The following is a 140,124-nucleotide window of genomic DNA, read 5'->3' on the forward strand; positions in this document are numbered from 1 at the left end:
ACCCACCGCCTCCACTGCACCATCGCCGCTGCAACCACCGCCCCCATACACCCACCGCCCCGCTGCACCCACCGCCACTGCACACCGCCCCGTGCACCACGCGCAGTGCACCCACCGCCCCCGCTGCACCCTTCGCCCAGTGCACCCACCACCCCCGCTGCACCCACACGCCCACGCTGCACCCATCGCCCAGTGCACCCACAGCCCCCACTACACCCACCGCCCCCGCTGCACCCACCGCCTCCACTGCACCCACCGCCCCCGCTGCACCCACCGCCCCCGCTGCACCCACCGCCTCCACTGCACCCACCCCCCCCCCGCTGCACCCACCGCCCTCCACTGCACCCACTCGCCCAGTGCACCCACCGCCCCCGCTGCACCCCACGCCCCACTGCACCCACCGCCCAGTGCACCCACCGCCCCCGCTGCGCCCACCGACTCCACTGCACCCATCGTCCAGTGCACCCACCGCCCCCACTGCACCCACCGCCCCCGCTGCACCCATCGCCCAGTGCACCCCACCACCCCGCTGCACCCACCGCCCCCCGCTGCACCCATCGCCCAGTGCACCCACCGCCCCCACTACACCCACCGCCCCCGCTGCACCCACCGCCTCCACTGCACCCACCGCCCCCGCTGCACCCACCGCCTCCACTGCACCCACCGCCCCACTGCACCCATCGCCACTGCACCCACCCCCCCCTGCACCCAACGCCTCCGCTGCACCCACCGCCCCCGCTGCACCCACCGCCTCCACTGCACCCATCGCCCAGTGCACCCACCGCCCCCACTACACCCACCGCCCCCGCTGCACCCACCGCCTCCACTGCACCCACCGCCCCCGTGCACCCACCGCCCAGTGCACCCACCACCCCCGCTGCACCCACCGCCTCCACTGCACCCATCGCCCAGTGCACCCACCGCCCCCACTACACCCACCGCCCCGCTGCACCCACCGCCTCCACTGCACCCACCGCCCCCGCGGCACCCATCGCCCAGTGCACCCACCGCCCCCGCTGCACCCACCGCCCCCGCTGCACCCATCGCCCAGTGCACCCACCGCCCCACTGCACCCACCGCCCCCGCTGCACCCATCGCCCAGTGCACCCACCGCCCCCGCTGCACCCATCGCCCAGTGCACCCACCGCCCCCGCTGCACCCACCGCCCCCGCTGCACCCACCGCCTCCGCTGCACCCATCGCCCAGTGCACCCACCGCCTCCGCTACACCCACCGCCCCCGCTGCACCCACTGCCTCCACTGCACCATCGCCCAGTGCACCACCGCCCCCACTGCACCACCGCCCCGCTGCACCCATCGCCCAGTGCACCCACCGCCCCCGCTACACCCACCGCCCCCGCTGCACCCACCGCCTCCACTGCACCCATCGCCCAGTGCACCCACCCCCGCCACTGCACCCACCGCCTCCACTGCACCCATCGCCCAGTGCACCCACCACCCCCCACTACACCCACCGCCCCCGCTGCACCCACCGCCTCCACTGCACCCACCGCCCACGCTGCACCCACCGCCCAGTGCACCCACCGCCCCCGCTGCACCCATCGCCCATTGCACCCACCACCCCCGCTGCACCCACCGCCCAGTGCACCCACCACCCCCGCTGCACCCACCGCCTCCACTGCACCCATCGCCCCAGTGCACCCACCGCCCCCGCTGCACCCATCGCCCAGTGCACCCACCACCCCCGCTGCACCCACCGCCCCCGCTGCACCCATCGCCCAGTGCACCCACCACCCCCGCTGCACCCCACCGCCTCCACTGCACCCATCGCCCAGTGCACCCACCGCCCCCACTGCACCCACCGCCCCCGCTGCACCCACCGCCTCCACTGCACCCACCGCCCCCGCTGCACCCACCACCCAGTGCACCCACCACCCCCGCTGCACCCACCGCCCCCGCTGCACCCACCGCCTCCACTGCACCCACCGCCCCCGCTGCACCCACCCCGCCTCCACTGCACCCATCGCCCAGTGCACCCACCGCCCCCACTACACCCACCGCCCCCGCTGCACCCACCGCCTCCACTGCACCCACCGCCCCCGCTGCACCCACACCCAGTGCACCCACCACCCCCGCTGCACCCACCGCCCCCGCTGCACCCACCGCCTCCACTGCACCCACCGCCCCCGCTGAACCCACCGCCTCCACTGCACCCATCGCCCAGTGCACCCACCGCCCCCGCTGCACCCACCGCCCCACTGCACCCACCGCCCAGTGCACCCACCGCCCCGCTGCACCCACCGCCTCCACTGCACCCATCGCCCAGTGCACCCACCGCCCCCACCTGCACCCACCGCCTCCGCTGCACCCATCGCCCAGTGCACCCACCGCCCCCGCTACACCCACCGCCCCCGCTGCACCCACTGCCTCCACTGCACCCATCGCCCAGTGCACCCACCGCCCCCACTGCACCCACCGCCCCCGCTGCACCCATCGCCCAGTGCACCCACCGCCCCCGCTGCACCCACCGCCTCCGCTGCACCCACCGCCTCCACTGCACCATCGCCCAGTGCACCCACCGCCCCCACTACACCCACCGCCCCCGCTGCACCACCGCCTCCACTGCACCCACCGCCCCCGCTGCACCCACCGCCCAGTGCACCCACCACCCCCGCTGCACCCACCGCCTCCACTGCACCCATCACCCAGTGCACCCACCGCCCCCCCTACACCCACCGCCCCCGCTGCACCCACCGCCTCCACTGCACCCACCGCCCCCGCTGCACCCACCGCCCAGTGCACCCACCACCCCCCGCTGCACCCACCGCCTCCACTGCACCCATCGCCCAGTGCACCCACCGCCCCCACTACACCCACCGCCCCCGCTGCACCCACCGCCTCCACTGCACCCACCGCCCCCGCTGCACCCATCGCCCAGTGCACCCACCACCCCCGCTGCACCCACCGCCCCCGCTGCACCCATCGCCCAGTGCACCCACCGCCCCCCACTGCACCCACCGCCCCCGCTGCACCCATCGCCCAGTGCACCCACCGCCCCCGCTGCACCCACCGCCCCCGCTGCACCCATCGCCCAGTGCACCACCGCCCCCACTGCACCCACCGCCCCCCGCTGCACCCATCGCCCAGTGCACCCACCGCCCCCGCTACACCCACCCCTCTCGCAGCACCCACTGCCTCCACTGCACCCATCGCCCAGTGCACCCACCGCCCCCACTGCACCCACCGCCCCCGCTGCACACATCGCCCAGTGCACCCACCGCCCCCGCTACACCCACCGCCCCCGCTGCACCCACCGCCCCCGCTGCACCCATCGCCCAGTGCACCCACCGCCCCCGCTACACCCACCGCCCCCGCTGCACCCACCGCCTCCACTGCACCCATCGCCCAGTGCACCCACCGCCCCCACTACACCCACCGCCCCCCGCTGCACCCACCGCCTCCACTGCACCCACCGCCCACGCTGCACCCACCGCCCAGTGCACCCACCGCCCCCGATTGCACCCATCGCCCAGTGCACCCACCACCCCCGCTGCACCCACCGCCCCCGCTGCACCCATCGCCCAGTGCACCCACCGCCCCCACTACACCCACCGCCCCCGCTGCACCCACCGCCTCCACTGCACCCACCGCCCCCGCTGCACCCACCGCCTCCACTGCACCCACCGCCCCCACTGCACCCATCGCCACTGCACCCACCGCCCCCCCTGCACCCACCGCCTCCGCTGCACCCACCGCCCCCGCTGCACCCACCGCCTCCACTGCACCCATCGCCCAGTGCACCCACCGCCCCCACTACACCCACCGCCCCCGCTGCACCACCGCCTCCACTGCACCCACCGCCCCCGCTGCACCCACCGCCCAGTGCACCCACCACCACCGCTGCACCCACCGCCTCCACTGCACCCATCGCCCAGTGCACCCACCGCCCCCACTACACCCACCGCCCCCGCTGCACCCACCGCCTCCACTGCACCCACCGCCCCCGCTGCACCCATCGCCTCCACTGCACCCATCGCCCAGTGCACCCACCGCCCCCCACTACACCCACCGCCCCCGCTGCACCCACCGCCCAGTGCACCCACCGCCCCCGCTACACCCACCGCCCCCACTGCACCCACCGCACCCGCTGCACCCATCGCCCAGTGCACCCACCGCCCCCGCTGCACCCACCGCCGCCGCTGCACCCACCGCCTCCACTGCACCCACCGCCCAGTGCACCCACCGCCCCGCTGCACCCATCGCCCAGTGCACCCACCGCCCCCGCTGCACCCACCGCCTCCGCTGCACCCACCGCCTCCACTGCACCCATCGCCCAGTGCACCCACCGCCCCCGCTGCACCCATCGCCCCCGCTGCACCCATCGCCCCCGCTGCACCCATCGCCCAGTGCACCCACCGCCCCCGCTGCACCCACCGCCCCCGCTGCACCCATCGCCCAGTGCACCCACCGCCTCCGCTGCACCCATCGCCCAGTGCACCCACCGCCCCCGCTGCACCCATCGCCCAGTGCACCCACCGCCCCCGCTGCACCCACCGCCTCCACTGCACCCACCGCCCCCGCTGCACCCACCGCCTCCACTGCACCCATCGCCCAGTGCACCCACCGCCCCCACTACACCACCGCCCCCCGCTGCACCCACCGCCCAGTGCACCCACCGCCCCCGCTACACCCACCGCCCCCGCTGCACCCACCGCACCCGCTGCACCCATCGCCCAGTGCACCCACCGCCTCCGCTGCACCCACCGCCCCCGCTGCACCCACCGCCTCCACTGCACCCACCGCCCAGTGCACCCACCACCCCCGCTGCACCCATCGCCCAGTGCACCCACCACCTCCACTGCACCCACCACCTCCACTGCACCCATCGCCCAGTGCACCCACCGCCCCTGCTGCACCCACCACCTCCACTGCATCCATCGCCCAGTGCACCCACCGCCCTCGCTGCACCCATCGCCCAGGCCCCTCGCCCCCATCGCCCAGTGCACCCACCGCCCCCGCTGCACCCATCGCCCAGGCCCCTCGCCCCCATCGCCCAATGCACCCATCACCCCCGCTGCACCCAGCCCCATCACCCAGTGCACCCACCACCCCCGCTGCACCCATCTCCCCCACTGCACCCATCGCCCAGGCCCCTCGTCCCCATCACCCAATGCACCCATCACCCAGGCCCCTCGCCCTCATCACCCAGTGCACCCATCTCCCCCGCTGCACCCATTGCCCAGGCCCCTCACCCCCATCACCCAGTGAACCCACCACCCCTGCTGCACCCATCTCCCCCGCTGCACCCATCGCCCAGGCCGCTCACCCCCATCACCCACTGCACCCATCACCCCCGCTGCACCCATCGCCCAGGCCTCTCACCCCCATCACCCAGTGTACCATCACCCCCGCTGCACCCATCGCCCAGGCCCCTCGCCCCCATCACCCAGTGCACCCATCACCCCCGCTGCACCCATCGCCCAGTCCCCTCGCCCCCATAGCCCAGTGCACCCACCACCCCTGCTGCACCCATCGCCCAGTGCACCCACCACCCCCGCTGCACCCATCGCCCAGGCCCCTCGCCCCCATCGCCCAGTGCACCCACCACCCCCGCTGCACCCATCGCCCAGGCCCCTCGCCCCCATCGCCCAGTGCACCCACCACCCCTGCTGCACCCATCGCCCAGTGCACCCACCACCCCCGCTGCACCCATCGCCCAGGCCCCTCGCCCCCATCGCCCAGTGCACCCACCACCCCCGCTGCACCATCGCCCAGGCCCCTCGCCCCCATCGCCCAGTGCACCCAACACCCCCGCTGCACCCATCGCCCAGTGCACCCACCACCCCCGCTGCACCCATCGCCCAGGCCCCTCGCCCCCATCGCCCAGTGCACCCACCACCCCCGCTGCACCCTTCGCCCAGTGCACCCACCACCCCCGCTGCACCCATCGCCCAGGACCCTCAACCCATCACCCAGTGCACCCACCAGCCCCGCTGCACCCATCGCCCAGGCCCCTCGCCCCCATCGTCCAGTGCACCCACCAACCCCGCTGCACCCATCGCCCAGGCCCCTCGCCCCCATCGCCCAGTGCACCCACCACCCCCGCTGCACCCATCGCCCAGTGCACCCACCACCCCCACTGCACCCATCGCCCAGGCCCCTCGCCCCCATCGCCCAGTGCACCCACCACCCCCGCTGCACCCATCGCCCAGGCCCCTCGCCCCCATCGCCCAGTGCACCCACCACCCCTTCTGTACCCATCGCCCAGTGCACCCACCACCCCCGATGCACCCATCGCCCAGGCCCCTCGCCCCCATCACCCAGTGCACCCATCGCCCAGGCCCCTCGCCCCCATCACCCAGTGCACCCATCACCCCCGCTGCACCCATCGCCCAGGCCCTTCGCCCCCATCGCCCAGTGCACCCATCGCCCAGGCCCCTCGCCCCCATCACCCAGTGCACCCATCACCCCCGCTGCACCCATCCCCATCACCCAGTGCTCACACCACCCCCGCTGCACCCATCTCCCCCGCTGCACCCATCGCCCAGGCCCCTCGCCCCCATCACCCAGTGCACCCACCACCTCTGCTGCACCCATCGCCCAGTGCACCCACCCCCCCGCTGCACCCATCGCCCAGGCCCCTCGTCTCCATCACACAGTGCACCTATCCCCCCCACTGCACCCATCGCCCAGGGCACCCACCACCCCCGCTGCACCCATCGCCCAGGCCCCTCGTCCCCATCACCCAATGCAACCATCACCCAGGCCCCTCGCCCTCATCACCCAGTGCACCCATCTCGCCCGCTGCACCCATTGCCCAGGCCCCTCACCCCATCACCCAGTGCACCCACTACCCCTGCTGCACCCATCTTCCCCGCTGCACCCATCGCCCAGGCCCCTCGCCCCCATAACCCAGTGCACCCATCACCCCCGCTGCACCCATCGGCCAGTGAACCCACCACCTCCGCTGCAACCATCGCCCAGGCCCTTCGTCCCCATCACCCAATGCACCCATCACCCCAGCTGCACCCAGCCCCATCACCCAGTGCACCCACCACCTCTGCTGCACCCATCGCCCAGTGCACCCACCACCCCCGCTGCACCCATCGCCCAGGCCCCTCGTCCCCATCACCCAGTGCACCCATCACCCCCACTGCACCCATTGCCCAGGGCAGCCACCACCCCCGCTGCACCCATCGCCCAGGCCCCTCGCCCCCATCGCCCAGTGCACCCACCACCCCCGCTACACCCATCTCTCCTGCTGCACCCATCACCCAGGCCCCTCGCCCCCATCACCCCCGCTGCACCCATCGCCCAGTGCACCCACCACCCCCGCTACATCCATCTCTCCTGCTGCACCCATCACCCAGGCCCCTCGTCCCCATCACCCTGTGCACCCATCACCCCCGCTGCACCCATCGCCCAGGGCACCCACCACCCCCGCTGCACCCATCGCCCAGGCCCCTTGTCCCCATCACCCAATGCACCCATCACCCAGGCCCCTCGCCCCCATAGCCCAGTGCACCCACCACCCCTGCTGCACCCATCGCCCAGTGCACCCACCACCCCCGCTGCACCCATCGCCCAGGCCCCTCGCCCCCATCGCCCAGTGCACCCACCACCCCCGCTGCACCCATCGCCCAGGCCCCTCGCCCCCATCGCCCAGTGCACCCACCACCCCTGCTGCACCCATCGCCCAGGCCCCTCACCCCCATCGCCCAGTGCACCCAACACCCCCGCTGCACCCATCGCCCAGTGCACCCACCACCCCCGCTGCACCCATCGCCCAGGCCCCTCGCCCCCATCGCCCAGTGCACCCACCACCCCCGCTGCACCCTTCGCCCAGTGCACCCACCACCCCCGCTGCACCCATCGTCCAGGACCCTCAACCCATCACCCAGTGCACCCACCAGCCCCGCTGCACCCATCGCCCAGGCCCCTCACCCCCATCGCCCAGTGCACCCACCACCCCCGCTGCACCCATCGCCCAGTGCACCCACCACCCCCACTGCACCCATCACCCAGTGCACCCACCAACCCCGCTGCACCCATCGCCCAGGCCCCTCGCCCCCATAGCCCAGTGCACCCACCACCCCTGCTGCACCCATCGCCCAGGCCCCTCGCCCCCATCGCCCAATGCACCCACCACCCCCCCTGCACCCATCGCCCAGTGCACCCACCACCCCCGATGCACCCATCGCCCAGGCCCCTCACCCCCATAGCCCAGTGCACCCACCACCCCCGCTGCACCCATCGCCCAGTGTACCCACCACCTCCGATGCACTCATCGCCCAGGCCCCTGGCCCCCATCGCTCAGTGCACCCACCACCCCCGCTGCACCCAGCGCCCAGGCCCCTCGTCCACATCACCCAGTGCACCCACCACCCCCGCTGCACCCATCGCCCAGGCCCCTCGCCCCATCACCCAGTGCACCCATCTCCACCACTGCACCCATCACCCTCGCTGCACACATCGCCCAGTGCACCCATCTCCTCCGCTGCACCCATCGCCCAGGCCCCTCACCCCCATCACCCAGTGCACCCATCACCCCCGCTGCACCCATTGCCCAGACCTCTCGCCCCCATTACTCAGTGCACCCATCAACCCCGCTGCACCCATCGCCCAGGTCCCTCACCCCCATTACCCAGTGCACCCATCATCCCCGCTGCACCCATTACTCAGTGCACCCATCTCCCCCGCTGCACTCATCGCCCAGGCCCCTCACCCCCATCACCCAGTGCACCCATCACCCCCGCTGCACCCATCGCCCAGGCCCCTCACCCCCATCACCCAGTGCACCCATCACCCCCGCTGCACCCATCGCCCAGGCCCCTCGCCCCCATCACCCAGTGCACCCATTACCCCCGCTGCACCCATCGCCCAGTGCACCCATCTCCCCCGCTGCACCCATCGTCCAGGCCCCTCGCCCCCATCACCCAGTGCACCCATCACCCCCGCTGCACCCATCTCCCCCGCTGCACCCATCGCCCAGGCCCCTCACCCCCATTACTCAGTGCACCCATCACCCCCGCTGCACCCATCGCCCAGGTCCCTCGCCCCCATTACCCAGTGCACCCATCATCCCCGCTGCACCCATTACCCAGTGCACACATCTCCCCCGCTGCACTCATCGCCCAGGCCCCTCGCCCCCATCACCCAGTGCACCCATCACCCCCGCTGCACCCATTGCCCAGTGCACCCATCTCCCCCGCTGCACCCATTGCCCAGGCCCCTCGCCCCCATTACTCAGTGCACCCATCACCCCCGCTGCACACACTGCCCAGGCCCCTCGCCCCCATCACCTAGTGCACCCATCATCCCCGCTGCACCCCTGCCCAGGCCCCTCGCCCCCATCACCTAGTGCACCCATCACCGCCGCTGCACCCATCACCCAAGCCCCTCGTCCCCATCACCCAGTGCACCCATCACCCCCGCTGAACCCATCGCCCAGGCCCCTCGTCTCCATCACCCAGTGCACCCATCGCCCCCACTGCACCCATCGCCTGGGCTCTTCACTCCCATCACCCAGTGCACCCATTGCCCTTGCTGCACCCATCACCCACTGCACCATTGCCCGGGCTCCTCACCCCCATCACCCTCACTGCACCCATCGCCTCCACTCCACCCATCGCCCCAGCTGCACCCATCACTTACTGCACCCACTGTCCGGGCCCCTCATCCCCATCGCCCGGGCCCCTCATCCCCATCACACAGTGCACCCATCGCCCACACTGCACCATCACCTGGTGCACCCATCACGCACCGCACCATCGCCCGGTTCACCCAAGACCTGGGCCCTTCACCCCCCCCCACCCAGTGCACCCATCACTCACTGCACCATCACACGGGCTCCTCACCCCCAACACCCAGTGGATCCATCGCCCCCACTGCACCCATCACCCACTGCACGATCACCCGGGTCCCTCACCCCCAACACCCAGTGTACCCATCGCCCCCACTGCACCCATCTCCCGGGCTCCTCACCCCCATCACCCAATGCACCCATCACCCCCACTGCACCCATCGCCTGGGTCCCTCACCCCCAACACCCAATGCACCCATCGCCCCCACTGCACCATCGCCCAGGCCCTTCGCCCCCATCACCCAATGCACCCTTCACCCACTGCACCTTCGCCCGGTGCACCCATCACACACCGCACTATTGCCCAGTGCACTTATCATCTGGGCCCTGTGCACCCATCATTCACTGCACCCATCACCTGGGCCCTTCACGCCCACCACCCAGTGCACCATCACCCACAGCACCATCGCCCGGGTCCTTCACTCCCTTCATCCAGTGCACCCATCATCCACTGCACCATCACCTAGGCTCCTCGCCCCCATCACCCAGTGCACCCATCGCCCGGGCCCTTCACCCCCCACCACCTAATGCACCTATCACCCACTGCACCATCACCCGGTGCACCCATCATGCCCATCACCCACTGCACCATCGCCCGGTGCACCCATCACCTGGGCCCGGTGCACCCATCACTCACTACACCCATGACCCAATGCACTCATCACCCAGGCCCCTCACCCCCATCACACACTGCTCCCATTGCCCGGGTCCCTTGCTCCCATTGCACCATCGCCTGGGCTACTCGCCCCCATTGTCCTGTGCGCCATCGCCCCCATTGCGCGCATCTCCTGGGCCTCCTGCCCCCACTGCACGGTGCGCTATCTCCTGAGCCCATCACCCCCAATATCTGGGCCCATCCATGTACCCATCACCCGGGCCTGTCACCCAGTGCCACCCACTGCTTGGACCCATCCCAGCATTTCCATGCACCCATCACCAGGGTATATTTTATTGCCATGGACTATCCAGGCATTCCTTGCCAGGATGTAGCTAATTTCCTGTTACTACAGAATCTAGAATCCCAACTCTGTGATGTATCTGGGCCCCCTTGAAAGCTCGCCCCATTGCTTTATTGTTCTTATAGTCACAAAAATGGCACTACTATTTCATTGCTGTCTCCTTCTCCATCCCTCCTGAGTCACTAATGAGAACTATCACCCCCTTTCCTTTCTGTAACATCCTTTCCCCTACCTGTAGGCCTCCCACTTTTCCCAGTACTCTTTGATGGACTGGCCTTGGTCCATATTCATGGCCATTTATGACTGGTATTATTTTCCAAACTTTTGGGCATTTCCCTTGCCCCTGTAGTCCATGTAACAACGATAAGATACAGGCTAGAAAGATATTGGAGAAACGCAAGAGACATATAGGCCCAGGCCTATACAGATCAGTTTAAGCACTTATATTAGGGCAAGGCCCAACAGTCTTAGAAATAAGTTGCTTAAAGAGTTAGCAGAAGTAAATAAAATAGCAGTGACCTTAAGTCATAAAATGGCATAAAACTTTGTTATGTTTTGCTATATTAAAAATGCAAAATTCAAAAACGAGATTAAGCGTAAAATTGCTGAAAGCTAATGGCAAGAAGTCCAGTTGGACCAGTTTAGGATATTTTTGGAAGAAAACATTAGCAGATGTCCAACCGCACATAGACATAGAAACCAATTGACATATATGCTAATGAGCCTAAACTAATTAATAAACTAACCTATAGAATAAGAACACCCCAAATTATGAGGGTGAAGAAGTTGAGATGTGGTAAAGGAAGGAGGAGATGCTTATACATATGCATGAGGAGAATTTGCTTATACATATATATGAGGCTTATAAAATATCTGGTCATGGGTTAAGCCGCTGGAGTCCTCCACTGGCATGTTGGAGTCAGACTAGGATCTGCCTCAACCTTTTGAGTCCTTCCCAAGGATAGAGGGAGTATACACATGTAATGGTGCTGGACATAATTACAGGACTGTATGACTTCACCTTACTTGGATTGGTTTACTTATAGGACTAATCATCATGAAAATAAAGATTTTACAAGTCCAAAGTCTTCCTTCGTGTGAGTGCTGTTGTGATTGTCATGCACATCAGAGCTTCCTATTGAGCAGTAATTCTGCTACTAGTGAGCCTGATCTTGGGACAAGAACCCACCAAATTTCAGTGTTAATTAGGGATTCAAAGTAATCAGTATAATTAAAACATAATCAATAGATTTGGCAACACTCCCCTCTGAACTCTCCTAAACGTCTTTTGATCTTTTTAAATTGTGGTGTCCAAGCTGAAGTCATTATTCAACTTCAGGGCTGCCAAGTGAGCCAGTCTGACAGCCTTTGTTTTGCTCAGGAGACTCCCATTGCTATAGTCACATACAGCCTTCATGTCAGCTTTGTGGCAGCTTCACCTCATTGTGTCTCATTAAATTTATCATTGGCAATAACTCTTACACTCTCCTCAATGGTCCCATTTACCCTATTCTGTATGTGTGTGAGAGATTACATACTCCTCGTCATTCTTTTTGCTGATACAGACTAACACGGCTACCATTCTGAACCCTGATACCCTTCCTATGTAAAGCACGCTATAATTGTCGTTATTAGTTCTTAGTTTACTGATTTTGGGGCCATTTCTGTCTTGTACCATATATATTCAGTATTTCAGACCTGCCTTCCGGTGTATATGTGATACAGTTTTGGGTATGGAACCAGAGAGATGGCACAGTGCAGAGAGAGGAAGGACCCTGAAAGGGGTGGGAGAGAGGCAGCAGCATTATACTGGGTTGCAGTCTGAATCCACTGACTAAGCCTTTGTAGATACCAAACATGCTGAAAACAAGATATAGAAAAGTGTCAGTGGCAGCAGATTTAATGTGTAAGTAACGCTTGTGGGGAGGGGCAGAGCCCTGTTAGAACTGGTTTGGGGAACTAGTCTTGCATGAGCTGACATAGAAGGCTCAGCTGCTCCACCTGCGGGATCTCATCAGCACAGCCTGGCATCCTGCTCACAGAAACATTACCCAGGGACTGGCAGAGATTGCATTTCTGCAGCTGTGTGTGTGACAGGCAGGTGTAAATACTCATATCGTTCCATAAGGATTTCCATAGAACGTTCCAGTTTCTTCCACTATCTCCAGGTCATCTTCCTGCACGCCAGGAGAGTTAACTGACTATGCACATCAAACACTTATAAACATTATACAGAGTATTTGCAAACTTCCAAAGCGTCACTCAGTGTAAGAAACTCTCTCAATGGGGATTGGTTTTAAGGCAGTTTATACAAACACGGTTAGCAGGAATAGTGAATAACACTAATTACTCTTAGGAGGTTTTTTTTTTCCTTTTTCAACATCCTCATTTCAACTTCCATATTGATCTATCACAGAGGTGGGCAAACTATGGCCTGGGGGCCACATCCGGCCCTTCAAATATTTTAATCTGGCCCTCCAGTTCCTGCCAGAGAGCAGAGTCCAGGGCTTGCCCTGCTCTGGCACTCCAGCTGGGGGCTTGCCCCACTCCGTGCATGCTGTGGTTCCACACGGCTCCCAGAAGCAGTGGCATTTCCCCTCTTCAGCACGCTGCCCCCACCCCAACAGCTCCAATTCAAACGATGGCCAATGGGAGCTGCAGGGGAGGTGCCTGCGGATGGGGCAGCATGCTGCGCCGCCTGGCTGCACCTCTGCATAGGAGATGGAGAGGGGACATACCGCTGCTTCTGGGAGCTGCTTGAGGTAATTGCCACCTGGAGCTTGCACCCCTGATCCCCTCCTGTGCCCCAATCCCCTGCCCCAGCCCTGATCCCCCTCCCGCCCTCTGAACCCCTTGGTCCCAGCCCGGAGCACCCTCCTGCACCCCCAACCCCTCATCTCCAGACCTACCCCATACCCCCAGGCAGAGCCCTCACCACCCTGCACCCCAACACTCTGCCCCAGCCCAGAGCCCTGTCCCGCACCCTGAACTCATTTATGGCCCCACCCCAGAGCCCACACCCCCAGCCAGAGCCCTCACACCCTCCCGTACCCCAACCCCCAATTTTGTGAGCATTCATGGCCCGCCATACAATTTCCATACCCAGATGTGGCCCTCGGGCCAAAAAGTTTGCCCACCCCTGATCTATCCAATCCTTTAGTCCACCATGCCTTGCCCTTCCCTCAACATTTGACTGTAGCCTTGATCAACCCCCCAACTCAGAAATGAATCATTCTCTTGACTTGGTCTTCACCAAGGACTCTCTCTCTCTGTTGCAGAGTTCTCCCTCTCTGGTCACCTGGTCTCTTTGAGCAGTGCTCTATCAGTGCTAACCCCGATCCAGCTTTTCTGTGACTTCCAATCCATCAGTACTAAGGAATTCTCTGCTTGTAGCCTTCTCCTCTCTTCCTTTTCTTCCAATAACATGGTTGTTGATTTTCTCAGGCCTTCATTCTCCTCCACCGTCATCACTTTTGCCCCTCTCTTCCATTATAAGTTCCACCCTGCCAGTCCCCAGAACTCACTCACCATGACATTGGCTTTCTCTGCTCCTGCTCTCACACTGTGGGATATCACTAGAAGAAACTCTGTGATCAGGCTGGACTTCCTCCCTTACAAATTAATTCTCTGGCGTCTTACTTGTTAAACAACTCTACTTCTCCAACTTAAATGGATCCCACACTAACAATCCCAGATACCTTTCCACTACCTTTGACTCACTCCTCAAGCCCTCCCCTTCTCTTGCCTTCACTTCTCTCTCCACACAGGATCTCACCAATTTCTTCCAGGAAAAACTGGCAAAAGATGACATGTCCTTCACACTGCCCTCCCCTTCTTACAACTTTTACCTCCCTTCTCTCATCACAGGCACAAAGTTTCTTGTCTGCTCTCCTCCTCTAACCCCTGAACTTGCCCCAGTGACTCCAATCCAAACCATTTCCTGGTCTACTTTGTGCTCACTCTCATCTCCCCTTACTCGTCTCAACCTCTCACTCTCTTCTGGTTCTTTCCTTTCACAACGCAAGTGTGCTTTAGTTTCTCCTATCTTAAAAAAATCACCTTGGCCTTGCTTGCCTCTCCAGCTACCACTCCTTCTCCCTATCGTCTCTAAAAGCTCATTGAATATGCAGTCTACAATCACTGTCCAGAGTTCCTCTCCTCCAATTCCATCCTAGACCCTCTCCAAATCTGGCTTCTGCCTCTTACACTCCACTGAAACTGTTCTTGACAAAGTCTCTAATGACCTCTTCCTAGTTAAAGTTAAAACCAGTACAGCATCCTCATTCTCCCTTACCCATCAGCTGTCTTCAACACCATTGATCATGCTCTTCTTCTTGAAATCTTAGCTTCCATGACTCTGTCCTCTCCTGGTTTTTCTCCTCTCTGATTACTCCTTCAGTGTGTCCTTTGGAGATTCTTCCCAAACACCCCGCCACCAGTGTTCTGTGGGATTCCACAAGTCTCTATCCTTGGTCCCCTTCTCTTCTCCCTTTACAGTTTACCTCCGGGTAATCTCACTTATAAACACAAACTGAGATCTCACAGACCTCTCTACAGCAGACCTGTCTCCTATCCAAACTAAAACTTCAGCCTCTCTCTCTGAAATTCTCATGGATGTCCACTCATCCATTCAACATTGCTAAAACACTTCTCCTAATCACCCCCTCCCCCCCAAGTCCTCCTTGCTACATCATTTCTTGATCACAGTGGACAGTACCATCATCCCGCCTGTCACTCAGCCCTTAACCTCCCTTCCAGGTCCTCACATCCAGATTACGTCTAAATCTTGCAAATTCTTTCTGCATAACTTTTCTAATCTAGAGTCTCTGCAGTCCATCTGCACAGCTAAAATTCTTGTCCATGCTCTCATCATCTCACGTCTCAATTACTGCAACATCCTTCTCTCTGGCCTTGACAAATGCAATCTTGCCCCACTGATATCCATTCAGAATGCTGCTACAAAGATAATTTTCCTAGACCATGGCTTTGACCATATCTCCCCTCTCTTTGCAACCTTCACTGGCTTCCCCTTATCTATTGCATCAAACATAAGCTATCCACCTAGCATCTTTTATATGTTTTAGAGCTGTCAATGTTTGCCTCCAATTAGTCCATGATGCCAATTTCCATTGCCCAGTTAAAATTTCAAACAAGCACCTTTGTGCTTTCTCTCATGCTGCCCCTCAAACTTGGGAGGTGCTTAACCCTTTATTATGCACCCTGGGACCAGCTTTCTGGCACTGAGTTAAGAGTTCAGAACATGATACCTATCAAGGACAAAAAACTTATATCTACTGACTGTACCAACAAAGTCCATATTAAGATAGGTTTATTGCCATATCTACCATTCTACTGAAAAAACACCTGTTCAACAACACCAAGGAGAAAGCCTCTATAAACTACAGGGAAATACATAAATATCCTGGGACTTTACCAAACAATCAATTACCCTTCTAATGTTAATGTATATCTGTTACCCCAGATGTTATTCATATCTAGTATGTAGATTTATACAAAATAACAGATGTAAGGGGAAGTTTATTATGTAGAATTTGTAATTACTTTTAAATATTATTAAATTGTAAAAATAAAACTAAACATTTATGTACAGTGAGCACATTAACTAACAAAATTTTACTCCTGTTTTCTAATATAACATACAGTGCTTTCTGAGTCCTATGTAACTGTTTTCATTTATCTTTAATATATAAAATTCAAATCTAAAATGTTCATTCAAACTGTCACAGCCAGGCAGCCTTGTAAGTCTTTTTTCCAGCATTTCATGTTGGGAGAACTAAAATTTGGCCTATTGCTTTCTTTATATCTCTGTTTGCAAAGTTGGAATTCTTTATACATATGGAGGGGTAGAGGGTAGGTTTCAAACATAATGCTTTTATAAAGAAAATTTCAGTATTGCATCAAAGCTCTGTGTAATTAAATCTATAGTGGCAAGCCAGTATGTCAGCTCTCAACACAATCAATAGCAAAAGTCCTATTTTAATGACTTTAAAGAACTGTTCCCCCTGTACTGTTTATACATGCGAGGTCCAATCCTGAACCCATTAAGAAACCAGATTTTCATTTAAAGTTTCAAACTTTTAATCTGTCACATTATGATGGTTTAATTGTAACAAAAGAAAAAAACTGAGGGTACGTTTGTAAGATGATCAGACTTACCAACCAGGGAAGCTTCTTTTACCGCAGTCCAAATGGATTACAGTAGCAGCTACAGGGCACCTACCTCTGAATTACTGCTGCGCTTACTCCACCTGCTGGAGAAAATCCAGACTAACAAGATAAAATGGAATTTCCTTCCAGGGTAGCTGTGGCTGGATTGAATGAGTCTGTGTATCAGCATGTGTATGCAAGTGATATACAAGAAATGTATTATATCATATTATGAGAATCTGCTTCCCAACATATATAGGTAGTAAATTACAGATACATGTATTCTGTGAAGGGGACCCAACATTCAACACCATGCAGTTCCACCAGTACTAGTAACAGCACAAGTACTATGGCAAACAAGGTACATGCCTTTGTCCACTGTGTCGCCTAACCATGGCTCAAAGCAAACCTAGATAAGGCAGTGGTAAAGACACCAAACCCTGTCTACACTACAGCTTCCAATCTTGCTGTTATCAGTGGAATTGCACCCGTGGTGAAGTAAAGGGCCTATTTATGCCAGTGAACGTGCACTAAGAGACCAGACTATAAACTGAATTAACAGTAACAGGGCCCACCTTAATTCTGCTGTGATTCACTCACAATCCACCACAAGAGTCCCATAAATCTCTGCACATAACAACTGTCCAACTTTCCATCATCCACCTGCCATCTAGTGGGTGAGAAAGCAGTGGGACCATTGATATGATGCACTGCCTTGTGGATTTATCATTTTTATAAAGATATTATCACCTGAAGTATCAGCAATTCCAGGATAAAACTTAGATGAAAACCATAATCCTTTGATCATACTCTTCCTCATATACACACAAAGCTCAGCTGGCTCTAGTCTCATACCAGCCTCATTTTCAGTCATTCTAAAGATGAGCCCGTTGTAGTGATTCTCTGAGATATGCTCAGGAATAAACAAATGGGTAATATCTTTAGACAATCTAATGAAGGGGGAGACAAACCCCTATACACATCCACCCTTGCAGGAACAGCAGCAATGTTGACTCACCAGAACGCTGCTCTTTTTTATATTGTCTTTTTAATTATCTAAAATTTTGCAGTGTTTATATCCAAACAACCATGTCCTCTCCAAATTCCATCTCCTAGCCACCCTTGTCCATATACTACTTCAGATATATTTTCATCAGTGACCTGTTTAATATTATTAAGTGGATTCTTCTCCTTTGTGCAGTCAGGCTCAGTACCCAGGAAGAATCAGCAGGGAGGATCCACCTTCAGGTTACTTTTCTTAGGGCCTTCTACCCAAATCATGTATTGATCTGGAATATTTGACAGGAGCCCAGTGTGCCCCATTGCTTGTCATTAGCATTTGTCTATGAGGAAGTCAGTGCTCCATACATGTCAGGGTTGTTTCTGTACTTAGGACAAGCAGCCTGGCATTATTTTCTCAATTAAAGCAAACAGGCCAGGTGGCTCTCTGCTGCAGGAGATAGTTCTGGTGCCGACCAGGTTTTCTTGGCAAGATCATCTGCCAGGCCCTGTTAGCAGGTGTGTTTTTGCAGGCAACTATCTTGACATCTTTGAATCATGGATAAACCTTTCCTCGTCAGTTAGTATTTTGACCGAGAAGGGCCTGCATGACTTTGCCTGGTGGTGGTGGTTATGAGGTGGGCAGTGCTGGTGACTATGGTGTCTATTGCTCAGAGGCTGCTGTCACTGATGGAAAGAAGAAAGCAGGAGGATAATGCACTGAAATCAAAATCCCTGATGTTTTGTAACCAGTGTGATGATAGAATGATTTTTCTGTGTAGTATGTTTTCCACTCTCATCACAATAGTATCTGAGAGCCTGCACAAAAGGAGATGAGTCCGCTGGAGGGTTATTCTAAGAAAGGTTAGGCCCAAGATACAACTCATCTTTGCTCCTTTTGTGCCTCTGAGTCCCTCACTCTGTTAAAGTTATCACAGTAATTCAAACCAAATAAAAACCTTTTAATTGCTCCAATAGCAGAGAACACCAACACAGCTTTGTTTATCTGCGTAGCTACTTGTCACTGACTATCATTAAAAAAAAAAAGTGTTGTTGTAATTTGGAGGATCAGAGTCAGAATAACAAAAAGGAGCCACATAAGGAAGTAGTACTGCCCATCCACGGATTCTGGGCCATAGGTCTCCTACATGCAGCATACAAGCACTGGCAAAATGACATTAGAACTATCTTTAGAAAGAATATGGAACGTGTGCACTGAAAATCTACCTCTCTCCTCTCCACCATGTGCTGTTGAGACATGAGCAAGAGGAGACACAATACCTCTGTGTCCTTGCGTCTTATCTGGGAAACACCAGGCTTAGCAAATTAGATCCTTGAACACAGAACACATTCTTATCATGGTGAAGATCTTTTCAAGCTTGATAGTTGTCTGCTTGACAGGAAAGACAGTCTAATTGCTGGCAGCTACTTTGTACACACAGTACCTGCAGTGAATTAGGTCACATGAGATTAATTTCTGGCATCAGAGTAAAAACATAACTCTGCTCTCTGGATATAAATATCCCATTCTGATCAGAAAAATGTCTGCATATAGAGTTTATTCTGATGCATTTCTGCCATTGTAATAAAATACCTTAAAAACAGAAGCCAATAATGTCCAAAAAGGGACTTGTTCACATGGGGCATGTGAAAGCTAGGATTCTACTGGAATAACATTACATTCTATCTCCACAAACCCTAGATGATGTGGCTACAATTCTTGTCAAGCAGACGACAGGGCATATGGCAAAGGCACTTTAAACAAATACAACCATTTAGTTTCAAAACTGAAACACCCTGATCTGGATTCTCTTCCCTTCAATCCAAGGCACACAAGTATTCTCCTGTTTGGAGATGTTCTACTAGAAAGAAAAAGAACTAAAATCTCTAACTAAATCTGTTCCGCAAACTTTGACTATTTGAAAGCATTTTAACCTTGAAAGTCCAAAGACAAAATCAGTGACCTTCAGGTCACTGAGATCAGCATAAGGATTAATAAACGAGGTACAGCTGGTAATTTACTCATGCTGAGACATTCCCAACCGGTACCTCTCTCACAGCTCTGTTGTTTACTGCTATTGTTGTCTCTGCATGTTCAGATTTATAAATGAAATTTAAGAATTAAACAAACCAGAAGCTGAAACAATGCACAGGACAACAGAGCTGAGTCACCCTAAATCCCTGAGACTATTTTTGGTGATGTCTTTGTTTTTGTGGAACTGAGCTCTTTTTAGCCTTAATTAAGAACTGTTTACACTCAGAGGCCTCCACATCACTCAGATTAACACAAGAAAACATGCAAGAACCACTTAAGACAAAATAACCCAAACCCAGCTCAGTGCTATAAATGCTCTTTGGACTTGGCTTCTTGAATTACAACCAGTTTCAAGTATTTCTAAGGTGCCTAACACCAAATCTCTTGTTATTCAGGGAATCAAATAAACTGTTTTCTGAGCCACTCTTAGCTCCCTTAGCACTGAGGATTGTCTCATCCCATCTCATCTTGTTTGTTGCCTGTTGAAATGTACAGGGCTGGTCCTGTCCACCCAAGCAGGACTACCTCATTGCCCATGTGAAATGGTGTCATGTTTGAGGCATTTGTTGACAATGTTTGGTTTAAAGCTGTAATTAAGGGAACTGAAATTACAATTTCCCCATTGGATATAAATTTATGATTTGGAGAAACTTTGGCAATGCTGCTTTCTACGTGAACTCTTCATGCTAGTCAGGAAAAATAAAATATTTTCCTTCAGCACTAAATTTACAAATCCTGTCATACAGAGACCACTACAATTACATTTGCTCTAAGGTTCCCTCACACTTGCAGGTCAGTGCAGGTTTCTTGGTATATTAGAAACCTCCAAATAAACTCTACTTTATAGCATGGACCTTTTAATACATTGAGTGCAGCTCTAGAAATTAGTATGTTTAGATCCTTCCATGTAAGCCAAAGTAGTTTGATAAACTTTCACAAACCCAGATATTCTCTGTAGATAAGATGCTAAAATTAATTCCACTGAGGCTGCTTTTGATAGTCCATGTCATCTACATGCAGCATGACTAATAAGAAAAATCCACTTTAGGGAAATCTCCCTGTATGTAGAGGAATGCCATGCAGCATTCTCCAACTTCTGAGAAGGCTGCTACCTGTGTGGGGGAAGAAACAGGAGTACTTGTGGCACCTTAGAGACTAACACATTTATTAGAGCATAAGCTTCCATGGGCTACAGCCCATTTCATCAGATGCACTGAATGGAACATATAATAAGAAGATATATATACACATTCAGAGAAGGTGGAATTTGCTATTCAAACTGTAAGAGGCTAATTAAGATCTTGTCAACTGTCTAAATGGGCCATCTTGATTATAACTACAAAAGTTTTTTTTTTCTCCTGCTGATAATAGCTCATCTTAATTAATTAGCCTCTTAAAGTTTGTATGGCAAATTCTACCTTTTCTGTATGTGTATATATATATATATATATCTTCTTACTATATGTTCCATTCAATGCATCCAAGGAAGTGGGCTGTAGCCCATGAAAGCTTATGCTCTAATAAATTTCTTAGTCTCTAAGGTGCCACAAGTACTCCTGGTTTTTTTGCAGATACAGACTAAGACGGCTGCTACTCTGATACCTGTATGGGATGAATTCTGGGGGAGAGGTGACTTCAGGACTCACAAGCCACGAAGAGCTGTTTTAGATTACTGCTAAGAAATGGATGCAGAAGCAGAGTCACCATCACCCCTGTTTTCTGTTTATTAGACAACATTTTAGTGCATGTGCTCTCTGCACTGTTCCTGACAACTCAGCCGCAGGTGTCATCTGAGGGTTCCTTCACTGTATTAACACAAAAGAACTTGTGCACAATCCCCAGACTGTGAGACAGAGTTACTCTGTGAGCCAGTATGCCCTGCAGGAGTTCTCCCCAGTGCTGATGGCAGTGAGGGGCCTGCTCCCTTGGCAGAAGAAGCACACATAAGCCTCTTGACTTCATGGACACACAGCCCACTTGACTGATGCCCAAAGCGACAATAATGCCTTGGAGGGGAGCAGGGGAATGGAGCATTTTTTACTGCACAGCTGGTATAATGGCTACTTTGTGAGATCTTGGGGGAAATAGACAGCTGCCTTCCCACCACATCTTAGCACAAAGGTAGTGTTGTTGCACCTAAAGGGTGAAATGCATTGCTCAGCAAGACAGCATTGGCAAGACAGAAAACACCATGAGGTGAGGGGGAAACACTTCCTGGGGTCCCAGAATCATTCATATGTGACTGAAGCGCACCACAGAAGGATGCTCTCTGGAAACATTCTCCCAAGTCCCTGGAGGCAGCTTTTGTCCTAACACCCCCCCCAGTCATGCTCTCCATCTGGGGATTTTCAGGAGTCCAGTCCCAGCTCCTTTGTCACATGGCAGTCTGGGCTCAGCAGTAGGAACTGGTTGCAGGGCTGTCTTTCTGTCTCACTTCCCCACTGGCCTGGCTTCTAATTTTAGGATTTTTGGCTGGTCCTATCAGTGTTGCTGAGTCAGAAAGAGAAACTGACAAAAAACCAAGACACACCTCTGGGGAGCAACTGACAGTAGTCAGGGAGGGAGGTGTGGGTGCTGCTCTCTGCAGGGGTCCCATGGGCTATAGGCCAATGATGACCACAGCACTCTCAGCACCAGTCAGTATCTGTTTGAGCTCCCTGAATGGGGAGCCAAGCCACTGCTCCCTGCCCTTGCAAGCATATTGATGGCAGGGGCTAGCAGTGTTTTATTTCCTCCTGCAAGGGAGAGAAATAGGGCTGGCCTGGGAGCTGCCATGTGCCCTTAGCATGTGGATCTAGAGGACTCAAGCCCCAAGCAGACACTTTCTTTGCTTGTGCATAAAGTCTGCTCTGCTCAATGTGTTGCCAGATGAGGAGAGTTGGGAATGGGGCAGGGAGCAATGATCCCTCTGTTTTCTACCAAGAGCAATGGGAAGCTGCAGGCAAGACTGTCTTTGCAGATCTTGTTCTGGAGCCTGGCAAGGATTTGAAAAGACCCCTGTAACCAGTAAGGGTAGAAAGGCTGGTTTTAAGACCTGGGTTCAAGCCCTGGCTCTGCCACAGACTCCCTGTGTGACCTTGGGCAAGTCCCTTAGTCTCTCTGAGGCCTGGTCTACACTTAAAAATTACATCAACAAAGCTACAGTGGCCAGGGATGTGAAAAATCCACAGCCATGAGCACTGTACCTACGGCAACCTAATTCCCAGCATAGAGGCAACTAGGTCAATGGAAAAATGCTTCCATCACCTTAGCTACAGTGGCTCAGGGAGATGGAGGTCCTCCAGTGATGGAAAATCTCCGTACGCAGCATCTATGCTATGGTGCTACAGTAGCATAGCTATCGTGCTGTGCCTGTGTCACTCCAGGGCCCTGTACAGGAGGCGAGGCCTGAGCTGCAGATCCCCAGCTGTAGCCTGGGCAGACAGCATTTTCCTAGGGCAGGGGATGAAGGATAACATTCATTAGTGATTGTGAGGGTTGAGATACAATAGTGATGGGACCCTGTGAAGGGGTGTTTACCCATACTTGCCCTGAAAGGGTTAATGCAGACTGAGAAGGGGACTAATTAACCCAACAAGCCACAGCTGAGGGCTCAAGTGGCTAAGCAATCCCCTGAATGAATGAGGAAGGCCAGCTGAGGAGGAAGGAGCTGGGTTGGAGCTATACAGGCAGGAAATTAGCAGCAGAAAGGGGACTGCAGGGAAGGAGTTTGTGGTCACCCCCTGGGAAAAGGAAGGTGTGTCTGGAGCTAGAGGCAAGTGCTCTACGGTTACCTGATAGAAGAGGGGAGTTTGGGCTGGCAAACTCAGAGAGGTAGGCAAGGCTCAGGGAAAAAGCTGCAAGGTATGAGGTAGGTCAGGCTGGCTGCCAGTAAGAGGGCCCCTGAGCTGGGAACCATAGTAGAGGGAGGCCCTGGGTCCCCCTACCAGCCACTGGAGGAGTGGCACGGTTTCAGAAGTAAAGGGAAGACTGCCATTTCACATGGAGGAACTTTGATATACCCCCCTGGAAGAGGAAACACACATGGTGACTTGACTGGAGGGCCAAGTCACGGAGAAGGAGCTCCTTGAGTGGCAGGCAGCAAGAGGATGATGGGAGAGACATTGCCAGAGGAGGGCATAATGCCTGGCCAGAGCTAATCCCCAGGATGGCCAGAAAGAGGCACCGCTAGCGGTGAGTTGTGTCGTCCCCCCGGCCCCCCATGACAGGCCCATATAAGTACCTGTCTCAAAGGAGAGGTAACCTGTCAAGGAGCGTGACACCTCACATACATCGGCTGTCTGTGTTACTCTGCTGTAATTCAGACTCCTGAACCTCACATGGATGGTATTTTCCTAAGATACCTCGGTTGGTCAGCCCAGCAAGCTAAAAGCACAGTCATCAAATAAACATGCCATCAGGTACAATCGCTGCTTCTGACTAATCTATTTGTATTGGAGGTGCCTGAACTGACTTGCCCGCAGCACATTCCCTCCTTGGTAATGATTCATGGCAAGACTAATATGGAACTCAGGAGGGCATCTCTGTGGCTCCATTAGATAACATTGCTACTCAAAGCAAGTTGCCTCTTTTGAACATTAACATGCAATGCAGAACCTGACCCTGTGGGTCACACAGAGATTTAATGGTAATGATAGACAATAATCTAGTTCACATGGCATGTCTGAGAGGTGAAATCCTGGGCTCCCTCTAATACCAGACATGTTTAAGACCTAGCACTCTTCAATAGCTCATGGCCAGCCCTGCAAGGTGCACTGCCCACTCTGGCCACAGCTCCATCATGATGACTGTCACAGTTCTGAAACAGAGGCAGGATTTAGGTCCTGGGTGGGTTTTCAAGTGTTGGCCTCACAGTCAGGGAAGGTGGCAGGAGACTCGTCTGAAGGACAGCGATTTGGAGACACATTTTCATATTTGGGTTCCTCCTCAACAACAGCCTGTTCATTTGTTTCTAGGCTTCTGGCCTCTTCAAGACTTTCACTCTTCTTGGGGTCCCCTGTGACCTCATCTTCTCCTTCCTGAGCCACTAGTCTTTTAAATATAGGAGATGTGGGGATGAGAGGTTCTCTCTTAACCGGAATATCTATCTGGTATCTATCTGTGAGGTGCTCAGATGACTCACAGGGCTCCAGACCTGCTGTCTTGGAGCTCTCCTTGTGAGGAGGGGATGGCTGGGAGAACATGTCTCTGGAGTTCCTCTCTGGGCTCAGGGCCCTGCGGGGAGGTTTCTGGATGCTCTCAGTACTTTTCCTCACCACGGGCTCCTCCCTGAAAGCCCTTTTTACTCTCTGGAAGCTACCCAAATGTTTCAGTACAGCCTGAACTGTCCCCTCTCTGCTTCCATCGGCATTCTCATTGGACTTGGAGGATTTCCCTGCTGTCCCTACAGTCATGTAAATGGTTGTGACATTCTGCTCCTTCCCTCTAGCATCCGAAGTGTTTGGATTCAAAGCTGCCTCAAGGGCCTCGACTCTCTGGGCCACATGTCTGCCACTTGACACTGGCACCCTGTGGCCTCCTGAGATACCCCTGGGGGAGGGCTGATGGCTATCCTCAGCCTCGGAGATGGGCTCTGGGTTTTCGTAACAGTCACCTGGCAACCCACCTTGCTGGGGCCGCTCCTCTGGGTCAGCATGGTGCTGGTGAGAGGGAACTTTGGTGAGACCCCAGGGGGCTTTGGGCTTCCGAGTGGTATTTGGTGTCTCCATGGAGCCTCTTTGACACTGAGGGCCAAATTTAGTTCCTTCTGCAAAAGACACCGAGGGCCTCTTGGCTCTGGCAATGCTGGATGTGCGGGGGATGGTGAAAGGCTGGGAGACGTCCTCAGAGTTAAATGCTGATGCGTCAGGAAATTCATGACACTTGGAACTGCCTTCCTGAGGCTCAAAGCCTGCCACTACAGGAACATCTGGAGAATAAGGAAGGGAAGGGGGGTTAGGCTACTTCTCCCTTGGCTACACATGCTTCCAAGAACTAAGTCACCAGCATACCGACAGGCTTCTCCTTAGCTCAGGGCTCAAGGTTAGAGCATGTGGCCTTTATCCTCTTCGCCATGACTGGGGGTTTCTAGGGATTAGAGTATCCAGAACTGGCACCATTTGGGGTTGCACTGCCTTCTTTACTCCCAGACTTGATTCTAGATTTATGAGAGTGGATGGTGGGGAAAGGTACTGAGTTAGGTTTTACACACTGATGCCACAGGGAGTCCGGGGTGGGAGCTGTCTTAACTGTGGCAGCTATGGAAGCACAAACAGCTGCAATGAGCTCTGAACTTATTTGAGGGAGGGAGTTTGAAATCAGCAGTTTTCTGAGAACATATAGCTCTGGCACATACCATAGCATATTTCCACTTCACACTAAACTGATGGGAAGGCCAGAAACAGAGCTCAGCCTCCCTGTATGGAAAGGAAAATAAGGAGCTAAAAATAATTGGTGTCTGTGTGTAACACAAGTCCCTTGCAAATCCCTCCCCACAAATACACATGGAATGAAATTTACCCTAAGCAAAGGACCTCTGTCCTATTGGGCCCTCTGCATAGGGATGACTTTCGCCCCCACAGAGCAAAGGAAACAGGGAAGAAGAGTTGAAAATGAGTCCTAAGGTGATGGTGAAGCAACTAGGCAGCGTTACCTTCTCTGGCAGGGACACAGTAAGCTGGGCCCTCATCATCAGTGACAAAGGAGGAGGAGAAGGAGCTGTCTGTGGCCCAGGCAGCTGAAGGTGGTTCAATGAAGCTGGGATTGAAGGGAATCTCTGTGTCATGGTGCGAGACTGGAAGGGAAGCAAGACTATGAGGAAGAAGCAATCCAGCTCTCAGGACCACATGCTGGTCTACATGTGTTCTAGTTTGTACTGTACCAGGGATGCCCTAGACTGCATGTTCCATGGGGCAGTCACCTGGTAACTGGCTGGCACAGCTTGCTCATTTACAATGGCACTTACAGTACAAATGAAAGGAGATACAGTTCCTACCCTCAAGAACTCTAAAGACACATACAAAGCAGGCATAATAAAGAGTGCATCAATCAGGGATCCGTACTAATAATCCTGATCTTACCTGTGATTCGGGGGAGTTTGTAGCCACTCAGTGAGAGGCAAGGTAACATGGAGCTGAGATTTGCCAGCACCCCCTGCATATGATGTTTCACTCTGGAGACGGCATCACCATCAGCAACAGTCGTCCTCGGAAAGAAAGAACAGAGATGTGTGGCAGAGATGACTGGCTTTCCAATTAAACAAAGCTCACTCCTGTCTTGCTGGGAAATGGAGTTGGAATCAGTTTGGGAGAAGCCTGCACATGTGGCAGCCCCATTTCTGATCAAGTCCTGCAACCTATCAGCTAATGCAGTTTGAATCATGGGCTGATTTATCCTGTATGCTGAGCTACATGAGTCAAATAAGTAAAAGTAAAATGAAGTAACATGAAATTTTGAAGTAATTCCCTGTCAGGCAACAGAACCCAATGAAGAAGCTAAGGACTCTTTATTTGCCTTGAGGCTAATTTTAATTGGCCAGAAAAGGTTCCTTTTGCTTCTAGGGCCGTTCAGAAGCAATGGGCCCAAGGCAAGTGGCTCTTCCCTTTGCAACTACATTTCTACAGCACCTGAAACTTTTTAGTAATACCTGTCTCTGGCATCCATCTGGCTAGTTCCACAGCAACAGCAACAGCAGGTGACACAGAATAATAGGAGAAGTAATGGGATGAGAATGCCAGCTATCAGGGCTCCCTGGTGATTTGATCCTGCATGGAGAAACAGTGTAGAACAAGGCGAAATTCTTACTTGGCTGGCAAGTTCAGAGCACTGGGAAAGCCATCCTGGAGGAAGGATCTCTGATCTGGGGACCTGCCTCAGTGGTCTCAGCATGTACTAAACAGATCCAGTCCTGTCCAAATCGTCCCATTCATACCGCTCCACATCATAAGGACAGTTGGGGAACTCAGCCCAGACCCAGCACCCAGCTCACAGAACCAGCACATCTTTTGGTATCTGCAGAGAGACAGTCTCTCTGAGTGAGCCCCAGGGTTCCCACTCCTCACCCAGGAAGAGGCGGGAGCTCAGGACAGGCTAAGATTTTTCTCGGTGCTGTTTGCTCCCGTACACTCTTTCAACATAACACTGATGATACCAAATTACAGGAGAGTGTATTTCCACGAGGCACAGCCCAGTTAGCAAAGCCATAAGCAAGATGAGGTGCTGATCTCACCATTCCCAACCAAGAATGTATCTGTATATTAAAGTCAAGTGGACTCTACTCCAGACACATTTTCTATGCTAAAGAGTCTTTGACTTACTATGGCACATTCAGGAACATAAGAACTTGCTCTCAAAGATCAGACGTTTTGGGTCATCTATTCCAGTTGTCTGTCTTCAGAAGAGGCCAGTGCCAGATGCTTCAGATGAAAGTGAAAGTCCTCTGACTGGCACTAACTAATGTGGTCAGAATCACCCTTCCTAAATCTCCTATTCAATTTCAAACTTTCCCCTGCAGTATTTTATTCAGATGCATTTCCACATTTTTTAGAACCTGGGTCCACACAGGGATGATAAACTGAGTGAGAGTGCATAGTTCTCCATAGTACAATTATGTTCTTCAACCAATTGCTACAAACCAAGCAATTCTTCATCTACCTACAAACAAATGACTTTACAATCAAGGCTGGATCTACCTCTCTGCTGTAATTTCATGTGACGGACTCAGAGAAACACCTTAACTCTAAATATAGTTAACCATTTTAGTTCCACTCTGACATACTCCTGATGAATGTTATGGATGAAAATATTACCCTGTGCTACAGGATGGGAACAAGGACACAGGGACAGAAATATCAAAGGCCCAGAGCAAGATTAAGGGCTTGTGAGGCACAATGAGCTTCAAACAGTGTGGGCTCTGGTTTTGGGACTAACTTTGAATCCCATTCCAAACTGTTGTGGTACCTGAATCTGGCATGATAGCTGCACTCAGCTAAACAGGCTTGGGCAGTGCAGAAGGGTTATAACAAGGAAACCAAAGCCACAGAAATGAGATAGGAAAGAGCTCATTTCCCTGATCTACAGAGATGGAGGAGAAGAGGGAAGAGAGTTTCCTGGAGGCTCATGCTGTATGGCAGTTGAGGTACTGCATGACACTGCGCAAAGCATCTTTGCTGGGAACCAGCCTGAGTCCAGAGGGCACCCTGGCTTCCACAGCAACCTTTTGGTGTCTTGCGTGGTTTATATTGGGAGAGAAGGAACCAATTCTCTGCTCTGGGCAGGAGAAGATCTGATTAATAGGAAATGAATGAAAAGGTACAGTGCAGGATATCACTTACTGAGCACACAGTCCCCAGAGTGTGGGTGGCAGGGGCCCCTTGGACATTGGCAGAGGAAAGAACAGTTTGCTCCAAAAAAACCCTCTGGGCAGGTCTCGTTGCAGCTGAGGGGAGAGACAGAAAGAAATGGAAAATGCTCGTTTGGAAACATCCCATCCTCTGCCCACTGCAGCTCCCCTTGCTTTTACCTGGTGCCCCAATAGCCAGCCTGGCAGATACACTCCCCAGACACTGGATCACAGCTCCCATTAACACAGTCTGGACAGGTGAACCTGCATCCATCTCCAAATGTTCCAGCAGGGCAGGATGCTTCACAGCTGCAGAGAGAGAGGAGAATCTGGCTGCTGGCTCATGGGATAGAGGCTGGCAATGCAGAGGGGCTATAGCTTAGTTTGAGGGTCAGCAGCTCTGTCAGAGTGCAGAGCATACTTTGCATTTGCACTGATATTAATGTTGTGCCACAGGGCCCTGACATGTTGTTAATCTTACTTGAGGATGGAAATGGTGATCTGGTGGTTAGGGCACTAGAGTGCGACCCAGGAGCTCTGGGTTCTGTTCCTGGTTCTGACAGACTCCATGCGTGACTGTGGGAAAGACACTTACCCCTTCGGTGCTTCAGTTCCTTATCTGCAAAATAGGGATAATCTTCCCTAACTCATGGAAGGGGAGGCTCAGATACTGAAGATACTACAGGAAAGGGAACCATAGACAAGCCTGTAAATATATACGGCTCATTGTGTTGTAGAGTCCTGCTGGGGATGCACTGGGTGTCTCTGACCTCAGGGCTCTTTGACCTCAACAAGACAAATAGTGAATAGAGATTGGTTGCTGTTTATTTTCATTGTTCTCTTGTATTACACCTGACACCAGGATTTCTGCAGACCGCACACAGAGAGACATCCTAGTGTGTCTGAACACTGCCTTGCTCTGCACACATTAGGCGAGAAGGGAGGCTGTGCCACTGAACTGCATGCTGGGTAATCTCCAACCAGAATCCCTAGCTCAGCTGTCTGACAGCTGTCCATGTATCCATGGATAATCATCACACAGTGTCTAATCTTCCGTACTGTGAATGAAACTTTCAAACAAATATTTTCTACTTTACGCTCAAGGAAACCTGAGGACAGAGGATTTCTGCTACGACAGAGAATTGAGCTCCACAGGGCAAACATCACACAGAAAAAGAGGGGTCCGTACCTGGGTCCTGTCTTGCCAGGCTCACAGTTCAAGCAAGCCCCTGTCTCTGGATGACAGGCCTCCCCTTGTCGGCAGCTGGGACACATCTGTGCACAGTTCTCCCCATGGTATCCAGACGTGCACAGCTTCTTACAGAGGGTACCATTCCAGCCAGAGTCACATGCCAGGCAGAACCCATCCACAGGAGAGCAGGGCTGACTCTGCTTGCAGTGCCCACAGCTGCACAGTCAGAGGTGTAAGGAACAATCAGCATCAGAGCTGGGGGAACAGAGGCCCCACATCCCAAAACAAAATAAATAGGGCAGAGAAATAGGGAGAAGAGAACTGTACTCTCTGCTCCGCAGCCAAGACCAAACAGAGCATACTTCCCACCAGCAACAGCCCTGGGAACAAAGCGATCTGCTCCTAAAAGAGCTCAGGTCACTGACAGCCTGCACAGCCCTCCCATACCCAGTCCACAGTGCTTCCACACACAGCAGTATGGCAGAGGCATCAGCCCCCTTCTCTGAGACAGGTGTCCACTGCTGGCATTCCTCAGAGGTTTCCCTCCGTACAGCTGTGATAAAGTCCCTGCTGTGTCTAAGTGATAATGGAGGCAGTTACCCCCTGTGGAAACATGCTACAAAGTTTTAACAGGAATGATGACGTCTCATGAGATCTTATTGGAATTTAACAGGGTTTTGGAGCTATTACTCTAAAAAACCTATTGAATGCAATGGAGAAAGAGGTCCTCTCTGTAAGCCCTGAATCAGCCTACAGAAGAGCAATCTATAGTTTTCTACTGAAGACTACAAGACTTTCCCATGGGGGACAGTCCTGTGCCCCATTCCTCAGCCTCAGGAAAGGCTCTCCGTCACCAGCCAGGAGACGAGCTCACAAAATGATATCTCCCCACGCCCCTCCCAGAGTATGAATAGGGTAGCCAATCCAAATCCTTGCTGCCCCTTTCCTCTAAGTCCCTTTATACGAAAGAGCTGCATCCTACAGTCTAACAAGCATCAGTTGCTTACTCCCTGAACTCCACCCAGTCTGGTCCTAAACTCCTGCATACCCAGCAGGGAACACGAGCTTCTGGGCATTGGCACTCCCTAGGCAGCCCCAGACTCGTGCAGTCACCTTTGGGCACTATACCTTATCACAAGCACGCAGAGTGATATTCCTCTTACCTGTATCTGCACTGAGATCCGTAATAACCGGCAGGACAAGGATCCCCACAGCTCCTGCCCTGATAGCCAGGGTTGCAGTTGCAATGCCCATCAAGAGGGTTGCAGTTCCCATGCAGGCAGTCACAATGATGTTGGCACAATGGCCCCCAAAACCCAGCCCTGCACTCACACCTGCCTGAGTCTTGGGCACAGGGTGAGAGGTGGCAGGTGCATCTGAAGCTGCATCTCCTGCCCCACCAGCCCTGGGCGCAGATGCACTGCCCTGTGACAGGGTCACAGTGGGAGCTGGCCAGCCTGCACAGACACTGCTTCTTGCAGTTCGGTGCCCACCAGCCTAGCTCACAGTGGCAGGCTCCAGTGAGGGTGTTGCAGTGACCATGAGGTCCACACTGGCATGGGAACTGGCAGAGTACTCCCCAGCGGTTGGCATTGCAAGTGCACTGGCCGCTTACAGGATCACACTTCCCATTGGGATAGCATGAACAGCTCTTCTTGCAGTCCGAGCCCCAGTACTGGTCAGGGCAGCCTACAAAGGGAACAAGACAGATAACAGAACACAACATGCAGGAGTATAGGAGTCTCTGTGCCACAGGGAAGAGAGCAATCTGCCAATGCATTTGGTGTTCTTTCCCTATGGGGTGGTGTAAGCCATGGAAGGGCACAGGCGGTAGGCCCTTGTAGGTCCTAAGCAGTAGGGAGACTAAGGAGCGGGGACTACCAAAGCGAGAGCCCACACCCAACTGGGAGGAGACATCACAACAGCATGCCCCAAACACTGTCTCTGCTGTGCTGTAACATGTGGATGTAACTGCTTGTGCTCATGGATGGGCCAAGGGGCTGCTGGGCACTTGGAGCACTTAACCGTGACCATCTGCCATTATGCTGGGATCTCTGGCCTGAGCTCACCTCCTGGAACCCAGCCAACGTCCTGGTGGGTGCAGTGAGCGCTGTGTCACAGATGGAGTCTCTGAGATCACAGGGACTTCTCTGTATGTCTAAGGGTGAGAGTCTGCCCTGCCCCCTTTACCAGCCCTTCCATGCCCATACTCACGGGAGTTGCAGTTGGCTCCAAAGAAGCCAGGTTTGCAGAGGCAGATCCCGGGTCTCACACACACCTCATCCACCTTGCAAGCATTCTCCCCTTCACACCACGCTGTCAACAGCAGGACAAGCTAATCAGGAGCCAGGCTCCCCCAGCACCAGGCCGCTGGCAGGCACATGGCCAGGGAGAGGAAGTGCAGATAGGCTGGGCAGCAGCAGCTTCTCCAGAGCTGCCAGGAGCCAAGGCCCTTTGGCCTCCAGGTCCTTGTCCCTGTGGATTTGGAGCAGTGACCTAGCCTATCAGTGACTCCAATTCCCCATCAGCACCCCCCATGGGCTCTCATGTGTGAGCTCCAGAGAGAAGTTGGGGATTCTGCTCCAAGCCCTATGGTGCCTGGGACACACTATGCTCCAACTGTCCCCAGCCCTGGCCTTCAGCCAGGAAGTTGAGACTGAGGCTAGAAATGGCCAATACCTAGAATACCTTGAGACTGAGGCTAGAAATGACCTACAGGTGATGGCTTCTGGGAGGCTTTTTGAGGAGAAATGACAGCCTCACATCCTATGGAGTGAACAGCTCATGCAGCACTTAGATGCTGGGGTGGTAGGCTCTGTAGCAAATCCTGAGGAGAGATTCATCTGAGCAAGTATTAAAGGGATGGGGGCAGAAAGCAGCATGGCTCCCCTTTTCTATGAAGAACAAACGAGAGCTTCCCCCCACTTCTCCCCAGCTTGGGGGAGCAGCTCTCCCACCAGCATAGCTGGTGCTCTGAGTGCCCCCCTCCTGCTTCAGCCTACATTAACCCTGGAGTGCAGCTGGACAGATGCAATAAGGCACAAAGCTGCACTTCAAGAGAGGCCTTATAGCTCTGCAACCCTTGCCTTGGTTTGGTCATGCCCCAGCAGAATATTCTGCACCTGAAATTAACATCCTTCAGCCTCTAGGGAACAAGCAGTTTCCCAAAATGTTGTTGGACTCTGAGCAACAAAGAACTGAGATTCAGGAAATGCACAACAAACAGCCTGAAAAGGCTGGTCAAAATGACAAAAGCATGAGATGTAAAGCCACTGATGACTCACCAGCTGTGCATTCTCTGCCTTCCTGTTTCCAACCTGGGCAGCATACCAGACCTGCAGAGAGGCTGGGGACGGGAGAGATCCGTTAGCATAGGAGCAGGGTGTTGGGCAGCAAGGGCTCATGAAAGGGGCAATATACTGGGGTGGAGATAACACTCCTATGTTTACATTAAAACCCATATTATCTACGAGGAACTAAGGATCAGCCAGAAGCACCTCTCCCAAGGTTCAGCCTGGAACATGCTGAAGGATGGGCATGCCTTTGGAAGCATTGCCCTGGGAAAGACACCAGAGGAACAGGAGGAAGTCATGAGCAGGCTGCAGTACTAAGGCTGTGCTGACTGGTTCTGCCAGTGCTGTCTCCCTGTGTTTAAGGAGACACCCAGTGTTTACAGCTTGTTTTTATAGGCATCATACAAGTCTTTAGATTCTTTCACCTGCGGGTAGCAGCCAGCAAGTAATAAAAGACTCTACTAGACAATACCACGATGGTTGAGAAAGAGGGTACCAGGGCCACAAGGCAGAGTCTACAGGAGACTTCTGCAGGGAGTCTCCTACTGAGTTCACAAGACAGAGCAATCCCAGGCAAAGAAATCAGGCAGTTCTAGGCCCTTTTTTTTTGATGGATAATATCTAACTCATAGCATGTAACAGAGAGTGGTGTTAGGGAGCCGGATTTGCCTCAGTTCCACAGACTCATGAATACTGTGATACCATAAGGTTAGTTTTACGTAGTTACAGTTTAAAACTCTGTAAAACCATGGCAGTACTCTGCCTTCTCACCACATGGTGGCCTGGTGCTCTCTGGGCTTTAATTGCTGTCTGTTTGGGTTTTTTTTTTTTAAATGTTAGAAAATTTTATTAGCATTTTTGGTAACTGGAACTGCTCATTTGCCAGAAAGGATGATGCCATCGTACTTCTGCTGGAACCAACGCATGGCCTCCTCCTTCCCAATTCTGTGCTTAGCTCCCATGGAGCCAGTTTTGCGTTTCTTATCAGCAATGCTGAAGCCCAGCCTGCCCAGAACCACACAGAAGTCTAGGCCATAGATGCCAATGCTGGGATCGTATTTAAATCCCAGATCAATGTGCTCCTGGATTCCAAAGCCAAAGTTCCCAGTATCTGAAAGGTTGTTTTTCCTCAACTCATATTCTCACACCTTCAACCCTTTCTCCAGAATCTCTTCTGCTTTAGCCCCACGAACCATGCAGTAAACAGCAATCTTTTCATTTCTCCTGATTCCAAAGGATCTGACAGTATATTGAGCCTTTGAGAAGACAGGAGTCTGACCTGTGAGCTGCTCCAGCACTTTGGCTGCCTGGGTGATTCTGTCACCACTTTCCCCAACACAAATGTTTGCGGATGCGCAGCTCACGCATGAGTTTCTCCTTCTCACCCTGATCTTGCACAGTGAACTCCTTGGGACAGGGACTGTCTCACTCTCTCCGTGGAGCACTAAGCATATTGACTCCACCTGAGATATAACACTAAAAACTAAACCTACCCACACATTCAGCTCTCTCTGTGCTATTAAACAAACCCACACCTCTGCCTGTCTCATCCCTCTCACACACCAACAGATATATAACTGTGCTATTAAATACATACTAATCTGCCTGTGTGATCCCTCTCTCCCCCCCCCCCCCCCCACACAGCTATCACTGTGTCATTCAACAAACACACGTCTCTATGTGATCCCGTCTCCGCACACACAGCTATCTCTGTGCTACTAAACAAGAATATTTTCCTTGTGTGGTTACACTCTCTTGCAGAGATCTCTATGCTGCCACATTTATTCCTGGGCCATATAAAGTTCCAGCTCAGGGAGCTTATTCTATTGCGTATGTTAGTCAAAAGATGACAGTGAATTAATCACTGCTGCAGAATTACTTCTTCTTGCCCTGTTGTGGGAAGGGAGCTCTGAGATGGGTATGGAGCAAAAGGGAAAGGTGGGTAAATAAAGGTATTGGACACCTACCTGGTAGCCTTGCACACATTCCTCCCATTAGGGTCCAGCTCTTGAGCAGAGCTCCCAGTCCATAGCCAGAAATGGAGACAAAAGAGTAACAACAGCTGCTGCGCCATCTGGGTCTGGATACAGGGTGATGCTGGCCACAAGGGGTTTCCAAGCCAAGGCGTGGGCTGCATGCAGCTTTCTTGTCCGTCGGTTGGCTTTGTCTGTCTGTCTTCCTCTCAGTTTCTGCCTCACCCTCTCTTTGGCCTCAAATTTCCTCCTTGACTTTTTCCTGAGGAAATGAAGGATGCGAAAAAATCCCTCACATCCAAGGAGCCAGAAGGGGTGGGAAGGGAAGTGGGGGCAGGGCAAACACTATATCCCACCGCTTACTGCAGCAGTAGAAACAGGGGAGCCCCTAGAGCCAGCATCATGTAGAGGAAAGTTACTTGCTGCTGGCAAAACCTAATAGTTGCCGCAGGAGCAATCAGAGGGACAAAGCCAAGCTCCCAACCCTCCATGCCCAAACACCATCTCAGCCTGTCCCTATCCACTCCACCAAGTATCATGTCCTCTACCCCATCTCCTCACATCCTACCCACCCCCCACTCAACGGCAGACCCCACCTCTCCGACTTCATGCCTCCCTCCCCCTGCCCTTCCTCCACCTGGCACTGGGCCTGGAGCAGCACATGAATATCAGTAGTGTTGCCAGGCTCCTGCCTGGGGACTACAATCCTTGGCATGATGAAGAGCTGCCAGAACAGAGCATGCCCCAATTCTGCTCTTTTAACTAGGAAGGAGCCAGTTTGCAGAAAGCACAGAGCAGGGACCGGAGCGTTTCCGGCAATCGCCCATCCTGCTGTCTCACAGGCTCTTTTTGTCAGCATTTTCACAGGAAACACCTTTTTCCTGCATGGTGACCTAGAGGGGGTCAGGAGGTTCATTCAGTCCATGGGGAGACTCCTAGCTACAAGCGGAGGAGGGAGGGCAGGGCACTTCCAGGCGCTGGCCTGGACTTTTACCTCCTCACAAAGCAGGAGCCAAGGGAACAACAAATCCAAACCACCCAAAACCAGCTCTATCCCAGAATAGTGTCTGGGAGCTGGAACATGATCTGGGGGCTCTGCTGTGCCCCAGAGTGATGACCAGGTAAAGCAGTGCTGGCTGGACTCCTGCAGCCTCCAAAGTTGAGCCCTGGCAGGGTTCCCAAGGAAACAGGAGCATAGAGCAGTGTGGTAGGCTCAAGACCATGGAGAGCAGAGATGGCAAAACCATTAACTCCTGCCTGGGCTATGTCTTCAACCAGGAAAGGACTGTTCTTTATTGGAGATTTCTTAGCGCTGTGTGCAATATGATTTTCGGTCTCCCGAGGGATGGGTCTCCCTCTGAACACTGCCAATCCAGTCCACCTGGGAGTCCCTACAAGAGCAAGAAGAAAGCACAGGCCATGCCAGGTGCTTTGAGCAACACTCAAAGGATTTATTGCTGGTGCTGATCTCAATTCTAAAGTCAGACAGTAATATATCCAAGAGAGTTCCCCATCGCCCCAATAATAGAGAAACTCCCAGAGACTAAAACACCTCCATTTCCTTAGCACTTACCAGTGCCATGCACTAGTCACTGTTACATGTTCCTAGTGAAACACAGAAAAGCCCTGATCAGAGGCTCTATTGCACTTTTTCTCTGGGGTCAGTGCATTGCAGTGTCCTACCATGAGGTCACGAAGCAAATACATCTACCAAGCCATAGTTTGGGTAAATTTATGGTAGAAAAATTAGTCCCTGCCTGAGAGCAGCAGCCAGCAATGAGGGAGCTGAGCTGCAAGTGCAGCCTGGCTGCAGATGCAGGTGCTGGCTGTGGCAGCCCAGCTGGGGTGTGAGCATAAGTGCTGGCTGCAGTGGCCAAGGCATGAGCACTGGTGTATCATGGGTGATTGGCTGGGACAGCTGGGGGGAAAGCAGAGGTAAGGCGCAGACTTTAGGTGGGGCAGCCAAGAGAGAGCATGGCCAAGCACCGGCTGCAGTGGCCAAGCCACAAGCACAGAGACAGTATGGACGTTGGCTGAGGCAGCTGGGGCATAAGCACAGGTGCAGTGCAGACACTGGGTGGGGCAGCCAAGCCACAAGCAGATGGGGAGTGGACATTCAACAGGGGCTGAGCCGCAAGTGCCAGTGGGGCATAGGCATTCGATGGGGGCTGAGCCACGAGCATGGACGGGCTACATTTGATGGGGCCAAGCTGCAAGTGTGAATGGGGCCTGGGCATTGACTGGGGCATCTGAACTGCGAAAACAAATGAGGTGCGGGCACTGGCTGGGGGCAGAGCTGTCTATCCCTATGCACATCAGGCTTTCACTGCATCTTGTGCAGCTTCATCTCTAGGGCTGACTGCTGCAATCGGGGACCAACGTTTCTAATGGAGCTGAGGCTACCGAGCCTCCCATGAAATTGTCTCTGACAGAAGGGCTGGGAGGGGCAGATGCTGCTCATGTGCCAGAGGCTGGCATCCTGCTTAGCTGAGGTCAGGGAGGGGGCATCACTTTGTCAGGGGAGCCATGTGTGGGTTTGTTCTCTTCCTCCTGCTCAAAATGCACATCCTGTGAGTCAATGATTTCCCACACTCCTGAGCAGCCTGCGTTGGGGGAGTCTTTGCTGCTGTTGTGATACCACAGACCAAAACTGCAGGAAAAGCAGAAAGAGAGTAGATGAGCAGGAGCAGTGAACTTCTCACAAGAGAGAGCGACATCCCCAGAGCTGCTGCCAGAACCACTGTCCATTGGTGACACCTGGCAGAATCAGGGACAGGTTCATCCGTAAACACCTGGGGCCAGTACGTAATGTCCAAAAAAAGTGAGGGACCTGTCATAATCTGGGAGCAGCAGCTTTGCTAAGACAGTGCTTAAGACGGTCCCTCAGCTAGATTTAATTTTTTTTTTATATTTTGTCAGGTCTGTGACCCCTCCCCCCACTCACCTACACACATACTTTAAGCACTGCCTAGCACTCCAGAACCTATGTGATATAGGTTTGTGACTGTCACTGACCCTGGAGGAGGCACCAAATCACACTAGGGCGTGAGAATCAGAATAGCAAGCCTGGAGCAGGCCTCTCAGAGCACTTGACACATACACCAGCCCCTGATGCACTGTGTGTGCGCAAGCCCCTGGCTCCTCCATACGAAGGTGCCAACACTTCGGGGCAGGGATTGCACCTCCTTGTACAGTGCTCAGCACACTGTTCACAACAGATAAAGCCTCGCAGGTACTGTAGTCATTTATAATGCCCTAAGGCAGTGATCCCCAAATTTTTGAGGGCTGTGCCCGTCCTCTCCGCTCCCCCCCGGGGGCCAAGGGTCTGAGCGGGCAGGGGGGAGACGGGGGAAAAGGGGCTGAGATTGGGGCCACAGATGGGGATGGGGCTAGGAGCAAAGCTGAGAACTGAGCCGCAGCCAGGGGGTGAGGCTGGGGTGGGGGCAGGATCGGAGCTGCAGCAGGGCTGCTGTGGGGGCCGGCAGCCGGATGCAGCTCTGCTCCCAGCCCCACGCCCTGGCCAAGGGCAGGAACAGAGCCACTGCAGGGGCCAAGGCTAGGGGCAGGAGCAGAGCCGCAGCCAGGCCCCCAGCTGGGTGTGGAGCCATGCCAAGGCTGGGGATGGGGCCATAGCAGAGCTCGGGGGCAGGGTGGGGGTGGCACTCTCTCCCCACCCCGTGGGGGCTGGCCCAGACCCACCATGCCCCTGGAAGGTCCCTGGGGGGCACACCCCACACATTAGGGACCTCTGCCCTAAGGGCAAATTATTCCTCTAACCATACAGATACCTCCCCAGATCAGCACATCGGATGGAAACTTACAAGCTCTTGATTTTGGATTCACGTGGGTGAGAGTCCACACAATCTGCACTCTCATCTTCATCACTAGGGTACAAAAGAGCAGAGAAATGGTGAGTCAGAAACCCTCTGACCTGCTCACTTATGCTTCATACCATATCAGTAGAAAGGAGAATGCCAGATCCCTCTACCCAAATCACAAATGATATGCATATGGGGGAGAGGAGGGTAATAGCCCTATCACACAAATCATCATGGGAATCCTGCACAGCCCACAGGATACCCTAAGCCAGATTCAGCTCCAGAAGGGTTGATTTCTTGAAGCTGTTCCCTAGAAAAGCCCACAGTGTGTCCTGCATCAGACATTGCCTTGTGGATGCAGTGCAGAACTGAGGCCCTCACCACGTGTGCCCAGTACAGATCCCAGGGCACTCTGCAAGAGTAAAAGTGTTGGATGTGATCCAGGATCCTGGCCAAGTTCCAAAGAGCAATCACCTTCTGCCTCCTCCCTCCCACATGTTCAGCTGGACAAGGATTCTCCTTCATTTTCTGCCCTAAACTGGTGGGCAGAGCTGCTATGTGACTGTTAAATAGCTACTGCAGTCACAGTATTTAAAAGAACTAGAGAAGATATCCTGGGTCCCACCCAGTCCATTTCTTGGAGCCAGGGCAGGATTGTTTCCTACAGTCTAGGACAGAGGTGGGCAAACTATGGCCTGCAGGCCACATCCGGCCCGTGGGACCATCCTGCCTGGCCCCTGAGCTCCCATCCAGGGAGGCTAGTCCCCGGCCCCTCCCCTGTCTCCCTCCCCCGCAGCCACACGAGCAGTGTTGTTTGTGCCCGCTCACCTCCCAGGCTTTCCAACAAGCCTGTCCTGCTGCTTTGAGCAGCATGGTAAGGGGGCAGGAGATCCCGGGGGCAGTCAGGGGATGGGAGCGGGGGGGGGGGGGAGTTTGGATAGGGGGTGGGGTCCCGGTGGGGGGAGACAGGGAGTGGGGGGGGTTGGACAGGGGGTGGGGTCCAGGGATGAGGGTCCCCAGAGGGGGCAGTCAGGGGACAAGAAATGGGGGGGGTGGATGGATCAAGGGTCCCGGGTGTGGCTAGGGGTCAGGGCAGTCAGAGGACAAGGAGCAGGGGTGGTTGGATGGGTGGGGAGTTCAGAGGGAGGTAGTCAGGGGGCAGGAAATGGGAGGGGGCGGATAGGGGGCAGGGCCAGGCTGTTTGGGGAGGCACAGCCTTCCCTACTCAGCCCTCCATACTGTTTCGCACCCTGATGTGGCCCTCAGGCCAAAAAGTTTGCCCACCCCGGTCTAGGGTCTCTAGCAACAGAGCTTCCACTGCCTCCCCTAGAGGACTCTGGCATAGCCCAATACTTCTCATTGACAGGGATGTTCTTCTTGCCCTTAAGCCTATGTTTTTTCCCCTTTATTATTTTTCTCCCCTGATTCCTAGCTACTCCATCTTCTACCACCCTAAATAATCCCAGAAGTTCATCAGGGATGGGAAAAGTCAGGAGCTGCTCTTTCCTTTTTGGAAGGACTCCAGGTGATTTTTCAAAATGAACAGTCAACAGCACCATCGTTCCACTCTCAGCAATGGTTGCATGTTAGTGGCGGGTACAGAAATTCTTTTCCAAAATTTCGTATAGAATCACAATTTACACTCAGCACAATTACGCTCAGTGCTCTTCACCTGCAAAGCACTTTTGCAAACGTTAAAACTTCATCTCCCAAGTGCCTCCGACAGCAAAGCACTTTCAGACTCTTCAGTGTTCACGTTGCTGTATAGATGTATGACAGTGATGGTCACAATGTTTTTATTTTTAAGTATTTAAAAACATGTAAGCAAATGAGTCAGACACTGTAGCCCAGTGGGCCAGCTTACCTGTATTATATGAATTGCTTTGTTATCCTGCTTTATTATATTTAGTAGTAATGCAAGGAACCTACAGGCTTTTATCCTGCAAGATTTGGCTTTACTAGATAGTGTGAGGCTTGAGGCCTATAACCTTTGGTATAGATAAATTTAACTCATAAGTTACAGGAAACTGAAAGTAGCATGCGAGAGGGGGAATTTTGTCCAGAATACAGACATCAGCCACCCACAGAACATCACTGACACCAGCATCCAGAAGGTTCTGGACAGAACTCCAACCACAAAGGTGCCATGACAGCAAATTGACGTGTATGCTAATAGGGTAACATCATATATATACTAACCTATAAAAAAAGGACACCTTAAGGGTGGAAATACAAATAAGGACCTCTATTGAATATAAAAGGAAAAGGAGTACTTGTGGCATCTTAGAGACTAAAAAATTTATTGGAGCATAAGCATAAGCTTTCATCAAATGCATCCGATGAAGTGAGCTGTAGCTCACGAAAGCTTATGCTCAGATAAATTTGTTAGTCTCTAAGGTGCCACAAGTACTCCTTTTCTTTTTGCGAATACAGACTAACACGGCTGCTACTCTGAAACCTGTCTATTGAATATGCATTGGATGTGACAGCGTGAGCATAACCTACTGTAAAAGCAACATCCCAGGGGCAGCCAATGAGCTGGAGAGATGTAGACCTTGGGAGGGACCAGAATGATGGCCACTGGGGAAGATGAGGACTATGACGGTGATGAGAAAGATAATGGTTAACATTCCAGGGTATAAGTATTGCCGTCCAAATGTACTTTCTGTATTATCTCTATCTGCCTTGTAGAGTTTAAGTGTGTGTATAACTTTGCTAAATTTTTAATAAATTATTTACTTGCAAATATATAGAGAGAGTTCCTATGGTGCGAGTGTTGCACCTGTGCACATCGCGGTTCCCAAATTATATGGTAATTACTAGGTCTGATCTTGGGACAAGAATCTGTTAATCCTCACATTACAATTATACACACCCAACTTTGGCTCAGACTACAACACACACATTCCTCCCCAGGCACAGCTTAGCATTTTCAGCACCTGGGCAGTTTGGCTCTAGGGTGATTAAAAGGGCCTTCCCATGATCCCTGTGACACTAATGGCAAAGGGATCCTATTCAGGGCTCACCCCAGAGCAGAAGCCAGTGTCCTCCCAGTCCCCAATACTTTCTTCTAACCACTCCACACACACACACCTCAGCTTTCTACTAGCTGAGCCAGCTGAACAGTGAGTGACTCCAAGGCCCAGTCCCTCACTACCTGGACTGCCCTGTGATGCCAGGTAAAGCACCAGAGTACCTCCTTCCTTGGTGAGCTGGAGAAATTCTGAAGAAATTTCTCACCATTGTTAGTGTTACACTAGCAGGCGAGATGCCAGCTCTTGCCCAGGCTGCAGGCATTAGCTAAAGACTGACAACAACCTCATAACTGGAGACCAGATCAGGTCACCTATATGTTAGTTGTGCTCTAAATAGGGATTAGTTTTATAAGAATGTATTTAGTTTAGACTCTATGAAATGCTTGTATGTTGCTGCATGTATTAATCTCACTTATAATATCTATAGCCCCTGTTATAAGATAATATTTAATTCTGTAACTAAAAATGTTTGCTCTGAAACTGTAAACCCCCCCAGTCAGGAGAGAAACATTAGCAACTGTGAAATATTAGTTTGCCGCATGAGGTGTTATCTCCAGCCCAACAAAAGAAGGCCCATAGCATAGATACCAGACAAACCATGGTGGACCATCAGAGGAAAAAGACTTTATTGTTTGTTTCCCCACACCCATGAAGGGGAGACAAACTCTCCCCATCCTGTTGAACTCTGCGGGACAGGAATAAAAATCCCTGACAAAAAGAAATTGCATCTTTTGGCTGTTTGAACTCTGAAGGGCCAGAGATCTAAACTGAAGCCAGAGATCCCCAGAAGTTGCCACCTGGGTCTGCCTGGAAAGACACCTTGAAAAGTGATCACCACAACTCTGTCATGCTTAGAATTTAGATGGTAACTCATTTGCATGTATAAATTTGCTTGTTTTAACCTGTAAATAACTCTCTTCCTTTTTTCTTGTTATAAGCCTTTAGATAGTTTATTACAACGCTATAGGCATTGTCTTTGGGATAGAATCAAGAGTACCAGTTGATCTAGGTAAGTGACTGGTCTCTCAGGATTGGAAGCAACCTAAACATGGCGTGATTTTTGGTGTAAGTGACCATTTACCACTAAGTTCAGTTTGTCTGGATGGCAAGATAGACTGGAGAGTGTAAGGGGACTGTCTGACTCCACAGTAAGACTTTTATAGTGATCCAGTTCATTGGTGCATCCAATGAAGTGAGCTGTAGCTCATGAAAGCTTATGCTCAAATAAATTTGTTAGTCTCTAAGGTGCCACAAGTAATCCTTTTCTTTTTGCAGTTCACATTTGTTACTGGCTTGGTAAAATTGCACCATAGAACACACCACCAGTTTGGGGTATCTGCCCTGATATAGGCGCTCTCAGTCATGAACCATTCCAGACAGCTTTCAGAGTAGCAGCCGTGTTAGTCTGTATTCGCAAAAAGAAAAGGAGTACTTGTAGCTCACGAAAGCTTATGCTCAAATAAATCTGTTAGTCTCTAAGGTGCCACAAGTACTCCTTTTCTTATTCCAGACAGCATGATAGTTGGCACCGATTCTGCTTCCCTGGAGTCAGCTCTGCAGGGTGCTATACTGTATATGGGCCTCTGTCTGCAACAATGAGTGCTGCTCTGTGCAGGGTTCAATCACACAGTGCTGAAAATGCACTGCACCGGGACTCGCATGGCTACTAGCAGGGCCCAATATAGCATCACAGGGGTCCGTAAGAGTAGGAAAGGATAACTGCCAGATGGCTAGTGATGGCCACCACCATTGGGGTTCTCAGCAGCATCCACACTTGAAAATCCCACTCTCAGTGACTGTTTCAGAGGTCTACACTGACAGCAAAGATACGAGTGCAGCATGGGTAGACATACCTCTGTTGCTTTCATCTAGCTGGCACAGCTAACCCTGGCAGTGAAAAGGGGACAGCATTAGCTTCAGCACTCACTAACCACCAGAGTACAAGTGCAGTGAGGAGCTGGGTATGTACTCTGGTTGCTAGCTTGTGCTATCACATCTTCACTGCTATTTTAACACCTGTTAGCTAGATCAAAGCTGGGGCGGGGGAAGATGCCTATCTGTGTTACAATCACACCTTCACTTGCAGCATGGGAGTACCTTTAAGGGCTAAGTCTCCTTGCTTTTCAGTGGGACTTTGACTCAATGAAACTTATGCCTTTGGGCTCTTTTGAAAATCCTGCTGTTCTCCCTATGGGACACTGGGAGGGTGGCTACAGATGGCTCACAGGCATTTGTCTAGTTAACATGGGCCACCTGGCTTCTCCAGAAGTAGACAAAGTAACGAGGCACAGTAAAGGCCAGTGCTGAGTATAGGGAAAAGACACCATGCTCCCTACTGCCAGCAAGCAGAGAAGAAGAAAATGCAAACCGTCAGACAAGCAGATTCCCAACCCTTGGAAATCACCAGCTAACACATAAAGTGTGCGAGATGGCAGACAGCCATTGATGAGATTGCTTGTGTGTGTGTCTGGCAGAAAAGGGACACAGTAGGAGGAAGCATTAAGGGAGCTTTTCCAGTCAGCTAGCCAGAACACTGCCACATCCATTCATGCAACTGTCCCCACGCACCTCTTATTCTGCTACTCACTCTATTATGTATCACCCAAACCTGCTTTAAACAAGATGAACTGGAGTCTGGTGACCTCAAGAGGCGTTAATCAGCCACGCCAAAGCATCCCCAGAGAAAAGAGGAGTCCACTTTAGCCCTCTGCAGGGCTGCCCAATTACACAGGGCACTGCAGACCCTGGAAGCAGTTAGGGGAAGGGTGGAGGCTTGGCTATACGACACAGAATTCACATGCTCAAGCTTCATAGTTGGTCCCTTCCTCTTCCACATCCATCATCACCCAAAGCTGCTCATCCTTTGGGCGGCCCTAGCCCCACTCTGCTGGATGTAACTATGAGGCAGAGGATTCTACCAAGGCTGGGATTTCCCCACAGTCAGGAATGGGTTCTTCTGCATTTAACAGCAGGAATGACACTAATGGCAAATTTCAGACTAGCAGCCGTGTTAGTCTGTATTCGCAAAAAGAAAAGGAGTACCGGTGGCACCTTAGAGACTAACAAATTTATTAGAGCATAAGCTTTCGTGAGCTACAGCTCACTTCATCGGATGCATTTGGTGGAAAAAACTAATGGCAAAGGGGTCCTATTTACCCACCTCAGCTGCAGGGAGCTGGGGAGAGGAAGAAAGTCAACGCCTAGTTACTTGGAAAACTCTGTGCTTCGTAAATACCCCAAGACACAGGTCCTGCTCCCAGGCCCTTACAGTCATAAGATAACATAAGAGTGGCCCTACTGGATCAGACCAAAGGTCCATCTAGCCCAGTATCCTGTCTTCCAACAGCGGCCAGTCCCAGGTGCCCCAGAAGGAATGAACAGGACAGGTAATCAAGTGATCCATCCCTGTCGCTCATTCCCAACTTCTTGCAAAGAGGCTAGGGGCACCATTCCTGTCCATCCTGGCTAATAGCCATTCATGGACCTGTCCTCCATGAATTTATTTTCTTTTTTGAACCCTGTTAGAGTCTTGGCCTTCACAACATCTTCTGGCAAGGAGTTCCAAGAATTGACTATGCATTGTGTGAAGAAATACTTCCTTTTATTTGTTTTAAAGCTGCTGCCTATTAGTTTCATTTAGTGACCCCTAGTTCTCATGTTATGAGAAATAGTAAACAATACTTCCTTATTTATTTTCTCTATGATTTTATAGACCTCAAATCATATCTCCCCTTAGCCATCTCTTTTTCAAGCTTAAAAGTCCCAGTCTCTCTCCTCATATGGAAGCCATTCCATACCCCTAATCATTTTTGTTGCCCATTTCCAGTTCCAGTATATTTTTTTGAGATGGGGTGTCCACATCTGCACACAGTATGCAAGATGTGGGTGTACCATGCATTTATATAGATGCAACATATTTTCTGCCCTATTATCTATCCCCTTCTTAATTGTTCCCAGCATTCTGTTAGCCTTTTTGACTGTCACTGCTCTCTCCTCTGTTTTTTCCACCAAATGCATCCGATGAAGTGAGCTGTAGCTCACGAAAGCTTATGCTCTAATAAATTTGTTAGTCTCTAAGGTGCCACAAGTACTCCTTTTCTTTTTGCGAATACAGACTAACACGGCTGCTACTCTGAAAACTGCACATTGAGTGGATGTTTTCAGAGAACTATCCAAAGTGACTCGAAGATCGCTTTCTTGAGTGGTAAAAGCTAATTTAGACCCCATCATTTTATATGTATAGTTGGGATTATGCTTTCTAATGTGCATTACCTTTGCATTTATCAACATTAAATTTAATCTGCCATTTTGTTGCCCAGTCACCCAGTTTTGAGAGATCCTTTTGTAGCTCTTCGCAGTCTGCCTGGATCTTAACTATCTTTAGTACTTTTGTATTATGTGCAAATTTTGTTTACCCCTTTTTCCAGATCATTTATGAATATGTTGAATAAGACTGGTCCCAGAACAGACCCCTGGGGGACACCACTATTTACTTCTCTCCATTCTGAAAACTGACCATTTTATACCTACCCTTTCTTTCCTATCTTTTAACCAGTTACCAATCCATGAGTGCACCTTCCCTCTTATCCTGTGGCAGCTTACTTTGCTTAAGAGCCTTTGGTGAGGGACCTTGTCAAAGTCTTTCTGAAAATCTAAGTACACTATATCCACTGGATCCCCTTGGTCCACATGCTTGTTGACCCCCTCAAAGAATTCTAGTAGATTGGTGAGGCATGACTTCCCTTTAATAAAACCATGTTGACTCTTCCTCAACAAATTCTGTTCATCTGTATGTCTGACAATATTGTTTATTATAGTTTCAACCAGTTTGTCCAGTACTGAAGTCAGGCTTACAGGCCTGTAATTGCCAGAATCACCTCTGGAGCCCTTTTTAAAAATTGGGATCACATTAACTATCCTCCAGTCATCTGGTACAGAAGCTGATTTAAATGATAGGTTACAGACTACAGTTAGTAGATCTGCAATTTCACATTTGAGTTCCTTCAGAACTCTTGGGAGAATACCATCTGGTCCCGGTGACTTATCGCTTTTTAATTTATCAATTTATTCCAAAACCTCCTTTAATGATACCTCAGTCTTGGACAGTTCCTCAGATCTATCACCTAAAAAGGATAGCTCAGTTCAGTCTGCAGGGGACAGAAGGCTCCCTTTCCTCCACCAGCCATGACAGTGCAGAGCCACAGAACAGAGAGGGAAGGGCTCTTTGCTAGTGGAGATAAGCAAGACAGGGTGCTGCTGACACCAAGACCAGGCCTTGGCAGGAGGAAGATTAGCTCACACACTGCAGAGCACAGCTTCATGGTCAGCATAAGCATGGACAGACTGCATCATACAGCCCTGCTCATGGGAGGGTCGGCCAGGGCTCGCTCAAGATAACGATCATAGCGGTAGGGACAGCCGTGTATGCTAACTTAATGGGTAACAATCCCATTCAAAAAGTAACAGCTCTAGCCACAGGCAGAGCTAGGGGCTAACCAAATCCCAGAGGCTGCAGAAATTAGGAACCAGCAGCCTGCCATACTCAGCCAAGACACAGGCTTTGGAGTCTACATTAGGTTTGTTAGGGCAGGTCAATAGCCCAGCCGCTGCCCTGGAGAAGCTGTTAGGGACACAGCAGTGTTAACCCTAGACCATTGTTAGCCCTCACAGGGCTCTAGAGGTAGCTGCTGCTGCCCTATTTATTAAAGTATAAGATTCCAACACTACAGGGGTGGATAAGCAGGCTGCGGGGAAGGGTATTCATGCAGCCAGGAAAACTTTCCTTCTTGGTTTGCCAGAGACCTGGCCAGAGCCAAACACTCCCTCTGCACTCAGTCATGAAGGGACTCCCCCTAGACCTGCATTAGGGAAAGCCCCACTCACCCTACAGTACCCCATGGTGAGTCTTCAGCAGGAAAAATGTGTTAACTTGCATTGAGAACACAAGGTAAATCCTACCAAAGAGGGGGCAGCTTAGTTTTCACAGGAGTGCAGATGTTTATTTAAAGCCTATGGGGGAGCCAGGGGTTGACCTTGACCTCTTAATTCAATTAGCACTATGAGCTGCTTTGTCTTTGCTAGGCTTTCACCTGTTAACTGGAGCTAGAACACACTTTCTCCCTAGCGAAGAGAAGGCCTTCACCTGCACAGCCTCAGAGGCCTAACAGGTAGGTTCCAGTGCTCCATGACAAACGTTTGTTCCAGGACACAGATAAGGCTGTAGGCAAGTCTCTGCTTCCAAAGATCTGGTCACCCACCTACTGGAAGTCTAGACCCCATGGGCACAATGATACTTCCTTCCATCATGTGCAGTTATGTTAGCTCCTCCCTTCCCCTCTGTGGATCTCTCCCCCAAACCAAGAGTCACCCCCCTGAAGCAGAGGGTAAGGGAACAGCCGTTATCAAAGCCCTCTAGAAAAGCTAGGCCCATTTCAGATCTTTATTCAAGACAGCTTAAAAACCATTGAGCTGCACTCCACACGCACCCCGGCCAGTCCGTTCTGGGGTGATGAGGACGCAGCCCACAGAACAGGGCATGGAACTCGAGTTATGTACAGTTTACAACAGGTAACCTTGAGTCGCTCTGTACTTGCAGGAGTGGGTGCTACTCCTGTGAATCCTGCAGACCCTCCATGGAACATCCCAGCTGCCATCTTCAATAGCACCCCTCTGGACAGCTTCTGACAGCATCAGGCAGGACCCTGCTCATTGGCCAGTCCTTCCTCAGCACTTCTATCTGCCCCAGCCTCACACCCCCTTCACCAGACTCCACTGCAGCAATGAGTGGTGTCCAACAGCCCTGCAGGCTGCATACGACCCAGTGACAATGAAATGTGCTGAGTGCCCTGTGATTAGGAGTCCCCTGGTGCCCAGGCATGGGGATACCAGGGGCTCCTGTGCTACGCAGCAATGCTCCTCGAGTCCCAGCTGGCATGCGAGGCAGGCACTGGAGGCCCTCCCCAGGCAGAGGCAGTTCTCTCCTTCCTTCTGAGCAGCAGGAGAGGTGTTGTACCATGGCCATCAGTGTCCATCCAGCTGTGGAATGAGCAGGAGCTACTCCAGCCTGAGCACCCAGGCTCCTGCAACCAGCTGCAGACTCACCTGCTCACTGGCTCCTCCACAGTCCCCAACATCTTGGCTCGAATTTTTTTCTGCTGTTTTTTGATGGTGGATTTCATGGCATCCAGCAGGAAGCTTGGGATTCGGTTGTCATTCAGCAGCTCCCTGGGGAAACAAACCAGCCAGTGCACAGAAGGGCTGAGAGACACCCAGCTCCACAGCCTCCTGGGAGCGGGCAAGGAACATCCCAAAAGTAGAGGTACCTCCCCAGGACTCTCCGTCTTCAGCAGAGACTGAAACAGTGATGCCCGCCCCTGAGAGGACCTCAATCCTGGCACAGAAGAATTAGATTCCAGACAGGCCACACTGTAGGCCTCTCAGCCCAGGAAGAGAAAGATCACAGGAAGGGTGAAATGAGAAACTAACACATCCCCCTTCTCTGGGGAGCAAGCGGCAGCAGGGCAAGGTTGTAAGGACTCCAATCCGAGACCTTAACCTAGACCATCTACAGCCACACAATTCACCCCTGCCCATGGGTGGGGGTGAGGCATGTGAATCCACCTCGAGGGTACTCAACCTGGTGGTTGAAACAAAAGGGAAGGATCAATCCCTCCTCTCTCCCAGGGACCTGTGTCTACTTGCCCAAGGTTACAACCATCTCAAGGCAGCCCTGCACTCAAATGCCAGTGCTGCAGATCAGAATCTTAGTAGATCTGGATGGCACAGATGCAGCTTACCATGGCCAAGGGACCCCCTGCAGCAGGAGAAGGTGTTTTGTTCTTTCTTGAACTGACTGTGGTTCTGGTCACCCAGGAACATGCTCCCCCTTCCCTGTAATCAGGCTGCTCTAGGTATGCTGGATGGTGCCCTCTCCCACGCTCTGTGGTCCTACAACATCCCTAGAGGTGCTTGCTGTCTGTGGAGACTTCCCTACAGCCAGCGCCATGCCCCACAACCTCCAGTCTGATGCAGGACAGTGGGCACGCCAGCTCCCTGCCTGCTGCAATGCTCACCGTTGGTAATAGGCCAGCTCCTCCTGCACCAAGAACAAACTGGTCTTGAGTTCATTCCGCTCCTGTAGGATTTGTTTCAACTCTTCTTTAGAGAAGCAGCTCAGAGCAGAGTTCCTCCCCAAGTCTTGGTGCTGCAGCACCTCCCCAGATGCTGCAGCTCCATCCTAGGGATTCAAAGAGAGGGAAAAGCTGAGCAGACCCTGGGAAGACAGGTAAAGTCAGTGTAAAGGCCCTGGCAGTCCCTCTTGCTACGAGCAGGGTACAAGCCTGGTGAGGAAGCTTTTAAGATGCCACAGGTTCCAGGGGAGATGCCACCACTGACTAGACAGTCAGGTGCAGATGGGGAAACACATGCAATACGAAGTCTCCTTCCCTGTGTGATCATTGGTTAGATATACAACTAATATATAGCTGCACTTCATTAGCTAGCTATATAATGGGCTCTAGTCTAAAGCTGGGATATTTTAAAGCTAAGGTTGTTTGGTTTTCCAGCACCTATCTAAAATATAGAGAAACTCTAGTTGCAAAGTGGTCTCATGTGCATCACACCTAGCCATCAGGGTTCTCTTGAAACTTCTTCTCTGCCCCCTCTCCTTCACAAATACATACTGACAGCTTGAGATACAACAGACGCTGCTCTGGCAAGCACAGCTCTTATAGATTCATAGATATTAAGGTCAGAAGGGACCATTCTGATCATCTAGTCAGACCTCCTGCACAGCGCAGGCCACAGAATCTCACCCACCCTCTCCTACAAAAAACCTCACTTATGTCTGTGCTATTGAAGTCCTCAAATCATGGTTTAAAGACTTCAAGGAGCAGAGAAGCCTCCCTCAAGTCACCCATGCTACAGAGAAAGGCGAAAAACCTCCAGGGCCTCTCCAATCTGCCCTGGAGGAAAATTCCTTCCCGACCCCAAATATGGCGATCAGCTAAACCCTGAGCATATGGGCAAGATTCACCAGCCAGATACGACAGAAAATTCTTTCCTGGGTAACTCAGATCCCATCCATCTAATATCCCATCTCAGGGGATTAGTCCTATTTACCCTGAATATTTAAAAATCAATTACTTACCAAAATCCCATTATCCCATCATACCATCTCCTCCATAAACTTATCAAGTAGAATCTTAAAACCAGATAGATCTTTTGCCCCCACTGCTTCCCTTGGAAGGCTATTTCAAAACCTCACTCCTCTGATGGTTAGAAACCTTCGTCTAATTTCAAGTCTAAACTTCCTGGTGGCCAGTTTATACCCATTTGTTCTTGTGTCCACATTGGTGCTGAGCTTAAATAATTCCTCTCCCTCTCCTGTATTTATCCCTCTGATATATTTATAGAGAGCAATCATATCTCCCCTCAACCTTCTTTTAGTTAGGCTAAACAAGCCAAGCTCCTTAAGTCTCCTTTCATAAGACAAGTTTTCCATTCCTCGGATCATCCTAGTAGCCCTTCTCTGTACCTGCTCCAGTTTGAATTCATCCTTTTTAAACCTGGGAGACCGAAACTGCACACAGTATTCTAGGTGAGGTCTCACCAGTGCCTTGTATAATGGTACTAAAACCTCCTTATCCCTACTGGAAATGCCTCTCCTGATGCATCCCAAAACCCCATTAGCTTTTTTCACAGCCATGGGTCAGGAGGATTCTTGTTCATTTCTCTGTATCGGAGGGTCTCAAGGATAAAGCCTACAGAGAGGCAGTGATGTGCACAACCACACAGCAATGCTATCTCATGTGAGAGCCATCTCATAAGGACATTGAACATGATTCTTTATGGTTTACATCTATCTGAAAACAATGAAATCCAGTGGGGGCATGGGGAGAGCAGAGGGGAGTTCACCTTATTCTGCTGTATCACAAGCCTATCCCAATAAGGCCCCACTCCCTCTCCCGAGGGGCAGGAAACGTGACAATTCAGTCCAAGGCAAAATGCTAATGAGAAGCTATTAATAGGGAAATTGATTAGTTCATAGAGGGCTAAATGTTAATTCTAGGAAACCATTTCCACAACAGAGTTTAAACATAGTCTGCGATTCCCAAGATGACCATTGATGCCTCTTAAAGATAGATGTAAAAAAGAAAAGGAGTACTTGTGGCACCTTAGAAACTAACAAATTTATTTGAAGGAGTACTTGTGGCACCTTAGAGACTAACAAATTTATTAGAGCATAAGCTTTCGTGAGCTACAGCTCACTTCATCGGATGCATGAAGTGAGCTGTAGCTCACGAAAGCTTATGCTCTAATAAATTTGTTAGTCTCTAAGGTGCCACAAGTACTCCTTTTCTTTTTGCAAATACAGACTAACACGGCTGCTACTCTGAAATTTATTTGAGTATAAGCTTTCGTGAGCTACAGTTCACTTCATCGGATGCCTGCTGTAGCTCACGAAAGCTTATGCTCAAATAAATTTGTTAGTCTCTAAGGTACCACAAGTACTCCTTTTCTGCGAATACAGACTAACACGGCTGCTACTCTGAAAAAAGATAGGTTGGTTTGTTTCCCTCCAGCACCCTAGGATACTATCAGATTTTAATGCTTTTTCAGTTTCTCCAGAATTCTTGGGTCTGAGCAATCTGGGGCCTGGTGACTTGTCCTTAACTGTATCAATTTGTTCCAGTAGTTCTTTTGATACATAGGGATCTGATAGCACCTCTACTTTATTACCTGAAAAGAATAGGTGTGGGGCAGATACCTTGTCAGCATCCTTTGTGGTGGGGACTAAAGCAAACAAGTCACTTTATCACTGCACTTAACTCCTCCTTTTACTCCCTGCTAAAGCAGCAGACCCACTGATTCTCTCACAGGCTTCCTGCCACCAACATCATGAAACAATCTTATCAGTTTTTGGCTAAGCCCTGAAGTTTAGAGACTTAGAGCAATGATCACTCTGACACATCCTGACCCATTAGTGATTTACTGCAGCCTTATGCAGGGGCTAAAAGAGTTTATTCTGCACTAGAGAGTCCCTGTAGAGTGGAAATTGCAGGGCTCTGACTCACTCACCATATTGAGCCTGGGGGATGCTCCAGATGCAGCCCTGGTCAGTCTGTCGATTTCTCTCTGATTTTCCAGCACTATGGTCTCCAAACCCTCCTTCTTCTCCAGAGCACTCTTGAGCTGAACCTGGACCACAGCCAGTTTATGACGCAGGTCCTCATTCCTGGACATGAAACGATTTAACTGCTCCTGCAGCTGAGAAACCAGATACAGGCAAGTGTGAGACAGCTGTGCATACAGCTGCAGGCTCTGCTCTCACACAGGGGGACACAAGTGTGTGCAAGGCCACTCCCAGGAAAGGCAGAGAGGTATAGGCATATATAGGTGCTCAGATACTACAGTGCTGGGGATGGTATAAGAATCTATATAAAAACAATCTGTTCTTATAGCAAAACACTTTGGCACATATTACAGGTGGACAATGGTGTGTGCAAGAACAGATCACATAGCATGGCTCCCCCACCCTCACAGCACTGGAATAAGCCAAAGGCACCCTGCCTCTTACCGCCTCTGTGTCATGGTTCTTGCAGACTATCTCGTGGGCTTGGGCACGAATCTCATCCCTCTGCTTGTCCACCACCTCCTTCAATCGCAGCATCACTTCTCTCTCCTTCCGTAAGGTGCTGTCTAAAACCCAACAACAAGAGAACAGGCATCAGTTGCAGCTCTGCCCTCCTGCTGAGCTCCATGTTTACAGACATGGCTACTCTAGAAAGTTTCACAGAACCCCCCTCCTGCACCATTGCCAACACTGTCTCAGCTGAACTGATGTTTGCAATGCTGGGAGCTCCTGAGTAAATGGGCTCCTGCCTCCCACAGCCATTTTATGGAGCACTGCTAGACAGGCTGCCAATAGGGTTAGATGACAAATTTATGAGAATGGCTGCTGAAGAGCCATCCAAACTGGGGCTCCCAATGTGGCTAACCCCAGTAAGACTGAGCCAGGGCTAGCTACCAGGGGAGTCTGCAAGGTCCTCTACTGAAGGTGAGGCCGTAGTATCTGCTGCTGGAGTAATTCACAGATTAAGGCCAGAACGGACCATTATGGTCATTTGGTCTTACCCCTCCGCATAACACAGGCCAAAGCACTGTAAACCCCCTCCCTATGAAGAAGCCAGACTGCCCCCAAACCATGCCTCATCACCCAGTGGAGGCAGAAGTCACTTTGTAATTTACTCAGGCACGAGTGAAAGATGGCAGCTGAACTGTAACCACAGCCTAAGCAACTCCTTCCTCTCCCCCTTCAGGAGCTGACATTACTGGCATTGCCCGTTAAATAACCAACTTATAGAATCTAGAGATCACAGAGACTCTCAGATCACCCACTCCCAGGGTATACACCTTCTTGGTATTATCCAAATATTTCCCCTTTTATTTCTTCCCATTGTTCCTTGCACTACCCTCACTCCACCCTGAACGCCTCCTCCCTGGTGCACCCCCATGTTACGTTGATCTAACTCCCAACGGGCCCTTCTACTTCCCTGCCACTTAGTTGGTCCTCTCCTAGCTACTTCTCTCTCACCCACTGTATCTTTCTTACACACTGGGGTAGTCAGCAGAGAACATGCCCTTCTACACTCCACCTGGATGTGCAGAGCAGGACCATCCCCTCCCTTCTCCATGACAGGCCAGTCAACACTACACTCACCATTCTTCTGCCATGTCACATTGCCAACTCCTTCCTGACCCTAACCAGGCAGGTAGACAGCAGGGACTGACATCACTGAGGCCTCCTGCTTATTTATGTGTTAAAGGCTGCCAACTGTGTAAGCGCCAGCCCATATAACACCTCCCCCTCACAGTTACCCTTGTCCTCCCTGTTTTTTTAAACATACTTATTTCTTCTTTAAGCCGTAACCTCTTTGGAGCAGGAACCACCTTTTACTATGCATTCAGATATAGTGGGGTCTTAATCCAATTGACTCCAACAACCTCCAATTTGATAGTAACAGCCACCACCTCTGACTCCAATTTCAAGTGCATTGCAGTAGAGAAGCAGGTCGTCTGCTAAATCACACAAGTGGCTGCTTCCTCTTGTACTATGACTCTATTTCTTCTTTTTACTTACAATTTTAAGAGCTGGTTAATTTAGATTCTGACTTATTCATCAATTATTAGACTCCCTGGTCACACAAAGTGTGGCTTTACCAAAGGAAATACAGTCAACCACCGACACTGAAAGATGCAACTGAAACAAACAAACTAGTATGGACAAGTGTAAAATTCCCAAACAGTAGCTGAAGTTTTCTTGGGCAGAGGACAATAGTCCAGGAGTACATTCAGTGCATAGCTACTACACTGATGGGTGCTCTGGAGCCTACCCATGACAGAGGGACACTCATCCTGAGTTTAACATGTCTAATCCTAAGGGTATGTCTATACTGCGAAGTTGTGGACAAAACTTTTGTCTTTCATGGGTACTTAAAAAAGCCCCTCCCTCCGCAAAAGACAAAAGTTTTGCCGACGCAGGTGGCAACCTGAATGCAGCTTTCTCAGCAGGAGTGCTCTCCTGACAACAAAGAGAATGCCACTCGCAGAACTGAAAGTATTTGTCTGCAAAAGTGGCGACAAAGTGCGTTTACACACACTGACTTTTAGCGACAAGGCTGTGTTGACACAGCCTTGTCGCTAAAAGCTGCGTGGTGTAGACAAGCCCTAAGGAGGATTTGGCGTGAATACTTCAATTAGGGAAAAGGTAGAAGTAGCTCCAACCTCTGACTAGAAACCACTTCCCCAAAGATCAGGCAGAACGGGTCTTGGAACAAGACATGAAAGGGACAGGTTGGGGCGTGTTTTAAAATACAAGTTTTACATTTGTAAAAGACAGCCAGATTCACACAACCAGCTCCCTGAATAACTTAAGGGGAAGAAGGTCTTGTGGTTGAGGCACCAGCTGGGACTCTGCAGACTTAGGTTTTGCTCTGCTGCATGCCTTCTGTACAATGACAACTTTAGTGTGGGTAAAAGGTGTGTTTAGTAAGAGATCTTACAACCCATGCACCACTGCAAGCACCTCTGGGAGCCCTAAGATATATATACAGACAAGGCTTCTAGTTAAACTTACTAGAAACTGCCCCACCCTGCTTAGTTCAGAACTCCCCAGTGCTAACTGTGCAGCTGAACAAGGCATATTTTTCCTAAGGTCCCTAGTATAGACAGCATTACTCCGTGCCTCAGTTCTCCACCCATAAAGTAGGATAACACCATCCTGCCTACGAGGCATTATGTGGACCCATTGAGAGTTTGCAGTTGCTCAGAAACCAGAGTAAAGCCTTTATGCAAATATAACCAGAGAATGTCAGGGAATCAGAGTGGCTGCAAGCCAGGGCACTAAACTGATTTCTGTAAACAAGATAAGCATTCAGGTAACTACAGCTTCACCACCACAGAAGGAACATCACTGCACTCACTGGACCGACTCCCAGCAGCAGTGACAGCAGTGGAAGGGATTCAGCAAGAGCTCTCCACCCTCCTTCCCCAGGGACACCCACCTTCCTGGGGCTGGCTTTCTGCAAGCTGTGCCAAAAGCTTTTGATTTTCTTCCTCCAGCTGGGCCAACCGGTTCTGGAGAACATGCTCTTTCCTCTGAGCTTCAGACAACTTCTGCTCCAGATCCTGAAGAGCAGACCCAGAGAGATCAGCTCCCTCCCTATGCCACGCCAAACCTACTATGCTTTTACCTGACGAGGAACCAATGGGGAGCATACTGCGCCCAGAGCCGTTTTGCTCTGCAGCCGGACGGCCACCTAGGCACCGCGGCCAGCCGAGCTCTGGGAAGCAGCCCCCATCCGATGCAGTGAGCTGTAGCTCACGAAAGCTTATGCTCAAATAAATTCGTTAGTCTCTAAGGTGCCCCCAGTCCTCCTTTTCTTTTTGCGAACCCCCACAGGCTGTCGCTGGGAGGCCAGAGGACTTGGGGAGAAGCCGGACTCTGCTCGCCGGAGAGCCGCCATGACCGGGGACTGGGCAGGGAGGGCGTCCCTGGCCTGTGTCTGCCAGGCGCCGGATCATTGGGCGCTCCCCTGTTCTCTTCATTCCCTCTGGGGCCCCTAGCACGGGCCCGGCGGCCGCCAGGACGCTGGGCTGCATGGCCCGTGGCCAGCCGCAGCGGGGCCGCTCTCATGCGGTTATGACGGACGCCGCCAAGCCCTCCCGCAGGCGGGCGAAACGCACCTGCTGGGCGAAGGCCCCAGAGCCCGGCCCGCGCCCCCCCCAGGCCCGCGCCGCGGCGCCCACCTCGGCCCCGGGCGCTGCCGCTTCCTCTCGCCGCCGCTCCCCGCGCGGGCTCTGCACCGTCCGCAGCAGCGTCTCGGCCGGGTCGCGGCAGCTGGCCTCGGCCCCCGCCGGGCCCGCCAGCGCCTCCAGGAACTCCAGCAGCCGCACCACCTGCGGCACCAGCCCGGCCACCGCCTCCGGCCCGAAGCGCCCCGAGAGCCGCTGTAGCTCGGCGCCGAGCGCCCCGGCCATGCGGAACACGTGCTCCGGGGCCAGGCGGCCGGCCGGCGTCCGCCGCAGCGGCTCCTCCATGGCGCCGCGGCCGCCCCGGCCTCCGGCCGCCTTCAAGCCGCCGCGCCGCGCCCGCGCCCGCGCACGCGCCCGAGCCGCCCGTGGCAGGAGGGGCCGGTCGGAGCGAGCGGGGGGTTGCGCGGGGCGGAGCCGGGTCGCCGGCAGCGCTTCCGGCGCGCGCCAGCTCCGCCCCCAGCGCTTCCGGCGCGCGCCAGCTCCGCCCCCAGCGGCCTCTCGCCCGGCCGGAGCAGGGGCCTGGCCGCTCCAGCGAACCACGTTACCTCCCGGGCCGGGGCTGAGCGCGGCCCGTTGCAGCCAGTGCTGTCGTGTCCGACCCTCTCCCCGTTACCCCACGGCGCCCCCGCCCCCTTTTCACAGGTGGGGGCAGGGCCACAGGCACCAGCTGTGCAGGTAGGCAGAGCTGGCCCCTTTCCGGAGGAAGCGGCGCCGTGCTCTCATCCACGTGGCCACTTTTTTCTGGACCATCCTCCTCGCTGGGCATCTTGTCCTGCTCAGCTCCATTCAGCATGCTGCTCCAACGCTTATTCTCCTCGCCCCAGCTTTGACCACCTCTCTTTCCATCCCTCCTCCCCGGCTCCACAACAAACTGTTGGTGTCCGCTTTCAAAGGCCCTTCGTAGCAAATCCCACCCGATCATTTCTCATTCACTAAAGCACTGACACTGTGTGCCTCTGATCAGGCCTCTGCTTGCCTCTCATACTGCCCCACATTTGGGAGGATTGAGAATAAATGTGAAATTAAAGAATGAGTTTGCTTGTATTTGGTATAAGGAGGATATGTTGTAAAGAAAAGGCCTGCCTTCTACACGTTAGTCAGGGCCTGAAAATAATGACAGGTTTCAGAGTAGCAGCCGTGTTAGTCTGTATTCGCAAAAAGAAAAGGAGGACTTGTGGCACCTTAGAGACTAACAAATCACGAAAGCTTATGCTCTAATAAATTTGTTAGTCTCTAAAGTGCCACAAGTACTCCTTTTCTTTTTGAAAATAAATGAGTTATAAAAGACCAGAAGAATGGAGTAGGGAGGATGTCTGATTTAAAAAAATAATGAGATAAGGGAAAGTTTCTAAAACAATAGGGATGACTGCAGATGATTTAAAATAAGAAAGAATCTGGTCTTAAAAAGCCAACATGGGCCTTCCCACCCCAGAGTTACCTTAAAAGTAAAGCTTATGCAAACCCCGATACAAGGCAAAAGCTATTGGTCAGCAGGAAGGAGGGGAAGAGGAGGAAAGACTATAGGAGAAAGGAGGTTGTAATTCTTATCTGGCCAACATGCAAGTATACAGATCACATGCTCATGAATACTTTCTCTGTATGGGATGTAGTGACTGCTGATTTTTAGGAAGTTTAGAGTAATTGTATAAATACCATTCAGCCTTTAGATTAAATAAAGGAATTTATGGTTAAGGGAGTGTTGTGGTAATACCTTGCATAAATAATGCCAACAGAGGAGCGCCCCCTAAATATCCATAACTCTACCTCACCCTTATCCTCCTCCAAATCCCTCTTTAAAATTCACCTTTGCTGGGATGCTTACAAAAAAAATTAACAGCTAAGCTCCTACTGTGCTGAGATCACATACTATGCTGATCAATATGGTCTCAGTATTTCCTTGTACTTCTGCCTGTACCCAGCTGTTGTCCCATCTTTTACTTAATTGTAAACTCTCTGGGACAGGAAGTTTCTCCTCCCTCCCCGCATTTGCACAATGCCTAGCACAATGGATTCCAGGTCCATGACTAGGGATCTTAGATGCTACAATACTTAAACATTGTTTAACTATGCACAATTAAGAATCTTTGCATGAGTGACTTCCAAGGTCACCAGAAGTTGGTGGCAGAGCCAGAAATTGAACCCAGCTTCATTGTCCTTGTGCCTCATCAGTATGAGAGAGTTCTCAGTTATATAAAATTTATTAAGCCATTCTCCAAAAATCACAAAGTACATTTGGACTGACACTTTACACAAATCCTGCCGTTAATGACTAGAGACAGAAGCATCTAAAGCAATGAACACCAAAAGCAATATAGAGGAATGCCTGCAGATCACTAACTCTTCTGGGGCAAGGTACACACTGTTGAATATCAACAGTATTAAGTCTTTTCTCTGTCTGGGTGAGTTCTGGGAGCCCAGGTCTATGCATAGAGATCCTCTCTGTCTGCAGAGTAGACTTCCCCTTCCTGCAACAAGGCGAAGTTGAGGAAGTGAGATGGGCGATGGACCTCATGGTAGAACTCCTTAGGATTCGCTAGCTGCAGCTCGTACTTCATGTTGGGATCATGACGAACACCTGGAATTAAGCAGTCCCATTTCAGTCCCCATGCCTGAGGCTTCTGCCATTTCCACCTACCCAACCTACCTTGTTCTTCACAACCCCTGCAGGAAACTACTAATCATGTTTAAGGGACAAGACTGCTGTGATTAACACATGATAAGCTGGACAGACTTCCTTCCTCTTTAGCTTTCCCAGAATCATTGCAAGCCCCTACTAGAAAAGAAATCTCACCTGCAGTTGGGTGGAAATATCAAGAGAATTGAAACCGGGGGAGGGAGGCGTGTTCCCACACACCCAGTTTCTTTAGGCTGAGCTGTTGGTCAGGCACTCCCTGCAAATTCCAACCCCCTTCCTCATGCCAAGTGTTGTGTTCCCCATTCTTGGGCCATGCCAGGGGCTGTACACACCCCTATTATTGTTCTTTGTGTGGGAAGTCATTCAGGGTGTCAATGTGTTACAAGCTGGGCAGAGAAGAGACAGGGATACTATTATGCTGGAAGGCATTAAATGGTACCATCAGCCAGTTTGATCTACAGACAATATCACAGATGTGCTTGAAACTGGTTCTCCTAAACAGATAGCAGGAGCTGTGTCCCATTTCTCCCCTTCCAGTTTTCTAATTTGCCTTTAAAAAAAAAAAAAAAAGGATTTTGCCCACTGATGCCTAAAACATTCCCTGCAATTCTGGCCTTCATCAGCTGAGGCATTCAAAAGTTACCATGTCACAGACAGGTATTGAGTGTAGGGCTTTGAAAACTCAGTCAACAAGCTGCTCAGATGTGATACAGGGTTCAGAGCACCAGTAACATTCCCCTTCCCTAACTGCCTGAGGAGGCACACAGCCTTCACTTTTCCAAGGAAGTCAGCCATGATCTGTGCTGGCAGGGACTCACCCATGAAGTTGTAGTTCCAGGATCCCTGTGCTGGTACCATGAAGAAGCCAAGGAAGCGGTCTGACAGCAACATCTGCACCCTCTCATAGTGGGATGGCAGGTAGCCCTTAGGGTTGTTTCCTTTGTCTGTGTTCTGCCTGCCCCACTCATAGCCACTGGGAGTCAGCTTGTAGGCGGTCAGAGTACAGGAGCCTGGGGTAAAACTGAGAAGAAGGAAAGTGGTAGTGACCAAAACTGCAGATCAGGTGAACCCTGAGATTGAAGGGAGGAAGCTAAGTGCTAACATTCCCTGCCTTTTCATCTGAAAGAATTCTACCTCTAGCTCAGGGATTGGCAAACTTTTTGGCCCCAAGGGCCATATCTGGGGATGGAAATTGTATGGCAGGCATGACTGCTCACAAAATTGGGGGTTAGAGTGCAGGAGGGGGTGAGGGCTCCGGCTGGGGGGTGAGGGCTCTAGGGTGGGGCTGGAAATGAGGAGTTGAGGGTGCAGGAGAGAGTTCCAGGCTGGGACTGGGGTTTGGAGGGCGGGAGGGGGATCAGGGTTGGGGCAGGAGTGCAGGCTCCAGGTGGCGCTTACTTTAAGCAGCTCACAGAAGCAGTGGCATGTCCCCCCTCTGGCTCCTATGCAGAGGCGTGGCCAGGTGGCTCTACGCACTGCCCTGTCCGCAGGTGCCGCCCCTGCAGCTCCCATTGGCCACAGTACGCACAGAGCAGGACAAGCCCTGGACCCCACTCCCCGGCCGGAGCTCGAGGGCCGGATTAAAACATCTGAGGGCCAGATGTGGCCCCTGGGCTGTAGTTTTCCCATCCCTGCTCTAGCTCATGGTCAAAGTGATCCACTTCCACAAAATGAGCGCAACATGTTGAGTCAGTCTCCTACACCATCCCCTCCCAGTCTTACCTTACTTTAATCTATGTGCTAAACCTGCAAACACAAAACAGACTATGATATCCACCCGTACTCCTAAAGATAGACAGCTCACAGCACGCACATTCCACACCTGGCCACAGCAGCTTGTCTTCAGAGGCCTGGATTTAGATTATTTTTTTCCTGTACCTGGCTCAGGCAGCCCACAGAAGCCAGGACCCAGGAGATTTTTTTAGTGAAGGCCTGGCTGCCTTGCGCACCTGCAGGTGATGATGATTGTTTTCTCCCCATCCCATGAGGGATTGTCAGCCATGACCTTGGCATGTGTGGTGACATCCTGTGGCGAGAGCTGAGGGGACTCATTTGGTTGTGTGTGAATCCATCCCAGGGGCTCCATTTCCTAATGAGAGAAGACTCAGAGGTAGTGACCGGTAAGTGAGCTCACACACATATTATAGCCTCACTGTCTATAAATCATTTGAGTAAAAGCTTTCCTTTCCCAAAAGGGGAATGGACCCCAAGTGAGGGACACAGGAATGAGACTCACCTTGAGGTACTCATGTTGCGGCAACTGGCCAGGAAGATGCACCGTCTGATGAGTTCCCCACTGGGGCACCATCACAATGCACCGGATCTCCTTCACTTGGGGATTATCTGGAGGGCTCACACCATACAGGTACCCTGCAATCTAGAAATATGCACAAACATCAGTAAAATCGTTGGGTATTTTCCCTGTAAGGCCATGACAACAGGGTGCACCCACTCTACTTTGTGTTTCCAAGGTCAACAGCTCTTTGTTTAGGGATCTTCACAAGCAGAGGGAACAGCTCCATTTTTTTCAGTGGTAGAAGCAATTTCTACACAAGAGTGGGGACATGGAGTTTTTGGAGCTGAACTGGAATTCAGCTAGTGTGTAACCCCATCACTGATGCTCAGTGGAATTCTCTTCCACCTCTGGGCCTTAGAGAATCAGAGGCAGGGTTGAGCCTCCAGGATTGGCATGCCCCAGTGTGATGAGCTGGCTTTTAAATGTAGGCTTGCTGCACAGACTCACTTGGGCCCGGAGATCTGAGATGCAGATGAATTTCTTCAGCACATTCTTGGGAAGGATGTAGGTGTAGCCCGTTTCCTTGATGTCATCAGACGAGACATAGATGTGGTTTGTTCTCAAGTGGAGATTGGCAGCAGAGATTGCTCTGTCAATAAGAGATATTATCCACCAGCTCAGTAACCAATCTCACCTGACTGCACTCGTCCTTCCCACCCAGCATAGCAAGCCCCAGACCCCTTCCATTACCTGACTCGCCACTCTGTCTTGGAGGAGAAGGTCTGAGTTTCATAGTTGCTGGTGGTGGAGGTGATGATTTCATCACCATGCTTGTTGACAGTGCGGGTTTGCGTGGCCGTCAGCTGCGACTGCTCCTTGGTTTGCTTCTCAATCTCGGCAATCTGTTGTCTCTGCTGAGAGGGGGCAGAGATCTCCATCCCCAGGATAATATCTCTGATCTCTGACTGCGTCAGAGATGCCACATTCACACTGAAAAAGAGAACTCACCTGTGTGGCTAGATGTTCTAAGATGTATTCCTGAAACACTCTCCCCCCACTGAGACATGAGCTCACAGAACACTAGCTAGGGGGAGAATGGAGCAAGACCCAGTTGGGGAGAGGAAAGTGGCTCACAGGGACATATTGAGTGCAGCCTCCACCTCAACAGCCCTTCAGTGGATGCGGGCACAAATGCTCGCACTGTACACATGCCATAGAAGTTTTGATGCGACACTTTATCTTCCTAGCTGAAAGTGATTAACAGAAATAACTAGCTTCCCTATTGGTCCAGGACTTCCAACTATTTGTAGGGGGAGAAAGCTGGGGCCCCCTTTAAGCCTCCCTCTCTGCCAGGTGGAGGAGTCTGGTAGTACAGTTGTTACTGTGGGAGAGAAAGGGGTGGTAAGGGCTGGTCCTATTCTGACATCTCTCTGCAGCTTACTTGTTCTTTTTCCCATAGTCTGCGAGGATCAGGTCCTTGAGCTGCACTTCAACCTTGATCCACTCCTCATCTGTCAGGGTGGGCCAGATGTGGTGAGGCTCCGTTATGGTGGTCTTGTCTGGTTTCAGGATCACTTTGGCACGGTCATTGTTTACATGCAGTGCCCGGAGAATCAGGATCAGACGTGAGAATGCCTATGGGAAGACAGATGCATCCATTCAGCAAGGAGAAAAGCCTGACATACAGGAAGATATTGGTGATTTACTCCTGCTTCAAGGGACAGTTATGTTGCAGATAAAACACAGAGACAGTTCTGAAGTGAATGGTCATTGACTTGAAGAAAAACCGAAGCACAGTCTGGTGCCATTGCTGTGACTGAGGATTCCTGGTACAGAAAGTCCCTGAATAAAGGATGGAGATCCCTGCAGCATTGGCTTTTGCTGCAAGTACCTGGCAGCAAAGCAAATTATGTCTAGGCAAGCATACTGCACTGCTTTGATATGCAACAGTTAGAAAGGGGACCCTCAGCTGAGACTATCAACTATAATACAAATAATTTGCAAAGCAGCCATTCAGGGTGGACCCTAGACCTTACCGTGTAGGAGGAGATGGTTTTCAGCCAGTCATCATAAAGGTTGAAGAGAACCATTTGGGGCTCAGTAGCCTTCAGGATGAGATCTCCAAACTTCTCAACTTTCAGGCAGGCCTGGAAGGGCAGCTGCAGCTCTGATCCTTTGATCACAATGTTTGGGAAATCCAGCAAGTGCACCTGGAGTTCAGAGAGAGAGAATGAACGAGAATGAACAGGAATAAAACCACACAAATTCTTCAGTATCTCCACCTGCCCCTACAGATCGTAGAATCCACCGTGGAGCTGCTTAAGGATTAATGCCTGGGCAACACCATATTTAGTGCATTGATACAGAAAACTCATCCCTCTCTTGCCCACTCTGAAGTAAAGCAGATAACCCCCTGCTCTACAATGTAAAAGGGATTTTATAATGGTGCCCATCCCCATAGTATCTGATCCTTTACCTCAAGTGGGTCCAGCATGCCCTTCCTGGTGACTATGATCTGCTTGGGCTGCTCCTCCACAGGGAGGGAGCGAATCAGGGCAGCCACTTCCTCAGCAGTCTTCCACTTGGCCAGCTACAGAGGAAGACAAGGTTAGAATACGATTGCACACATCACCCACCCCTTCACAGGAGAAAACAGCCTGACCTTTGGGGATGAGAGGAACCCTTGAGTAAGCACCACCGCCTGGGTCAATACAGTGAAATGCTCCTGTTAATAAGCATGCTGGGCAATTACACCATCTTGCTGTGCTCCACCAGCACTTCCCTAGTCTGGCTGGGGAAGTGAACTGATTATAAAGCTTAAGGGGAGTCAATTCAACCAGTCACTTTGTGACGAGCCCTCTCAGCCTCACGTCACTGGTGCTCTCCTCTTTCTGGGAGGGCTGGAGGCACAATCCACTAGAGCAGCTGCTGTGACAGTGAGTATACGATTTGCCAAGCCCTTGTGCTGAGGGAAGGCTGTAGACAAGTTAGGATTCCAGCCCGTGGACCCTGCTTAGGAGTGCAGACTCTTTACACTTCCAAAAAGCCAAGGGCCATGACAAAAATGCACCCATTAATAATGAAGCCAAGGAGTCCTGTCCTATAGTAGAGATTCGTCTTAGATCTCATTTTATTAGGACTTCCCAGTGCTCCAGAGACTATCAAGGTCCCACATGGAGGAGGAGCCTCCTGCTCACCATTACTAAACAAGTCTCCAGAAGTACCTAGCATGATTCCCTGGCCCACTGTCCCCAACATGGTCCCTGGCTCTTACCTGGCCCAGACGCTTCTGTCCTGCCCACACAGATGTATGGATGATCTTTAGGAAGAGCTGCCCAGTCCTGGGATTGAAGATGAAAATGGCCCCATTGATGGGCTTTGTGGTCAAGTTCCCTTCAAAGGTCTGTAAAAAACACCAAGGTGAAAACATTAATGCGAGTTGTATGTGCTGGGACCAAACAGTGACAGGACAGCAAACACCTGTGTAATGAGTTCTGGTTCTCAACCCCACATAAATGTAACAGCTTCTGTGTATGCATTGCACAAACTTCCATGTCCATTAGTTCCCAGGCTCACCAGAATCCAACAGATTACATCATTCCTGCCCCGGACTCCTCTAGGCACAGTACGCTAGCAGACAGCCCTCCTTCCTATTCCCTCATCAAAGGTTCCTCCCACTCGCCACACTCACCTTGTGAATGGTAACTCTGTACACATTGGTGTCATCTACAAACCAGATGATCTGATTGGAGAAGAGCTCCCCATAGTTCTGGGAGGAGAGATAGGGTTCTGTGGGCTCTGATGAGTAAAGCTGTAGCCCCTTGCGGATACGTTCCCTCAGTACGTACAGTGCAGGGTTTGCCTTCATAATCTTGGCCATAGCCTGCTGAATCAGAGGCTTGCTCCCTGGGAACCAGTTCCCATAAGCACTGGGGAGGAAGCAGCACAGCATTGGATCAGTAACAGATTTCACCACAATTCTAGCTCAAGATCTGAAAGGCAGCAACAGCCTTTTTCCAGAGAAGCAGCTTGGAGCATTGCCCTTCCCCACACAGGCAGGACCAGATGCTGAAGCAGTCAGCATGTCCCATAGCTGAGATGTGGTCCATCTCTGACCCCAGTGCACTGCTCTCCCCACAATGCCCTTGGGAGCTGTTCATCTGGCTACCCCTCCCTTGGCTTTCTGGCACAATGACGGGGGAAGCCACAAAGACCACAGCAGTAAGTATACACACAGCAGTCTCCAGAGCAGCTACTCCACTGGTACTGGGGATCCCCATGGAAGTGACTTGGCCTTCAGAAACCGCTCCCCATCCCCTTAGCGAACAAACAGTTAGCACTGTAGAGAGACATGGCTCCATCTTTCAGGCCCAGAGTGAGCCTACAGAGGAAATCCCCCAGTTAAGAATGCAAGCAACCCCAGGACTGGGCCAATAAAACAGATTTGCTGTGGCCCAACCCACCATTATTAAAAACTTAAGAATTAGCTAGCCCTCACCACATTCATTGTGTGTATCCTTCCCGCTCCACCCCCTTCCTCTCTGCTACCTTTACTGGCACAGGGACTGCTCTATTTGGTCTGACACATACCCAAGGCGCCCTTGGCACCGTGAAAGTTTTGGCAATAAAGATGTTGCACTCCCAAGGCTGGGGGGGGGGGGGGGTGTCTCACCTGTGCAAGTTATAGGCCAGATCAATAGCAATGAGCACTCCAGTGGGGGAGGGGTAGATACTCATGTTGTCCGTGGTGTAATCCAGGAACTTGGCTCTTGCATAGCGCTCAATGTCATGGGAGTCATAGTCACCCCAGCGCAGCTGGATATCAATCCAGTATTTCTGAGTGGTGGTACTGTCCATCACATCCCTGGGGAGCAGAAAAGAAAAACAATCAACTCCTACCTCCCAAAGGGGAGCTGCAGCCAACCCTGCTGCAGTTGTGGCAGCGTCACCTTTGGCAAATAGCACTTACTGCCAAGTCTGAGCGCTAAAGCCAATTGTTAATTATCCAGAGGCAGCAAGACCCAAGTTTAGGGAGACTTCATTGTCACACCGGTGCAGAGATGCCTGAAGGAGGAGATCAGCCTCAGATCAGGCAGGATTGCTATTGTTCTTACATGTAACTGGAAGGGGGTCATCTCCCCCTGAGGAAAGTCTCAGGTGGGGGCTCAGCCATGTGAAATCTGGGGTGAGGTGCACCTGTAAAGGGACTGACTCCAGTTCACATCTTAGGCCCCCAGGGAAGCAGGGTCACCAGCAGCACTACGTTTAGTGCTGTAGCTCCTTTAATATTGAGTGTTAGAAGTAAAGTGCTTCAGGGAGACGGACAGCAGCAGAAGTGGCACACAAGGTGCTTCTGGCAGTGCCCTCCCTAGAAAAACCAATACAGATGCAGAGAAGGAGGAACACTGAATGTCCTGAACCAGGGCCACAACTGTCACCAAGTCATTGTTGGTGGACAAGCCCCTGATCTATTAGGAACCCAAAGATACCCCTGGAATGCCTGAGGGGCTCTGCACCCCCACAAGAACAGGGAGGAGACACTGGACAGCACTTACTTGGAGTCTGCAAGCAGCGACGGCCGTGACACATTCCATTTATAGGAGGCAAAGAGGAGGATATCTGCACAGGAGGAGTTCATCTTATAGGACTTCCTGGGATGGATGGTCTCCTTCTGCACAGTCTCAATCTCTAGAGCATCCAGCTCCTGATCAAACACCTGGGGAGATGGCAATCTGAATGAGGCAGAGAGCAGTGCGCAGGAGGGCGGGAAGAACCCCTACCCCAGCAACAGCAGCAAGCAGAGCACCAGGGAAAGCCAGCTGTGTCCCCTTGCCATCTCCTTCTGCCCGAGGTCACTGGGGGAGGGTTCAGCCACACTAACTCCCATAGCAGAATAGATGCTAAATGATGGGATTTCCCTGGGCAATCTCCACTGCAAGAGGCAGACTGTTGTAGGTTAACCCCTTGTTTCCCAAGAATTGGAAAGGGACTTCCTGGGGGCACTACCGGTAACAAAAAGCCTCCTTCCAGCACTGCAGAAACAGAATTACACATGTGCACCCCCTTCCTCAATGCCCCACTCACTTGACACAAATCCATTACAATGCTCTCGTGAATCTTTTGCCACAAGTGGGCTCGGAAGATCTGAATGAGGGAAATCTTCAACGTGGGGATCTTGCCATGCATGAAGATACCTGTCAAATCTAGTTGCACCTGAAACCCGACATACACCTGAGAAGAGAACAGCAACCATGAGAACATGTCACAACACAACCAGCCCCAGGCCTGGGTGCGCCCAAGATCATAGAATTAAGCCAACTGCTGCTCTAAGGAGACATTTATTTTTACCAGTATTAGAATCTGAAGTTACTCTTTAGAATGTGCTTTGAAGGACGGTGAGAATTAAAGAACTTGCCTCAAAACACAACTCATCTAATTGTCTTCTACAGAGATACAAGTCCATGGAGAAGGACTTCACTTACATTGGCTCTGTTAATGGTAGGAGACCACCAGAGGGTGAATCGTCTGTTGGGGATCTGGTTCAAACCCGATCTCTGGGCATTTGTCAACTTCTTCCACTTCATTGACTCCTCAAAGCCACTGGCCTTCTCCCTGAAAGGAACAGATGCAATCAGCTCTGTAAGAAAGCCATCCCTCCCCAGGAAAGGGAAATTGGTTTACTCCACAGAGAAGACCATACATAGTACAGAGTTGGGAAATGCATGGCTAGAAAGTGCCTTGAGAGGTACATTGGCACAGGAGGCTGGACTAGGTGGCCCTTTCAAGGTTCCTCCCAGCCCTGCATTTCTAAGATTTTATAATCTTGTCCATCCCCCTGCACTGAGTCAACAGTGTAAGACTGTTGTAAAAAAGCAAACATTCTGGCGGTATTTGTAGGAATGTTGTAAGCAAGACATGAGAAGTAATTCTTCCGCTCTACTCCGCACTGATTAGGCCTCAGTGGAGTAGTGTCACCACTTCTGGGCACCACAAAAGAGCAACAAAAATGATTAAAGGTCTAGAAAACAACCTATGAGGGAAGATTGAAAAAATTGGGTTTGTTTAATCTTGAGAAGACTTAGGGGTGGGGGGGGGGGGAAAGAGAATGACACGAGAATAGTTTTCAAGTACATAAAAGGTTATTACAAGGAAAAGAGAAAAATTATTCTCTTTAACCTCAGAGGATAGGACAAGAAACAATGGTTTTAAATTGCAGCAATGGCAGTTTATGTTGGACATTAGGAAAAAAACTTCCCAACTTCATGGTAGCGAAGCACTGGAATAAACTGCCCAGGGAGGTTGTGAAATCTCCATCATTGGAGATTTTTAAGAGCAAGTTAGACAAACATCTGTCAGGGATGGTCTAGATAATACTTAGTCCTGCCATGAATACAGGGGTTTGGACTGGATGACCTCTCAAGGTCCCTTCCAGTCCTACAACTCCATGAGGCAGGATCAAGAGTACTTAGACCATCCCTGACAGGTTCTTAAAATCCTGCATTCCACGATGTCCCTTGAGAATCTATTCCAGTACTTAACTATCCTTAAGAGTTAGAAAGTTTTTCCTAATCTCCCCTGCTGCAGATTGCTTCTCATCCTACCTTTAGTGGACACAGCCCTTAAAATATCTGAAGATTTAGCAGGTCCCTACCTCAATCTTTTCTCCAACCTATACATCCTGTCCCCACTCCATCCCTTTTTAAGCTTTTTCCCACATGAGAGGTTTAGAAAACCTGATTTATTTTTGTTGCTTTCCTGTGGACTCTCTCCAATTTGTCCACATTGCCCAAAACCAGACAGAATACTGCAATCAGAGACCTCACCAATACCGAGTTGAGAGGAACAATTGCCTTACAGGTCTTAAATACACCACTCCTGTTAATACACCCCAGAATACTAGCTTTTTTTTTTTTTTAAACTGTACTAAGTTATTGTCTCAATTTGTGATTCACTATCACCCCAGATCCTGTTTAGCAGAACTATTGCCTAGCCAGTTATTCCCCAATTTTTCCTCCCCAAGTGTAGTACTTTGCATTTGTCTTTGCTATGCTATAGTGAGACTGTTGGGGGAGAGGGATAGCATTAGCACTACACAGGAGAGAGTAAGATTCCCTGGAGACTTTCTGTAGAAACAACAGAGCCCAACCCACTGGCTGTCTACAGGCACTCGGCTCAGATACATATGGTTCAGGTGGTTTGCTGTAAACCAGTCAGATGAGGACCAACGAAAAACCAAGATATAACCAGGGACTCCTCTGGTGTGCCAGTGAGATCCTACATACATGCGACTCCCACCAGAACAGGGCCTTTCCTCACCAGAAGAGACCCTCCCAGGTTGGGAAGTAGGTTCCCTTGAAGAGGGTGTGCTCCAGGATCCCCTCCACTCCACCCAGTGCTTGGATCATATCTGTGCGGTAGTTGTTCAAGTTCCAGAGCTTCCCATCATGGCGCTGATGTGTCCACCAAAACGGGTTCTGTTTCAGAACCTGTATACAACAGAAAAAGGATGTCAGGGTAAAGAGGCTCTGCACCCAGCCCAGCTATTTAACCCTGCAGCACCCACACTGGAGATCTCACTAGTGCTAGTAATCAAAATGCCAGTGTTAATAAGTAAATTATACGACGCACTGGTGGAAAAAGGAGGGCTGACCCAGAACGTGAATTCACAATGGACAAAATCAGCCTGGATTCAAAAGAAGATATTTAATGGCTTTCTACTGGTCAGCATTTTAAAAGTGATAAATAGGGAAAATTTATGTTAGAAAGCCAATATTTTGCAAAGAGTGCCACTGAGTCCACATGCCAATTCTCAAGATCTGGTCACTTAGCACCCAACAGAGCTGGGTTCTGTATGCCCCTGCACACTCCCAGCAAGGAGAGTGCTGTTTAAGGATGGGGTAGGTTACATTTCCTGACTTTTTTCATAAAAGGCCTTTAGCAGTCCCAGCTCATGGGTCTAGTTCCTTCCTGAAGCACAGAGACCAGGAAACTGCACCTGCTGTAGTGCAAAGAGGAGAGGACAAATAGGCTCCTCCACCTTGGCTGGCAGGTGCCTGCCACCCAGTAAGTGTCAGAGCTTCCAAAGGAAATTCCCTGTTGGTACCTGGTACTGTTTGAAGTCTGTCCTGACCCTCCAGCCTTTATCATAAGCAAGGGTGTGCCGGTCTTTCTGGAAGAGGGTATTAATGCGAGGAATCCCTCTGTCCCATGAGTCCTCTAGATCCTCCAGAGTCAGACGCCTTGACAGAGAAAGATTTATTTCATAACAATGGATTTAAGCGCAAAGACTCCAGCCAAATAAGGTCCTGGCTTCAGGAGTTCTTAGCCGGGGGGCCTGGCGCAGTGCATGTACAAAGCAGTGGCCCCTCTCCTAGGGACGCCAGCAGCGGTTGGGCCCTGCCCGCCTCCAGAGAGGCAAACTCTGGAGGTGCAGGCAGCTGGTGACTTCCCCACTTTCCCGGGGTAAGGGAGGCCAGCTTCGGCTACGGGGCTTCGGCCATGCAGTGGCAGGCTGTGGTTCCAAGCTCACCACCCCTACCATCATCCCTAGGCCCTGCTGCCTCCCTGCCCACCTCCTCATTCAGGGCTTAATTTGTCCTGGGGCTGATTAAGTCTGCTGTGGAAAGTGATATTAACAAACATACAAATATCACTTTTCACAGCAGAAGAAGACTTACCAGCTACCAAGTCTTAGAAGGAAAAAAAAAAGCGCTCAACCAAAAAAGCAAAAACCAACCAACCACAAGACAAGAACATGCAAAAAGAGCCTTATTTGTGTTTCTATTCTGCTTAGGTTCATTAAAAATAAAGAACTGTAAATTTTTATTACTGAGTCTTATTTATATAGGGTTTTTTCAATTACAAATGATTTGGATATACATGTGCATATTTATTTGTTTTTCCTAAACTTAAGTATTTTAGGAAAAATTGTCAACATGGCCATCAGCAAGATTTAGTGGCCGCATTCTGAGGCCACCAAAAAATTTGTTGAGAGAACCTGTGCTCTAGACTGTTTCTGCTAGGAAGCATCATCCATGTCCCAGTTACCCTGCAGAGGCTGTCCCCACCATCACCAGGAGATGGAATGTGCCACTAGAGAAACCCAGCAGTGCTTGGCCCTTTGTAAGAAACCTGGGCTCAACAGGGCCTTTATGCTCATAGTTAAGTGGAGTTCTGAAGATCAGCAGGGTCTCCAGGATTCTGCTTACACACCATACCATTCTCTCCCTCGACAACTAACCCATCTGAGTGCAGAGTGGAAACACACCTGTTCTGGGCAATAGCCTCCTGCCTCTTGAGGGCGTATTCTGCCCACACTCTCTGTGAGTCAATGAACTCACTCTCCCATGGCTGGATGTAGCGGTACAGATTTGGGATCAGTTGGTCTTCCTCGTGGCTCATCCCTGAGCGGAAGTGAGTGATTCCGACATCTGTCTGCTTGGACCATCTGTAGCAAAGAGGCAGAGGCAACAAGTGAGGGAGGGCGGTGGGTCTGTCATGGCTAAGTACACCACCAAGGTCGTGATGGAGATGACAGACCCCTATAACAGGGCACAAAGGTTAAACGGTAATGTACAGGGCAGAAGGTCCCAGTAATACCCCACAAATCCTGCCAGAGCCCCCGAACGCTAGTGGCATTCTTGGAGTAAGTATTTCTCTTCCCATTCTCAGAATCTTGCACAGAGCACCATGACTCACCTCAAGTCAGACTGGGGAATAAGAACATGGCCCATGGACAGCATGCCCAACCCCCCCAGTTCTTTGGGGGTGTAGAATACTACTGGGGGGAAGCGGCTTGGCATCTTGGAGTTCAAGCCAATTTTGATTCGGGTCTGAATCTTGTTCTCACACTTCACAAGCAGGTCAAGCAGCTCCTGTGTGTTCACAACAGCCTCCCGGAAATACGTCATCAGGCCAATCAGGGCTGTGTTCCATTTGTTCACAATCTAGAGACAAAAGCAAAGGGTCATCATCTCAGCAACTCCAGCCAGTGCCTAGGGATAGCCACATCAGACACCCTCCTTGTTACCTTTGTGAAGGTTGTGGAGCCAGAGGCCATGAGTATCTGCCTCACTCGGTTGTGAAACCTCTGCATAGACTCATCATCCACACGCAGAAAGCACTGAGCTGTGCGCTCCTTGGTCACCTGCAACAGAAGCACACGGACAATCAATTCAACTTAACTGGGAGTCCCCTATCCAACAAACGTAATGAGGTGATTTCCACCCCTCCTACACCATCATTGAAAGGTGTCACACACACACACACACACACACACACACCCTCTCTCCGGAGGGTATAGGGAGGTGGGGGTGAGAACTTTAGGAGACTTCTCTGCACTCATACTGTAGTTAAGAAGTTACCTTTCATGGTACCAGCACAGCTTCTCCGCTCTTTAGTCTTCATGCCCACCCACTTTTTAGTTTGCACCAAGATCCATTCACAGACCCTCGATCTCTTCTGGACAAGAGCTAATCCAGCCAGCTCTAGCATACGCACTGAACACAATTAAACTTAGCACCTGATGCTCTAGGCCAGCAGTGCCGAACTGACAGCCCACCAGAGTATTTCATAAGGTCTGCTTCAACACAGTATTCTAATGACCGAATCATTAGTGTCTATCATCATGTTTATATCATTTTAGCTTACACACTTGTGTAAACAGACAATGCTATACATAAAAACAAACTAACTAACTTAAGATATCAATCAATACAGGTGACTTTAAATCTTATAAGAACATGCAGAATCTGTTTGGTCCACACAGTTTATTTGGCCCTCCTGTGTAATAAGGTTGGGCACTACTGATGACTACCTCTATTACCATCTCCAAGGGCAGCATGAGCCCAGCAAATCAGTTCTACTCAATCCACATTAATGCAGAGCATGACCACCATCCACTCTGAGCCCTGCTCTGATCTGGGCTAGACTGCTGTTCCCAATCCTGCCAGTCACTTTCCCTACCTCATTCTGCAGGTTCCACACACCATCCTTGTGGGTGAACTCCTCATAGCTGGTGCGGCACTTGGGTAGGATGCGGCACTCAAAGCCGCACATGTTGAACAGCAAGTTAGGATTGTCCTTGCTATAAACAGATACAAAGCTGTTCTCCCACTGCACTGTGGTGACTGAGCGAGGCAGGCGGTTCTTAATGTCCCAGAATACGGCACGGCCACTGAAAGAAAGAACACAGTATGAGCCTTGGCTGACAAGATACCCAATTAGTGGGGTAAAAACAGAGACACAGGTTAGTTCCTCAATCCCTTTCCTCCCATGCAGAGCTGCACAGGCACCCAAATCCTCCTTGACTCACAACATGTCAGACGACTTACAGATTCACATCATGTTTCATGAGCCGCATCCGGGCATCTCGGGGCCAGCACTTCTTGTTGTTGTAGCCCACAATGTTCTCATTGTTGGGATCTGGATGCTCCGTCAGGTAGCGCTGGATCAAGTCCCTTGCCTCATCTGCTGTAAACCTGGAAACTCATATTAAGGGAGGAGTGGGTTACAGGGTTGAACTCGCAGGGAAATCCCCATTCAGCCTGGACAGGAAAGGAGAACCCCTGAAAAGATGGCGAATAGCAAGGGTGTTTGTGGACCACACTAATAGATGCACAATGCCTGCATCCTCCCGCATGAGGTGCATTCAGAAACTGCATTAGCACAGACAGTAAATGTCATGTTTTTTCATGCATGTTTCTGTGACTACACATCCAGAGATCAATGCCTGCTAACTGCAAAAAAAAAAATCAGAAAAGCTACACCCAGCGCATGCTAAGCTGATTTTAAAAAAATTGGATTCCTCATATATAACTATGGACCTGCCATGCCTGAGCTTGAGAAGTCAGTTCAGTTACTGCAGCTCAAGAACAAGAACTCAAATGGGGCCAAAACTGGCTTTACCGGACAGGCTGAGAAAGAACAATCTCAGCCAAAAGGGTCATTTCTCAAGTGTATCAGCTCCTTTTAAGAGCTTAAAATGGAAGTAGCCCTGCATTTGACAACACTGCTACTGCACTGCATCCATGGAGCTAGATAAAAGCTTTCCTTGTCTCAATACAGCTGGAGAGCCCACAGAAGAGTATGCCAGGAGGCAGAATGTGCTTCAGCACCAGCCACTTCATTCCATCTGCTGGAAGGGAGCAGGGATATTCCTATGTTTGGACTGGAGAAGAACCAGAGCCATTGCCCTGTGGATCAGTACCATCTCAACTGTACATTCTCTGCTGGCACACGAACACAGCTGGCAGAGAAGGATAGGCACCCAGGCGATGGTTCCTACCTGAAGAAGATGTGAATGCGGTCAATGTATCTGCAGAAGAGGCGGATGGGATGGGCCACCTCAGTGGCAATATCTTGGAAGCTAAGGAAGTCATTTGGCATCTGTGGTGGGCCGGCCATCTCGCTGGCTCGGTGAAGGCCCAGCACCAACAGGTCCATCACCAGCCCATAATACTGAACGATGAAGGAAGCAAACTGCAACCCCCGAATAATCCCATAGGAGTTGGTGTGGTTCATGTCCTGAGGAAACAGAAGACAGCAGTGAGAATCTGACTCAACTATGCCCCTGCAGACTTTTCAGCAGGGCTCTCACTCATCTGATGCAATTAAGTTAATGGCAGTTCAAGGGCTACTCCAACAGTCGCTCCTGAGCAGAACTCTGGTAGTGCTCTTAGCTCCCCAATCCTTCAGCCTGCCTCTCCTCTCACCCTGGCAAAGTCTCAACTTCTCCAAGGAGATGTGGAGACAGCTGAGGACTATAGCCTTCCCACTGCTCCCCAGTTTCCCCCAGGCTAATCGTTACCTTGTAATTGATCACCACGTTGTTCTTAGCTGTCATGTAGTCAGCAATGTTATGATCAACGATAAGACGCAGGAGCCTGTTGAGCAATGTCAAGTCAATCTTCTCATACATCTTCTCGAATCGGGACTCCAGCATCACATTACATTCACCCTCACATGTTTCCCAGACATCCTGCAGATTGTTAATGCCTGAGGCAACACAAAAAAGCCAGTTGCACCATCAGCAATGATGCTGCTCCCTCACTCCATTAGCACCATCCTATGGAGGAATAGAACATTTTCAAGCTCCCCACTGTCATTCCTTTTAGTCGGCCTAGTTTTTTATTGAAGAACCCTACAAAAAAAAAATGGGGACTGGGGAGGAATATAGCCATCAGGAATCTTCAGAGAGTGTCCTCACTGTATAAAAGGTGTTTTTAAAATTACTGAATCCAGTTTCTGGCAGAATATATAGCTACTGTACTGAAAACAAGCTACAAGCTACTAAAAGAAAGACTTTAAATCACTTCCCAGAGGACACTCTGGGACAGACAGCTGACCCCCACTTCCACCCCAAAGAACTCCTACCTACATGAAAGACAGATGCCTACACTGACCTTGGCACCATTTGTACACCAGCAGTGGAGGCGGTTCAGTGTCAGCAGGTTTGATCCAAGGAGGGAAGAGTCTTCGCTTGTCAGCCTCATACCACAAGTACTGATCCAGATAGGCATCTGTAATCTTCTCCAAGGGTTCAACATCATAAACAGGAACCAAGTGACTGTAGAGATCCATGAACTCAATACCAACCTAATGAAGAGGAGACACCAAGCTGGCTTACACCAAGGACAGGGAAAGTAAGGGGTTGATCCAACAAGATTCTAGGTACAAATTAATCTCTGCATGCAGAGATGCAACTCAATCCTAGGTACTCTGAAGATACTGCTAGTGGTCTATACTCTGGCTTTAACCAAGACATTTACCTCTTTAAAGGCTCTCTGAGTCAGAAGGTGTCGTTTAATTCTGGACAGAGCTTCATGGGGATTATCATACGCCTGCTCAATAAGGCCCAACTCCTCTCTCTGCGACTGATTCAGACGGGATTTCACACTGAAAACAAAGAGAATTGCTCCTAAGTCCAAACTTCGATAGAATGACAACTACCCATGACCCTCAAGGGAAGATTCTCCACAACCAGACTGGACTTTATGGCACCCTCCGATTACAACTCCTCCCATATGCCCATGCTACACACGACTCATGAGATTCCAACACCTGTTCCCACCCACCAGGAGAGCCTATATGAAAATTCCAATAAGCCATACCAAAGCCTCAGTAGTACAGTATAGGCTCAAACCTTCATTAGTCTATCAAGAGACACTACTATCATGTTGAAGCTCAGATATAAACTGATAACCATACAGCATTACCCAGCACAAGTATCAGTTCCTTGGCAGCCAACCACACCCTTTCCTCTCCTTACCTGTAGGCTTCCTTAAGCCTTTCCAAGGCCAATATGAGCAGCTTGGTGTCATGCTTGTAGGAGAGTGGAGGGAAGGGGATGGGCGAGAACCTCCTGCTTTCCAGCCAGTGCACGGTGGTGGTATACACTGCAACAGCCTCTTCCGCAGTGATGTAGGGGCCATCCTGTAAACAAACCGCAGCAGCACTGTCAGCAGCCATCAAACCCCGCTACAGAAAGTCCCAAGCTCTGGCCACCCCTAGCCAGCATCCCAGCCCCACCTTCAAATAATTATGCTGCCTCTCCTGCTCAGCTTTCAGGTAAAGCCTGGTCAGCCGACCCAGGTTCTTCTTGCACACAGTCTTGTCCACAGTGGCACCCCGACGGATCCGCTCTCTGTTGTAGTGAGCTGTGTTAGTCCACCAGTCAGCTTTCGCCTTCACGTATCTCAGGATCATGTTTTCAATAGGAGTTGGCAGCCCAGGAACCTAGGGAGGAGCGGAAGAGTTAGGAAAACAGGAGTTCTCCGCATGACTGACTGAAATTAAACTGAAGAGAAAGGCCATGCAAGGTACTTGCCTTCCAGGGGATGTTGGCCTTCCAGCACCTCCAGGCCTCACTCAAGTGCTGCAGGATGGTCCTAGCTTTGTTCTGCTTGATTCCCTCTGGCATCATGTCTAGAATGTCATGCATAACTGCAGCTCTTAGCTCCAGGTCAAAGTGAGATTCCACACGCTGCTTGGTTACAGTCTTTGCAACACCCTTTGAGTGTCGGCCTGGAAGAGAAAACACATTTCAGGAACCTGGAGACCAATGGGGCAGTGTCACTTTGCCCCCCATTGTGAGATCCACATGTAAAAAAGGTGCTACAGAGACAGCAGGAGTCCAAGCAAGTGGCATAGAAATGAACTACACAAACAGCAGAAGTGAAACACCCACAAGACCCCAGGCCACTGTGCCGAGAGGAGGACAGTTAATAGGCTATAGGCTTCATAGAGAACTATTAAACCTCAGCTCCACTGGGAATCTATATGGGCTCCTGGGAAACCAATGTTTCCTGAAAAAGTAGTGAACTGCTTTCACTATTAACATTTCATGCCCAGGTTCCATTTTAAGTGCTTTTCTTGAACAAGGAGGCTGGTTTTAGAGCTGACAAAGAGGTAGCATTTATCTTCACCAAAGCAACCCCTCCATCTCGGTTTCACTTATTGCACATACCTTCAAACTGTCTGGCCAGCAGGTTGCCCAGCCATCGCTCCAACAGTGGGGTAATGCCTCTCATGAAGAACAGCCATACCCTCCAGCCTGGAGCCCAGAAACCACAGCCAGGCCCCTTCCCCACAGGCCCCTAAAGAAGAGAGGCACAATAACTGCATGTTACTTAATGACATTCCAGGAGGCCTCCCTTCTCACACAGCTGCATTGGGGCAGTCACTAATCCATGGGGAAGCAGTACTTACAGTGTTAAATCTGTAGTAGATGAGATGCTTCAGGTCCTTGCACATACGAATCTGCCTCATCAGTTTGTACTTGTACCTGTACATTCCTGTCAGCTGTCCCACATGGGCAAAAATATACTGCAAGCCATCTGCCAACTGAAACACAGCGTGCATGATTAGGAGATGGCAATGCACTTTATCTAGAGGCACTCTCTAGAAGCCACACTTTACACTGCCAGGAGTAAAGAGTGCACTGTGCTGAGCAGAACTCCTGTGGGTCCTCAGCCCTCCCTATAGTAAATAAATCAGGAATTGAAGTATGATTAAACTGTCTCAGTCTGAGCTATTCCTTAACTTCAGTCCACTCCCAAGCCTCTCTCATACTGCTCCAATTGCTCCTCAGAACAATGCACCAGTCAATCATCCATTCCATAGAAGTTAGCCATCTGGTTCCCCTCACCCAGCTCCTAACCACTTATTACCAAATTAGGCTCACCTGAAATGCATCCACATTTCCCAGTCTGTACTGGACATGGCTATCTACCACCAGTTTGGTCAAACGCAGAACCTCTCGGCACAGATGGAAAGCATTACCAAAACGAGACTTCTTTCTTTCCTGGGAAGGGAGAGACCAGGGTACAGGGACTAGAAGACATATTGCTATGTTGCAGCCAGGCAGCTTCCAGTCACTCAGACAGACAGTTTGCAAAGTGAACAGCTCAGGGTCAGCAACAATAGCCCTTTATAGCATTTTACCTCAAGGCACTAAACAAATAAGCAGCATGAAGTAAACTTAACAGGTTTGCTATCTCTTGCTGCACAAAGACCATGAAAGCCAGTTCTCCCCAGCCCGTCCTTAAGAAACAAGCAATGGCCCAGGAATCCACCCAAATCACCAAAAAGGTGGGTTCTACACAGAGATAGGGGAAATAGGAGGATGGATGGCGGATGCTGCTGCTACACTAGCCATCCAAGACCTTTACTATAGAGACTTCAGTCCCAAGTCAATCTGTCTGGTGATGCAGGAGATCATTTCAGAGGGAAGGACATGGACTAGTACCTTGGTGGTGAGGGTCTTGACTGGTTTGAGATTGAAATTGTAGTCCAGATGGAGATAATTGAGGTTCTTCCTATGAATCAGCAAGTTCAGCATATTGTAACCCTGGCGGCACACCTGCAGCCCAACCTCCACCCAGTCCAGCTTTGTTGATTGGAAGAACTTTGTTGCCTTGAAGGAGCGGAATAGGTACCTGGAGATGGGGAGAGAACAATGGAATCAGCTGCATCCCCAAAATAAACCAGAGAGAAGCTCTCAAGGAAACAGAGCATCACTTACCTCTTCTTCTGAGCCTTGGGAGGTCTGTGCTTGAGTGCATTCAGAACATAGTACTTCAGCAGCTTCTGGTAGGAGACCCTCACTTTCACCGGCTGCCCTGCTGGGCAGTGCTCTCGGTACCTGAGGACAAAGACCACAAACTTCAGGACTCTAAGGAACACTCATTCTCATTTCCCAGATTGGAAGTAATGTCCCTCAGAGACAGGATAGCCAGCCAGAAGTTTGCAAGGTCTCCGGCAACACTGTTACCACCTGTGGCTTCTTCTGTATCATCTTCACCATACAGAAAGAGGCTGGATAGGAAACTGTGCTATTTGGAGCCTCTCTACACAACCTCCATGCTTAGGAGAGCGGTACGGCCCCAGTACCATGGAATCCAACCAAGTCAGATTCATCGAGGAGCTGGAAACTGCACTAGTTCCACTATTGTGGCTGCACAGACATCTCCCTTAATACCACAGGCACTAAACCACCAATGCCCCAAATAAAGAATGTTACCAGTTCTTGACCAATGGGATGTCTAGAGCTCTGCGTGTCCTGCCAGATCTTAAGTTAAAGGGTCGAGGGGCCCACAGCAGTGCAATGCCATTGGCCGTGTTGTCCGTGTACAGCGGGGTGTCCTTCAGGAAAGGCTCCACAAATTCTGGTAACTCAAACTCTTCATCATCATCAGGCAAGGGTTCCTGACTCTAGAGTGTGAAAATGCCAGACATAATCAGCCCCACACTTGCTTCAACTCAATCTCCCAAAAGTCCTAACCAAACAATGGAACTGGGATGGCTACACAATGGCAGAGGAAGAGCAAGAGATAAACCGACAGTGCTGACTAACACAGGGGACAATGCAAGCTCTACATACACACTGATGGTCTCTGAATTAACTTTGACCTCAGGACACATATCTAGAGGTAACTCAAGGGAGAGGCCCATTCAATGCACAGCCCCACTCAAAAGGGCTAATAGTTTGAAAACTTTTTAAAACAATGGAGTGAATAGATGCTGGCTGTATTATACAAGAGCTAAAGAACACAAATGTAACACAAAACACATCAAAGGTGCATCCAGACTTGAATATTAGGATCAGGTTTTGGTTAACTCTAGCAAGAGAAAAGGCCCCGAGGAGAGTGATTAAAATAATGAGTCAATGGAGACGGTGAAGGAAGAAGTCAGTGAGTGGAGATTTCTCCTGTGAACAAGAGTAAGAGGAGACATGATTGTAGTATAATCTATTTAGGTATTAGGCTATGTCTACACTACAGCCGGGATAGAGGCTCTGAGATCAATCCACCAGTGGTCGATTTAGCGGGTCTAGCGAAAACCCACCAAATCGACAGCAGATCGCTTTCCGGTCGACCCCTGTACTCTACCCCCGATGAGAAGAGTAGAGCAAGTCGAGTGGAGAGTTTCTCCCATCAATACCCCTCCCCCCCCCATGGTAACTCGACCTAAGGTACGTCAACTCCAGCTATGTGAATAATGTAGCTGGAGTTGTGTAGCGTAGGTCGACTTACCACAGTAGCGTGGACATAGCCTTAGTGAAGAAGTGTAATTTGGTGTCCCTGCTCTCAAGTGCTAGGAGGCAGTAAGAGGATCCTTGAAAGAAAGGTAACAAATTTAAATGGAAGAAAGGAAATGCTTTACATGCTTTTAGTTAAGTTGTGGAACTGGCAGTGGCAAGATATTACTGAGGAACAATAAGATTCAGAAAGGATTAGAGATTTATATGAAGGACCTAGTCTCCAGACTCATCTGCAGTGCCACAAGAGCTAATGATCCTCCTGCTTGGAGCTATAGGTCTGATCACCAGCTGGGGTCAGTCCTTTTACAGAGGAGTTTATGCCTTTCCCTGAAGTACCCATGCCTATCACTGTCAGACAAGGTTATCACACTAAGCTGGAGCCCCTACCCTCAACATATGGTCTATGCTAGATCAAAAAGACCCTCTTCCATCACTCTAATGCAGTGCATCCCTGGCTCATGGGCGCTCAAGAAGTAACTCACCTTGACAGAGTGCCTGTGAGAGATGGGATTGATTAATGGATCGAAGTAAAATGCTGGCAGGTCAGGATCCTCTGTTTTAATGAAGACCACATTAGGAGTGTGATACCTGCAAGATACAAGTATTAGAGCATCTGACTGAGTACAGCAACTTCTCCACACCCCTGCCTGCAGTGGACGCTATACTCACCAGGTCAGGTGCACATGGTGTGGCAGGTTGTTGTACAGGTATGGGAAGGCAATCTTGTACTCTGTCCTGATTGGCTGTCTGATGATTATTTTATTGATGTCATTGAATTCATTCCAATCTTCATCCCTTACATCAGAAAAAAAAAGATTGTTAAATGAAAGTGCAGAATGTGACAGGAAGGCGAAGGTCTTGGATCAAAGATGCAGGGCAGTGTCCCCAGACACCGTTCTAAACTTCTTCAATATAGATTCAGACTCTAAAGCAGCATATTATGAAAACCCAGTAACGTCACTTCATCGGAATCTAATCCGCCAGCAATTCATTTGGGGAAGACAACACACTGAAGCTCCCTCCCCCAGACCAGGCAAGTACTTTTTCCCCTCCCCACCAAAACTCATCACTTACTGGAGGTTAATATCTCTGACCAGAGGCTCGAACTTGGGCCCCCCAGGAATAGCCATGTTCAGAGCCTTAGAAGTGAAGAAAGCCTTCAGATCAAACAGGTAGAAGTAGTTGTCATCCACGAGATCCGTCAGCAGCTGATTAGCTAGCCGGTATAATGTGGACATCATGGGAAGAGTGAATTGCCACCGCTGGTACGTGGAACCGTTCACATACCTGCGAAGGGGACAATGCACAGATTAGCACTGCAGGGCCAGAAGGCTACAAAGCTGCTGAAACCCATCCCTCTCCCCATCCCCTTAACAGGAAATAGGAAAGAAACAGCTATCTCACAGGTCCCTCCCGAACAGAAGCAAAGGCTGCATGGCTATTCAAACCCACTGTAGACAACAATACAACTTCACCGGCTACTAACCTGGCGCTAAACTCAGCTCCCTCCCCCAAGACATTTTCCCCTAATATCCAAGATTTAGACATGAATATTTGGGATCATAGACAACAGTCCCAGGCAGCACATATTGCCACCAAAATTTCCCCCAGAAAACTCAGTTTGTCACCAGGTTAAAGAGCTTCTGATATGCTCTAGTCAAGCATCATGTATGAAATACCCTTAGTCCAGGTATGGCTGACTCAGTCCTTCATGCTTCCAGGGAGATGAACAATGTTTCATTCAGCTGACTGTGCAGAGGTCTTTCAGAAGAGACCTCAAAGGCTAGGGGCTTGCCAGCTCTGCATTAACACTAAAGGTCCCAGACCAGTTTTCATAAGAGTAGAATTTCCCCAGGTTTCCTTGGCAAAACATCTCCCCATATTCCGCAAGCCATCTAATGTCCTTGTCCCCAAGGCTGCACAATTCTAGGCTGCTGTGTACAGAGTTTATACAATGCTTTGGAACGCTTTACAATGAAAAAGTGCTACCAGAAAAGGGTACCCACTTCCTGTTGTCTTTCAATGGCTGGTGGTCATAGAACCAATCCAGGACAGGGGCATCTTCCTCTGGGTCCAGCTCAAGCTGTATTGCCTCCAGAGGCTCCACATCCAGGATATTGTCAGCATAGTCAAGAGGGGGCTCTTCATCATCAAATGGAGGGAACCTCATCCTTTTGAAGTGACGTCTGTCTCTCTTCTCTCGTCTCATCATGATCCACATTGACCTGGGATGAACCAACAGCATTAGATATAGCCTGTATTGCAGATTCAAGAGAGATCAACCTGCAGATCCCAATGCGCGATTACTGCAAGTGCTTACCCCCACTGTGAGATGTAGACTGGTTCTATGACCCATGGAATCTCATTCACGAAGGAGATAGCACCAGTGATATGGTATAAGACCGGAACATCTCGGATTTGTTCCCACGGCATTGGCATGTTCTCCAAGAGCTTTAGGACAGCATGGGGCATGTACTTCAGGGCACTGCAGGAAAACAACAAAACAAAACAAAACACTTGAGTTACAATCAGTATTCTTATAAACAGACAGTGACCAGCCTCCCCCCTTCTTACTGAAACCCAAATTCAAGCTGAGAGGGCACTGAAGCTAGATGTTTCGCAGGCCTCCCCAACTAATATGAGATTCCATAGGAATGGAGCAATGACTGACGGTGGCTGGTCACTAGACATCCCTGTTTTACGTCACAGAGATGCAAACAGAGCTTTCCTGCAGAAGCAGTTTCAGATACAGTGAAGGGGTTAGTACTAAAGCGACAACCGCCCCATAGTCATGTGCCTTCATTGCATACAGTAACCCTAAGCTGAGGCTTTAGAGCAACTGTTTAATTCTAGGGTGGCTGCCTGGGTTTCTCGTTCTTAAACTTAATAGGCAAGCATAGCAGTCTCACCTCTCTGAATATCTAGAGCTCCAAATGATTAAACAACTCATTTCTTTTGTAGTTTTCACTGACAAGCAACTGAAGTCAGACTTTAAATATGTGCTGGCTCCTCTTCCAGTGGGGACAGTTTCCCCCTTTACAAACCTTGTTATGAGAGCCCAAATGGCAAGAGCTTACGGTTTTCCAAGTCACCTGAGGAACTGATCAACCTCACCTTCAAGGGAATTACAGCTCCTTTTCTTTCCTTACAGTGTATTTGCAGCAGAGAAATTCCCATGGGGAACCACCTGCCTGCCTCTACTGCACAAAATGCAAAATGTAGTTTGGGACTTTCTAAATCCCAGAATGCTCTGGCTCACCATCATGCTTAGACACACCAAGTATGCACAAAATTCACTGGGGAGACTGGCAGTTAGTTGAGCAAGGCAATGAGGCTTAGCATGGAGGCAACTGGGACCAGAATTCTGTAATGCTGGTGAGGTGCTGTGGCGAGGATGGAGGGAGGAGCCATTCAGCTAGATGATCAAAACATTCACTGTGATGGTCAGGACATTGGCATGCTTCCAGAAATCTCATGGTAAACTAGGATATTAATCAACCTAGTGATGGGGAGGTGGGGAAAGAGAAAATCCAATATTTAAGAATTACTATGCATTCCTATGGTGATAAGCAAGCTTGTGCTAGGGAACATACAACTATTTGCATCTTTAGAACTTGCTGCTTCATTCCTGTGAACATCCTTCCAAAATTAATGGACCATCCAAACACTGTTCTGCTATGGATCAGCAAGAAAAGCGTTTATGTCGACATTAAAAGTTAGGCCGAAACACTCACCAGAATGAGTGAGCTACCCGATTCATCTCAAAGGGGTGCTAGCTCTGCAGGCTGTGTGCAGGCTCAGGAAGTCAGACATTAGTTATATGTGGAAGGTTTTTTTTTAAATTATTAGCTATAAGTCATTAGCTATAAGTATTTATTTGCATTACTGTAGCACCTAGGAGCACATACAGGAGCCAGGACCCTATTGGGCATACACAGAACAAAAAAATGGTCCCTCTTTGAGGCAGGGACCAACATCTTGGGGACACCGCACATCCACAGAAATTCATCTTGTGAATTACTAGGGCCTCTGCATATGGCCAGGAGATAGCAATGGATTACAACCTGCTAGGACTGCTAGAGAAGGCAGGGAAACCCATCTCTTGCATTTGGATTACCCAACCACTGTGTAACGGGCATCCTTCTCTGCTCCTTCAAGATTTTTAAGGAGAGAGCTACTTCTGCATAGTAGCATTTACCCAATAACTCAAACACAACCTCCTCCAGATCTCCCACTATTATATTTCTGTTCCACTGAATACTAAGTTAGCTCACATAGTCCATCTTCCAAACACTTTACAAGAGCTCATACTGTAGCATTCTATTCTATGCACACAGAGTTAAAACGGAAAGCTCTCCAGGGAAGGTCTCGTATCTCTCAGTGGTCTCTACCAACGAGTGGATACCTGTGGCACTGGCGTAGTGTACTGCTTACAATTCCACCCCTCAGGAACCGAATACCTGTAACCATGTGTGCCCTACCCACCACCCACCTTTCCCTGGACATGGATTAGGATGTCACTGCTCTCCTCACCCCAAATAAACCCGCTTGTCATGCCGAAACTTCCTGTTAGTCATGTCACCATGGTCCCGGATAATTTTCCTCACGTGTTCTGGGGGCATGTCCTCCTTCTGGGCATCCACAAAACCAAACTTCCGCTTCTCCGCATACCGCTTTGCCTGCAGCTGCTGCCATTTGCGGGCTGCACAGACAAGAACACACACAGTCCATCTCAAGCCATAGTACTAAGACATAAGAGGGGACTCCAAACCAACACGAGCCGAAAATTATATGGCTAAATATCCAGAGCTCTACTAGCAAAATAATGCAAACAGTGTTTTGTAGGGGATAAAAAGCTTCATGTCTAACTACCATGGATCAGGAAAAGGCTCTCTCACACCTGCCTACAGTTGAGTTCTTTCACCTTCCTCTGAGTTATGTAGTGCTGGAAACAGAACACTGGCCCAGATGGACCCCAAACATGATCCAGTCTGGCAATTCTTTGTTCCAGTGCAACCACAGCCTTTGCATTAACATTCTCCTCATGTTATATTGGCCCTGGTGTATCTTCACTGTTGATAGCAAAGGGGTGCAGACTAACTTCTGTGATTTTAGTTGCTATGTTGTTTACGCTGAACAGTGTTAAACTGTTAAAATATATGCAGCTAACAGTAGCCTGTTTAGGGCAGCTCTCACAAGTTGTAATATAATAGTGGAGAAAATCCAGCAAAGCAAAGACAAGTGCAAATACTCATTCACCACAAATGAAACGAAATGAACAGCTTAGTGAGCAGAATACAATGGCTGACAAGATAACTTAATGATGGAGAATTCTCTTTGGGGCGCTCAGGCTACCCGGCCTTTGTATGGTTGGTACAAGGACCTGGGACTTCTCTGTCATGGCTGCTAGGACTGCGTGCACACACACACCCCAACCCCACAAAGGCCCTTCTGTGACAAATTTCAATAGCTCTTGCACCTTTCTCCTGCAGCTTCTCTTCGGACATGTAGTCAGGCAGCGGAGCCAAGGGACTGGGCACTGGGGCACAGCCCGCACGGTAAGGAAACACTCCAGCCATGGAGAGGCAGACTAGGGACCAGAGAGAGGAAGGCAGGCAGGCTTAGGTCAGGATCTGCCACAGAAGAGAAACACTCCTACACCCCGCCCCCTCTTCTCCCCCACGCGCCCCCGGGGCGCACCCCGCCCCCCCCTCTTCTCCCCCACGCGCCCCCGGGGCGCACCCCGCGCGCCCCCTTCTCCCCCACGCGCCCCCGGGGCGCACCCCGCGCGCCCCCTTCTCCCCCACGCGCCCCCGGGGCGCACCCCGCCCGCCCCCCTCTTCTCCCCCACGCGCCCCCGGGGCGCACCCCGCCCGCCCCCCTCTTCTCCCCCACGCGCCCCCGGGGCATACCCCGCCCGCCCCCCTCTTCTCCCCCACGCGCCCCCGGGGCACACCCCGCCCGCCCGCCCGCCCCCCTCTTCTCCCCCACGCGCCCCCGGGGCACACCCCGCCCGCCCGCCCGCCCCCCTCTTCTCCCCCACGCGCCCCCGGGGCGCACCCCGCGCGCCCCCTTCTCCCCGGGCCGCACCCCGCCCGCCCGCCCCCCTCTTCTCCCCCACGCGCCCCCGGGGCACACCCCGCCCCCCCCCACGCGCCCCCGGGGCACACCCCGCCCGCCCGCCCCCCTCTTCTCCCCCACGCGCCCCCGGGGCACACCCCGCCCCCCAGCGGACCTCTCTCCTTTCAGGCTCTTGTGTCTCGCCGCGGCTTCCCCGCAGCCTCTCCGGCTTCTACCCGCAATGGCGGTCCCAGATCGCAGCTGCCGCGCTCCAGGGACCCGGATGTGCTCAGGGGGCGGGGCATAGCAGAGCACATTGACCAATCAGCTCTTAGGATGGAGACGGATAGCATCCGCAGCCTATCAGAATTTGATAACCGGCTAGGAGGTGGGTCCAGTCACCGGAAAGGGCCGGACTAGCTGGGTCAGGCACACGGATATTCTTCCGGTCGGCGATCTGCCCGTCACAGCTCACGTAGAGCCACGCCCACTGTCGGCCACGCCCCTCCATGCGGGGCTGACCGCTCCCCCTCACCCTGCGGGGGTTGACTCGGGATCCTAACGATGGTGCCGCAGGCGGCGCCGCTTGGCTGCTGTTCATCAGGGATGGGGGTCGGGGCCTACAGCGCCAACCCCCTCCCATAGCCAAGCCCCTATCACCATCCCTAGGGCTGGGACTCGGCAACCCTAGCGGGTCAGACCATGGTCCATCTCTCCCCGGCTCCTGTCTCGCCCCCGGGGCTGGTGCTCGATGCTTCAGCGAGAACGAGCGGAGCAGGGTGATTATGGAGGGATCCATTCCTTGTTGTCCAGTCCTAGCTTCTGTCAGTCAGCAGGTTGGGGAACCCAGAGCGTGCGGCTGGTCCATGACCATTGTGGCTAATAGCCATTGATGGAACGATTCTCCATGAATTTAGCTAATCCTATTTCAAACCCACTTATAGTTTTGTCCTTCACAACACCCCTGCCAAAAGCTCCACAAGTTGACTGGGGTGTACTTCCTTTTGCTTGTTTCAAATAATCATCTTTTTTGAGATGCGGTAACCAGAACTGCACACCATATCCAAAATGTGATCATAAAATAGATTTGTACAGAGGCATTATGATATTTTGTGCCTTACTATCCGTGCCTTGCTTAATGGTTCCTAACATTCTTAGCTTTTTTGACTGGTGCTGCACCCTGAGCAGATGCGTTCAGCAAACTAGTATCTGCAACAATCACACACAGTGACTCCATGATCTCTTTCTAAAGTGGTAAAAGCTAATTTAGACCCCATAATTGTGTACGTAAAGGCACTCAGTGCCTCTAGGAGCGGCTGCTCCATCATCAACATCACTGATTTGCACTGATATATTCGTTATGGATGCAAACACCAGAGGCAAGAAACCCAGCCCCGACTCTGAACCCCACCTCCCCTCCCGTTGTGAGCTTCACCTTTGGAACAGTAAGCCAGGATGAATCAGACAGTTTCCTACTTGACTGAGTAACCCAAATAGAAGTTGGAATTTCTGAACAGTAATGAACCCTCCAATTATTTTCACCCTACAGTCCAGCAGCTGCAGAAAGAACAAAGGACTACTGGCCAACCCAGACAGATGGCTGCATGCTGGAGCCTTTGGGGCACCCACAAGACCTTTGAGGTAGACCTAAATGCAGCCTGTCTGTTGCAATAATAAAGCCTAGAGGTAACATGCAAGGTACTGCTGTGAGGGGTAGAGGTTCTCACTTTAGCAGCCACATTAAAAAAAAAACCTCCCAGGGCCCTGGTTTCTTAGAAAGTTTCCTGGATGTTCCTATATGGTGCTGCTGTCTCTGGTGCTAGAATCCCATAGGCCAATGTATAAGAATGATGTTGCATGTGGAAACTGGGGGATGATGCTTGGGGAGGAAGAGACTGCATTGCGAACAAAGCAGGGGCTGCAGGGAAACAAAACCTTTTGGGCTCAATTATTCCCCATAAACAAAAGGGGGCTGGATCTGTCTCCCAGCACTTACCACTCAGGCATAAGAGTCTTGGCACAAGCCTGAGGCAGATCCCACAAGATAGATGCATACAACAGTTCCTCCCAGAAATGTCCCCTACTTCAGAACACCCATGTGCAACTGTACCTCCCAGAGCCAGAATCCCACAAGATATATGCAGAAAAACACACTTGCCAGAACCACACCCATCCCCATAAAACTGCTCCTGACAGCCCAGCCCCTATGGAACATAGGGTATTGCACTCCAGAGAGCAGCCAGGCCCATGCAGAGTGCACAGGTGCAATGGGACTTGCCCATAGAACACCACCTCTCAGAACCAGGTACTTCTAGAAACCGTGGATACAGTACAAGGGTCACACTTCCCCACAGCTCCAAATGCAGCAGAATAGTTCCTATGCCTGGCATTAGCATTAATCCTTTTATAGCAACAAACACTGGAATTATCCCTCAGGCTCATTGAGAACACAAGCACCACACACCTGTTTTACAGTTATTTTAAATATATTACCTTGCCAAGCCCATGGCCTGTTACAAAAGACAAATAAGATTAATTTCAGATTAGCAGCCGTGTTAGTCTGTATCTGCAAAAAGAACAGGAGTACTTGTGGCACCTTAGAGACTAACAAATGTTTTAGAGCATAAGCTTTTGTGGGCTACAGCCCACTTCATCAGATGCATAGAATGGAACATATAGTAAGATTTCTCTCTCTCTCTCTCTCACACACACACACACATACACACACAAAAGTTGGAAGTTGCCACACAAACAGAGAGCCTAATTAGTTAGATGAGCTATTATCAGCAGGAGAAAAAACAAAACAAAAAACTTGTAGTGATAATCAAGATGGCCCATTTAGACAGTTGACAAGAAGGTATGAGGATACTTAATTTAGGGAAACAGATTCAATATGTGTAATGACCCAGCCTCTATTCAAACCCAGTAAAAGATTTAAGGGTGGCAATTTTGCAACAGAAAAGCTTCAAAAACAGACTCCAAGGAGAAACTGCTGAGCTTAAATTAATATGCAAACTAGATACCATTAACTTGGGTTTGAATAGAGACTGGGAGTGGCTGGGTCATTACACATATTGAATTTATTTCCCTAAGTTAAGTATCCTCACTCCTTCTTGTCAACTGTCTAAATGGGCCATCTTGATTATCACTACAAAAGGTTTTTTTTTTCCTCCTGCTGATAATAGCTCATCTTAACTAATTACAAAAAGAAAAGGAGTACTTGTGGCACCTTACAGACTAACAAATTTATTAGAGCATAAGCTGTGGCTCACGAAAGCTTATGCTCTAATAAATTTGTTAGTCTCTAAGGTGCCACAAGTACTCCTTTTCTTTTTGCGAATACAGACTAACACGGCTGCTACTCTGTAGCCTCTCAGTTTGTATGAAAGAAAAGGAGTACACAGCTGCTACTCTGAAAACAGTTTGTATGGCAATTTCTAACTTATCTATATCTATCTATCTTCTTACTATATGTTCCATTCTATGCATCCAAAGAAGTGGACACGAAAGCTTATGCTCTAATACATTTGTTAGTCTCTAAGGTGCCACAGTATTCCTGTTCTTTTTGCAAATAAGATTAATGCATTTCTTAAATCCACAAAACACTGTGACAATCTTCCTAGAGCAGATCCTCAGCACACAAGGTGTTGAGCACATTAGGGAGGTGCTCAAGGTGTCAGGGCTTCACCAGGCAATGCTCTGGAACTACTCCCTACGAAGCCAGTCAGGACTCTGGGGGAGCCTCCTCTCTGTGAGCATACTGTCTCCAGGGCCAAAAGCTCACACAGATTCCACCTTCCTGGGTCTGACCGCAGAGCATTGAGCATCCCCTTGCACACCGTGAGCTTCCCACAGTGAGTTCGCTCGGGCAGGACTTCTGGGGAAGCCAGAGGGTCCTGCACCCCAATTCCACAGTCAGAAAGCTTATGCTCAAATAAATTTGTTAGTCTCTAAGGTGCCACAAGTACTCCTTTTCTTTTTTGCGAATACAGACTAACACGGCTGCTACTCTGAAAACAGTCAGACATGACTCTCAGCCAGCCAGTAAAACAGAAGGTTTATTAGATGACAGGAACATGGTCTAAAACAGAGTTTGTAGGTACAGAGACTAGGACCCCTCAGTCAGGTCCATCTTCGGGGGGGCAGGGAGGCCAGAGGCTCATCTGGCCCTCCCTCCATTTCCCCATGGGGGCCAGCGAGGCCAGAGGCCCATCTGGCCCTCCCTTCATTTCCCCAGCCAACTCCAAAACTGAAACGCTCTCCAACAGTCTCCCCCTCCAGCCTTTGTCTCTTTCCCAGGCCAGGAAGTCACCTGATCTCTTTGTTCTCCAACACCTTCAGTTGGCACCTTTGCAGAGGAGAGGGGCCCAGGCCATCAGTTGCCAGGAGACAGGGTGTCGGCCATTCTCTGTGCAGCCCCTCTACGGCTCTGCAACAATTACACACTGTTATCCCACCACCTAGATACTTAAGAACTGCATAGGGGAAACTGAGGCACCCACACAGTATTCAGAGAAAACTAAGAACATTACTGCTTCCTCTCATTGGGAATTCAGGTCATTCAGCATCTCACCAGATCAGGACCTTAGTCCTTAATACAGTACAACAGAGGAACCTTGGAAGCAGGTGTGAAGTCTGTTTCTGAATTAATCAGAAGGTATGAGGCAGTGAAAGCAAATTTGGCCCCCGCTCTCCCTCTAGAGCAGGCAATCGTCACAAAGATGGGTTCATGGCAGTTATCCCAATCCTGGTTCTTACAGGTCCCAATGCACTGTTATCCTTCTCACTGGGACCAGGAGTCCCCATCCCTGTAGTTCTTCATCCCAGGACTGTCAACTTGGAGCAGGACCAAATAGCATCAGAGTCTGCTCGTAGGTAGCAACTGGCCACATACCAAACTGAAAATCCATCATATCACCCACTCCTTAGCATTCCCATTGTAGGTGATCTGCACACACTTATTAGATGAATCTCTCAAAATATCACAGTATCTTTGGTTTCCCCAGTGTCCATCAGAGGACCCAAGGACCCAAGCCCTCTACAGAGACTTCCTGATTTCATGTGTCCCTACATTTGAGGTACCCTAGATAAATCCTGGGTGCTCTGCCAGGGAAGATGTTGAGATCCCTTTAGTCTATACAGGGATCTAGCCAGAGTATAGAATGCTACAAGTAAACAATGCCACATGATTAAAGGGAGGTAACAAACAAGTATCTGACTCAACAAAATTACATTCTCCAGAGATTGGGAGAATATAAAACAAATTACTATAGAAAGACTAATAGGTAGTGTGATACTGCATGGCCAGAGGGCAGCAGGAGAGTGTTAGAAGGGAGCCTTATTCCCTGTAGAGGGAAGAAAGTTTGCTATAGATTAATTAAAGGACCTAAAGCCAGTCACCTGATAAAAACCCCCTGCTTCAATCAGACAAGGGGAGGAGTTGAAGCAGAGTGGATTGATATTGGAGTAGAGAGCAGTTTGGAGGAGTTGAAACAGAGTGGATTGGTGTTGGAGCAAAGAGCAGTTTGGAGGGAAGCAGAGAGAGTTTGGAGAAGTGCTGCAGTGGGTTAAGACGACCAAGACCCTAGGTAAAGGAACACCTGGTTTGTGCAGAGGGAGGGCAGGAAGCCCCACAAGCTGAAGGGCAGGAGAGGGAAGTAGCCCAGGGGAAGGAACCACTAGTTCAAGTTGTTTACTGCTATCCCTAGGGCCCCTGGGCTGGGACCTGAAGTAGAGGGCGGGCCTGGGTCCCTCCCTCTCGACTCCTCTCCTCTAGGAGGGGCAGTTAATACCCCAGTTCAGGGGCAAGAAATGGTGCCCTAAATCCCCCCCCACAAGAAGAGAAAGCGTGAGACCCATCATAGTAGTGCTGGCAACTTGCCACAGTAGGTAGAATACATCACAGAACAGGATTGTAAGGATTGAAGGCAGGCATGTGAGATAGTATGGAAGGCAGAGTCAGGAGCAAGGGCTGAATTGGGGAAGGAAATAGTGAAACTCTTCCAAGTATCACTCACTTGGGGACCAAACTGAGATCATTCCCACATTGCACAGACATTTAAAGTTTGCTATAGATTAATTAAAGGACCTAAAGAAATGCATGCTCTGCTGGGCTCAGTACTGACTTACAGCTTGGTGGCTCCAAGGATCAGATACAAAAAACAAGTGGTTGCAGTGTCCTCAGCTCTAGGCACATCCCAAGCTCCCTCATAGGTGAAACCAAGATAAGTTATCACTTACAGCAGATTGTACAGATCTTCATACTATGATATTCCTCCTCCTTTCTTACATGTACTGATCAGCAATTAAATAGTTACATTTTGGTATTTAAATTATTGGTCAGTTTTAGAGCTAAAACAGCACTGAAAAAAGAGGACAATTCACATTTCTCTGATGTGCTGTTCCAGATTGTCTGCAGACACAGACATCACTGCATTCAGTTCACATTCAAAAACAACATACCAGCTTGATGAACTGCCCAATTCAACCCATGGTTGAGGAACAGGATGGAGAGAAAGGGAGTGGTTAGGAAAAAAGCTTTTAGTCAAAACAGAGCATGGCAGCGGCGGGGGGAGGGAAGGAGAGAAGATATGTAGGCAGGAGATGAGTGGTGATGAAGTTTGAGTTACATGTAGAAGAAAGGAAGCCATACTGAAGGAAGATGTGGCTGGAACAGCAGGATAGTAAATGATTTTCAGTTGCCACTGCTGGCAGTCTTTGGAGTGATTACAGGTGGGAAATACAGGAAGCCAGGTTATGGGGCCAAGCAAAAACCTCTGAGCAGCTCTGCCAGAGGGGAAGGGGAGGACATGATGAAGGATCACTCAGAAGAGCACTGACCTGCAGGCGCCCAGGAAGGAACGATCATCTGTGTCAGGCCACTGGCCTGAGGAGGTGTCACGAAGGACTTGGGAGAGGAGTTGCAGTGCAGTGAAGTGGGGAAGTCAGACTGGAGGAGAGAAGAGGCAGCATGCTGCCCTGAAGGGCAACAAAATACAGTTTAGAACAGAACTCAGTCCAGGATGTAGGCCCATCTAAACCTCTGGCTCTGCGTCTGAGCACACGCTGGGATAGAATGCAAACGTTAACTCAGACTTTATTGGTATTTAGATTGGAACTTTTTGGGGGCAAGCACCATCTTTTTGTTCTGTGTTTGCACAGCACCTAGCACAGTGGGGTCCTGCTCCACAACTGGGGCTCCTATGGTAATTCAAATAAATCACTCAGCAGCTAGAGCAGAGTTCACTTGCTATACAGAACTGGACACAGACAGAGCTAATCCAAGGAGAAAGGGCTGGCTGCCATCTCTGCCATGGGTGCTGCAAGTGGGAACTGGACATAACATAGGTGATGGCACTTCATCACATCATGACTTTTATGGTGACACCAAGTGTCACAGGCTCAAATGCCCAGCGGGGTAAGATTATCTGCTGAGCAGTTTTCCTACTGGTGACAAACCAAAACCCTAAACTCGGGATTCTTGCCTGCAGGCTTTGCTGCACTTCCCAGCCTGCAGAACAAATGGAAACCAATGCAGGTCTGGCCACACTTAGTTCCCAACTGATGGCTGCCCCCACACAGAGTTTGTCTTCTCCCCACTATGGAGAGGAACATATCTGGATTCCTCAGATTTTGTTGCCTTTTAACTTGCTGAAATTCCACACGCCTTCCTAGAAGATGGGGGTCTCAGTCTCAGCATTTCATAGCCAGTTATTTCAGACTGTCCCCCTGCACTGTCAAAACCAAACAAGGGATTTCAAGTGAAAGTAGAATGGTTGTAAGCCCTTCAAATCAGGACTGCTGCTGGACCTAACAGATTTCTCAGAGCTGGTACACGTGAGCCTGGGTTCCCCCTTTTATACAGAGGGCTCATCTAGAGAAGGGGTTTGGTCAGAAAACCACACAGATTGAAAACCACTGCCACACTTGGGACCCAGGGGGAGTGGAGTTCTGCCCCAGGGGACATCTAGCCCTGTAAAGTTTTTACCAGGATCTGGGAGGCTGACTAGAGGGCTGCTGTGTCACCTGAGAGTCTGATGAACAAGGATGGATGTAAAAAGGGTTTAAAAATTTAAACAGGAAAAACTTTAAAGTCCTGTCAGACTCCACCTCCCTCCCCTTCCCCACAACTCAAAGTCAGTCAAAGCAAGGGTGGCAGGAGCACATGGGGTAGGATGCTAGGGCTGGGAGGAGTCCATGACAACTTCATACCACCCCCACCGCATACACACACACCAACTTTTCTCTGAGGTTCAAGAAGTCCAAGTCACTTCTTTTGCCCACTTTCCTCCTGTTCTTGTCCTCATGGCAAAGGCTGCTCCAAGACAGGAGCACAGAATGGCACAGAAGTCTGTCCACAGATTGTTAATTGGGTTCACAGCTTCCAGAGCCTGCTGGACTCTTTACTCCTTTTAGATGCCCAAGAGCCACATCTGCAAGACAGCCACTTCCTCACTGCAGCTGGTCAGAAGATTCCACACCATCCTCTTAGACACAGACCAGGTCACTGTGATTCAGACTTAATTACTGCAACTTATTACATCTAGGAACAAAACTGAAAATTCTGATAGAGCTCCCTCAACCTCACCCCTTTGCTCTGCATTAGCTCTCTTCCAAAAAGCATCCAATTAAAGCTTTCTGTCCTGATATTCAACCCCTCCCCCCCATGGATTGGCTCAACCTACCCAAGAGTTCATCTCAGTCCATCACCATGCCCTCCCATCACAACTATGTTCCTCTGGGACAATTAACGTGTCAGCCCCTAAGAAGCTCATAAGTGCAGAAGAAAACTCACAAGGGCAGGAATTGGAAGGTGCCCCTCAGGCCTGCAAGAGATGAGACCACAGGCCTCACAGGTTAAGAGCCAAATGCAAGCTGTAGCCGTTCAGCTTAGCCCTCCCTCTGAGATTTCACACACAGTGAAAAGGGTTTGGGAGAAATTGTTTTGATACTTTTAACTCCTATGAATTATGGTGACAGACCATGCAGGTACCTAGAGAGCCCATAGGATTTCCAGCCCAGCTGCGCAGAAACAAGGAGCTAGAAAATCATCTTAGCTTTTTGAACATTCACACATCACTACTGGAGGAAGAACAACCCTCCCCTCTCTTCTTATCTAGGCCACTGCCCCATGCTGCTGCAGGATCCTCTTCAGAGCTCCCTCAATCTGCCACCTGTCAATTGATCATCCCATCAGAGGGTGCAGGGGGAAAACAAAGCCCTGAATTCTGGCCTGGAAAGGCCTTCCTTCCCTGCCATGTCCACTCGGTCTCCCCACAACTGTCAAGTGGTGTTCTAAAGCAACTGCAACCCCAGGAAAGCCCCAAGAATCTCATCTAGAAAGGACTGTAATTGTCCTCCATTCCTTCAAACAAGATACTGGCACACTCCTGTCCACATCAGTGCTTACTCTCCGTTGGCTGCAGTCCCTCCTCTCCGTCCCCTGGGCTGCTGATTTCCTGGACAGCCTGCTGGGAGTTGGGGACAGGACTATTTCTCCTTCTCCCGCCATGCCTCCCGGCTGGACTTAAGGAAGTCACTGCGCAATAAGCGGTAAAAGAGGATGATGTTCATGGGTGTCATGATGGCCATGCCCACTGTGCCCACAGTATATGTTGCCAGTGGTATGTTTTCACGATTTAGGACCAGCCAGCGGGTCATCCAGGCCAGTGTGGTGATGCGAAACACTACATAGGTGCCCAGATTTATGATACTGTTGAGGCGGTAACAGGTGGTGTGCAGCAGGTTGGCCATTAGAAGGATCTGTCGCAGATGCAGGAAGATGGAGTTAATCTCTACAAGCAAAGCCACAAGAGCGAATCCAATATACTGATGAACCAGCACTGCCACGCTAAAGCAGATAATCACCTGAATGAGAAAGAGAAAAAGGGGGTTAGCCAACAATCTGATCACCTGCCCCAGGGCAGGGAAATGGTGAAGTTACCTGTCAGAAACTAGTTCTCGTCCACCACATTCAACAAAGTGGCACTGATGCGGTTGAAAGAGGCAGTGGCTGCCATGTAGGACTACACCCCCCAAAGTTTTTCTTGCCTGCTGGCAGGCCCGGTGCTACCGGGGGCAAAGGGGACATTTGCCTTTCCCAACTGTCTTCCAGGGGCCCCAAATCATTGTCAGAAAGGCCAAAACATGTACAAAGTTATCCACTGCTAAGCAGTGGAACAGCAGCAATTTGGTGAGTCTTCATCCTTTGTATAATAAATCAGTGCAAAAGACTGAAACAGCAGCAAAATTTTACTTTTGTAAACTCTTAAAATCCAAGATTTGTCAAGGGTCTAACTAGCCCCTGGACTCCTGGAAGGTTTCTTGTTTTTAAAATAGAGACATCCAGGGACCCAAAATACCAACTGCCCACACTGCCAAACAAGGGACCCTATGACAGCCCTCCCTGCAGGGCTTAGAAGCTCTGTTCTCGTGCTGTAAACCCTGCAGGACCCTGATCCCCATTACTTTTCCATCAAGTCAATAGCCTGCTGGTATCATCCCATCCCTTTGTACAGTGCTAGACAACCTCTTCTGATGTAAGCTGAACAAATGAATGAGGAAGGGCAAACTGAGGTGCTAGGCCTTCAATATGTAAGAGGAGAAAGGAACACCAGGAGCAGCTATTGCAGCCAGACACCTAGCCCTGCATTTGTGGCCTGGGGAATGTCATTTAGGCCCCAAGCAGGGAAAGTTGGCCCCCCTCCAACAGGAATTTCCTAGCACTCAGCAAACAGGAAAAACAGCTGAGCAGCAAGATGAAAAGGGAAAACTCATAGCCTAGGGTGGCAGTTAGTGATAGAACAGCACACAGAAGAGCTCAGGGAGTTTCCCCCAATGACCGACTTTTGTGCACTCCGGACAGCCCTGCAGCCCCCTCACTGAAAAGTTACAGCCACTCAAGGAAGGAAATGCCAGGCACAAGTCATACACAGTGAGAGATGTCCAATAGAAAGGGCAAGACTGAGCACTGCACTCTTCCCCAGGGGACTGGGATGAGAAGCTGCAAGGGTGGAGAAGTAGGAAGGGTTTCATGCTCCCTGCTCCCTCCAGAGGTCATGGGGAAGAGAGATCTGTGTGCCTGAGAGAAAGAGTTAGGGCCCCTACCTATCATTTATTCCATCAATGCTGCCCTCTGCACTGGCTCTTTAATGAGATTATTTGCTCCCTGCTGGTTAAGCTCCCTGGCTTGACCTGAATTAGATGTATTATTGCAATGACCTTTTGACCCATCCAGCAGCAAGCCCAGATGACACAGCAGGCAGGGCCCATGCTGGACCCTGTGAGAGGAGTAGGTCTAACCACTGCACCAAATCACCCTAGAGCCCCCCCAAGCTCCTCCCATAGATTCCAGCACAGGACCTCTCTCACATCTGCCTGCCACACCCTGCCTCCTACCAGATACTCCTACTCCTACCCTGCACCCACAGAGGGAAATGCAAAATGTTCATGAGCTGTTATGCAGTCCATTCCTCAGCACCCACCCACTACAGTCAATAGGAACTGAGGCCCCAAACAGCCAGGCAGGCACCATGGTACAGTTACTGCCCAGGCCCTGGTTCACCCTTACTGGAGCTCCCCACTGCCCTCTGCATTTACCTCTGTTTTCTCTCTCCTACTGCTGGAGAAGAAGTACAGACAGAGCTTAAATTCTCAGAGTATTTCCCAGAGTCCACCATGCCCCCTCTCCCCCCATTCTCCATAAGGGGCACCTTGGGGCTAAGGGGTTCAGCTCCACAGGGGGTGGCCCGAAGCCCCACAACCCCCCTGAAACTGACTTGTGCCCCCCCAAAGGGCCACAGACCCCCCAATTGAGAACCGCAACAGCATCAAGCTGGAGTCACGGTTTGAAAATATTTACCAGAGCTCCACTCTGGACAGCTCCAGCTGAATTTAAACTCTGAGTGCAGGTTTTATTGGCTCTTGTGTGTTCTGGGCACAGCCTGAGCCCATAGCGAGTGCAGGAAGGGACTGGTGGGGGTGAGATGTTGGGGGACAGCTGATGGGGAGCAAGCAGGTTGTTTGGGTTTTGTTCTGCAGTTCACATGCTGGAGTGTGTCAGCTCACACAGACCCCAAGCCCCTTTATTAAGTCACCTGTGCCCAGGGAGACCAGTGCACTTAATGGAAAGAGCCGAGTCCCCCACACCAGGAACCTGAACTCACTCAGAGGTAAAGAAGTGAGATTCCAGGAAAGGCATGTGGAGGGAGCTGGTGCAATGACCTCTTTTGGCAGAAATTCAAGTTGTGTGAAGCAGATACGGGCTGGGCTGGGCTGGGCTGCCTCCCATCTCAGCAGAAAGCTCAGGTCACCGTTTGCGTAACACTGGATTTGTTAGTTATGAAACAGCCTCAGCCTGGGGGTCTGCAATGAGAACAAGCTCCCAGCCTCCTACTTTCTCCACCCCAGGACATAACCCTAGGCTCCTTCTATGAGCAGAAGGAGCTCCCCTGGCACTAGAGCACCCCCAGTTTTATCAGAGAGAATGGCACTTGGGTGAGAGTGATGCAGAATGCGCACACATGACACAGGCTCATGGGCACATCAAAATTAGCATCATCAGCTTTAGTACCAGGAGGGATTCATGGTAAGAAAAAACACTGTCAAGTGTCTCCCTCACTTTTGTTCTTCCTTCTCTTGCCTTCCCCCTTCCCTCCACTCCTCTCTGCCCCTTCTCTGGGTGGCCTGAGGCCTCTTCCTCACTCTTTCGAGAGAACACTTCATACTGGCAGTTGACTTTTGCTGTCCCCTTTTCCCTTGGACATTCTCCTCTCTGCTGATTACGGACCTGAGGGGCACATTCTCCACCCCGCTTATTGGCTCTTTGATAGTTAATAGCTGGAGGAGTGAGACTGGCACATCCCTTTATTCTTCATTCTGAAGTCCTTCCTTTCTCCTCACTTTATCTCACTATTTCATCTGTCCCACTACTGTCTCCCTCTCTCAGCCCCCTCAAGTTTATATGCCCCCGTTCTACCCTACCCAACTCAGCAGAATGTGTGAGCAAGCACTGCATATTCTCTCACTTCCCCCATGCAGAGGTGGAGAGGGAATTCGGGGTACATATTTTAGAATCTAATGGGGATACCCCTCCTCCCCCATCCTGTTCCTCATGGCTGCCATTAGCCTGTTAACTCAGAGTGAGGAGCAGCCCTAGCCCAGGAGACAGCAATTGTAATTACCCTGAACATCTCCAGCCACAAGGATCCAGGAGTGTCATGCCTAGTTTCAAGAGAAGTGAAGCCAAATGCAGACATTTTGCACCAGATAGAACTAAACTAAACTAAAGTATTCCAGCAGAAGCAGGAGCTGAACACAGCTCCCTCCAGGCCTCGAGGACTGTCCACAAGAGGCCGATGGGGATCAGGCTCTGCCACAGTGAAATGGTCAGATGTCCAGTCCCAGCCAGCCAACTGACTGACTTGTCTTCAGAATAGCAAGACCATGCATTCTGAACTCCTTCCCATAGTAACAAGTGGAGACTCACCACCGAGTGATGGAAAAGCAGCTCCCAGGACTGGTGAAGCTTCTGATTACACAACATATCCACAAAATCTTGGAGAAAATATCCTGCGAAAGAAGAGAGTTCCCGTCAGCAGGAATCGCCACAGCAACTCAGTGCCACTTACCACTCCAGAGGAGAGAACTGGGTGTGAGCTCAGCGCAGGAGCCATAGAAGGGCTGAGTGCTGAGATATCATTGTGATGAGCATGGTATAAAAACCCACACTAGAGCCAAAGAGCTCTGGCCTTGAGGAGCTCTAGGGCCCTGCATGAGCTCTGTGCTACATTCAGGAGTGCTGGGACCACAGATCCCAGGATAAAGAAAAACTTATTTTGCATTTCAGGTACCTCCCATGATTCAAAGATGTTAGAAAGGAAGAGACGTACTTGATCATCCTGTTCATCTCCCTAGAAATGCATGATCGCTCCCTAACACACCTCTGCTAGTTTCTTAAAACTGGACTAGACGTGCTCACATATGTTTAATGGCTTTCCTGGCCTTAGTCTGCACTCTGCCAGGACTGTTCCTGGGAAAACCATTGGCCTCATTCTCCTCCCCATACAAACCCCAGACCCAGCAGCTGCACCTAGCAACCTTCTCTATTTTCTGGGCCATAGCTTTCATTGCCTGGCTGTCACAGTCCCTCCCTATCCTCAAGGGTTTATGAACAAACAGAAGTATATGACAACTCTTGAAGGAGTATGGTCAGTTTCAGTAGTACCTCCTGGAAGGGCTGGGGAAAGGAGACCCCAAGGTCCCATCCCAGCATGTGTGTTTTTGGGGCGGAGTGTCCCAATGAATAACCTTTCATACAAGTAATTCTGCCCATCTGGAATGGCCAACCTTTGGGGGTAGGCAGAGAACTAGACACCCCAATACACAATCCCTCCCCACCCAGCAAAAGAGTTTGTTACTACGAACTGCGGGGTTAATGTAGCAGGAAAAGACAGGGGACCCATAGCCACTTGAAAGTATGCTGGGTCCCCGTTCAACTCCAAGGAATGTCTCCCATTAGAAAGCGTGAGCGGAATCTGAGTGTAGAGCCCCAACACACTAAGACCCTGAAGGCCTTGCCACCAAGCTTGCAGCCCAGGAACCTCAGCCTGGAGTCAAGGGCACTGACACCTCACCCACTCCAAAAACATCAGACACAGTAATAATAATTTTATTAAGATAATGTTAAAGTAAAAAAAAAAACGGTAGAGTTTAGGCATAGAAGTTTCTGGTTATCAGGGAATAAGGTACAGATTATCAAGGGGTGCGAAGTTCAGTTTAGGAGCAGGTGGCCTAAGGAATACATAATCTGCAATCTCCCCGATTGGGGGTAAAAGTTTAATGGGTCAAAGTACAGACATTGAGATATGGGGGTATGTTGTCCATATAATGGCTATGTTCAGGTGTGGAATATAATGAGTGGGTATGATGATGAGGATGGATCTACCCTCATTTGGTGGGATTTAATGTTCAGTGAGTTTATGGTTCCAGTTCATATGGTCCAGTGGGGGCGGGGGGGAGGTCTCTCAGTCCCTTTCCCATGGTTGATGCATGATGTTGTACCAGCTCACACCTCCTGGTACTGTCGGTGGCCGGTGATGTGTTCGATGTAGATGTCCCTGGACTATCGGATAGTGTCCGAGACCATGAGGCGCCGCATGAGGCATGTGTACCGTCAACTGATCCTGCAGGTCCGCAGCACACCTTGCAGGGGTCCCAAGCGCCCAGGGCTCCGACAATCAGGGCATCCATCTGCACCTCGTAGCCCTTCGCTCTCAGGGTGTCAGCCAGGGGGGCGTATTTTTCCAGCTTACGAGCTCGGGATTCGTGGAAGGCTGGGGTCCTGTTCTCAAAGGAGACCGTGATGTCGATGAGGATGATCTTTTTCTGGTCCTCGTCGGTGACTACCACATCAGGTCGCAACTGGCTGTCCGTCCCAAGGATGGTGGAGTTCACAGCGACCTCCCCCAGGCACGGTGTGATGGCTTTCACCAGGCGGTTCTGGATGGCGTTGTGGCGCAGCTGCCAGGCTCTGAAGTGGGGTTTGCAGCTGCACAGGACGTGGGGCAGGGTCTCGTTGGAGTAGCCGTACTTCCTGCAACGCTTGTCTCGGTTCCCGTGGCGGATGGCTCCATTGAGCGGGATGCAGTTGAGCTGGGCGCGGTGGACGAACCGCCAGTCAGCGAAACGGGTGAAGCTGCCCCCGGCGAGGAAGTGGTTGCTGGTGTCCCACTTGCTGGTAAGTTCGAAGACTTTACCCTGGTCTGGTTTACGCTTCAGGGTTTCCATGTACAATGAGTGGATGGCTGCCTTCAGGGTCCTCTCCAGCATGCCCCTGGCGCTCGGGGTGACGATGGTGTTGTCATTGGACCTGATCTGCGGCACCAGGACTCCCAGCTCCTGGTGCTCCTCGCACCACTCCCAGCGGCAGCCGATGCGCTTCCCCAGGTGACGCGTGGCATTGCGAGCGCAGGACCACAGCGAAGCGATGTTGCCACCGTCCCGTCCAAATTCGCCATCCAGAGAACCGCTCAGGAATCTGGCGGTGTCTTGGTTGGAGGGGGCTCTGCCGATCCGCTTCTTTGTTGCGTCATGGAGGGCGTTTGCTGTGACGTTCCTTACCATGGTGTCGGGACATGTCAGCAGGCAGAAGGCATGGGTGATCACCGCGATGTCACACAGGTCACCCATGCGGGGGACATTAGCACCGCCATGCCTGTGGGCAATATAGACCAGCTCGTTGCTGGCTCTCTGGGGAAGGAACAACCACTTCTTCACCAGCTGCCGGACGATATTGTCTGCCTTGTTGAGGGGTACCTTCACCACAGCGGATCCCCTTAGGACAAAAGAGATGCAGGGGATCAGGAAGGTGTTCAGGGCGTTTATCTTCTGCCACGGTGCTAGCAGGGAGGCGTCAATCTTGGCGGCATCCTGTAAGATCTCCTGGATGGTGTCCTGGGGTGTCTGTTGGACATGCCCCTCTGCCAGGGGGATGACGGGCTCACCCTGGATCTGGAGCCCTGTCGTCTGCACCGAGTCCCTTTTGCTGCCATCGATGTGGAGAGATGCGCACTTCTTTGCATAGAAGCGGAGCCCCATCCAATCGGCAGCTCGACTGGTGGCATGTAGCATATGTTGGAGGTTCTCTGGGTCGTCTGTGGTCAGGACCAGGTCATCCGCGTAAACCAGGACGCTCACCCTCTCGCCGTGGAGGTTGAAGCCATCTGTGTCATTGGAAATCGCTCACAGCAACGGCTCCATGACGAGGTTAAAAATGATGGAGCTGAGGGGACAGCCCTGCTTAACTCTGCTCCGGATCGGGATCTCGGCAGTCTCCCCTTCGACCGAGCGAATGGTTGCGCTGCATCCCTCATACACCTCTCGAATCACACGGAGGAAGTTCTCTGGCATCCCAAACTCCTGGAGCGTGGCAAAGATGTGGTGGTGGGGCATGGACCCAAAAGCATTAGCCAGGTCGAGCCGTGCTACCGTGCACTGCCTCTGCGCCCTTCTGTCCGTTTCCATGGTGGTTTGGAGGACAAAGTTGGAGGACATAGCAGCCCTCGCAGGACATGAAGCCTTTCTGGGTGGAGCTGATGGCTCCCCCACTCACTTACCACTCCGTGATCCTCGACGCCAGGCAGCTGGCATAGAGCTTGTACATCGTGGAGCAGAGGGAGATGGGCCTCCAGTTGCTGGGGTCGTCCCGCTCACCCTTCTTGTACACCAGTACCGTCATGGCCTTCTTCCAGGAGCTGGGAGTCCAGCAGAATCGCTTGCACTGGTTGAAGAGCCTGGCGAGGACCAGGCAGCCGGGATCTCGCTTTTTCAGGAGGCTGTAGGGGATGCCGTCTTTCCCAGGAGCTGTGTTTTTTGTTTTTGAGAGTCTGGCTATCCTTGGGCGTGAAATCAGTTTCCAGGACACCTGTTTCGTTAACACGGGGCAGGGGGCGGAGACACTCTGTGGGCTGCGCGTCATTCTGGGCTATGCAGTCGAATATATCCTTGAAGTAGCTGTAGAGATGCTCAGATGGGATCGTGCCGTAGGGCGAGGGCCCGTCTAGGATCTCCCTCATGGCTTTGGCGCGGTTTGCCCGGTACAGCTTTTGGATCCTTGAAGCCGCTGCTGGCGTCTCTACTTCTGGCTCCCCTGGTGGTGGTGTTGAGGTTTGGAGCAGGTGTTCTGTGAGCAGGCAGGGCGTTCTCCTGGTTCGAACTTCTCCTGGGAGCGGTTTCAGCAGGCAGTTCTTGGGTGAGCCTGTCTACGAGGAGGTCAAAGTCGTCAAAGGAAGCTGTCGCTTGCAGCTCCTCGGTCCAGGCAGTCTGCCACGGAGTGGCAGCCTTCACCACTGGCTGCTGGACCTCATGGTCCTCGACCTCATCTGGTGCAGGCTCAAAGCCTGCATGGTCGGCCTACTGTCTATCTCGTGGCTCAGGATTCCCATCGGTTGGGTGCTGAGGCGGGATCTCTGGCGGGATGCTGGCGTTGCTAGCGTTCAGAGAGATGCAGTCTGGCTCAGGGGTTGCTGGGACACCGCTGGTCCTTCTAGGAGTGGTTGCTGTCTAGGCAGTTGCTGCTGGAGCGGGAGATCTCCCGTAGGCAGTGTCCTGCAGAATGGACTCGGGGGCCATGCTGGGCCGTCTGGTGACGAAGGCCCTGCGATTTGCTGTGGCTGAGGGGCTGGTTCCTCCAATAACGTCTGAAGTTTGTAGGGTGATCTGGGGCATGGTGCTGGCTCCTCTGGTGGCTGGAGCTCGCAGGGCGGTCTGAGGCTTGGCACTGGCTCCTCTGGCTGCCGGAGTTCGTAGGGTGGTCTGAAGTGTGGCTCTGACTCCTCCGGCGGTTGGAGTTGGCGGGGCAGTCTGAGGTGTGGCTCTGGCTCCTCTGGCAGTTGGAGTTGGCGGGGCATTCTGAGGGGCGGCGCTGGCTCTTCCGGCGACAGGATCTCAAGCAGCTATGCACGGTGGGGTGCTGATCCTTCTGGGGACGGGGACGTGCTGGGCAGGTGGCAAGGTAGTACTGAGACGTCTGAGTATGGAGATTTGCTTGGCGATGTGAGAGGGTGAGACGGGCCTCCTGCTGGCGAGGACCTGGGTGATGTTCCTTGAGGCAGCAGGTGCCTTCTCGGTTGCCCCACCCCGTTAAGCTGGCCTGGCGATGGGGACTGGCTTCTTGACGGCAGCTTGCACGATTGCTTTTCTTTGTTAAGGCTCAGGAGCAGCGGGCCGGCGTGCAGCAGGAGGGCTGGGAGCCGGGGCAGGAGACTGTGTTGTTCCCTTGAGGCGTTTCCTGCAGGCGACTTGTTGCGTCTTGCATTGCTTCTGTGTCTCGAAGGGCAGGCTGCAGAGGGCATAGCTGAAAGCGACCTGCTTGCTGTGGCATCTCTTCAGGTGCCTGGTGATGCCATTGAGGAGGTGGAAGCTTCGGGGTGGAGAGCAGATGGGGCAGATGAGCACGTCCGCAGCGAGGGGGTACTGCAAGTAGATGGTGTCCTCATTACCTTGCAGCGGGAAGGTTCCAGCAGCATCAGCGGTATTGCTAGTTGGTTCATCCTGATGTGGGCAGTTGGGGTCGAGAGGTCCGACTGGGCAGGCATCCGGCAGGGACCTGGGGTCACTTAGGGTGGTTTCTGAAGCTGGGCAGGCATCCGGCGAGGCACTGGTGACCCTCTGGGTGGTCTCTGGAGAGATGCTGGTCCCATCTATGGAAATTCCTCTCTTGATGGTCTGTAGAGCAGCGAGAGCACCACCAGCATCAGGGACCTTGGCAGCTGCTGGGGTGGGAGGTGGTCGCCTGAAAGCATCTTGCAGCTGCAGAGTGGGGGGGCTCTCCGTTGCTGGCTGGTGTTGCTGGAGAGCGGGGGGGCTCTCAGTCGGCAGCTGCTGTAAGGCGGGGGGGTTGACCCTCAGCAGCTGGTGCTGCTGGGCAGATGTTCCTTCTGGTTGTGATGTCCCGATAGGCCGTCCTCAGGATGCAGGATCTTACTGGAACAGCATCTTGGAGGGGGTCCTTCGAGCAGCCACCGATCTTCCCCTTCGTGCTATTGGTCTGCAATGTCCTGGAGGCACCTAGGACCTTCTTTGTAGTTGTTGTCTTAGAGGCCTTTTGTGGAGCAGCAGCAGTGGTGGTGCACAGTACATCTGGGGATGTCTCAGGAGCAGAAAGAGGATTTCCTTCCAAAGTAGTAGTAGTAGCAGCAGAATACACCTTCAAAGCAGCATCAATTTTTTTCAAAAATCGCAGGAGAGAATCCATCTTCAGTGCAGGTGTTGCAAGTGTTCAGAAAAAGAGATTAAACTGGTAAGTACAGATACTATGCTTGTACTGAGCAAGCTGCAACCTCAATCTTCTCCACCCTCACACAAGCTCTGTGTTAGCTTCCTTTGTGGATGCGGAAATGAGCAAGAGGTGAAGTGACTCCAAGGCCAAAGAGAGAGTCCAAAAATCCTGGATCAGAAACAAGTTCTGTGCTCAGTGCCCCTTTCACCATACACACACAGAGCATGCAACATCAGTTCAAAGCTGCCCCAGTTCCCCACTGTCTGAAAACACAGCAGTTGTGACCTTACAACCTAGCAGGGCATCAAAGCTGCCCTCCCACTCTCTCCCCACATTTACTACAGGCACCCCTTTCCTCAATGAAAGCCCATAGCTGATGGAACTGCTGGACAACTCATATAAAGAAGGGCAGCAATCAGGATTGAGGCTTCTTGCCTAGGGTCTCTACCCAGTCTGGAATCAGTAACTTTCATCTCTAGTTCTTTAAGGTGCAATGCTTTGGTAGTAGCTATTCAGACAAATGTTCTGGGTCTTGTAGTTAGCAAATAGGAGCTGCCCAGACTGTAAGCATCCGTTCCACAGGTTCTGCAGGCAAAGCATGGAATAAGGAGCAGTGCTACCACTACCTAACCACACGTGGGAGGGAACAGCAGGGATGGATCGGCAGAAGGAACTCACTGTCCCTGCTGAGAATAGGGCAATTGTTGGCTTAGGGTGATCATATGCTAGAGCAAGAAAGAGCTATCACCAGACCAGGGTGGCCCAGTACAAGGCAAATCTGTGTTTACTTTTTTGTCCTCAGAGATTCAGAGGCTGTTGGGATCTCACCAGTGAAAAGAAAACGAGATCAGTTACAAGTCAGAGAACACTGGACCTGAGGACAAAGGAGGAACTTTCAGGCCAAACAATCACAGCTTCTTACAGTGGAAAACAAAGGAACGTAAAGAGACATGCTCTGTTCGCAGTTCCTGCCTGCACACCCCAGCAAGAATTGCTTTGGGCCAGTCCAAGGGATTTTGCCCTCCAAGGAACAAAGGTCTATCCAGACAATTAAAGCCTGTACACAAACTTGCAGCCAGGGCTGGCCTTCCCCAAGATCCCCAGTTCCTGCAGCAGCCTGGACACAACCTGCTCTGGGGCCATGTTCCAGGACAGGGTGGGGACCCGCTTGGAATCAGCTTTCAGGTTGGTACCCAGGACACCTGTTTTGCTGTGGGGCCACTCGACCAGCCCCCTCCCCCAGAAATGGTCTTCAGATTCCCATCCAGCCGGCGGAACTTGCCTTGCTCCAGCCCAGGCACCCTCCAGAGTGGTCCCAGCACTCCCCACGCCGCACCAGGAAGTCTCCCTGTGCCAGGACATTGCCCCAGCCGGTGCCCCCTGGCACCCGCAGCTGGCAGGAGAAAGGAGAGCCCCCAAAACCCACCGCAGAGGGTTAGCGGGGCTGCCACACGCTGCCCTAGCCTAGCCCAGAGCCAGACCAGGTGCGGGATGCTGCAGGGACTCGCTCACCTATGGATACCGAGACCACGCAGTGCGCAGCCGGGGAGTGAGTTCCGATCAGGTCCTTCGCCATCTGGGGGTGGAGACAGAACCTGCCGGGGGAGAGAGCGCAGGGTAAGAGCCCGAGCCGAGCCGAGCCGAGCCGAGCCCCGCCCCAGCGACGGCCGCGCGGCACGTGCCTGGGTCCCCATCGCCCCTGCCCCCCGCGGCACCCCGCGCCCGGCCCCTCACCCCAGCAGCGCCCCGGCGCCGCTCAGCAGGCTGTGCGCGAACGAGGTCCAGATGTTTCGCCACTTCCAGCGGTTGCGGAGCGCCGGGCGGGGCGGAGGCACCAGGCGCTCCAGCCCGCGGTTCAGCAGCCGGAACGCCGCGAAGGAGCCGCCGATGAGCAGGAGCCCCGAGCTCGGCCCCATGGGGGGAGCAGCAGCCGGGCTCGGCTCGGCCCGAGCTGGGGAGGCTAGTGCGGGCTCGGGCTCCCCGCCGGGCTACGTCTCCTTCCCCGCGCTGGGACTCGCCTGCCGCGGGCAGCAGCGGCGGCTTCGAGCCTTGTGTAACTTTCTTGTAACCACCCAACAAACTCCCGGTCCCGCGGCCTCCCATTGGCCCGGAACGACTCCGCCCCTCCACGCGGCACGCGGGCCCCGCCCCCGGGTGTGCCCGGGCCCCGCCCCCCGGGGGCAGGGGGTATCCCGCGGGGGCGCCGCGGGGCACGAGAGGGCCTCTCGCGCCCGCCTTGAAAGCGCGCAGCGAGCGCGTGCCCTTCCAGCGGAGCGGCTCCAAGCGCTGGGGCTGGTCGCTGCTGCAGGCGGCCCCTAGGGAAGGGAAGGGAAGGGAAGCGAAGCGGCGCGGCATGGCATGGCATGGCATGGCATCTCCGGCAGCCCGCCCAGAGGCAATGCTGTAATTATTACTCGTGTCTCTTCCGGCTGTGCCCAAGGACCGACCAGAAGTGGGGCCAGTGGTGCTAGGCGCCAGGCCCTGAGCCCTTGAGTGAGGCAGCTGGCCCAGGGAGACTGCTTAGGGAGTCTCCCATCATAGACACGGAGCATGGAAGGGCTCTAACACACACGCACATTTTATTAACATTTGCACTGTTGCCAACTCAGCTCTTTATTATGAGCCTCCTACTCCTTAGTATTTTTCTTACAGCTCCAGTGCCTGCAGCCAAATGAGTCAAGGAGAACTTAAACTTTCCCATACATACAATGTGGTTCTAGTCCTCATAGGCATGGGGAAATAAATTGAAAACATGACCTACAAAACCAACATTTTTATTTTAGAAAACCTCACAAGTTTTAAGACAAGCTTATGATGTTTGGGGGCCTGGCTTATTTTTTTTTTCACACTTAGGATTGGTAATACCATAGGGATTGGGAGGACCAGCCAGGGGCACAGTTAGGGTTAGGATTCCATTGTAGCAGGTGGTCTACAAACACCTAGACACAATTCCCAAGGAGCTTTTTGAGCTAGGAAGAAGGAGAAACTAGCAATAGTATCTGATGTTGAAGGGCTCTTTAGCTATGTACAGTTACAATGAAGTACTTTCATCTGTCAGCCTGCTCCATTGGCCCTTACAACAGCTCTAATACCCACACCAACATATGGAAGTAGATTAGAAGAGAGGCCTTGGGGTAGCAGCTTAGTATATTCTGAGTCACATCTCTGTACTTGTGCTTGTGGACAGGGGAAACATTCCATGGCTGGCAGCTTCCTCCATATATTACTGCCTTCTTTTAGTATGTTAATAGAAATACAAGGCACTGGAAGCATTCGTCCAGGTTTGGTGAAACTCTGTTACATGTTGAAGTGAGACTTGGGGGTAAGTCACCTTTTCTGGAAAGAGACATCTGGGAAGATATGATTAGATAGGGAAACTTTGTGCTGTTCCAGGTATGGACTGAAGACCCTGGCGCACATCTACCTGGTATGCTCCAGGTTGCAGCCCCTTTTCCATCTCGTCCAGAACCTTCTCCTCAGGTTCTGGCTGCACTTTTCCCTGCATCTCCTGATTTGTGCACTCCCTGTCCACGTGCTTGGAGTTGGAATAATAGTAAGTTGCTTCCATATGGAGAATTCCCATCCTTCCTTGTCTTAGTTAAGGACCCTTTTTCTTTCCTTACCATAACCAGTACTCCTCTTCCGTCTTCCCCAGTATCCAAGAGAGGTAGCAAGCAGATCTGACATGTCTTCCTCACTGGAATGGCACGTTGTCTGTCTAGACTCAAACTGTATCGAGGGACTAATTCTACTGAGGTTGATAATAGCTTTGGGTCTGGAAGGCCCATACCTTTTTCCTTGTGGGAAGTCACTGCTGCAGAATAATCATTGATACTTAAATGGACACATCCTGCAGTAAAATTGCTTCACACCTGGCATCACAGCCAAAGGGAAGAGCCCCAAAGCTGTTTTGGTTGGTTCTGTGAGAAATAATCTTGCACCTATATCCATCTCCTGGGCTTATATAGTCTGTGGACCAGGATCATTAGTTAGAACAGATGTGGAATTTGTCTTGGAACTCTTGAGACCAAAAGAAATTTGTACTTAAAGTTTTGCACATGACCGTGCACTTGTTCTCCCTATGGTAAAATTAATGATTGTTCACAAATGGAAAATATGGGGCCAGATCCTCTGGTCCAGCCAAGCTGAGCTCAGTTTAGGATAGAAGTAGGGAAGGCCCAAAGATGACTTTAAAGTGGGTGCTAGTTTGGTCCCTGATGTAAAGTAGAGCAGAGTGAAGGTATGCTGGAAGGGCATAACGAGAGGGGTCCCGCAGGGATCAGTTCTGGGTCCGGTTCTGTTCAATATCTTCATCAATGATTTAGAGAATGACATAGAGAGTACACTTATAAAGTTTGTGGACGAAGCCAAGCTGGGAGGAGTTGCAAGTGCTTTGGAGGATAGGATTAAAATTCAAAATGATCTGGAGAAATGTTGTGAAGTAAATAGGATGAATGCAAAGTACTCCACTTAGGAAGGAACAATCAGTGGCACCCATACAAAATGGGAAATGACTGCCTAGGAAGGAGTACTGCAGAAAGGAAGCTGGGGGTCATAGTGGATCACAAGCTAAATATGAGTCAACAGTGTAATGCTGTTGCAAAAAAACAAACATCATTCCGGGATGTATTAGCAGGAGTGTTGTAAGCAAGACATGAGAAGCAATTCTTCCGCTCTACTCCGCTCTGAGTAGGCCTCAACTGGAGTATTGTGTCCAGTTCTGGGCGCCACATTTCAGGAAAGCTGTGGACAAATTGGAGAAAGACCAGGGAAGAGCAACAAACATTATGAAAGGTCTAGAAAACATGAGCTATGAGGGAAGATTGAAAAAATTGGGTTTGTTCAGTCTGGAAAAGAGAAGACTGAGGGGGACATGATAACAGTTTTAAAGTACATAAAAGGTTGTTACAAGGAGGAGGGAGAAAAATTGTTCCCGTTAACTTCTGAGGACAGGACAAGAAGAAACAGGCTTAAATTGCAGCAAGGGCGGTTTGGGTTGGACATTCGGAAAAACCTCCTGTTGGAATAAATTGGAATAAATTGCCTAGGGAGGTTGTGGAATCTCCATCATTGGGAATTTTTAAGAGCAGGCTGGACAAACATCTGTCAGGGATGGTCTAAATAATACTTAGTCCTGCCATGAGTGCAGGGGACTACACTAGACAACCTCTCGAGGTCCCTTCCAGTCCTGTGATTCTCTGCTCAGCTGCCCTGGGCCTCCAGATGCCAGCAGAAGATCAGATGGAGGCCGCAGTGTAGCAGACATCCCTCCCTTTTTCCTGCTCATGCCCCTACACTGGTGGGCTAGGGATGTGATTAGGTGTAGGTGGAAAGTGGGCCCTGTAAGGCCCAGTATCTGGGTTGTGGTTATCAGAAACATTCTGCTGGAAACTTTGGGTTTTGAAAGTTAAAGGCTTGGGGACACATTGCCTTCCTTTCTGAGCCAGATAGTTTTCTATTCCCCCTCCACAGAGATTAACTGCTACACCAATGTCAAAGACAGCACAGCCTGGCCTGCATCTGGCATGGTGGGGTATATGGCATGTTGGTGCCCAAACTCTCCCTCAGCTTTTCATTGAACACCAATCACCTGGAGCCAGGGGTCTCATCCAGTCAGAGGCAGCACTTGGTAGCTAGTGCTTGCTGACCAGAGGTGTTGAACACCTGAGACTCTCACTGCATTCAAGGGGAGCTCGCAGAGGCTCAGCGCTTCTGGAAAATCGGACTGCATGGTTATAGGTGCCATACAAATACCTCAGATACCAACAGCTTGTCAAGCAAAGTCCTGGGTAATACAATATACCGTGCTGGATCTTTGGAAAAGCTCGGAAAGAGGCTAACGTGACCCCAAGAGATGGAGAGAAATTACATTTGCACGGTCTTGTTTTCTGAACTATTTTGCATATGATGAAATATCAAGATTTTGTACCACACCCCCGGCATAGCTAGCCGCGAAGCCTTCGTACTTCAGTCAGCACTTTTCATCTTCAAGTAAATGAATTTAATTAGCAACAGAAGCAGAATAATTATAGAAATTGCACTTGAACTTTTGCTCAGTCATTCCCCCTCATTACCCATTAAAGCAATGATACACTCCAGCCTTCCCAAAGGGGGAGGAGCATAACGCCTCGTTACCAGGATACAGACCTCTTGTGATTGACAGGGATATTGTGTAACTTGCTGAGGGCAGCAATCCAGATGTGCATTCGACGCAAGAGACAAGGGCAGACTTGTTTCTCTTGAGAAGTGAATGCCTCAGTTTCACACACCAGGTGTAATACAGGAGGTTTCAATTTCTCGATTCTGGAGAGGAAAAACACTTAAGAGCTCATGTGAGTATTTATGATGCCTTTCTGCAGGGTAAATGGAAATGATAATGACATCCCTGTGGGGTGGGTGTTCTATTGCAAGGCTTTTGAGATAGAAGTCTCAGGAGTTAAATTGTTGTTCCTGTAAGAGTTAATTACACTTCTTTTTGTGCTGAATCAATCTGCTTCAGTTAATGTTTCATCTCCCTTGATGCACCAACCACAGACCTCACTTTGAAGCAGCTTCACTGCCTGCTCCAGGGACTACTCACCGGAGGAAAAAAATTGATTTAATTCCACAGGTCTCTGCTATCTGCTCTCTGTCTCTAGTTTACTGATTACCAAGACAGCATCAAAACTAAACAGGCAAGGCTCCTAAGTACTGCTGGGCAAAAAATTTTGACCACAACTTTTTTTTAACTGAAAAATGCATATTTGGGTTGACTGAAACATTTTACAAATTTCTGCAAGTTGTGCCAAATTGTTTTGGCCACCCCAAAAGTCCAAACGTCTTGATTCTACATTTTCAAAATGAAACTTTTTTTTTCCCTATTCAAAATGACTTTTTGTTTTGAATTTTGTTTCAATTGTATTCTAAAAAGTAAAAAAAAACAAAACAAAACATGAAACTAAACAAAATGAATCATTGAACCAGAATTAAATTTTCAATTTTTTTTTTGTTTCAGTGAAAAATGCTTGTTTTGGACCAACCCAAATGACATTTCCCGATGTTTCAGGTCAGCTACCAAACTGAAAAATCAGTTATTCTCCCAGCGCTACTCCTAGGTTCCTTTCAGGCTATAAGCCCTGTTTGGTTATATTGTTCCAGCCAAGGTCATGGTTAGCACTAAACAACTAATACGTGTCACAGTTGCGACACTTCCATTTAGACCAACTACTGCAGAAATCTTGGTTTCGTGGTGATTGTGCTGTAATCACCTGCCCTTTTGTGCTCCCTGCTTCCTCTCCTCCACAGTTGCAGATAGAATTGTGTCTCGTTTATGGAGGAGGTGGGCACGTCTAATGTCCTCTTCCAAGGCAAAACTCAGAACCAGTACTTCATCTTCATCCTCATTCTCCTTCACCTACCAGCTACCTTTGCCACAGTCAGCTCTTCTTGAAACCGTGTCCTCCTCTGGCTTCCCTGACTCTGCCCTCTCTTGGTCACTCTTTCAGCGTGTCCTTCAGAGGATCCTCCTCATCTACCTGCCGACTTGCTGTAGGACCTCCACAAGGCTGCATCCTTGGACCCCTTCTCTATCTTATTTCCCTCTACACCTTAAACCCATCTGCAAACATAAATTCAACTACCATATCTATACTGACAACTCACAGCTAACTCTCTACTCCCAAGCTGTCTCCTTCTGTTCAAACTAAAATCTCCACCTGTCTCGCTGACAGCTCCTTGCAGATGTCTGGCCATCATCTCAAACTCAACTAGGCTAAACCAGAGTTCCTAATCTTTCCCCATACCTGAGCTTTTCAAGCAGTCACCACTACCTCCTTGTTTGATCACTCTGGACAACCTGGAAGCTAAAGTCCATATTCTCCTGCTTTTCCCAGACTTTTGGAATCTTCCTTGAATGTTCTATAGTCCACCTGCTCCCTACCATCCATGCACTCCAGACTTTCCTCCTTCCAGCAGCCAGAAGGCAAGGATATGGCATACCACCCTAAGTTCTGCAGGAAGGCATCCTGATTTTTGCAGCAAACTGTAAATGCATCAGAATTCTAAAATATGTGGGAAAACTTCCACAAAGAAGCATTTAATAAGACAATGGTTGCTGTTATACAGTAGATCATGCAATGAAAATTAATTTTTTGGCTATTTTTCTATGAACCTCCAACCACCACAGAATTTCCAGTTTGCTAAAGGCCTGAGGGGAGCCTTGTGACAAATTTGCCACAGAATTCAGTGGGCTGTGACATAAACTACATGGAGCCCTCATCCTACCCCCTGCAAACAACTGAGTAAATAGAGAAATTCCCGCATCAGTCTGTACCACATGATTAAGACAGAAGGATGTGCAGGAGCAGAATAGCTAATTCTGGATTTGCTGGCCCACTGCCATCCAGCAGCTAACATGAGGACTTTCAGCCTGCTGGGGTAACACAGGGAGCATTCCCACTGCAGTGGCTTGCAGAGCCAGCTACATCCTGGCTCCAAATGCAATTAGCTGCCCCACCCCATTCAGTGAATCAGCAAAGCCCAGACAGGCTGCAGTAGCTTGGTTTGCTATGTGCTCTCCCCATGGCTGGTATAAATTGTAGGAAATTACCCAAGGGAATGGACTAGCCAGTCAAAGGTGTGGGCACAGGCAGGTGAAAGGGCTATCATGGACACCAGGGATGCTGGGGGCTGGTTGGCTTAAGAAGGATGTATCTGGGCCCCAGCCAGAGAAGCATTTCTGAGGGTCCTAGGCCTTGTCAAGTGTGAGTGACCAAAACTGAGCAAGTCAGGCTGAGTGTCCTGGAAGCAAGGCACAGACAGAACAGCAGCTGCTGCAGAGAGGGTCTTACCTGGAGTGCTTGTTTGCAGCAAAAGGTAGCACCAGATGCTTCCCCTGCTGGCTGAACAGATGATGCTGTGTCTGGTGGGCTGGGGGAGGGGGTGAGTCCCCCTGCCCTGTTGCTCCTAGGCCCTCGTTCCCAGCGGCAGGGCCACACCCTGCCCTGCCTACAGAAGCCTGGCTTTCTCACACTTCCCAAAAAGAAAAGGAGTACTTGTGGCACCTTAGAGACTAACAAATTTATTATCACACTTCCCAGGTACCCACCCCTCTATCTGTACTATTATCTCAGGCTGTGAGCGAGGCCCCAGCCCTGCCCTGCCCACCAGGGCTGAGGCACTGGCCTTTCTCACCCACACTCTCCATGAAGCTTTCTGGGCCCCAGACTTGGGGCCTGCCTGCTCTGGGCCCAGAACTGGGGGGCCTGCCTGCTCCGGGCTGTCAAGCCAAGTCACTCCTGCACAGAATGGCTGTGCCTGCAGTTCTGGCCCCTCTGTTTCCAGAGGAGGTCACACCTTGGGGCAGGGCCAAGGAGCAGGGTGATTTGCTGAGCACTGGCTTTAGGAGACCCTCTGTGGGTTTCTGGTGCATTTTGGGGGGGAAGGTGTAACAGAGGGTAGAAGGGGAACAGGGCCTGGCTGCCAGCCCAAAGGGCCTGGGGCTGCAGTTGTGGTATCACACTCCCAGGGTGCACCATCAGGCTGACACAGGTCTGCAATCTGCCCAGCAGCCTAGGTCACTCTGGGGCCTGTGTCCTCATGCTGAGGTGCATTGTCGCATGGTGATGAGATCACAACACAGATGTCCCATCAGCAACTCTGAGAGCAAAACAACTGAGCAGCAGCCTTCCCAGAATGTTCTGCTACAGCACCCCATTCCCCACCTCTAACTCCTCTATGCTCTGTCTTCAGCCAGCCAGCCACTGAGACGGGCACCCACAAGCATGGACACTGAAGACAGCATCACAGAGCAGGTCTGCCAGGAGTCAGACGTCCAGGATGGCGAGTGAGTGTCAGATCATGGCAGATTGGGGGTAACGTGAAAGGCCAGTTCCCATCACCTGCACTTGCTGACACACCTGACTCAGGCCCTCTCCAGCTGAACTCAGCCCAATCTCTATGTGACACCCGGTAAACCCCCCCAGCCCCACCCGCATCCCCTGCTGTCACCCTGCATTAGCACATGGGGAGAGTGGGTCCTGCCTCAGCAAAGCAGGCCAAAGAGGTGGGTGTGCTGGGGGCTTCTGTTCCTGTTCTGCTCCTCAGCAACAAGGCTTCATTTAAGAGGTGGCTTGGCTGGGACTTCTGTGAACCAAGGAGGGGGAGGCAGGTTAGGAAGAAGCCAGCTCTGCAAAAGCCCACTGAGAGAGGCTATAGGGGCCTGGAGCCAAAGAAACACCAGCCCCATTGCTGTGGTTATTGGCAGCTCTTGTGGGACAAGCAAGGAGTCAGGTATGGCAGCCTTCTCCTCCAGCTGCCCCCGGGTGGCCTGATTCTGATTCCACTGCTCCCTGTGGTGGCCCCACCGTCCAGGCATTGCCTCTACCGTCCAGGGGTCCAGGCTCACCATGTGAGCTTGTGCTTGTCTCCTGCAGGCTGCAGGAAGTGGAGGTTGCAGGCCACAAGGTGTTGCTGATGAGGAATAAGATGGAGTTCAGTGCTGTGGGGAGCAAGTGCACACATGCAGGAGCCTCTCTCAGCAAAGGTAAAACCCGGTGGGTATCCCCAGCTGCCAGACAAAGCTCAGGCCATGAGCAAACGCAAGGTAGAGGCGAAGGTGTCAAAGGAGACACTGTGCAGAGGACATGCAGCATTCCTCCAGGAGCTGCTGCTTTTCTAATGCTTCCGCCTAGCATCCTAGCTTCTCATTCCCTTTCTCACTGCATCTGCTTTCTCCTCTCTGAGCGAAAGGGCAAGGGAAGCCCATGCTGTCACCCCAAAGTCAGGGACAGCCCAGCCCCACAGTGGGAAATGAACCAGGATTCACCTGCTCTTTAGGGGGCTGCCTTGCAGTGCCTCAGCATGGTGTCATTGGCCTTGTCCCAAGTCACTACTCTGGCCAAGCGCCCCCTGCTGGACACTCTTCAAACTGTTGTGTTTGGCTCCCTCCCCACACATACCAGGGTGTTTTAAAGCAGGGGGTCTCAAAAGAAATTTTTTGTTTCAGAGTAGCAGCCGTGTTAGTCTGTATTCGCAAAAAGAAAAGGAGTACTGGTGGCACCTTAGAGACTAACAAATTTATTAGAGCATAAGCTTTCGTGAGCTACAGCTCACTTCATCGGATGCATTCCGATATGCTCTAATAAATTTGTTAGTCTCTAAGGTGCCACAAGAAATTTTTTGGTGGCCTCAGAGTGCGGCCACCAACTATTGCTGGTGGCCGCTCTGACAATTTTTCCTAAAATACTCAATTAACTTTAGGAAAAACAAATAAATATGTCCAAATCAATGTAATTTATTTATGTAGGGTTTTTTTTTTTGCAGACTTGATAATAAAAATAATGTACCATTTTCTTTAAACAGAACAGAAACAAATAATGTGTTTTGCATGTTCTTGTCCCTTTCTGGTGGTGTTTCTTTTGCTTTTTGTGGTTGCTTATTTTTTTAAGACTGGCTAGGTAGTATGTCTGTTTCTGTGAAAAGTGATATTAGTATTTTGTTAATATCACTTTTCACATCAAGAGACTTGCTAGCTAGCAGGGAGGCAGTGAAAAGTGATATTAACAAACATACAAATATCACTTTTCACCACAGACTTACTCAGCCCTGGCAAGCTGGGGGACAAATTAAGCCCTGGATGGGAAGGTGGGTAGGGAGGCAGCTGGGGGTCAGGGGCAATGAGGGAGGGTAAGACCGGGGACCAGAGCCCTTCATCTCCGCAGCTGGGGACTGGAGCTGGGGGATGCAGTGGGGGCCAGAGGTCTGTGGAGAGGGGGGGAGGTGAGCTTGGGGCCGGCAGTCACTGCCGCGTAGCTGGGGGCTGGATTGCATGGCCCCACGGCTGAAGTCTGAAACCCTGCAGCTGGGGGTCAGAGCCCACTGCTACACGGCTACAGCCTGGGACCAGAGGAGGCAGCAGGTGTGAGGAGGGGATGAGTCTGGAGCCAGGGTCAGGGCTCAAAGCCCGTGGCCAGGGGATGGAGCCTACTACCACATGGCTGAAGCCTGTTGCCCACCATCCCAGATCTGAAGCCCACGCCCCACTGCCTGTCTGCTGCTCCAGCATTTGTGGCTCCAGAGGGGTACAGGGCCCAACTCCTGCTTGCAGCCCTGGGGGAAGGGCCACTGCTTTGCCCCCCTCATCACCACGCAGGAGGCCATGGCTGCACAAAGAGCCCCTGCTGGTCACATTTGAGAAATGCTGCTTTAAAGCCTCCCTTCTTCTGAGTAGGCTGCAGCACTGGCTCCGTTTGGTCTCTTGGGGTCACTTCCTGGGCACAGACTATGTGATACCCCTTCATAGAAGTGGGACCTCATGCCTGGCTACCCAGGACCCCCTTTTTTCAAGAGCTCCCACCTTGTGGGCACTTGGGTTCATAGCTTACCCTTTTAGAGACATGTGCCAATGGATTCAAACAGACACCTATGCACAGGGATTTTTGAAAACAATCACTCTTTACTAGGCTAAACAGTAACACCAGCATGCCATATCCTGCCTCAGTTTCCTCAGCACTCTCAAGCATTCTTTGGGAACTGGGTTGTCTCCTAAGGAGTCCAGGGTCTTTCCTCTCTCCATTCTCTCCTACACATGGCTTCTCCTCCAGAACATAGAGTGAGTGAGTCTCTCTCCGCCCCACAAGCAGCGGCTTTCTACACCCTGAAATGTGAGAGGCCCTTCTTTTTATAACTTTCTCCTTTGTCAGCTGACCTCCAATCAGCTTGAATTCCGCACCACCAGGTGATCAATTGCCTTGTTATCAGCCCACCAGGCAAACTGGTTCTTCTGGGCAGTAGTCAGCTCACCGACCTAGGGGGCCTCCACTTGAATAGAAGGCCTAACGGTTTAACAACCCACCATTGTTAGTCCTGTGTCAACACCTCTGGAAATTTCAGCCCAAGATGGAGGTAAAAAGACAGCAGAGGAACTAGATCAGCCTTGCAATCCAAATGGAGTTTGCAGTTTAGTCTAGATATATGTAGAGTCCATAATATCAACCAGAATTCATAAGTTGTACACAGGATTCCCCAAATGATCTCACCCCAAACCGTACTTCTCAAGGATAGTGAAGAGGTACACAGTGCTGCTTCACAACACCCAATGAGGTGGGCAAGAATCCTGAACCCAGTTTGCAGAAGTGAACAACTTACCCATGGTGCATCACATTACAGTCCGAGCTGGGAATAGACTTCAGGAGTCCTGACAACAAGTTCTGTTCTATTCGCTAGACAACACTTTCCTTGGTGTGTGACTTGCAGGAGTCTTGGCGGGTAACAGACTGCGCTGTCCCTGGCATGGTGCCTGCTTCAATATCAGAACTGGAGACATTGAGGAGTACCCAACTCTGGACTGTCTTCCCTGCTTTAAGGTGACATTATCCTTGTTACTTTCCATTCTACATCTCAACTTGTTCTGTCTACTCTGTATTTGCTCCCCTTTTTGCCTGATCCATTCCAGTACCTGCCACTTTACATCAAGCCTGGGTCCTGGCCTCACCAGCAATTCTGTGGAAGTGTTAGAATTCTCTTCCCTGGCCACCATTCTCCACACTGAAGAACTGGTTTTTGGGACCATATGGCTCTAGGACATAAATGCCTTTTCAGAAGCCTTGTTAGGCCCCTTGCCCCACATTGATGAGTAGAGCTTTTGAAAGGAAGAAGGATTTTCACAACTCTCTGAAGACAAATCATGTAATACTTCCGTAAGTGCTAGCAGGGTCTGTTTGAGCTGCTTTGGCATTGAAAGGTGCCTAAAAGTCACTCTGAACTTGTCAGATGGAGCGTGGTATTCTGTGGGCTTGGGTGATCAGCTGGATAGAAGCGTCCAAATGTGACTTGCCCAAACCCACCTTCAGCAAAGGGGCACTAGTGCTCTTCACTCTTTAGAAGAGTGAAACACGAGACCGTCCAGCATGCTTTCTTTTTGCCTTAGGGCTGCTCTAACTTTTTGTCTTTGAGAGACTCCTTAGGCTGAAGGCCCTGGGTTGCTTCTTTGGCATCAGGTTGCCTTATTAGTTCCGCATGCTCATTGTGCCTTCACTGAAGACCATCCCACGTCCAGTGCCCATCGTCCTCCTCAGTGCCACTTGGCCCCAGAGTAACACAGGCTTTGGTAGCAGCCATCTCTTGCAGGACACACACACGCCAAAGCAAAGGCTCCTCAGTAAATTCCCAGCAGCCTGAGTTGTGCACTGAAATCCCACTCTTCTTCTGTCTTTGCAGGTGCGAGTGGAAGATGGGAAGGTATTTATTACTGCAAAAAAAAAGGTACTGACCTCACCTGCTCTCACTGAGTAACTACAGCAAAGGTGGTCCAGGGACCAGTTGCCATTGTTTGAATAATTTCTTCTTTTCTTTCTACCAGGACCTTGAAAGTGACCGAAGGCTGAAGGCCATGAGTGAGCGATGCAGGAGCAACAAGAACACAATGCTGCTCCTGGGTGGAGGTTAGTGAATCAGAAGACAAGGTCTGAACACAAGCACCTGTGCTTTGGTCATGTAGCTTGTATGTCAGCCCTTCGGGCACATGCTGGGTCTGCTGGGCTCTTCTCCAGGGGCGCCAGGAGCGCTTTCCCTCTGCGTGGCTGGTAAGTCGTGTCAGAATAGGTGAGACTCATGTTTCTCTCACAGGTACAGCTGCACTGGTCTGTGCAGAAACACTTCGTCAGGAAGGCTTTACAGGCAGGATCATCATGGTAACCAAAGAAAAGCATGTCCCATATGACAGGACCCAACTAAGCAAGGTTTGTGCATAGCCAGAGCTTCTCTTCAGAACTATGATTGAGGGGATGGACTGGGGAGGGCAGGGGGAAGGACAGGAATTAGTAAAAGCTTCAGTCAGTGAAACACAGTCAGAGCTCCAGCTGCTTCAGCAGAGCCCAGTTACCCAGGGCTGTGAGCAGAGCCTGGCTATAGGGAGGTTACGTTGTTCAGCAAGTTTCAGAGTAGCAGCCGTGTTAGTCTGTATCCACAAAAAGAAAAGGAGTTCTTGTGTTAGTCTCTAATGTGCCACAAGTATTCCTTTTCTTATTGCCCATTGTGAACATTTCCCATGAGGAAACTCCAGGAATCCAGATCCAGGTTGCAGCCCATGTGCTGTTAACCTCTTGCACAGTGCGACTGGCTTTGTGGAGCTGCTCCTCATTCCTGTTGCTTTGCTTTACTTCCAGGCAATGGATAAGACACTAGAGAACATTTACCTGCGGCAGCAGGACTTCTTTGAGGCTCATGGCATAGAAGTTTGGACTGAAAAAGAGGTGAAGGAGCAGCAGCAGCTCACCTTTATCAAAAGATTAGTCCTTGTCCCTAACACTGGCCTGGGAGCAGGGGGCCATTGCCCAGAATACTGTAGTTCTCCTCTAGAATGGTGGGTCTATTAGTCACTCTGCGTGGGCACACACAGTGCATATTGGGAGTCACACACCAAAGTCAGGGTTACCTGGTGAGCATTGGTACATGTGGGTAAACTAGTGGCAGACAGGCAGCAGTCACATGGGAGGGAGGTGACTTTAGAAGGGGGCATATGGCACACTGGAGCTTTGGGGTGGCTGGGTTCCAAACTGGGAAATGTAGCACTCTCCCACCTTGTACTTGGGTGCAAAGAGCAGACTGGGCTGGGGGCACACAGGTGCCTGCGTGGCTATGCACTACATGTACTTAGCCAGGCTGTGGAACGGAGGAGTGAGCAGTACACTGCCTGGTGCCTTTCCTTGCTGTAGGTGGTGTCCGTGGACACACAGGGGCAGAAAGCCTACTTCCAGGATGGGGCCTTCCAGAGGTACGACCAGCTCCTCATTGCTACAGGCAGCAGGTGAGAAAGCGAGGCAGTCATGTGTGCCTGGCACAAGAGGCCTGAGGTGGGAAGAGTGCAGCAGGACTTTCACCTCTTTAGTGAGGTCAGCTCCCTGAGCCTCTGGGTGGGGTGGGTGCGTCTCTGTGCATGCAGGGGATGGGGCAGACACGGCTGTCTTTTAATACGCATGGCAACTGTAACTGAAGTGTCCTCTCCTGCAGCCCCAGGCAACTCCAGTGCCCCGGCTCAGACCTGGAGAACGTGTCTTCCCTCCAAACCCCAGAGGATGCTAACAGGATTCTCCACCTAGCCACTGGCAAGAGGGTGGTGATTCTAGGCGCGTCATTCATTGGTACGAGACTGACGTAGCGGCTGCCTGACTGCACATAGTGAGTCAGAATAGGGGTGGGGTCAAATCACTAATTATAAGCAGAGCCTTGAAATTTATTTTCACTGTGTGTGCTGATTAACCATAGGCCGTTTGCCAAATGCTGCCGTGATGCTCACTGGTGGGTGGCCGCTCCCTGCTGTTCTGGGCTGTGCATTACTCCATGGGGAGTGCCCACCAGGCCGTTCCTCTGGGAGTGCTAAGAACTGCAAACAGCACTTAGACCTGGAGGAAGGGGATTTATTTTATGGAGGTGTCACTTCATCCTTCAGGAGTGCAGGCTGCCTCATTCAGCACCACCTGGGAGAATGGGGAAGGTTTGCTGTGCCCTGGGGAAGGAAAAAGGCCAGAAGTGCAGTTAGTGGGGTCTATAGGGGAATGGAGAAGTCTTTGCCCTTCCTGGTACTTGGATCCATGATGAATCCCAGAAATATTCAGGATAATAGAGACTGATACTTGAGGAGCCCAGTGGCTGTATAAAAGCAGGCAGCAGGGGCAGTATCTCTGATGCCCTTCCCACACCCCTGGGTAAAAGGTTTCCAGCTTCATCCGTATTTCTAGGGAGAAGGTTGGTGCCGGGGAGGGGTGTGCGTGTGTGTGTGTGTGCGTGCTTATGCCAATTTCACTGCAGGCGTGTCCATTGGGTGCAGGGATGGAGGTGGCTGCCTTCCTTTCAGACAAAGCCAGCACCATCTGCATGGTGGAAAGAGAGGAGTTCCCCTTCCAGGCAGTGCTGGGGCTCAGGTCGGACGCGTTGCCATGAAGGTATAATTAATAGTGGACAGAGAATGCACACAAATCCAAGAAGTGGGGAAGCCCTATACTGACCTCGTCAGCACAAATCTCCTGCCCACTGTGCCCGAGACACAACACTTACCCCTCCCTATCCCCCTTGCACACAGCTCACCAGCTTGGACAGCTGTGCCTCGCGTGCGCACACACACGGGAACTGTTCCCAGCCATCCCTCCCTAGCCACACTGGTCTCCTCTCATCCCCTCTCCATTCTGGCCAATTTGCATGCCTCATCCTCACATCTCCCCCAAGCTAATAGTCCCGCCTTATGTGCTAGGGCTCCCTTGTTTGAGCACAGACTGGGGGCCCAGAAGGGGGCATAGCTGTTCCTCCATCAGCTGTAGGAGATGCCAGCTCTCTCATCCACAGGACCATCTTGGGGCATGGGGGGTACTAGAGAACCTTAGTGGGCAGAGCTGGCCAGTGGCCCAGCTATCTGCCTGGGTTTCTGGAAGGGGACGAATGTGTAATTGTTGAATTAATCAGGCATAGAACATTGATGAGAAGAGCCATTTTGGGCCAGGGTAATTCCTCTTCCTTGTTTCAGATGCTGCAGAATAAAAGAGTGAAATTCTATATGAAGGCTGAAATCTCTGAGCTGCGAGGAGAGAACAGAAAGGTTAGCAAGTCCTTAACAACAGCTCTACACCTGAACTGCTACCAAAATCTGCTTCCAATCTGGGCCTATACCATTCCACTCCCATCCCATGTTCCTTCCACAGCCCATGTAGTCTCCAGTCTCCCAGGCCACTAATCTACATTTGTATCACCTACAAAAGACACTAGCTTGCTCTCCACTGCCCCTAGGATCAGAATCTCCTGGGCCCAGAAACGTGGATTGGGTGGTCCACAGAAGCAAAGCACCATAGCAAAGGCAGGCTGGGGGTGCCTCTGGGTGGAGGAGGTTCTGAGGCACCATCTCAGTGAATGGTGTTGCCTGTTTCCTAGGTTACAGAGGCTGTTTTGGCCAATGGAGAGAAGCTACCTGCAGATGCTGTGGTGGTGAGAATAGGTAAGAGACTAAACAGTACAACTTTGCTTCACATAGACACCATCCGTATCTATGCTGCCCCTCACCTTCCAGGACCTCTGCATATCCAATACTAGCTAAAGCCCAAAGCACTGCAACCCACTGTAAAACAGAGCCTGGTTGGCTCACGTTCCAAGAGTAACTCCCAAGAGAATAATTACTCCCTCTACCCCAGCCCCAACGAACTCCAGCCCCCCGAGATACCCTGAGCATGACACGCTTGTGGCTCGATTGCCCTTCCTGTAGTACTGCTCCAGCAGTCCCCCTCCAGGGACCCATTCTTACACCTATTGCACCAGTTACCAAAATATCTTGTCCTGCTTAGAGCTGGGATTTGGTTACCCTTCTTCAAGCCCAAACAGCCCCTGGCCTGTACCCCTCATGCAACTCTCATGGTCACCCTCACCTCCATATGCTGTTGTTTGTTCTTACTGTGCTTTGCCCGACTCCCGCCCATGCTGGATTAAATGATACTTAAGCAGTTGTGCTCCCTCCTGCACTGGCCTATGTGAGCTTTGTTCACTCACTCCTGCCCCACCCCTTGCTTGGAGCCCAACTCACAAGTTTCCTCATCTTTCCCCAAGGGTGTCGCCTCCAACTCAGATTTCCTGAAGGACACTTCAATTGCTCTGGACCGTAGAGGCGCCATCCTGGTGGATTTGGTGTGTAAGTTCCTGTGAGGCATGCACACATCACTTTTAAGGTGCCGCACGTTAGTTCACTAATCACCCCCTTTCTCCCCTCTTAGTTCATGCAAACCAACATCCCAAGAATCTTTGATGCTGGGGATATGGCTTCATTTCCAGTCACACTGTTTGGTGGGACGACCGCCACCATCCGTCACTGGCAGACAGCACAGGCTCACGGTGAGGGACTGCAACAGCACTGTCTGTGCCCGCCTCCCTTCCCAACACAGCTGGAAAAACAGGCTTGAGAAATGGTCACTCAAGGCTGTGAGGGCTGTAGGACATGCAGAGCCACTACCTATGCACCAAACCAGCTCCAGCTCCACTGAACAGCTCACATGCCATGCAATGGGGCCAGCTCTGTCCAAATGGCAGAGAGAGGGAGGGAGGGGTCATGCACGTAGAGGTGAGTAGCTGCTCCAGCCAACCCAACTGCCAGCACAAGTCAGTCGTTGGAAGCAATATCCTGCTTCCCACTTTGAGGCAGGACAGGAGACAGGCTTCAAGATGAATAAGCTGATGAACCTGAATTTTTAAAAGTCTCCCCTGAAAGTATTTTCTGGAAAAATACATTTTCCCCTCCTGGGGTTTTCTTGGACGTTTCAGGCCACATTGCTGCTTTAAACATGCTGAAGAAGCAGAAGGCATTGCACACATTTCCTTTCTTTTGGACCTCACTGCTTGGAAAAAGCATCCGCTATGCAGGTGGGAGGGGAGCAGAAAAGCTGGGACAACCGCTATCCCCCACCCCATACCTCTGCAAAGCTAGGTGCTCATATACTGCAGGGATGGGGACCTAATAAGCACCCAGACAGATGTCTGAACCATTCTCCAAGTCAATCAGAGAGAGTGAGGGTGAGAAGTCCCCCACCCCCCAGCCCCTTTTTTAATTTGGGGAAGCTACAGCTGAAAGAAAACCCAGTGTCAAGTCATAGCCCAGGACACTAGAGTCAGAGGTCATGTCCCCAGGGCCCTGGGGACAAGAGTCACCCTCTCTCCCCTTGGCCACGGCCAGAGCTCTCACTGCATAGAGCATGCAGCCCAGCTCCCACCTCAGGGTCTTTCCACTGGTCTACTGAGCGGTCTCCTCCTCCCACCCCCAAAGTTATTTGGTCATTAAGCTTAAGGGGCATGATGGCATCTGCCCAGACCTAGGCCCCACTGCATCTTCTGTGTTTGCAGGCTATGGGAAAGGATACACAGATACTGTTGTGAAAGGAAATCTGGAGCAGCTGAAGTTCTTGGTCTTTTACCTCAAGTGAGTGAATCTGTAACCCAATTAGCTTAGAACTCTTGGCAAGTCAGAGCCAGACCCGACCAGTGTATCTGCCAAGAACTTACTCTTCCTGTGCAGAATGCAGCACAGATGTCCATGGTGCTCTGGGGCACAGCCTGTATGCACCTCTTGGGGATGGTCCTTGGCAGTACCGCAGGGGGCACGCTCCACACCATCCTTCCAATGGTGTGCGCAACAGGGTTGCTGTCCATCCAGCTTCTGCACTGTGGCAGGGGCATGCACAGGAGGGAGGAACAGGCCCCAAAAGAAAAAGATTGGCAGATCTTTCAACAGCCTCCCTGATTTATAGAAACACTTCCTTTTGAGGTTTAATATTAAAACTGTAGGGTCCCAGGATTCAGAGACTGAGGCATATCAGCCCTGGAGAGAGAAAGGGAGAAGTAGGAAGCGGGACAGCATCTGTTCGCTCTGATTCTTAACACATTCAGTGCTTGATCCCCATGGGCACTGTGCACATTAAACAGACCCACCCTTTGCCATGGACCAGCCTCCACCGTCACTGCACATGGGGCATGCCAGCACCTGCCCAGCTCAGAGCCTATCAGACTAAAGCTGGCCCTGGACCAGCAGTCCCTCAAGCTCTAGGAGGCTGCAGTGCTCTGTCACTCAGGGGTGTGGAGGGGAGAATCTCTCATTTGCTGAGGCTTTTCTCTTTCAGGGATGATTATGTGATTGCAGTAGCCAGCCTGAACTTTGACCCCATGGTCTCCCTGGTAGCTGAGGTCATGTACTCTGGCAGACAAATCTCAAAAGCAGAGGCCCAGTGAGTAACTCAACTGACCCACTAAGTTCATGCCCCATGAGGTTACTGCTGCCTTGTTAGCATCAGCCCTGCCTGGCCCAGAGCACTCAGACAGCCTTTTCCTCAGCGTCCTTTCTTCTGTTGCAGGTCCTCTGATATAACCTGGATGAAGCAAACCTAATGTGAGACTGGTCTAGGGGCTCAGTAACACCACCGCAGGCATCATTTCCCAAACCCCGTCCTCCCACTTAGGAGAAATAAAAGCCAGCATGAAATAGAGCAGGAGCCCTGCTTTTCTTGTTTGCAATCACAGCCACAGCATCCCTTCTCTTTAGGTGGGGGCAGCAACCAGGAAAGTTTATTACTGGGGGGGTGGGGTAGGGGAGAAGAGAAGTGCTGGATTAGCCAGACATAACCTGTCCTCTCTTCTGTAGAGGGAAAACCGTTGGGCTGAAGAACAGCATGCTACCATGTTATCCTGGAACTCAGCTGAATGGGGGCCAGGGCCAGGGCAAACAGGGGAAGCTCATATCCCCACCATGCAGTCAGTCTGACAGCCCTATTTTAAAAAATGCCCATGAATATCGGGAAGTAAGACAGAAGAGATTTCATGGAGATTAGTAGCAAAGCAGAGAGGCAACTTTTCTCCAGCAAGGGGAGCTGCAGCCTAGATAAAGGTCTTTCACACAGCTAGAATCTAGCCCCACGCTCTATGTCAAAGAGCTAAAGCGTAATGCAGCATCACTAATACAGCACCTCCTCTAGGGAACAGGGTCACACGGTGCCAGAGCAAGTTAGAGGACATTAAACATTTCCTAGGCTGAGGCCTGCTACAGTAGCATCACTTGGGAACTTTAAATATTGCATTAGTTTTCTCAGTGTTTCCTACCTCTGGTGATTCATGTCAGCCCCTCTCAGCCCTAGGAATCCCAACCCCCAGCCTCGGTTATGTGCCACTCCTCCCACCCCCCAGCATGGAATGTTATCAGATCTTGGGCTACATCTCTGCTTGGAGAGGAGACTTTACAGGAAGAGCCAGATGGTGCAGGAAGTGCTCTGTGCCTGAGGGAAGCGTTACAGAATCTCCCATGCCCAGACTGGCTGGTAGGTGCTGCTTTCCACAGGCAATGTAATGAACTGGCTCTTTGGTGGTCACATGGCAGTTTCCAGAGTAGGGTCGAGCTGGTCAAGCTCAACTTTGGGCAACTGCATTCTGCTAGACTAAAATCATGCTGACTTTAATTGGATAGAGCATTCAATCACTTTCTGGCTTAAGCTGCCTCAGTGTGGCTGTAGCTGTTGTGTTCCTCCCCAGTTACAGCTGCATTTTAGCAGTAGGAAAAGTAGTTGTGTGGTTTGCAGAGCATAGTGGACTCCTGCATGATGAGGGGTACTAAAAATGGTAAGATTTAACTGTGCTAAACAGTGTGGGGATGACAGCAGGGGCAAGGGAAAGCGGGAAGGGTTGTCCCATTCTTTAGTACTACATGATTCACAGCACCTTATATTTGTCAGCACCTGACATTTCAAGAGATGTCTGAGGAGACCCCTTCCAAGGTAGCAACAGCTGAGATGGAGGAAGTGGAAGGGTGGTTCAAAGGGAAAGCTGCTCCCATATAAAGCAATTGCTTCTACCTCATTCAAAACAGCTTTTTGCCCCCCTAAACACTCCACCACATGCTCAACACTGAGCAGAAGCCAGATGCCACGTCTGACCTTACAATACAGAAAACCCAGCTGCAATGGAAGGGACTGACTATGGATCAAAGACAGAGGGTGTCGCTCCCCCCCACATGGTCACCTAACAATGATTGAAGATCAAATAAATTCAGCTCTGGCCTGACAAGCTCCAACCCCAAACCAGCCGAGTTGGGGACTAGGTGAAGCTTAGCCTGAAGACCATCAATGGACAAACTCCAGCAGTCAGGAAGCTCTGTTTAAATGCAAGTTGATATTGAAATGCCTGGAATAGAGGCATTTACAAAGCACCTACTGCTCCCTGTGTTGGTCCCAGACCAAAACGAGTAGCCCAAACCAGTGGAAGGCAGCCTTCCATCCCATGGTATTACTGCCAAAGATACATTGCAGGAACCATCCCATTGCCATGGACCATGGCCTGGCAGACCACTTTACAACAGCTCAGCCTCCTAGCAGTGAGAGTCCCACCTGGCTCAGCCTTCAGAGGGCCTACCTGGATACTCAAATCTGGCTCCTTTAAGAGCTTATTGTGCCACTGAAGCTTCTTTCAACCATGTGACCATTAGCCATGTAGCAGCATCCCTTGGTGAACATGCTTCATAACCCATGAGTCTTCCAAAGTACAGCTTGGATGAACATAAATCCAGCCAGGGAACAGGGGGGAGGTGGTTCCTAATTCAGGGGCCAGTTTCTCCTCCCCACCCACACTTGCAAGGCAAGGAGAAACCAGTCTGGCATGCTATGCCGAGAAGAGGCTACAGCTGTGGTTTCTAGCCTCCATGTGAGGGCCACTCCCTGGGAAAGCCTCTGATCATTGCACAGCCCATGCCTCCTTCATTTTAGCATGCCTGCTGTAGCACCTCCAGGCTGCTTCTGCTGCAGTGAGGGGGTCCCTCCTCAAGAGGACAGCAGCTTGCATTTGGCAAGGGCTTGGCTGGTCCCTGACCAAAAGCACCACCTGCCAAGCTGCTTTCTGGGGCTGCTCTATGCTGTAAATAGGGAGGCAGACTGTAATCGCTAAGGACAAAGGCCTGGCCCCAGACCTGAGCAGAGCTATATATGGCAGAGCATGGGGGCACATGGCAGGGATTGGGGAGTTTTCTTCTTGCCCCAGCCCGATCAGTGTCTGCTGTGGAGCAGAAAGTCCAAGAGCCCCTGTCAGCGTGGCCAGAGTTGTTTTTGCTGCACATATATACAAATGCCTCACCCTAGAGCAGCAAGTTCCATGGGTTACTTGGGGCAGCTGTGATGCTGTCCTTGTGTCATGGCCATATGCATGTCAGTTCCCTCCCTATGGGAGCAGGGCAGGGAGTAGACAGCAGCTACGATGGTGAAGCTATAGCACACATTCTTCTTTCCAAACTAGACAGCCTTATCTCTGGGCACAGGGATTCGCCACTAGCATGCCTCAGAGAGCTTCCAGTTCCCACTCCCCTCATGGGCCCTTCTGCTCGCCATGACTAAAGCTGAGCACTGTCATCTGACCAATGACTTTCCAGTAACATACACAGGGGCACCTACCTGTGCTGTAGCCCTTACACAGTTTGAGCAGGCAGGGTGCCTGAATGGGGAACGTTCATTGATCCCACATTCCCCAGGCTATTCAGCTATTGTCAGAAGAACCTAAAACACAGGCAGTCACCACATTCCTCCCACTCCATTGTGCTGAGGGGGTCATGTAGGAGTGCAACCTCCCACCACGCTACCATACATGTAGGGCAGGCCCTGGCTGTCCCTCACAAGATGCTGGTTCCTAGGGGAAAAGCATGAACACTCCACCTTATGTCCCCTTATGCCAGCAGGCACTTCACTGCTGTAGAGCTCTGTAGTACTGATGTGGAGATGGCAGGGGGTTTTCAGCCTTTTTTCATTTGCAAACTCCCAAAAAAATTTCAAATGGAGATGCAGACCCCTTTGAAAATCTTAAAACAGCATGCAGGTCCCCAGGGGTCCAAGGACCACTGCCCTACAGAGGGGCTGGCAGCACATCCCTTGGAGCCCAACTCACTCCTATCCAACAAACCCCATCACCTATCAGGACAACACACCTGTGTTAACTCGCAAGTCATCAGGGGTGAGGAAGAGCTGCTCAGGAGAAGCCTGGAGTGTGGTTTCAGCAGTCCTTTGCTGACTAAACCCATCACAGTTGGTGTGAAATGGATCCCTGCTTGGCAGCTATAGTAGAGGTCAAGGACTGAATGGACCTCAGAGACCAAACTGTCCTCATCAGTCCAGGTCAAGGAAGCCTCCAAGGCTGTAACCAGCACAGAAAGTTATCTTAGAGCCAGGTGTCCACTAGCAAATTAGAATATGAGGTTCTACCAAGTCACCCAGGGCTAGCCCAGGTCTACTGGGTGAGCTGAAGCGCACTCCCTCCTGTGACTGGAAGCAGGTTACAAGTCCAAATTGCTGGTGAGGTGAAGGCTGCAAAGATAATCAGTGAGAAACAGCTGGGCTTGGGCCCTTCTACTTCTCTGACAGTGGAAGGTGGCATGGAAGGGTTGGCAACTTTTCTGCATGTTTTAACATTAGGCATCAGGCTCTCATCTACCATGGAAGCCTATGGAGGCTGGAGAGCTGTTAGCCACCACATCCCATCTCTCCAAGGCGAGAGCTCCCAGTCCAGTTGAGACCTCCACCATGTCCCTCTACTCTAGACGTTTAATGGTTCAAACATGACCTCTGTATATCAAGGACAATTGTTTAGGACTCTTTTGCAGATTTTCACATTACCAGGGTGCAAGCACTGCACCTCTAGCATGGAGACATACTTACTCCCCTTTATGTTCTACCTACGCCCCCCGCCAGGCTCAGAATATCCACTGGCAAGAGACTTTTCCTGAGTGTTGCACACAACCCCAGGGCTCTGCTTTCAGTACAACTTCCAGATCAGGATCAAGGAGGGCTCTTCATAGTCCGGCAAGGTGGTCATCCCACAAAGTGATTAATCCAAATTAGTTGAAGACTCACCCATCCTGCTCTCCCAATGCGTGCATCCAGCTGACATCAGACAGGCCAAATGACAAGACGAGAGTGGCTACATTCAACAGTTCTTCAACTGGCAGCTTTAGCTACTAGACAGGGACTTAAAGCTTGCCACTGAAGAACTGGTGCAAGTTAGCCAGAAGTGCAGGTAGCTGGAGTGGCAGCTGAGGAGGAAGCAAACAAGTCAGAACCAGGACGCAACACTTGAAGTGAAATCAAGTCATACTGGAACTAGAACTCAAGTTCTTACACCAATGGATGGCAGTGCTGGGTACTTCCCTTCCTGACACACCCTCTAACCACACAGCCCATACAGAAACCCTTCCTCCCATCATGGCACCTGCTGTGTGCAGTGTCCCCTACCACCGTCGCTCCTGCTCCTTGCACAGAGGGTCCTTACGGAGTGGAGAATCTCATGAGAGACTAAAAACTGGAGTGGGTATGACTGAGGGATTCCTAAGATTGCAACTGACAGGGGTTTCACTCTTACAGGAGAGATCTGCCACACACGGTTATGACTATGCCAGCTGTGCTTTATCAATCCCTGCAGCACAGGGCTGGGAGCTCCTGGCTATGTTTGACCTGGAGCCAGGTGTGACCTAGACTCCTCCCCAAGACTTGGCACCAGCTGTTCCTCTGGCTGCCAAACCAGCTGGTGCATTTGCTCTTATGCACAAAGTAAATCCAACAAGACTGGCTGGGTGCATGCTAGTGGTGTGTAAAGAATGAAGGCATTTATGTGACGGAGGAGATTAGACAGCTCATTATTATGAGAGCCTTATAAAAGTAAGACTCGGAGGAGAGTTTGGTGTATTGACTAAGGGGGCAGCCTTTGCCCCCAGCCAAAGGCATGGCAGGTTTAGGGCTACCCCACTGCAGGTGATAAAGCATTTCCCCAACTGCCCCCCTAGACTGATGTCAGAAACTCAGCCTGCCAAGGAAGATACTTCAGCACCCAGCATTCCTGCTGCCAAGTTACCAGCGGGGGAATTGAAAGACCCTGGAGCTTTTGAGAACCTGAGCAATGCAGAACATTAGCTACCTTAGGGACACCATCACCCAGCTTCCTGGGCTAGTCCTGAACTATGAGCACTTCTAGTCCAAAGATGGAACTTTCCAGGAATCAAACACAGGCAGTCAAGTGCCTAGACCTCCTGAGGTGCTGGCCTAGCCTGACAGCACAGGGGTGGGGGGTGGAAGTGCCCTGTTTTGTCAAGAGGTCCCAGGCATCAAGTCTATGGGACATCGTTTACAGTCTCCTGGAGACGCTTTCCTTTTCACAAGGTGTTCATGTGGCAAGGGCAGCAGTGTGAACAACAGAACACCATGACCCAGGACAAGCCACTCCCTCCCACCAAGTCCAATGGCACTGGGATTTCAAGGGGCTGCAGAGGAAGCCCCAGGGAAGTTTGTGCACTGGCAGTGACAGAACCTATCTAGGGCATAGGCTGTTTGGGACTACACAGATGGCGTCACAGACTGAACACTCCTATCCCACAGGAAGGCTTCCACCAGCGCTTACCAGAGCGCAAGGCAGCATTCCTACAAGCTGCAGGGATCACAGAGCAGGGCCCAACTCTTCTGTACACGCTGCTCTGGCCCAGTTGAAATGCCAAACATTCCACTCATGCCTGGTACATATGGTATAAATTCCAGCCAGTCTGCCGGCCCCTTCATGTCTGAACTTTGTTCCAAGTGCTGAGCTCCACCCCCTCCTTTCTTCCAGGATGGGGCTAGAATGCATGAATCAGCATGAAAGGAAAAGGCCCTCTCCATGCCCTGGCTCCAGCCGAAAGCAGAGTCCTTGAGATGGAGGAGCTGCCAGACTGCTGAGTGGGAGACAGAGAAGGGACATGAATAGTGCACAAAAGAATAATGTCTCTATACAGACCCTCTGTCCATCTCAGGCATTCACTCTCCCCTGAACCCCTGCATGGGGCATGAAAACTCAGTGTTAGTCTGACAGTTACAGACATGTCCCTGGAACCACCAAGCAGAGGATAAACTTCACTAGGGGCAAAGCCTTTAGATACTTTGTTTTGATCTAGTGACAGAAAGAAGTCTCCAGTAATGTGCACAAGACTGGCTGCAAGATGCCCCTTCTGTTTGATTCTGCAGCAGGGTGGACCCTGAAGGTCCTGCAGTGCACTGCCTCCAGCTGGTCCCTATTGGATACCATTACAGCTTTTCTGGGAGGGGGCGTGGGAAGCTGATGGCTGCTAGTGTAATGCCTACTCTTTGCTTCTAGCAATAGGGAACTTCACCCGCATGAACTGGGTCTCCACCATGCTCCTGATCACTGCTGATCCCTTCAAGAGATCCACTCTCTATCATTAGTATCAGAGGGGTAGTCATGTTAGTCTGGATCTGTAAAAGTGGCAGAGTCCTGTGGTACCTTATAGACTAACAGATGTATTGGAGCATTAGCTTTCATGGGTGAATGCCTACTTTGTCACATGCATCCGACAAAGTGGGTATTCACCCACGAAAGCTAATGCTCCGATACGTCTGTTAGTCTATAAGGTACCACAGGACTCTTTACTGCTTTCTCAAAATTAGGAATCAGTTCACCCAGCCTTGAGGAGTCTCGCTCTTCTCCCTAGGGCACTCCATTCACCACCAGTATAATATGGATGGCAGCAGCCAGCGAGATTATCGATTAGGAGAGCCAGACAGGCAGCAATAGGAAAGCCAAGAACAAGAGACCAAACCCAGCAGCCTCAAGTACACCCAAACAAACCCCCCAAAACTGTGCACAGTGGGCAGCCACTCTAGGGCTGCTCTGTAGGCAAGGGAGCTTTCCCAGGCTGCACCAGGACAGGGAGAGGTTGGAAATCACCCAAGCCTTGACCCAACCCAAATCTCTGGCTCGGGTCAAGGCTCAAGTCCTCATCCCCACAGAACACGGGGAGGGAAAGGTTCTGTCTCCACGTACCCTCGGTGCCGTGGAGCTAATGCACCCAAAGGGGGCAGGAAACGAGCCAAGAGCCCTGGACCCCGCAGCTCGGAACGGCCTGACCCGAACCCAGGGCTGAGTTCCTAAGACAGCCAACGCCAAGAGCCGATAAACTGCGTGTGCTGCTGACTAAAGCAACATCTGCCCCACCCAGCGGCTGCCAGGGAAGCAGAGCTGCCGGCAGCTTCGCGGCCTGTCTGGGAAGCCACGGGACCAGTCTAGATACCGGGGGGAGTCCCGCAAGGGGCCAGGTCCATCCCCTCCACACGCCCCAGAGCCGGCCCCCGCCGCACCGACAACTTCAGGGCCAAGGCCGAAGTTTCGGGGCCGTGGCCTGCGCCGCTGCAGGAAGGTGACCTTCCCCCGCGGGCGCCCCCAGGCAGAGGGGCTGGCCGGGGGGAGGGTGGCGCTGCTGGAAGTTTCCAAGTCCTTCTCCCCCGCCCCCGCCCCGCGCTGAAACCCTAAACTGCAGTTTGCATAAGCAGGGGCGGCTACCTCCCCTCCGCCCCCTTACATAACCCCGCCCGGGGCCGCAGGGGGCCGGGGCAGCGGCCGAGCGCGCCCCACCCGCAGCCCCCCACCCCGGCACGGGGGAAGACCCCGCCCGGGGCTCCGGCCACGCTCCGCTCCGCCGTGCCGTGCCGTGCCGTGCCGTGGGTCCCAGCCAGGTCCCCCCCAGCCGCCTATCACCCGGCCGGCCCCAAGCGGCTCCCCCAGCCGAGCCCGCCAACACCCACCTGCCCGCGCCCGGCCGCTCCGTCCTGCCCAGCCAGCCGGCCGCCCTCACCGGCTCCTGGCTCTGATCAGCTGGCGGCGTCGTGACGCAGCCACCCACCGGCTCCTCCCGCGGCCAATCACTGCCCGCCGTTGACAGAGGTAACCCCGCCCTTGTGGGGCCACCCATTGCGCCATGGCCGCCCCTTCCCCGCCCCGGCGCTGGTTGGCACTGTAGAGAGCCAGTCAGAGGCCAGAAGACCTGCCCGGCCCGCCCGTCATCCAGCATCTTGACCAATGGAGTAAGAGCATCCGCCGCCTTGCCTCGCCTACGTAACCGAACAGACACTGGCATCAAGTTCATCCAATCAGCAGTGGAGAGCTAACTTAGAAACTATCTGGACACCGCCCTGACGCGGAGAATGCCGGGAAGTGTAGTTTGGCGCGGCAGACGCTCTCCCATCATGCATCGAGCGCTGTGAGTTGGCATTTTCAGCTGAGGGAAGTTGGGGAGGGGAGGGGTGCGGCCTCTTAAAGGGCCAGAGACCTCCCTGGTACCCAGCCCCGCCCTGACCTCTGCCCCCGCATCCCCAGGGACCTTCCTATGGCCGCGGGAGGCCTTCCTACCTCCCCCCAGCTCCTATGGGCCGGGCCCGAGCTGCCCCCCACACTGGGCACCGGCACTGTCCCTGGAACCCCTTTCCCAGGCAGCCGCCTGCACTGGCCCCTCGCACTGCTCCAGGGACCCTGCCAAACAGGCCCCAGCCCTGCCCCCGGCCAGGACGCCCCAGGCACCCACTCCAGCCCCAGCCCTGCCCCAGGCAACCCCCCTGGTCCCCCGCTAACCAGGCCCCAGCATAACTGCACCCTGGGCGCACCCCCCCCAACTGGGCCCTATACCCCAGCAATCCCCTGCCCCAGGCACCTCCCCACTGCACTCCAAACTCCAGCAATCCCCTCCCCCGGATATCAGAATCATGTCAGGGTATATCTGGAACTGAAGGCACTTCTGGCTAATACTTCACTGTCTAGGATTGGCTGGTGAAGGGAGCAGTGGGAGGGGGAAGAGAGCAAGGAGCAGAAGGAAATTTGGAAAGAAGTCAAGGGCCAGTATCTTGTCACTTTCCTGAGGCAAGTGCAGACAAGGGCATATGTGGAAGGGGCCCCTTCTGGTAAGAACAGATCCCAGGGCACAACCACAAAATAAACAGCATATAGGGGTGAGATGCATGGAACCCAGCAGCACTGAGCTACCTGGAACAGTCTGAGCTTCCCCACAGCCATGCCCTGTTGGTAGCAGAGGAAATATTGGCCTGTGACCCATGACCTGGGCCTGTCCCTCTGTGACAAGCTGGGTGTAGAATTTGCAGGATTAGGCATCTGCCCACTGTGCTGCCCCTACAGCAGTTAGCAAAGTGCAACCTGCAGCTTTAAGAGCTCATGCTAATGACAGAATGATTCCGAGAACTTGTTACAAGTGGGCCACCAATCAGAAGAAGATTTTCTCTGAAACACACCAATCACAGCCCAAAAATGGGCTGGTCTAAAGAAACTCATCTGAACCCAATGACTTGGCAATACCAGAGCTGGGCGCATGATGACTGAACAAGTTCTTTAAAGGGCCAGGGACTTAGCTGCTGCTCCCTATGCTGCAGCAGAAGCTTCAGGGAGTGGCTCTGGCTTGGAAAACAAGGGCAAGAGACCAGAAGCAACTCCCACCACACTTCTGGGGGGTCAGGAGGGTGTAGAGATTAATTTGTGAGGAACAAATCCAATTTCTGCTGAATGGAGGATGGAAACCTGAGGGGAGCAATGGACTCACCCTCTGACCCACCATCACATGGACTAGAGCCACCTCTTTAATGCTGAAGCTTTGTGGTAGTTAGCTTAGTTTGGCTCTTTTCTGTTTGGCTGGGGGAAGGAGGATTCAACTCCACTTCAAGACAGACTCTGCTTTTCCTCTCCTCAGGCTTGCTCCTAACAATAATGCATAGCTCTTCCCTAGGGCCTGTCATCCTTAGAGCTGAAAGCACTTTACCAAGGTCAATATCATCATCATAACATGTCCTCCAGATTAGGAAGATTGCAGCTGGCTGCATAAAGAGTCCCTCTGGAAGGGTGTGAAGCACTCCTGCCTCTGGAGGGGCACCCTAGGCCAGAAGAGAAGCATGCTGCTTTTTGCCCTGCAACCCCAGGGCCTAGAGCCTGCCCTGCTCCCTCCTCCCAAGGTGTTCCCACTTTTCACCCTCACAGAATTGAATGATTTCTGTACCTAGTTTTCTGTCTCAGACAAGAGGTGAGCTTGCTAATCAGAGTCTCTCTGGGGAGGGACTCTGGGCCTGTTTCCCTCCCACGCTGCTGGCTGGTGCATTAGGAACCCCCATCAGGCTGTCTCACACTCATCTACAGATCTCAGCACTTCACTCAATCAGGCCCAAATGAGGACTTGAGGGAGCAAAGAGCTGTGAGCCTGGCTGCTTCCCCTCTCCAAGCTGCAGAGGAGAGAAAAGCACAGCAGAGGCTTGGGAAAAAACAGGCTTCTGCAAAGGGCGCTGTGGAGCTTGCTGCAGAGGTCCTATTTCATATTAGAGTCTGGGACAGGCTGGTATTTGCCCCCATTATCCACATCTGCTTTGCACCAGTGTCCAGAGAACCCCACAGACTGAGGTCTCTGATGTGCTGGGCATTATACAGGTAAACATGCCCCTTTAGTCATGGCATTAGATGCAGCAGATACTGACCATCAGAGGCCATGGGGCTCCCTCATACTGTAACTACTCAGGAAAAAAAGAAAAGGAGTACTTGGGGCACCTTAGAGACTAACAAATTTGTTAGTCGCTAAGGTGCCCCAAGTACTCCTTTTCTTTTTTGCGAATACAGACTAACACGGCTG

The 140,124-nt window shown here is 51.3% G+C and overlaps 5 protein-coding genes and 1 pseudogene across 8 annotated transcripts; 1 reads left to right on the plus strand and 5 right to left on the minus strand.

The window, feature by feature from the left end:
• Positions 1-11,319: 11,319 nt before the first annotated feature.
• SCARF1 (scavenger receptor class F member 1) lies at positions 11,320-36,879 on the minus strand. 3 transcript variants are annotated; one of them, XM_043499162.1, is made up of 12 exons: positions 35,755-36,480; positions 33,779-33,840; positions 32,709-32,810; positions 31,658-32,183; positions 30,492-30,710; positions 29,483-29,611; positions 29,295-29,398; positions 27,608-27,725; positions 27,042-27,166; positions 26,615-26,755; positions 25,229-25,891; positions 11,320-12,058 (listed from the first exon to the last, which is right to left on the minus strand). In XM_043499162.1, exons 1-12 carry the CDS (start codon positions 35,922-35,924, stop codon positions 12,024-12,026), a joined length of 2,394 nt encoding a protein of 797 aa, XP_043355097.1. In that variant the 5' UTR covers positions 35,925-36,480; the 3' UTR covers positions 11,320-12,023. The 3 variants fall into 3 exon arrangements, with proteins under 3 accessions (XP_043355097.1, XP_043355096.1, XP_038231456.1); XM_043499161.1 differs by lacking the exon at positions 11,320-12,058 and adding an exon at positions 36,755-36,879 and having other exon boundaries at positions 24,587-25,891; positions 35,755-36,022; XM_038375528.2 differs by lacking the exon at positions 11,320-12,058 and having other exon boundaries at positions 24,587-25,891.
• On the minus strand, positions 34,607-35,337 carry LOC119844586 (annotated as a pseudogene).
• Positions 36,880-37,190: 311 nt separating the features above from the next.
• On the minus strand, positions 37,191-58,292 carry LOC119844550 (Rab interacting lysosomal protein). Its single transcript, XM_038375530.2, has 8 exons — positions 57,923-58,292; positions 57,178-57,301; positions 54,192-54,313; positions 53,693-53,881; positions 50,686-50,849; positions 49,715-49,837; positions 39,582-39,644; positions 37,191-38,410 (listed from the first exon to the last, which is right to left on the minus strand). Exons 1-8 carry the CDS (start codon positions 58,211-58,213, stop codon positions 38,254-38,256), a joined length of 1,233 nt encoding a protein of 410 aa, XP_038231458.1. The 5' UTR covers positions 58,214-58,292; the 3' UTR covers positions 37,191-38,253.
• A 1,819-nt stretch (positions 58,293-60,111) lies between these two features.
• PRPF8 (pre-mRNA processing factor 8) lies at positions 60,112-88,806 on the minus strand. Its single transcript, XM_038375295.2, has 43 exons — positions 88,575-88,806; positions 87,819-87,929; positions 86,873-87,041; positions 84,660-84,824; positions 84,346-84,564; positions 83,414-83,626; positions 83,009-83,134; positions 82,822-82,927; positions 81,320-81,510; positions 80,822-80,941; positions 80,546-80,735; positions 79,982-80,101; positions 79,507-79,641; positions 79,265-79,394; positions 78,626-78,822; positions 78,328-78,534; positions 78,068-78,231; positions 77,568-77,694; positions 77,202-77,394; positions 76,607-76,794; positions 76,085-76,323; positions 75,132-75,278; positions 74,764-74,974; positions 73,829-73,945; positions 73,498-73,745; positions 73,067-73,246; positions 71,903-72,038; positions 71,116-71,285; positions 69,282-69,411; positions 68,884-69,030; positions 68,355-68,515; positions 67,472-67,663; positions 66,491-66,728; positions 66,074-66,202; positions 65,276-65,389; positions 64,836-65,009; positions 64,241-64,434; positions 63,550-63,789; positions 63,307-63,448; positions 62,800-62,940; positions 62,513-62,652; positions 61,382-61,584; positions 60,112-60,503 (listed from the first exon to the last, which is right to left on the minus strand). Exons 2-43 carry the CDS (start codon positions 87,916-87,918, stop codon positions 60,349-60,351), a joined length of 7,008 nt encoding a protein of 2,335 aa, XP_038231223.1. The 5' UTR covers positions 87,919-87,929; positions 88,575-88,806; the 3' UTR covers positions 60,112-60,348.
• A 5,810-nt stretch (positions 88,807-94,616) lies between these two features.
• TLCD2 (TLC domain containing 2) lies at positions 94,617-110,248 on the minus strand. Of its 2 annotated transcripts, XM_043499185.1 has the most exons (6): positions 109,911-110,247; positions 109,689-109,771; positions 101,886-101,968; positions 97,809-98,266; positions 96,633-96,885; positions 94,617-96,132 (listed from the first exon to the last, which is right to left on the minus strand). In XM_043499185.1, the coding sequence occupies exons 1-4, from the start codon at positions 110,090-110,092 to the stop codon at positions 97,889-97,891; spliced, it is 726 nt and encodes a 241-aa protein (XP_043355120.1). In that variant the 5' UTR covers positions 110,093-110,247; the 3' UTR covers positions 94,617-96,132; positions 96,633-96,885; positions 97,809-97,888. The 2 variants fall into 2 exon arrangements, with proteins under 2 accessions (XP_043355120.1, XP_043355119.1); XM_043499184.1 differs by having other exon boundaries at positions 96,633-98,266; positions 109,911-110,248.
• A 4,090-nt stretch (positions 110,249-114,338) lies between these two features.
• On the plus strand, positions 114,339-129,157 carry LOC119844479 (apoptosis-inducing factor 3-like). The gene is given in 20 exon segments (XM_043499179.1): positions 114,339-114,508; positions 117,906-117,999; positions 118,589-118,698; positions 121,410-121,519; positions 122,373-122,417; positions 122,515-122,596; positions 122,781-122,893; positions 123,320-123,406; positions 123,869-123,960; positions 124,164-124,294; positions 124,981-125,067; positions 125,070-125,095; positions 125,671-125,742; positions 126,072-126,135; positions 126,739-126,815; positions 126,902-127,019; positions 127,446-127,544; positions 128,022-128,097; positions 128,795-128,899; positions 129,026-129,157. Coding segments are annotated over 20 exon segments (1,704 nt in total). The 5' UTR covers positions 114,339-114,426; the 3' UTR covers positions 129,060-129,157.
• Positions 129,158-140,124: the final 10,967 nt, after the last annotated feature.

This window comes from Dermochelys coriacea, chromosome 17, assembly GCF_009764565.3.
Source record: "Dermochelys coriacea isolate rDerCor1 chromosome 17, rDerCor1.pri.v4, whole genome shotgun sequence".
Taxonomy (NCBI): domain Eukaryota; kingdom Metazoa; phylum Chordata; order Testudines; family Dermochelyidae; genus Dermochelys; species Dermochelys coriacea.

Coding starts and splice junctions, on each gene's coding strand:
- TLCD2 (XM_043499184.1), bottom strand. CDS start 110,092: ATGGGGCCGAGCTCGGGGCTCCTGCTCATCGGCGGCTCCTTCGCGGCG. Junction 109,772..109,910: donor GGCGCCGGGGCGCTGCTGGG/GTGAGGGGCCGG, acceptor CTCCCCCGGCAG/GTTCTGTCTCCACCCCCAGA. Junction 101,969..109,688: donor CGTGGTCTCGGTATCCATAG/GTGAGCGAGTCC, acceptor CTTCTTTCGCAG/GATATTTTCTCCAAGATTTT.
- PRPF8 (XM_038375295.2), bottom strand. CDS start 87,918: ATGGCTGGAGTGTTTCCTTACCGTGCGGGCTGTGCCCCAGTGCCCAGT. Junction 81,511..82,821: donor CTCACAGGCACTCTGTCAAG/GTGAGTTACTTC, acceptor TTCACACTCTAG/AGTCAGGAACCCTTGCCTGA. Junction 80,102..80,545: donor TCAAGACCCTCACCACCAAG/GTACTAGTCCAT, acceptor CTCCCTTCCCAG/GAAAGAAAGAAGTCTCGTTT.
- SCARF1 (XM_043499161.1), bottom strand. CDS start 35,924: ATGCAGCCCACGCCTTGGCTTGGAAACCCCTTGTGGCCAGCATCACCC. Junction 32,184..32,708: donor TGGAGCCAACTGCAACTCCC/GTGAGTATGGGC, acceptor TTCCCTTTGTAG/GCTGCCCTGACCAGTACTGG. Junction 25,892..26,614: donor CTGTGTCCCTGCCAGAGAAG/GTAACGCTGCCT, acceptor CTTATTCTCCAG/ATGTTCCTGTAGTGGCAGGC.
- LOC119844550 (XM_038375530.2), bottom strand. CDS start 58,213: ATGGAGGAGCCGCTGCGGCGGACGCCGGCCGGCCGCCTGGCCCCGGAG. Junction 57,302..57,922: donor CGGCAGCGCCCGGGGCCGAG/GTGGGCGCCGCG, acceptor TCTGCTCTTCAG/GATCTGGAGCAGAAGTTGTC. Junction 49,838..50,685: donor GAGCTGGCCTATTACCAACG/GTGAGCATTGCA, acceptor TTGTTTCCCCAG/GGAGCTGCTGAATGACAACC.